This window comes from Oncorhynchus tshawytscha, linkage group LG11 (assembly GCF_018296145.1).
Source record: "Oncorhynchus tshawytscha isolate Ot180627B linkage group LG11, Otsh_v2.0, whole genome shotgun sequence".
NCBI lineage: Eukaryota > Metazoa > Chordata > Actinopteri > Salmoniformes > Salmonidae > Oncorhynchus > Oncorhynchus tshawytscha.
Window position 1 is genome coordinate 32,922,166 of NC_056439.1, and position 144,179 is coordinate 33,066,344.

General features: G+C 44.3%; 1 protein-coding gene across 5 annotated transcripts; it reads left to right on the forward strand.

The window, feature by feature from the left end:
- Nucleotides 1-56,934: 56,934 nt before the first annotated feature.
- On the forward strand, nt 56,935-116,099 carry LOC112233163 (steroid hormone receptor ERR2). 5 transcript variants are annotated; one of them, XM_024400592.2, is made up of 9 exons: nt 56,936-57,725; nt 67,923-68,122; nt 68,280-68,348; nt 78,548-78,957; nt 84,428-84,544; nt 91,143-91,253; nt 91,726-91,887; nt 108,637-108,906; nt 112,937-116,099. In XM_024400592.2, the coding sequence occupies exons 2-9, from the start codon at nt 67,986-67,988 to the stop codon at nt 113,179-113,181; spliced, it is 1,521 nt and encodes a 506-aa protein (XP_024256360.1). In that variant the 5' UTR covers nt 56,936-57,725; nt 67,923-67,985; the 3' UTR covers nt 113,182-116,099. The 5 variants fall into 5 exon arrangements, with proteins under 5 accessions (XP_024256363.1, XP_024256360.1, XP_024256362.1 ...); XM_024400594.2 differs by lacking the exon at nt 67,923-68,122 and adding an exon at nt 84,304-84,315 and having other exon boundaries at nt 56,937-57,725; XM_024400593.2 differs by lacking the exons at nt 56,936-57,725; nt 67,923-68,122 and adding exons at nt 62,113-62,546; nt 84,304-84,315.
- The last annotated feature ends 28,080 nt before the right edge of the window (nt 116,100-144,179 follow it).

The window sequence follows — 144,179 nt, forward strand, 5'->3', positions numbered from 1 at the left end:
GCCCCTATAGAGGAGCAGTAAAGATAAGGAATAAGATGATTTCACCCACTCACCCCTCCCTGGTTGGCTGAATGTGCTGAGGGGTGCTGGGCTGGTGAGTGTTAGGCAGAGTTCACCCATACTCGTGACATCAATCTGCCTGTTCTTTATTAGACGGGGCAGTGAGCTGTAACTGACTGCATTGTCCACAGATGGACTGGGGCCCATAGCACACGGGACCCTGGTCAACCACCCTGACAATACAATCAATAACCACACACTCATTACGGGCTGGGGCCGGCCTGCCTGCCTGCTTCGTGGAGCCTACCTCTGTCTCTGCCTGTCTCTCCCTCAACATCTTCTGTCTCATTCTCTTGTTCTCTGCCTGTCTCTCCCTCACTATCTTCTGTCTCATTCTCTTGTTCTCTGCCTGTCTCTCCCTCACTATCTTCTGTCTCATTCTCTTGTTCTCTGCCTGTCTCTCCCTCAATATCTTCTGTCTCATTCTCTTGTTCTCTGCCTGTCTCTCCCTCACTACCTTCTGTCTCATTCTCTTGTTCTCTGCCTGTCTCTCCCTCACTATCTTCTGTCTCATTCTCTTGTTCTCTGCCTGTCTCTCCCTCAATATCTTCTGTCTCATTCTCTTGTTCTCTGCCTGTCTCTCCCTCACTACCTTCTGTCTCATTCTCTTGTTCTCTGCCTGTCTCTCCCTCACTACCTTCTGTCTCATTCTCTTGTTCTCTGCCTGTCTCTCCCTCAATATCTTCTGTCTCATTCTCTTGTTCTCTGCCTGTCTCTCCCTCACTACCTTCTGTCTCATTCTCTTGTTCTCTGCCGGTCTCTCCCTCACTACCTTCTGTCTCATTCTCTTGTTCTCTGCCTGTCTCTCCCTCACTACCTTCTGTCTCATTCTCTTGTTCTCTGCCTGTCTCTCCCTCACTACCTTCTGTCTCATTCTCTTGTTCTCTGCCTGTCTCTCCCTCAATATCTTCTGTCTCATTCTCTTGTTCTCTGCCTGTCTCTCCCTCACTACCTTCTGTCTCATTCTCTTGTTCTCTGCCTGTCACTTTCTTTCCCTTTCCCTGTCTCTTTTTCTATCATTCTCTTTCTCACCGTTTATATAATTTTTGCTATAAGACCTTTTTCTCTTTCTCTCTATGTATGAAACTATAGATGGAAAATGATGAGGGATGTAGACGCTGATGGAAGTATTTTGTAGAGATGGCAGCTGCAATCTCACTACTGTTGGGACTCTTTTTTTCCTGGATCTGCGTGGCAGGTTGGACAGTAACACCCTGTGATCCTGGTTGGAGCCCAGGGCCTATAAATGGTCATGCCCTCAAGGTGTCTTCCTCAATCATGGACACTCTTACTGACAGTTGTGGCAGCTTTGTGTGGTGTATTATTGTCTCTACCTTCTTGCCCTTTGTGCTGTTGTCTGTGCCCAATAATGTTTGTAACATGTTATGTGCTGCTACCATGATGTGTTGCTACCCTGTTGTTGTTAGGTTGTGTTGCAACCATGCTGTGTTGTCATGTGTTGCTGCCTTGCTATGTTTTTGTCTTGGGTCTCTCTTTATGTTGTGTTGAATTGGCTCTTCAAATCAAATCAGATCAAATCAAAGTTTATTTGTCACGTGCGTCGAATTTTAAAGTGAAAGGCTTACTTACAGTGGGGCAAAAAAGTATTTAGTCAGCCTTTTTGTCCTAGACTTGTCATTCCGGTACTGTTGTCATGAGGTAGTAGAGAGAACAGTCTATGACTGGGGTGGCTGGGGTCTTTGACAATTTTTAGGGCCTTCCTCTGACACCGCCTGGTGTAGAGGTTCTGGATGGCAGGCAGCTTAGCCCCAGTGAGGTACTGGGCCATACGCACTACCATCTGTTGTGCCTTGCGGTCAGAGGCCAAGCAATTGGCATACCAGGCAGTGATGCAACCAGTCAGGATGTTCTCAATGTTGCAGCTGTAGAACCTTTTGAGGATCTGAGGACCCATGCCAAATCTTTTTAGTTTCGTGAGGGGGAATAGGCTTTGTCGTGCCCTCTTTACAACTGTCTTGGTGTACTTGGACCATTCTAGTTTGTTGGTGATGTGGACACCAAGGAACTTGAAGCTCTCAATCTGCTCCACTACATCCCAGTCGATGAGAATGGGGGAGTGCTCGGTCTTCCTTTTCCTGTCATCTACAATCATCTCATTAGTCTTGGTTACGTTGAGGGATAGGTCGTTATTCTGGCACCACCCGGCCAGGTCTCTGACCTCCTCCCTGTAGGCTGTCTCGTCATTGTCGGTGATCAGGCCTACCACTGTTGCTTCGTCTGCAAACTTAATGATGGTGTTGGAGTCGTGCCTGGCCATGCAGTCGTGGGCGAACAGGGAGTACAGGAGGGGACTGAGCACACACCCATGGGGGGCTTCAGCGTTGAGGATCAGCATGGCAGATGTGTTGCTACCTACCCTCACTACCTGGGGGCGACCCGTCAGGATCCAGTTGCAGAGGGAGGTGTTTAGTCCCAGGATCCTTAGCTTAGTGATGAGCTTTGAGGGTACTATGGTGTTGAACGCTGAGCTGTAGTCAATGAATAGCATTCTCACATAGGTGTTCCTTTTGTCCAGGTGGGAAAGGGCAGTGTGGAGTGCAATAGAGATTGCATCATCTGTGGATCTGTAGCGGGGAAGTATGCAAATTGGAGTGGGGTCTAGGGTTTCTGGGATAATGGTGTTGATGTGAGCCATTATCAACCTTTCAAAGTACTCCATGGCTACGGACGTGAGTGCTACGGGTCTGTAGTCATTTAGGCAGGTTGCCTTCGTGTTCTTGGGCACAGGGCCTATGGTGGTCTGCTTGAAACATGTTGGTATTAATTGGCCCAGCGTCGTCCGGGTTAGGGAGGGTTTGGCCGACAGGGATATCCTTGTCTCATCGCGCACTAGCGACTCCTGTGGCGGGCCGGGCACAGTGCGTGCTGACCAGGGCATTAGGTGTACGGGGTTTCCTCTGACACATTGGTGCGGCTGGCTTCCGGCTGGATGCACTCTGTGTTAAGAAGCAGTGCGGCTTGGTTGGGTTGTGTTTTGGAGGACGCATGGCTCTCGACCTTCGCCTCTTCCGAGTCCGTACGGGAGTTGCAGCGATGAGATAAGACAGTAACTACTAACAATTGGATACCATGAAACTGGGGAGAAAAAGCGGGTAAAAAGGGGGGGAAGAAACATGTTGGTATTACAGACTCAATCAGGGACATGTTGAAAATGTCAGTGAAGACACCTGCCAGTTGGTCAGCACGTGCCCAGAGCACACATCCTGGTAATCCGTCTGGCCCCACAGCCTTGTGAATGTTGACCTGTTTAAAGGTCTTACTCACGTCGACTACGGAGAGCGTGATCACACAGTTGTCCGGAGCATAGAAGTGATGTAGCTCATCTGGTAGGCTTGTGTCACTAGGCAGCTAGCGGCTGTGCTTCCCTTTGTAGTCTGTAAAAGTTTGCAAGCCCTGCCACATAAGACGAGCGTCGGAGCCGGTGTAGTAGGATTCAATCTTAGCCCTGTATTGACGCTTTGCCTGTTTGATGGTTTATCGGAGGACATAACAGGATTTCTAGAGTCCCGCACCTTGAAAGCGGCACCTCTACACTTTAGCTCTGTGTGAATGTTGCCTGTAATCCATGGCTTCTGGTTGGAGTATGTACGTACAGTCACTGTGGGGACGATGTCCTCGATGCACTTATTGATGAAGCCAGTGACTGATGTGGTGTACACCTCAATGCCATCAGAAGAATCCCGGAACATGTTCCAGTCTGTGCTAGCAAAACAGTCCTGTAGTTTAGCATCTGCTTCAACTGACCACTTTTTTATAGACCGAGTCACTGGTCCTTCCTGATTTAATTTTTGCTAAGTGTCCCTGCCTGTTAGGGCCAGGTGAGACGTCTGCGTCTCACATAGCCTACAGGAAATGGAAATGTGCAACGCCAAATGCTAATAGTACTCGCTAAAACTCAAACTTTCATTAAAACACACATGCAGGGTACTCAATTAAAGCTACACTCGTTGTGAATCGAGCCAACATGTCAGATTTTTAAAATGCTTTTCGGCGAAAGCATGAGAAGCTATTATCTGATAGCATGCACCCCCCCCACGCAATACCAGAAAAAGACGTAAACAAAGAAATTAGCATAGCCGGCGCTACACAAAACGCAGGAATAAAATATAAAACATTCATTACCTTTGACGAGATTCTTTGTTGGCACTCCTATATGTCCCATAAACATCACAATTGGGTCTTTTTTTTCGATTAAATCCGTCCATGTATACCCATAATGTCCATTTATGAAGCGAGTCAGATCCAGGAAACGCTACGTCATTTTTTAAAATTCAAAAAGTTGACGATAAACTTCGACAAAACACTTCAAACTACTTTTATAAGCCTACTTTAGGTATTAGTACACGTTAATAATCGATCAAATTGATCACGGGGCGATCTGTATTCAATAGCAGCAGTTCTTGAAATGAAGCTCCGTTTTCTCTCTCTCAAAAGTTCAAGATGTGTACTTGATGACAGGCAGGGTCTATTTCTCATCTGACCAAGAATTAAAAGCAATGCAAATGACAGTACTGGTGACATCGTGTGGAAGCTGTAGGCATTGCAACCTCATCCCCATATATTTTCCCTTCCCATTGACAATACAGGCAACTGGCGGAAGGATATCATTTTTTTTTTGTGCACAGTTTTCCTTGGGCTTTCGCTTGCCCCTCACGCTCTGTTATAGCCACAGACATGATTTAACTAGTTCTATAAACTTCAGAGTGTTTTCTATCCAACAATACTAATCATATGCATGTGCTATATTCCTGGCATGAGTAGCAGGACGTTAAATATTTGCGCGATTTTTAACAAAATGTTGAAAAAAAAGACCCGAGCTCCAAGAGGTTTAACCTGTTGCGATGAGCAATCCCGTATCCGGGATCTTAAGTATAGCCTCAAGCTCATTAGCATAACGCAACGTTAACTATTCATGAAAATCGCAAATGAAATGAAATAAATATATTGGCTCTCAAGCTTAGCCTTTTGTTAACAACACTGTCATCTCAGATTTTCAAAATATGCTTTTCAACCACAGCAAAACAAGCATCTGTGTAAGAGTATTGATAGCTAGCATAGCATTAAGCCTAGCATTCAGCAGGCAACATTTTCACAAAAAAAAGAAAAGCATTCAAATAAAATCATTTACCTTTGAAGAACTTTGGATGTTTTCAATGAGGAGACTCTCAGTTAGATAGCAAATGTTCAGTTTTTCCAAAAAGATGATTTGTGTAGGAGAAATCGCTCCGTTCTGTTCATCACGTTTGGCTGAGAAAAATAAACGAAAATTCAGTCATCAAAACGCCAAACTTTTTTCCAAATTAACTCCATAATATCGACAGAAACATGGCAAACGTTGTTTAGAATCAATCCTCAAGGTGTTTTTCACATATCTATTCGATGATAAGTCATTCGTGGCAGTTTGGTTTCTCCTCTGAATCACATGGGAAAATACATGCAGCTGGAGATTACGCACCAATTTCGACGGAGGGCACCAGGCGGACACCTGGTAAATGTAGTCTCTTATGGTCAATCTTCCAATGATATGCCTACAAACACGTCACAATGCTGCAGACACCTTGGGGAAACGACAGAAAGTGTAGGCTCGTTCCTGGCGCATTCACAGCCATATAAGTAGACATTGGAACACAGCGCCTCAAAAATCTGGCTCACTTCCGGTTTCAAGTTTCATCTTGGTTTCGCCTGTAGCATTAGTTCTGTGGCACTCACAGACAGTATATTTGCAGTTTTGGAAATGTCAGAGTGTTTTCTTTCCAAAGCTGTCAATTATATGCATAGTCGAGCATCTTTTTGTGACAAAATATCTTGTTTAAAATGGGAACGTTTTGGGAACGTTTTTTTATCCATAAATTAAAAGAGCGCCCCCTATCCAGTTCAGGATGGAGAGCTATGTGGGACTGGGGGGCTACTTTCCATCTACTTTAGGTAACAGTTACACTGTGGGACTGTGGTCTTTTATGTGGTTTATTGTAAATGTTCAAACCAGATGTTACATGCAGTACAGCAGGTCCATAGTTCCCTAGTTCCCTCTATTTTGGCAGTTACCTGTACATTCCCTGTGATCAGTGGGCACAGGTGTTCTGTTTAATGGGTCCCTCTCATTCTGTACCCCTTTTTCTCTCTCTCTCTCTCTCTTTCTCTCCCACCCTCTCTCCCCACACTCCATCTCTTGTGGTTTTGGTCCCCACATCTCCCCTCTTTCAACACCTCAGTCAACCATTTCTCTGTGGCCAGTCAAACATGAGACCTCAGCTTCCGCTACTAACATCCACTATCCGATGACACCGCTGCGCTGGAGAGGATATAGAGAGGCCATTTGTCTATGGAGAGATCCCTGTCCTTGCACTTCAACCATTAGACAGAGAAACCAGCACTGGCCTTTATGTGCCCTTACAACTCTGTATGACTAGTTTTTTTCTCTTCTTCTTAGATTACTTCTCTCTCTTACTGCATTGTCGGAACTCTCTCTCAAGCTTTCTCTCTCACTCTCTTAACATCTCTCTCTAACTCTGTGTATGTGACAAATAAAATCTTGATTTGATTTGATTTGATTTAGGCTCTTCTCTCTTCTCAGATTAAGAAGGGAAGCAGAGTTAACCCAGCGTTTGTGAGAGAAGAGTGCCTCCATCAAGCTGAGAGCTGCAGACTGTCCAGAGATAATTCAGTCATCAGGCTTTGAACTGTAGATAGGAAGAAAGAGAATTAGCCTGGGGATGGACCAGTGTTTTGGGGAAGGGGGTGAGAGGGGGACACTGGAGAGGACAGGTGTGCCACAAGGGATTCATTAAAGGTCCAAGCCAGCTTGCTACAGCAAGAAAATAATAATCCTGCAGCTGTCACGCCCTGGCCATAGAGAGGTTTTTATTCTCTATTTTGGTTAGGCCAGGGTGTGACTAGGGTGGACATTCTATGTTCATTTTCTATGTTTTGGATTTCTGTGTTGTTTGTCCGGGCTTGGTTCTCAATCAGAGGCAGCTGTGTATCGTTGTCTCTGATTGAGAACCATACTTAGGTAGCCTTTTCTCATCTGTGTGGTGTGGGTAGTTAATTTCTGTTTCTTGTGTGTTGCACCTGACGGAGCTGTTTCCGTTGTCTCTTTATTGTTTTGCATTTTAGTGTTCAGTTTCGAATAAACATGACGAACAAGTACCACGCTGCGTGTTGGTCCGATGATTCCTATTCCTCATCATCAGACGAAGAGGACAGCCGTTACAGAACTACCCACCACCAAAGGACCAAGCAGCATGGTAAAGGAGGAGCAGCACTATCTGGAGAAATGGACATGGGAGGAGATACTGGAACGCAAGGGACCCTGGGCACAGGCTGGGGAGTATCGCCGTCCACAGGAGGAACTGGAGGCAGCTAAGGCTGAGCGGAGACACTACGAGGAGTTGGCACGGCTGGCAAGGAATCCCGAGAGACAGCCCCAAAAAACTTTTTTGGGAGGAGGCACACGGGGAGTGTGGCAGAGTCAAGATTCAGACCTGTGCTTACCGTAAGGAGCCGAGGATGGAACCAGAGCCAGTCGGGGTGGAATTGGAGGTGAGCAAAGGGAGCGAAGCAGAGACAGTGAAGGAGTTAATGTGGAGATTGGAGGAGAGAGTAATGAGGGAGTTGCTGTGTTGGTGCATGAGGCACGACATCCGCACGACGGAGCGTGTCCGGGATTTGATGTCACCTGAGTCAGCTCTCCATACTCGTCCTGAGGTGTATGCTCGCCATCTGGTGAAGACTGTGCCAGCCCCATGCACCTCCTGTGCGCCTCCCTAGCCCTGCACATCCAGTGCCAACTCGGCGCTACAGCTCTCCAAGACGTGTTTACCATGGCGGGCATCGTACTGGTCAGGCACCGTGTTATACGGTGGAGCGCACGGTGTCTCCAGTACCAGGACGAATGGTGCCAGCCCTGCTCTCCAGACCTCCAGTGCGTCTCCTCGGGCCAGGATATCCTGCGTCGGCGCTGCGCACTGTGTCTCCCGTGTGTCTGCACAGCCCAGTGCGTCCTGTGCCTGCGTCCCGCACGTGCTGGGCTAAAATCACCATCCAGCCAGGACGGGTTGTGCAGGCCCTTAGTTCGAGACATCCAGTGCACCTCCACGACCCAGTCTATCCTGTGCCTCCTCCAAGGACCAGGCTGTCTCTCCGTCTCCTCCCTCCAGAGTCTCCCGCCTGTCCGGAGCTGCCAGAGTCTCCCGCCTGTCCGGCGCTGCCAGAATCGCCCGCTGCGAGGGTCCCCAGTCCGGGGTTGGCGGCGAGGGTCCCCGCTCCAGAGGCGGCACCTAAGTGGGCCAAGCCTAAGGTGGAGCGGGGTCCACGTCCCGCACCAGAGCCGCCGTTGTAAAGAAGGCCCGGGGGGGGGGTACTGTCACGCCCTGGCCATAGAGAGGTTTTTATTGTGGAAATTACAAACTTCAGAAGCCTTTTTAAACCTCAAATACACTACATGTTTTACATTTCTTGCATTGCATTAAGGTTCTCCTGCAACAGGGTGATCAAATTAAGAACCTACATCTGTAGGACCCAGTGCAGGTGGAAGTGTACTTATGTAGGAAGTATAAGCAGCTTAAAAATGTATAAAACCATCAAATGAAGAGTAACAAAAAGATGTCAATGAGTATTGAATGCTTTTAAGATGACAGGCACTTATCTCATGAAAAATGTATGATGTGCAAATTGTATTCAGCAGAGAGATTAGCTGTTATCCAGTTAACTAAAGAGCATGATGATTTCCCAATTTTTATTTCATTTGAATATTGATCTCCTTAATCTGCCTTTGTAAATAAACCTCCTTCCTGCAGCTGACAGTCCATCTGTACGTGCTGAGTGGTTTTCTGTAAGTACCCTGTCTCTGTAAGCACCCTCTTCCCATCCTGCATTTTATGAATGCAAAAAAAGATGGGGAGAGGAAATTAATTTGCAATAAACATCTTGACAGAGTGGCTTTTGTTTTTGCCAAGGCACATGGTCCTCCTCAGTATCTGTCCAGGTGTTTTGGTCTGTGACCCCCTCCTTCCCAGCCCCATGCTCCAGGGCAGGGTGCACTATGAAAGGCCTCGGGTGTCTTATCAAAGGGCCCATTGAGACCGGGCCACGGGCCACGGGCAGGACAGAGGGGCCACAGTGTCAGCCCTGGAAACGAGACACCCTCCGACAGCAGCCCACACGGCCCACTCCAGGACATGTTGACAGCCTGGCAAAAGCAGATCAGTGGGGATACTCTCATTCACTCCTACCTCTTCATCTCCCTAGTTGGCCCTGGTGCCCAAACCAGAGAGAGAGAGAGAGAGAGAGAGAGAGAGAGAGAGAGAGAGTTACAGAGGGAGAGGATGTAGCAGAAAACAGAGTGGAGTGAAATGGGCCCAGAGATAGAAAGGAGAGATAAGTTGGAACTTCAAACGTCGGATGGGATGAACCCCGGGACAGGTGTGACAGGAGGTAGAGATACTGTACAGGAGGAGGTGTTGGGCTATACGCAGCTCTATCTACATGGCCTCTGTCCCTCATCCTCTGTGTAACTCAACCACTGTTCCTCTGCTTCCAACATAATCATAATGTCACTGTACTGTTTACCTACCCTTGTCCCAAACACACTCCTTTATCATGACCTCCTCTGACCTGCAGGTAACATACATCATTGACATGCAATTCAGACAATACAATGTGTAGCAAGGTGTTTTGGAATAACCATTCAAGCCATTGAATAATGGTCTCGCAGAACCTGAATTCAAATAGAATGACTGGATTTGCTGAACTTGATGCATTGTTAATGCTTTAACACTTTTTGTTTATTGATCGATAGGTTTATTTCATATCTGTTTTTTGTCTTTATATTGAAAAGTTCAAGATCTTTTGCACTGAACTGGATCTTATCTAATCCTCTGAATGTCATTCCTCTGCAGATTCAAACAAATAAAACTAGTGTTTTTAATAAAGTGTAATAACATTTTAACTTGGGAGTCTCTCAAATTAGCAGTGGCTGGGGGATGACAGGGGTGCTGTTCTCATCAATGCTCTCAAATAAGCCTCACCTGTCGGGTAGTTAAAGAGCACGCAGGCCCTCAATCACTCTGTAGTGAGCAGTGGACAGGTTTGTATTAATAGAGAGGAGGAAGGTGAAACCATGCCTAACCAGGACATGGCTTTATGTTGTGTTCTGTCTTATCCATGTGATTTGCAATATATTGGTATTAACACTGTTAATAAAACAGATATTTGTTTGAAATAAAATAACATGTTAAGACCATTAAAATGGAATATAAAAACTCTGGCTTTTTATTGTTTTATTTACCAGAAAAACTAAAACATAAATTCTATTCATTTGACCCTACATTTGACATATCCATACACCTGATTTTCCAACCCTGAATACAATGTGATTATAACGGTCCTGCCGCTCAATCTCATCACCTTTTAAAAAAGAAACCTTCAATAATAACTGTGTTGTTTGTAGTGACACCCTAAGCCATGTTTGCTGCTTTGTAATATATTACAACAGCAGAGAGAGGCAGTTGTTTGTGCTCTGCACCTGCACCAACCATTCACCCAGGGGTCTATAAATCCCACCACTGTGGTGAATCACAGGAGGAATGTTCCATGTTCCATGGGGTCACCTGCCCCCTGTCTTGCTACCCTGCCACCCCACTGTCCGGGTGCGGTGGTGCTTTGATGGGCTGCCCCTCAACAGGCCTGTAGATTCCACCCCTGATCCCCTCATTCCCCCTGGGCTCTCTCTCTTCCTGCTCCCCTCTGCCACGTGCCAGGGAGCTGTGCATATACAAATCACCATGGCCTTGTTAGCATAGTTTAGTGAAGATGTCAGCTTTACGAGGCCTGGGATGCTTGTTATGCATGTCAGGGCAGGGAGGGGAGGGGCTGGGAGAGAAGGGGGGCACAGCAGCACTGCACTGTAAATTTAGGGCTGACTGAGGTATGGAGCCTGTTCCTTCACAGCAATGAAATGACAGACCTGTCCCCATACCCTGGCCCTATGAACGCATGTTGTGCTTTGTGATGTTGCCCTTCCCTGCAGTAAAATTACCCAGTGGCCTCATGGGTGGAATGTTATTAATATTTTTAATAATTTCATAATTAATAAACATTATTTTCAAAAATCTTCTGAAAATCCAGTGTTTCTGTAAAACGGTTTTGTTATATTTCAGTCTTCAGTGATGTATATAAAGTGTAATATTGGGATGCAAACTCAAAATGTAATACATTTCAACACTATATGTAACGGCTCTCATCGGGAGTAGGAGACCAAGGTGCAGCGTAGTAGGCATACATCGTAATTTTATTGATGACACCGAAAAACAACTAAATCAAAAGCGAAAGCGAACAGTTCTGTCAGGCAGAAACACTAAACAGAAAACAAGATCCCACAAAACCCAAAAGGAAAATGACAACTTGTATGTGATCCCCAATCAGAGACAACGATAGACAGCTGCCTCTGATTGGGAACCACACACAGCCAAAAACAAAGAAATAGAAAACATAGACTTTCCCACCCGAGTCACACCCTGACCTAACCAAACATAGAGAAATAAAAAGGATCTCTAAGGTCAGGGCATGACAGTACCCCCCCTCCTCCCCCCCAAAGGTGCGGACTCCGGCCGCAAACCTGAACCTATAGGGGAGGGTCCGGGTGGGCATCTACTCTCGGTGGGAGCTTTGGTGTGGGACGCAGACCCCGCTCCGCTTGAGGCTCCCTCCACTTCGGTGGCGCCTCTGGTGCAGGGATTGTCGCCGGGACCTCCGGACCGTAGATTGTTGCTGCAGGCTCTGGACTGGGGACTGTCGCTGCAGGCTCCGGACTGGGGACCGTCGCTGCAGGCTCCGGACTGGGGACCGTCGCTGCAGGCTCTGGACTGGGGACCATCGCTGGAGGCTCCGGACCGCAGACCATCGCTGGAGGGTCCGGACCACGGATCAACACTGGAGGCTTCGTGCCACGGATCATCACTGCAGGCTTCGTGCCATGGATCATCACTGGAGGCTTCGTGCCATGGATCATCACTGGAGGCTTCGTGCCATGGATCATCACTGGAGGCGTCGTGCCATGGATCATCACTGTAGGCTACGTGCCATGGATCATCACTGGAGGCTTCGTGCCATGGATCATCACTGGAAGCGTCGTGCCATGGATCATCACTGTAGGCTACGTGCCATGGATCATCACTGGAGGCTTCGTGCCATGGATTATCACTGGAGGCTTCGTGCCATGGATCATCACTGGAGGCTTCGGGCCATGGATCATCACTGGAGGCTTCGTACGTGGAGCCGGAACAGGTCTCACCGGACTGAGGAGATGTACTGGAAGCCTGGTACATGGAGCTGCCACAACGCGGCCTGGCTGGATACCCACTTTAGCTCGGTGTGTGTGGAGAGCTGGCACACGACGCACTGGGATATGAAGGCGCACTGGAGGCATAGTGCGTAGAGCCGGCACAGGATATACTGGGCTGTGGAGGCACACTGGAAGTCTGGAGCGTAGAGCTGGCACAACGCCTCCTGGCTGAATACCCCCTGTAGCACGGCAAGTGCGGGGAGCTGGAACAGGCCGTACTGTGTTGTGCTGGCGAACTGGGGATACCATGCGTAGAGGTGGCGCAGGATATCCTGGGCCGAAGAGACGCACCGGAGACCAGGAGTGCTGAGCCGGCACAATCCGTCCTGGCAGAATGCCCACTCTAGCACGGCAACTGCGGGGAGCTGGAACTGAGCGAACCGGGCTGTGAATGCGCACTGGAGACACAGTGCGCATCACCGCATAACCCGGTGCCTGACCGGTCACACACTCCCCACGGTAAGCACGGGGAGTTGGCTCAGGTCTAAACCCTGACTCCGCCAATCTCCCCCAAAAATATTTTTGGAGCTGTCTCTCGGGCTTCCATCGTTGTCTTAACTCCTCGTATCGTCGCCGTTCCTCACTCGCTGCCTCCGCCTGCTTCCATGGCAGTGTCTTGTCCCCTGCCATTACCTCCTCTCAGGGCCAGGATGTCCTCCACTCCCTTTTCTTCCGGGCCCAGGATCGCTGCTCGTCCTGGCCACGCTGCTTGGTCCTTTGGTGGTGGGATCTTCTGTAAAGGCTCTCGTTGGGAGAAGGAGACCAAGGCGCAGCGTGGTAGGCGTACATCGTCATTTTATTGATGACACCGAAAAACAACAAAATCAAAAAACGAAAGTGAACAGTTCTGTCAGGCAGAAACACTAAACAGAAAACAAGATCCCACAAAGCCCAAAAGGAAAATGGCAACTTATATGTGATCCCCAATCAGAGACAACGATAGACAGCTGCCTGATTTTCCCACCCGAGTCACACCCTGACCTAACCAAACATAGAGAAATAAAAAGGATCTCTAAGGTAAGGGCGTGACACTATATCTGACATTGTACAGGTGTCTTCTTTTTTTAAGCAAATAACCATGTGTGTGAGTTGTATACTTTTGTTTCAAAGTAGATTTGTTTAAGACTACCAAGAAACACCCAGTGTGACCCCGATTCAGCCCACTGCAGTATTAACTGGGACAGGATGATAAGCAGAGACCGGTTAGAGGTTCTCTTTACTCAAAGTTCCCCTTTTTTTCTGAAAAACTCCAAATGATATTTATACTAAATATTAGTCAATATTATTGTTCCTTGTTATAATTCAAACAGTGTTGAGGAATCTGCAGTGGCATGATGAAAATGTGAGTTTTCTATTTGTATGTTGATGCCATGAGCTCGTTATCTAATTTCCTTTCTGATGATTGAAAATGGAGCAAGGCACTGACTTTATCACACAGATAAATCGACGGCCCATTCTCTGAGCAGATATAATCTGACACGTGTCACGCAGGAAGATCAGTTCAGCTGCCCACACTTTATAACCCTGTGGAGGGAAGGCCAGGCCAGCACTGTGGTGATTTAGGAGAGGCTCGCTCTTTGTTTGCCATCGCAAACACCTGATGGTTCTATTAATTAATAGAGTGCAATTAGCAGGCCACGTCACACCAGGCCACATCACACCTGGTAGGCTCCTTAAAGAGAATTACGAGATATTAAAAAGCAGGGAGGGACTCCATTAGAGCTGACCTTTTCTTTTAAATTACTGATATTTGAGATTTAATTCAGAATTCAATGAATTTTTATTCTTATGGCTGGGGCCTTTTTTTTGTCTCCTCTCTGAAATGGGGTCTCCTGCAGCCTGCAGGTCATTAATTATGATCTTTATAAATTAAATTAAGAAGATGTCACTGGTTTACTTTTTATATTCCTCCCACACAGGTTAACAGACTAGCTGACATTTTACCTACTGAACAGCAGAAAAAAAATATGGTCTCTTTTGTGTGTCTGGATAATTCTGTACAAGCAAATATGTCCAAAATATTATTTAGGGTTAGATGTAAATCTAAAAGGATGGACCTTCTTGGTGTGGCCATAAACTGTCTCTCCCCAGCTACATCCTAGTCACCTGACGGTGGAGGAAAATATTCCCTGTCTGGACGAGCTGCCTGTGAGTGATTTAACATGTGAGAGATATGGATCCTGAAACAGAAAATACAGTACTGTACCGAGGGTATCTTTACTGATAAAAAGGCCCTTGGCAAGATTTAGCATGGGGTATGGTTACAATGTAATGTTTAAAGATGTGTAATAGTGCATATGGTTTTATTTCAACCTCTACTGAAGGAGAGGTATAGCTGTGTAATAAAATGTTTGTTTTTTACTGAAACTATACCATGATGTAACCCTTACTATTACCATATGCTATCAGCTGTTAGTAACTATAGCAACCACATCTATTTCTATTCTCTCTCTCTCTCTCTCTCTCTCTCTCTCTCTCTCTCTCTCTCTCTCTCTCTCTCTCTCTCTCTCTCTCTCTCTCTCTCTCTCTCTCTCTCTCTCTCTCTCATACACACGCACGTAGACACACGCACACACAAACTCTCACTCACTAACTCACTCACACCGCCTCCACCCACATACATTTATTTATTCGTTATATTTCCTAATTCAGTTTGACGAATGAGTGACAGCTTGACACCTCATTCGGCAAGATTAATAGAACGACACAATATTTACGTGGCACAGACAGCCAATTATCCCACCATCTATCATCCAGATTATCTTTCTGATTGAAAACTACTCGTCCATGTAATCGGAATTATTTGGAATTAGAAGGGAATTTATTGCTTCTTGTGTCACTTTTCCTGGACGGTGGTAAATGAGAAATATTAGATCCATAAAGAGTGCAGGAAAGGGGGAAATATTTCATTTGGGCTATTTGCCCCGGGTTGAAGCCAAGCATTTTCAATACACCATTTGATAGGTTTATGTAAACAATTTAAATGGTTTAAACCTGGTATATTGAAAATGTTGTGGAGGCATCATCCAAGAGGCATCATCCATGAATTGGTAACATATTTGAGTTGTAAATAAATCATAATAATGGAGCAGGATAGAAGGTTTGATACAGCAATAGGTATAACTTTTTTACCCAGCAGGTAGAAGTCATTGTGTTGAAGTTGGAAGACAGTAATGGATTTGATTTTATCATAAGAAATAGACTCCTTTTTTGATCTAATGCTATGTTTAAAAATGTCTATCTCACTCAGCACAGAAGCTGTTAAATCAGCTCGCTCCTTCAACTCCTGTCTGTCCCTCAGCCTCCCTCGATCAATTCATCTTCCTCTCTCTCCTACAACAGTACTTTGCATTCCTTTTTTTCTCCTATCCCCCTTTTTCCTCATATCTTCCACTTGCTTTCCTCTGACACATCTATCTTGTGTTTAGCCACCCTTTTGACTATACCTCCTTCTTGACTTCACCGCTTCATACCATTACTTAACTTTTCATGTAAATTCTCCCCCAAAATTCACCCCTCCCTTACCACCCTCACATTTGACAGTATAATATATATCCACCTACCCCCCTAGAGTTGTCAGAAACTGGTTTTCAGACACTAGTTGTTGAACACAAAAGCCTATATCTGACTCTGAGTCAACCAGAACCTTCTTCACACAGCCTTCCAATCAGAAGAGACACATTGTACTATACAGAGGTCTTATAGAGTAGATAGGCAGCAATTCTGCATCTTACTTAATAAATCAATACTTTCCACATCTGCAGAATTTGAAACTTGTTTATACATGTTTAAATGGCAAATGAAAATAGATCTATGGATGAATCAATTATCAAACGTACTGGTCGATACCGGACCGCAAAATAAATAAACTACTAGTGTCTAATATTGGGTATATGACATAGATTGACTGAGCATTTTTCTTAGTTGGCCTTGGTTAATGAAATTTAGAAAGTGATGTTTTATCCATTTAGTAATCCTGGCGCTCTAAGGCCTTAGGCTCAGTAGTTTCTGGTTTTAAAAATAGTAAAAATTTCCGCCTATAACCGTGTTGCAGTGGCTTGATCTCATTGCCCAGAGCGCGTTCAGACCTAAATAGGATTATGCCATCCCGATATAGTGCTCTCACAACTAGCTTGTTTATTTGTATCCTCTTATTAGGAGAGTTGGATCCTTAAAGGGTGCCAAAATTATCCCGCAAATCGCTGACAATGAAAAATGAAAGGTCCCTAACGGTTATTATAAGCAATCTGTCTGCGTTGAAGCACAATGTGACTGCTGTGCTTGTGATACCAACGGGGTGACCTCTGTGAGATGGGGGAGAGACACACGCTGAAAGTCAGTGATTCAGTGAGAGGACAGACAGAGCGAAAGAGAGAGAGTCTAGGACTTCCATCATGGTAACATCTAGAAGTTCTCAACAAGGTAGCAAGTGCATGGATAATGGCTGATATCAATTGCATGTTTAAATTATACAATCTATCTCCAATTTATATATGTGTACATTGCACATAAGCATTTACTAAACATAGGATTTATCCATCATGAACTTTTAACCGAAGACTACAGTAATCATGTATTCATTAAATTGTACTCATTGCAATAGTCAACATTGAAAAGGGTATTAAAATATGTCAATACATTATAATAAAGAAATGTAATGACGTTCTACTAAAATCAACCTGTATAAGCCAGTTACAATGTAGTATGTCTTGCTTCTTGCCTCACACAAAGGTGTGTGCAGCTCTTTCTTTTGGAAGTATAGTCTCACTACTTGGAGTTTGGAAAGCCAGATCACTTTACTAGTCCACTACTTCAACCCTGGGGAACAAATTAACTGTGTCTTGCTCTCAGCTTCCGCGTAACCTTTCCCCATCCTGAGTGACATTTGTATTTCCCTGCGCGCTGCAGGGCCTGGGCCCGGGCGTATGGTGGCTGGTGAAGAAGAGAGGATGCAGAGATGCTACATATGTAAAATAACAGCATCTGTCTGTCTGTGTTCTGTACAGGAGGACAGAGGAGAGCGAGAGACGGCCCAGCTGTTGAGTGAAAGCTTCCTCCCATGTGAAACTGAGATACTCTGGTGGAGGCAGCAGCCGAGAGGCCACGACCCCAGAACATGGCACAGATTCACAACTCTGTCTGAGATCTGTCTGGAGAGACAGATTAAAAAACAGGTGCTGATATTTTCTACCCTATTTTTTCTAAGAATGGGGTTGATGTGTCTATTTTTCAATTATTTGGGATCATTGTGACACTGATTACTGACAGATTTATTTATTATTTTTGCAAAGACAGGGTATGCCATTTGGAAATGATGCGATATTTTCTAGGTTCTAAAAGAAATCAGTAGATCATAAGACTAACATGTTTGCAAAAATCACCTTAAACATCCAACCCACTGAACAAAATGACCGAATAGTTGAGTTGGGGTTTGCCAGTTTGTGGGATTTGCATTTGTATTTATTATGGATCCCCATGCCAAGACAGCAGCTACTCGCAGGGGTTCCGCACGACAACATTCCACTGGAAAGGCAGTGCGCGAAATTCGAAAATATTTTTTAGAAATATGTAACTTTCACACATTAACGAGTCCAATACAGCAAATGAAAGATAAACATCTTGTTAATCTACCCATCGTGACGATTTCAAAAATGCTTTACAGCTAAAGCACAACATATGATTATATTAGATCACCGCCAAGTCGAAAAAACACACAGCTAGTTTTCCAGCCAAAGATAGGAGATACAAAAAGCAGAAATATAGATAAAATGAATCACTAACCTTTGATGATCTTCATCAGATGACACTCATAGGACATCATGTTACACAATACATGTATGTTTTGTTCGATAATGTGCATATTTATATAAAAAAAATCTCAGTTTACATTGGCGCCTTACGTGCAGTAATGTTTTGATTCCAAAACATCCAGTGATTTTGCAGAAATACTCATAATAAACATTGATAAAAGATACTAGTGTTATTCACAGAATTAAAGATAGACTTCTCCTTAATGCAACCGCTCTGTCAGATTTTTAAAAAACTTTACGGAAAAAGCATAATCTGAGAATGGCGCTCAGAACCCAAAACAGCCAGAGGAATATCCGCCATTTTGGAATCAGCAAAGTTAGAAACAACACCATAAATATTCACTTACCTTCGATGATCTTCATCAGAAGGCACTCCCAGGAATCCCAGTTCGACAATTAATGACTGATTTGTTGCATAAAGTTCCATCATTTATGTGCAAATAGCGACTTGTTGTTAGCGTGTTCAGCCCAGTAATCCATCTTCATGAGGCGCAAGCACTTCATCCAGACAAAAACTCAGAAAGTTCCGTTACAGTCCTTTATAAACATGTCAAACGATGTATGGAATCAATCGTTAGGATGTTTTTAACATAAAACATCAATTATGTTCCAACCGGAGAATTCCTTTGTCTTCAGAAAAAGCACTGGAACGTGAGGTAACTCTGTCGGAAGCGCGCGTCATGAGACCAAGGCTCTCTGCCAGACCACTGACTCAAAGAGGTCTCATGAGCCCCTCCTTTATAGTAGAATCCTCATTCAAGTTTCAAAAGACGGTTGACATCTAGTGGAAGCCGTAGGAAGTGCAACCTCATCCATATCTCAATGTGTATTAGGTAGGCCAAGCTTTGAAAAACTACAAACCTCAGATATCCCACTTCCTGGTTGGATTTTTCTCGGGATTTTGCGTGCCATGTGTGTTCTGTTATACTCACAGACATCATTCAAACAGTTTTAGAAACTTCAGAGTGTTTTCTATCCAATACTAATAATAATATGCATATATTAGCATCTGGGACAGAGTAGGAGGCAGTTCACTCTGGGCATGCTATTCATCCAAAATGAAAATGCTTCCCCCTATCCCAAACAGGTTTTAAGACAGTTATACATTTTTTTTAAACATTACAATACATTCACAACAGACTTCACAACATATTAAATGTGTGCCCTCAGGCCTCTACTCTACTACCATGTACAGTGGGGCAAAAAAAGTATTTAGTCAGCCACCAATTGTGTAAGTTCTCCCACTTAAAAAGATGAGAGAGGCCTGTAATTTTCATCATAGGTACACTTCAACTATGACAGAAAAATCCAGAAAATCACATTGTAGGATTTTTAATGAAATTATTTGCAAATTATGGTGGAAAATAAGTATTTGGTCACCTACAAACAAGCAAGATTTCTGGCTCTCACAGACCTGTAACTTCTTTTTTAAGAGGCTCCTCTGTCCTCCACTCGTTACCTGTATTAATGGCACCTGTTTGAACGTTATCAGTATAAAAGACACCTGTCCACAACCTCAAACAGTCACACTCCGAACTCCACTATGGCCAAGACCAAAGAGCTGTCAAAGGACACCAGAAACAAAAGTGTAGACCTGCACCAGGCTGGGAAGACTGAATCTGCAATAGGTAGGCAGCTTGGTTTGAAGAAATCAACTGTGGGAGCAATTATTAGGAAATGGAAGACATACAAGACCACTGATAATCTCCCTCGATCTGGGGCTCCACGCAAGATCTCACCCCGTGGGGTCAAAATGATCACAAGAACGGTAAGCAAAAATCCCAGAACCACACGGGGGACCTAGCAAATGACCTGCAGAGAGCTGGGACCAAAGTAACAAAGCCTACCATCAGTAACACACTACGCCGCCAGGGACTCAAATCCTGCAGTGCCAGACGTGTCCCCCTGCCTAAGCCAGTACATGTCCAGGCCCGTCTGAAGTTTGCTAGAGAGCATTTGGATGATCCAGAAGAAGATTGGGAGAATGTCATATGGTCAGATGAAACCAAAATATAACTTTTTGGTAAAAACTCAACTCGTCGTGTTTGGAGGACAAAGAATGCTGAGTTGCATCCAAAGAACACCATATCTACTGTGAAGCATGGGGGTGGAAACATCATGCTTTGGGGCTGTTTTTCTGCAAAGGGACGAGGACGACTGATCCGTGTAAAGGAAAGAATGAATGGGGCCATGTATCATGAGATTTTGAGTGAAAACCTCCTTCCATCAGCAAGGGCATTGAAGATGAAACGAGGCTGGGTCTTTCAGCATGACAATGATCCCAAACACACCGCCCGGGCAACAAAGGAGTGGCTTCGTAAGAAGAATTTCAAGGTCCTGGAGTGGCCTAGCCAGTCTCCAGATCTCAACCCCTTAGAAAATCTTTGGAGGGAATTGAAAGTCCATGTTGCCCAGCAACAGCCCCAAAACATCACTGCTCTAGAGGAGATCTGCATGGAGGAATGGGCCAAAATACCAGCAACAGTGTGTGAAAACCTTGTGAAGACTTACAGAAAACGTTTGACCTCTGTCATTGCCAACAAAGGGTATGTAACAAAGTATTGAGATAAACTTGTGTTATTGACCAAATACTTATTTTCCACCATAATTTGCAAATAAATTAAAAATGTGATTTTCTGGATTTTTTTTAGTTGAAGTGTACCTATGATGAAAATCACAGGCCTCTCTCATGTTTTTAAGTGGGAGAACTTGTACAATTGGTGGCTGACTAAATACTTTTTTGGCCCACTGTATCTACAGCAGAAAAGCCATGTGTACGTGTGTGTATAGTGTGTGTATAGTGTGTATGTTATTGTGTGTTTGTATGCATGTGTCTATGCCTATGTTTGTGTTGCTTCACATTCCCCACTGTTCCATAAGGTGTTAATATGTTTTTTAAAAATCACATTTTACTGCTTGCATGAGTTACTTGATGTGGAATAGAGTTCCATGTAGTCATGGCTCTATGTAGTACTGTGCGCCTCCCATAGTCTGTTCTGGACCTGGGGACTGTGAAGAGGCCTCTTGTGGCATATCTTGTGGGGTATGCATGGGGTGTCGGAGCTGTGTGCCAGTAGTTCAAACAGACAACTTGGTGCATTCAACATGGCAATACCTCTCACAAATACAAGTAGTGAAGAAGTCAGTCGCTCCTCCACTTTGAGCCAGGAGAGATTGACATGCATATTATTAATGTTAGCTCTCAGTGTACATCCAAGAGCCACCTGTGCTGCCCTGTTCTGAGCCAATTGCAATTTTCCTAAATCCCTCTTTGTGGCACCTGACCACACGACTGAACAGTAGTCCATGTGTGACAAAACTAGGGCCTGTAGGACCTGCCTTGTTGATAGTGCTGTTAAGAATACAGAGCAACACTTTATTATGGACAGACTTCTCCCCATCCTAGCTACTGTTGTATCAATATGTTTTGACCATGACAGTTTACAATCCAGGGTTAATCCAAGAGGTGTAGAGCTAGGGTTTGGTAGCTATCTGAAGAGAGATGGGGCTAGGGTTTGATAGCTATCTGAAGAGGAGTGGGTCTAGGGTTTGGTAGCTAGCTGAAGAGGGATGGGGCTAGGGTTTGGTAGCTAGCTGAAGAGGGATGGGTCTAGGGTTTGGTAGCTAGCTGAAGAGGAATGGGGATAGGAGTTGGTAGCTAGCTGAAGAGGGATGGGGCTAGGGTTTGGTAGCTAGCTGAAGAGGGATGGGTCTAGGGTTTGGTAGCTAGCTGAAGAGGAATGGGGATAGGAGTTGGTAGCTAGCTGAAGAGGGATGGGGCTAGGGTTTGGTAGCTAGCTGAAGAGGGATGGGGCTAGGGTTTGGCAGCTAGCTGAAGAGGAATGGGGATAGGAGTTGGTAACTAGCTGAAGAGGGATGGGGCTAGGCTTTGGTAGCTAGCTGAAGAGGAATGGGGATAGGAGTTGGTAACTAGCTGAAGAGGGATGGGGCTAGGCTTTGGTAGCTAGCTGAAGAGGAATGGGGATAGGAGTTGGTAACTAGCTGAAGAAGGATGGGGCTAACATTGGCTAGATTAACTCCACAGTGTCATGCTGCTAATTGAGGAAGTGGAGCAGGGGGTCAGGGTCTTCAGCACCTATGTAGAAGATTAATGACCACGGGGCTGGGCCAGCCAGGAGAGAGCAACTCACCCATAAAGATGCCAGTCCCTGTGGAACATCGGAGCCCTAGCTAGCCCTGGCCTACGTGGCTAAACCAGAGGTCAGGCCATTTGACCCACCTTGGGGAGCCATGTTGCATGGGGGTTATAGGTAATATGGGGGTTAGGCATGTCTACTGTACCCAGGACCATTGGTATCACAGAGAAACTGGACCCTGGGAATGGTCAAAGAAAATAATTGTGACCACATCAGGTCATATTAATTTTGTCATACAAACAGTACACACATGTAGGCTTTGAAAATAAATACACCAATATACTGTATATATGACTCTTCTACCATGCGTGTACTGCATGTGCTATATTAGAGTTTGATTTTAGGTTCATATTTGATGCAAGCTGTCATCTCTTTACGACATTCAATATGCTGTTAGCTGGTGATGACAGAACAAACAACAGTATGGTCATTCCACCAATTTTGTGCCTTTTGAGAAGTGTAACTTGGTAAAAAAAAAACACAAAAAAACATTGGATTTCACCTCATTTTAACATTCTGTCATGAAGAGCACGTTCAACTCATTTTCCCATCTTAACCCTAAAAGCACCTTTAGAGGTCAATTTTACAGGGGCAAAAACATAATTTTGAAAACCCTTTTGTATTCCTTCAGAAATGGTAGGACTTTGTAAGCAACTAGTTACCGACATATAAACACAATTTACGATGATTTCTGTGTTAATATAGAACTGAGTTGATAGCCCAGAGCATTCCAAAGTCAGAGCTAAAGGTCTGATGGCACCAGGGCCATATCACCTATAACCCCCATATCACCTATAACATCCATATCACCTATAAACCCCATATCACCTACAACACCCATATCCCCTTTAACACCCATATCCCATATAACAACCATATCACCTATAACCCTCATATCACCTATAACACCCATATCACCTGTAACCCCCATATCACCTATAACACCCATATCACCTATAACCCCCATATCACCTATAACACCCATTTCACATATAACACCCATATCACCTATAACCCCCATATCACCTATAACCCCCATATCACCTGTAACCCCCATATCACATATAACACCCATATCCCCTATAACACCCATATCACCTATAACCCTCATATCACCTATAACCCTCATATCACCTATAACCCTCATATCACATATAACCCTCATATCACCTATAACCCCCATATCACCTATAACACCCATATCACATATAACACCCATATCACCTATAACCCCCATATCACCTATAACACCCATATCACATATAACCCTCATATCACCTATAACCCCCATATCACCTATAACACCCATATCACCTATAACACCCATATCACCTATAACCCTCATATCACCTATAACCCTCATATCACATATAACCCTCATATCACCTATAACCCCCATATCACCTATAACACCCATTTCACATATAACACCCATATCACCTATAACCCCCATATCACCTATAACACCCATTTCACATATAACACCCATATCACCTATAACCCCCATATCACCTATAACCCCCATATCACCTATAACCCCCATATCACCTGTAACCCCCATATCACATATAACACCCATATCCCCTATAACACCCATATCACCTATAACCCTCATATCACCTATAACCCTCATATCACCTATAACCCTCATATCACATATAACCCTCATATCACCTATAGCCCCCATATCACCTATAACCTATAACCTATAACTTATCACAGATAAGTATCACAGAAACACACCACTTAGAATGAATAACAGATACATGTTCATGAAGAGTTGCTATGGATTAAATGTATCAAAATAACTGTTTAAAACATTCAAAACAACAAATGTGTCTATAAATATGTTAAAATATATATACTGTTTGATAGTTTGACTGTTTGTCGTTTTGTCATTATTTCCAATTTGGGGTAAAAAATGACCCCTGTTGGTGCTTTTAGGGGTTGAAATATGTTATGAGGTTATGAGGTTAAATACATTTCTAAAAAAATACTATAGTAAGTGCCTATTAAGTTCCATATAAAGTAACGGGGTTGACCGTAACAGGGTTGACCGTAACAGGGTTGACCGTAACAGGGTTGACGATTTCATCTTAAATCAGCCATAAATCTGCTTGTGACAGGGGGAATGGTGTGCAACAGGGTGGCAATTGAATGCAAGGTAAAAAAAGAAGAAAAAAAGCGTAATTGTTAAAACATTTCTAGCCTGTCTATTTATGGTTAACAGGGTTGACGTGTTATGCCCGACCCGCTTAGTTTTCCACGAAACACCAGAAAATTGCCAAAAAGAGTAGAACAAGCTCACCTGCTTTTACACTATGATTTGACAATTAGATGTTCAATGTTTCTTTGAAAAAAATATATAAAAAGGAATAGTTTCACCATATTAAAATGAGAGTTCAGTTCACGTAACAAGGTTGACTTTAAAATGAGGGACAGACGTAAATGAATCACTAATAACATTAAATAAATAACCATTTTCAGAAATTACTTTATCAAAGCAACAAAATAACTAATGTTTTACAATGATAGTGAAAACATGAAGAAATGTTGGGGTCAAGTGGGTAAACATCTTCCTAGAAGTCACAGAGGATGTACGGATGTCTATCTGATTGATTGAATTCTCCATGTGGTCTATATTAAAAGGGACTTTATTTAATATAACAGGCTTTTAAAATTCAATATTGGTGCACAATTTACACTTAAAATATCAAAGGGACTCTTTTCGTGGAACGACCCAGTAATGATTAGCCCTATTGCTTTTAGTATTACCTACAGAAATGAAATATCATCATTATCGCTGGCTGCACAAAGGCAGCCTTGGCATTGTTAAAACAATTTGCTGCGCACTAATGTAGGCTGTCAGGGAGCCGCATAGGTCTAGTTCTAAGAGTTAAGTTGTAGGGATGTGTAGCCTGGGGAATCGCAGCGGATAGGAGTCTCATTTCCTCATCAAACAGAGTGAGTGATTTGGAATATTTATGAGGGTCCCAATTTAAGTTAAACATTTAACAAAAAAGCCTCAGATTAAAATTAGACAGCAGAAAGAGTTAGAGTCCCTGTGGGGAAGCTAGGCTAAACGTGGAATGCTTAAGATGAATTAAAGTGTCAATTCAGAGACAGACAGATGGGGTTCCAGTTCTGAAATGGTTCTGTACGTACATGATAGTGGTATATATTGAAAAGTACTGAGTGACTTGAATCATCATTTTGCAAAAAGAAAGAAAGTCCTTTGAGAAAAAGCTAATTTGCGTTTCTGCAACATGTTCTAGTAGTGTTACAATTTCAAACTTTAAATCAAGGAGACACTGATTATTATAATTGTGTGTTACGAAAAAATTATAAAAAATGATTTAATGAATGAAGTAACTTTAATTAAAGCAATTTTATTCTTTATTACAATAATTCTAGAAGCTTGTAAATGATGATTCTACCATCCGTAGGCCTATAGTTTAGAGGCAGTTTATGCATTTCCACCCTTTTAATCATAACATTATTTAATCCATGATTATGATAAGGACCCAGATAAAATAAAATCATCCAGCTGTTGAATACAGATGAATTACAAAGCTCATCTCTAATAGTGGCACTTGCTGCATCATTGCGTAATGTGAGATATGAGTGTTAGACTCAGATACCATGCTTAGGTCAGAGGTTAGACGTAATTCAACTACATATTGACTCAACTGATAATCCATGTCTCCTTCTTCCCTTCCCTCTACACCTCTCTCTTTCACTCACTCTATCCGAGCAGATCAGTGAGTGAGGGAGGAAGGGGGAGGGTCATGGTATAACTGGCACTCTGGACTGACGCACTCTACTTCCTGTTTAATCACTGGGCCCTGAGGGACTTCCCCCATGAATCAGCCGGAGAAAAAGTTAATGTGCTCTATATCACTGGGAGACAAAGGAAATGTGCCATGTGTGAGAGAGTGTGTCATGGGCTGTGTTATAACAGCCACCACTACAGAAATCCACACAGGGAGAGAGTGTGAATAAGAGAGAGAGAAACCCTGCTGAGCTCCCACCATCCCGGTATTTTGGATTTATTCCCCCATCGCTTTATGGTCGCCTCACTGAGTTCCTGCAAGGCCTTACACCTGGGCTGAAGGCTCAGGTTTGAGGAGGACTGGGAGGCTGGGTAGTTCTTATTGATCACCACAAACTGCTCCATGCTACTTCACTCTGTTTATGAATGTTTGTTCAGACTTATGCTGGACCCATTTCTCATTCCTGGCCACTCATGAATGGCACACCCTATATTTCAGGGATCTAAGAATGTAAACGGCCAGCCGGCCTTCACTTTCAAACTGATTTGAGTTTCACCACGTCACCTACATTTCTTTTAGATGATTGACATACGTGTTTTCACATACATTAAATCACTGTTAAATAACGACATGCATACATACTGTAGTCTATAGCAGTAGTCTACACCTTTGCACTCCCATCCTCCCAGAGTGGAAATTCAGTTTGTTTATGTTTTCAGTGGCAGCCTTCAGGGAGTAAGGGATGCCTCTACCACAGAGCCACAGCTTCAGGCCATCATATGTTGCCCTTCAAAGCTCCCTCTCCTCTCCAATCTGCATCCAATAGCTTGTGTGGTGTGGTGTGGTGGTGGTGGTGTGTGTGTGTCACAACAGCATCCCAACAGGCTGGGGATACTGAGATGAGGCTCCCTGCTATCTGGAAGAGTGCTGCTCAGGGGTCATACACCTGTCTCCCTGGCTTTTCATCTCAGCACTGATGTGTCATTACTCAGCCTCTCCTCAGTAGATGCAGGAGACTACATGTATGTGTATACCCCTGATGATTCACAATGACAAGACAGCCACAGTTAAATGATATCTGCCAGAGGTGATAAGACTGGATGGATTGTCAATAGAGTTCATCATTTTATGGCAGTTACCGAACTACTGACTATAGATACAGTGCCATCAGAAAGTGTTCATACGCCTTGATTTATTCCACATTTAGTTGTGTTACAGCCTGAATTCAAAATTGATTAAATATATTGTTTCTCTCTCACCCATATACACAATACCCCATAATGAGAAAGTAAAAAACATGTTTTTAGAAATGTTTACAAATGTATTGAAAAAGAAATACAGAAATATCTAATTTACATAAGTTTTCACACCCATGAATCAATACATGCTAGAATCACCACTGGCAGCGATTACAGCTGTGAGTCTTTCTGGGTAAGTCTCTAAGAGCTTTGCACACGTGGACTGTACAATATTTGCCCATTATTTTTATCAAAATTCTTCAAGCTCTGTCAAATTGGTTGTTGATTATTGCTAGACAACACAGGAGGTTTGTCGTACCTTAGTTGGTGCGAACGGGGTTCGTGGTAATGACTGAAGCGGAATAGGTGGAGTGGTATCAAATACATCAAACACATGGTTTCCAGGTGTTTGATGCCATTCCATTTGCACCATTCCGGACATTATTATGAGCCGCTCTCCCCTCAGCAACCTTGTGTGTTAGACAGCCATTTTCAAGTCTTGCCATAGATTTTCAAGCAGATTTAAGTTAAAACTGTCACTGTCTTCTTTGTAAGCAACTCCCATGTTTATTTGGCCTTGTGAACTGAAATGTGTCTTCTGCATTTAACCCAACTCTTCTGAATCAGAGAGGTGCGGAGGGCTGCCTTAATCAACATCCACGTCTTCAGCGACAGTGGGTTAACTGCCTTGTTCAGGGGCAGAACGACAGATTTTTACCTTGTCAGCTCGGGATTCGATCCAGCAAACTTTTGGTTATTGTCCTGCTGTAAAGTAAATTCATCTCCTAGTGTCTGGTGGAAAGCAGACTGAACCAGGTTTTCCTCTAGGATTTTGCCTGTGCTTAGCAACATTCCGTTTATTTTATTCCTAAAAACGATTACAAGCATACCCATGACATGATGCAGCCACCCCTATGCTTGAAAATATGGAGATGAGTACTCAATAATGTATTTTATTGGATTTGCACCAAGCATAACACTTTGTATTCGGGTCAAAAATGGAATTGCTTTGCTATATCTATTGCAGTGTTACATTATTGCCTTATAGCAAAAATGATGCATGTTTTGGAATACCTCCCTGTGTTTTAAATTCACAGCTCAACTGAGGGACCTTACATGTAATTGTATGTGTGGTGTACAGAGATGAGGAAACAATATTATTGCACACAGAGGGAGTCCATGCAACTTATTATGTGACTTGTTAAGCACATTTTTACTCCTGAACTTATTTAGGCTTGCTAAAAGCAAAGGGGTTGAATACTTATTGACCCAAGACATTTCAGCTTGGCATGTTTTATTAACTTGTAAGAAATATATATTTTTAAATCTTTCCACTTTGACATTATGTGATATTGTGTGTAGGACAGTGACAGAAATCTAAATTGAATCCATTTTAAATCCAGGCTATATAACACAGCAAAATGTGCAAAAAGTCAAGGGATGTGAATACTTTCTGAAGGCCCTGTATACAGTGGAACAAAGACAGCACCTGCATGTATGTGAAGACATAGGAAGGACACATATACAAGCACGGTAAACCACTAAGTGAATTCAAATATGTGGAAAGGTCTTAGTCTCCAAACGTTAATACAAATCAACAGGAAATGAAAGACTTGTGTGTTAGAATGCATCTGGCTGTTGAAGAGCTATCTGAATAGGTCTCTCTTGAACGGAGAACAGACCACTTGATAACCTCCCTGCATCTACAGTTGGCCTTCATTGAAGTCAATTAGAGGCAAAAGCACTCAGTCTCACACAGCTCTGTAGCGAGGGCTGAACGACAATAGCTGAGAGTCAGTTGTTAACACCTGTTAGTGGTAAGCATTAAGAGAATTTATGACTGAGTCTGATTTATTATAATGTTCCCCTGGTTGATGAAAATGTTTTTTTTTGCTATTATCTTCCGGCCTGGAATGAAGGTCCTCAAAGGTAGCCCTCCCATGGTTCTCTTGTGATCTCATTTTCTCTGCATAGGGGTGAGTTGGTACGCTCCCTGTGATCAGGTTGGCAGGAGGGAGGCGGAGCAGCCATCCCATTGACCTCTGGGTAAATCTTTCCGTGGTTGGAGGTCCATGTAGCCTGCGCGAGACGGCGGTGGGGCATGGATGACTGAAGCAATAGGGCTGTGATTAGCTGACATTGCTGCTTCGTTTTGCAAGCTGGTCTATTCTTGGGTGTGGGTGGGCAGATGGGGGCAGGTGAGCTCAAATGGGAATGAAGGTATTGATTCCACGGCCTTTATGAGAATGACATGAACAAGCTATTTCTGTATGGGGGAACACACTATGCATTATGGCTGTGACGTAGATAAGCTCTTCAAAAAGTGGATGGGACACATGGTCTATGAGGAGTAGCTACAGAAGATATTAACTTTATTAAATGATGCATAAACACATGTCATAAAGGCTCTATGGAACATCCATCACACATTGTAAGTAAGGTACACTATGTAACAATAATGCCAGTGGATCCTTTGCTGACTGGTTCTGGTGAAGATATCATTGTTGGACAGATAGCCAGTGTATGGTTGATGACATTTCAGCAACATTAGGAGTAATAATTCAATAAAAAGGGATTATTTCAAATCCCTTTCATTGACAATGCCAAGCTGTGTCTACATCATATTTACAGGGCAAGTGGGCTCCCTCCTATGTCGAGTCCACATACACTACCGTTCAAAAGTTTGGGGTCACATTTTTTGTCCATTAAAATAACATCAAATTGATCAGAAATACAGTGTAGACATTGTTAATGTTGTATATAACTATTGTAGCTGGAAACGGCAGACTCTTTATGGAATATCTACATAGGCGTACAGAGGCCCATTATCAGCAACCATCACTCCTGTGTTCCAGGGGCACGTTGAGTTATGTAATCCAAGTTTATCATTTTGAAAGGATAATTGATCATCAGAAAACCCTTTAGTAATTATGTTAGCACAGCTGAAAACTGCAATAAAACGGGCCTTCTTTAGACTAGTTGAGTATCTGGAGCATCAGCACTTGTGGGTTCGATTACAGGCTCAAAATGGCAAAGAACTTTCTTCTGAAACTCATCAGTCTATTCTTGTTCTGAGAAATGAAGGCTATTCCATGTGAGAAATTGCCAAGAAACTGAAGATCTCGTACAACTCTGTGTACTACTCCCTTCACAGTACAGCGCAAACTGGCTCTAACGAGAATATAAAGAGGAATGGGAGGCCCCAGTGCACAACTGAGCAAGAGGACAAGTACATTAGTGTCTAGTTTGAGAAACAGATGCCTCACATACAGCAACATACAGCATCTCATACAGCACCATTAAGCCAGTTATATACCATTTTAAATATTACATGACATTACACTACATTTCATAACACTTTTCACAACACATTAAGTGTGTTCCTTCAGGCAACTACTCTACTACCACATGTCTACAATACAAAATCCATGTGTACGTGTGTGTAGAGTGCGCGTGCTAGCATGTGTATGTGTATGTATGTCTGTGCCTGTGTGTGTGTCTCTTCACAGGCTGTTCCAGAAGGTGTCTTTTTATCCGTTTATTAAATCTGATTCTACTGCTTGCGTCAGTTACTTGATGTGGAATAGAGTTCCATGTAGTCATGGCTCTTTGTAGTACTGTGTGCCTCCCGTAGTCTGTACTGGACCTGGGGACTGAGTGGTTACTGATGATGTCCACCTGCACACCCTTATAGTCACTCTTGTTCCTGGACGAGCCTCCAAATATGTAATGGCCACAGTTCTCTACGTTACATTAACCAGACAACAAGCAAATGGCATGTTGGCACTCACACAACGGTGATGTCAGTGTTTTGGGGAAACATTCCCCTCTGCCCTGTGGTGCTCATGGGAGGCGATTATTGGCATGCTGTGACCAGAGCAGCGCCAACAGCCAGTGTTTCCACCCGTCTTATTCTCACTCACGCCACTCTGTGAACTCTCCTCCACTCTTTTTGCATAAAGTAATTGCTGTCAGGGAGTGTGTGCAGTGCAGTGCAGTGCTTGGGTTCCGCTTTAAGAGACTAGATTAGGGAATATAAGAGCTAAGTCAGTGCTCAGGCACTCACAATGCCTCTCACAATGCCTACATCTGCCATTGGGCCTGCGTGGATCAGGGCTGACAGTGATGAATATTTGGCCAAAAGTTTGCATTACACATAATGATTTTCCCTAATGAGAATTGATGAAAGCATGCAGGACTGGGGAGAGTGTGATGAGAGGAGAGACCACTCATTAGCATCCAGTCAGGCTAAGCTGAGCTGGGCTCAACTGGGCTAGGCCCGCATTAGATGGGAAAGATCAACCACTTTGTTTCAATCCCACTAGTCATTTCAGAGATGAAAGCTACTCTATATGTGGGACTCTTTGGAAGCCATCTGATGCCTTAAAAAGGCCAAATCAATAAAGAAGTCTCCTTTCCTATCAGAGACCATTTGCACCATATGTAGACACATTAGACACAAGGGTGCGTGCTCAGCCCCCTCCTGTACTCCCTGTTCACCCAGGACTGCGTGGCAATGCACGTCTCCAACTCAATCATCAAGTTTACAGACGACCCAACAGTGGTTGGCCTGATTACCAACAATGACAAGACAGCCTACAGGAAGGAGGTGAGGGCCCTGGCAGAGTGGTGCAAGGAGGATAACCTCTCCCTCAGCGACAACAAAACGAAGGAGCTGATCGTGGACCTCAGGAAACAGCAAAGGGCGCACACCCCCATCCACATCAAATGGGCCGCAGTTGAGGAGATGAAATGTTTCAAGTTTCTCGGCATTCACATCACTGACAATCTGAAATGGTCCACCCACACAGATAGTGTGGTGAAGAAGGCGCAACAGCGCCTCTTCAACCTCAGAAGGCTGAAGAAATGTGTCTTGACAACTAAGACCCTCACAAACTTTGCACCATTGAGAACATCCTGTCGGGCTGTATCACCGCCTGGTACAGCAACTGCACCATCCGCAACCGCAGGGCTCTAGAGAGGTTGGTACAGTATGCCCAAAGCATCACCGGGGGAACCCTGCCTGCCCTCCAGTACATCTACAGCACCCGGTGTCACAGCACCTCAGCCAACTGAGCCACAGCCTGTTCACCCCACTACAATCCAGAAGGCGAGGTCAGTACAGGTGCATCAAAGCTGGGATCGAGAGACTGAAAAACAGCTTCTATCTCAAGGCTATCAGACTATTAAATAGTCACCACTAGCCGGCCTCCACCCAGTTCCCTTCCCTGAAATGTAGTCACTAGCCAGCTACCACCCAGTTACTCTACCATGGACCTTAGAGGCAGCTGCCCTATGTACATAGTCATGGAACACTGGTCACTTTAATAATGTTTACATATAGTTTTACCTACTTTATACAGGGGTTCATCCTTTAAAAGTTGCAGCGTACTGCGGCGCACCTTGCATATACTATATTCTAGTCAAGACCTATCCTATTTAACTATTGCTGTACATATACTATTCTTCAGATATACAACATATTTGATCCATATACTGTCCATATTGTCTATACATCCCATCACACATCTTTATACTCTGGACTCTGACATTGCTCGTCCTAATATTTATATATTTCTTAATTCCATTATTTTACTTTTTAGATTAGTGTGCATTGTTGTTTATTGTTACACATCTGCAAAATATGTATATGCGACCAATAAAATGTATTTTATTTTATTTCATGGAGCTACAATAGGCCTGTTACAATTCAAATGTATGTAGTTCCCCTTTAGAGATGTCCACTTGTCCAACTGCACTTATAATGAAACTTGTGCACTCAGCTCACAGATATGGACAGGAACAATTTAGATATTCCAATATTCAAGCATCCATATGCATGAAGCCAGGCTGCCGCGGCCCCACCAATGGCCGTCCTGTGAAGGGGTATCGGCTGCACTAACAGATGGCATGGTGGGGTTTGAAAAGCGATCGCCCTGAACGAGCCCCAGGCAGCCCTAGAGGCCAGCACTGAGCCTCCTCTCCACATGTGGCCAGTCAGGAATGATATTATGTGGTAATAGTAGTTAATAGTGAACCAGGTCATTAGCATCACGTGTAACTTTATGGGCCACATCCACCAGCCTGCCTGTGTACACAATGGGCTGTGGCCGGTATCCGCAGGTTTAACTTTTACATTGCACATGATCACTGCCAATAATATATTATTACAGACTATAACTTATTACAGACTCTAAAAGACTTGGATAAACATTGTGCAATGCAGTAGGTGCTTAATGGCTGTGGCTATGATTGATGAAATTCTCAGTAGAAAACTATTTTAGCATAATATTAGCATAATATTATTCTGTTGGTCATTTGATTTAAGAGAATGATTATTAAGAAAGCTAAATCTAGCTACTTTTTAAGCTCTATCTCTGACTCTGCTGGTGATTCTTCTAAATTCTGTAAAACTGTTAATTAGTTCTGTCAGACAGGCATCACTACTGAAAGAAAATTAGATAAGTGATGAATTTAATCAACATTTTATCTTAACAGACGTTCTGTTTGAGAGGACTGGTGGTTTAAATAACCCTGATCAGTCAGTTTGCTGCTCACAGCCTTTCATTGACTTGAAAACTCGCCAACTACTATTGAATCTGTTTTCATTTAAACAAGTTACTACCTGTGATGTGCCAACTGCCTTGCTTAAAAATCTACCGGGGTCGATGTGCTTCACCTGTTTTTACTGCACCTTTCCGCCCCCTTGATTGCTGAATCATTAACACATTCTGTATCTGATGATCATATCTGACCCCCACACATGAGCCTGCTCAACCTGAGAATGCCCAGCTCTTACATTCTCCAACTCAATGGAGTTCAGTGTAGGAGCAACTACTACACCTGCTGCATGGAGTGGTTATACTGAGTTGCTTCAGTATATGCCGTCTTGTGATATGCTAAGACATATTGTCTAAGTATTTGTATTTATTTTTGTATTGATACTGCTCTTCTTGATACAGCATTTTGTGTCAAACTGAGGCAACACGATTCTCATTCAGACAGGCTATGGCTGTGGGTGGACACCATCCACAACCTTTTGTTTGTTTGACAAATGCAGCCATATCCATTCCGTTTAGGATTTCACAGTCACAGACACAGACACAGGGACGGGCTGTGAGGGTCATTGTCAGATGCTAAGGAGGAATATCTAGACAGATATTATAGGATAGACAATTGCTACATTGTATTTTCATTTGATATGATTCAAACGAGAATTAGAATATCTCTGTCTCCCACAAAGTGAAATAATGTATCTAAGGGACGCATTGAAAACCATTTAACCACTTTGAGCTGTATTCATAATTGGATTTTAACTGCAGATCCAATCGTACATCCAGCAGTCACCAATCTCCAATATTGGATTTTTCAAATACTTTTATTCGCTGAGTCCTCTCTGTATTCTCATCCTGTTTAAATGTCAGGCTTTTTAATCAGCCAATGTGCAAAATGTCTTACTGAATTGTACACACACACACACACACACACACACACACACACACACACAGTCTGTCCAGCCTATTAGAGAGATGGAAGATTATGTTCTAAATTAAGTCATTAGTTACGCAAACCTAATGATCATCCTATTTGTGTATATAAATATGATCCATTTCCCCTGCTTCAGGCAAATATGTATTTCCTCAAATGAATTTGGATGGATTGAATAAAAACAACAACAACAACCAAAACAACATCAGGGCCCATAATGAAATGGAGCAGAGGCAGAGGCACTCAGGTGATTGCATTCATTACCCCTCTCCACTATACAGACCCCTTCACAGGGATTACCCCTAGTTCGGGAGAGGTTGATTATTAGACGCTCGCAAAGGTTTCGTTTGAATCGCCCCAGTTAAACGAGAAATTACAGGCTGAGGAGAGAGGCTAATAACAGTTGTTAACCCCGCGCGGGCAGCTGCGTAAAAGAGCGCCACAATAACGAGGTGCACCACCAAGGTTTGAGGAGCGACGCAGCTAGCGCACCCCCGAGGAGAAGCTAACTTATTAAAATAATGAATTAGCCAACCAGATTACTGCAGCCTGCGGCAAAGGCAATTATCCCTCTCCAAATCCCCGGACAGGGCTCCCCTGCGCCACGATAAAACAAGTGCTCAGAAAGCAGGAGCCCTCCGCTCCACGTAAATGAATAGGCTGTTAATTAGGATCTCTCCCGCTGCGGGTAGCTTTCCCACAGCCACAACACTACTTCCACTACTAGTACAGAAGAGAGAAAAGGGGATAGAGAGAGAAGGATAGAGAGACAGAAGAGAGAGAGAGAGAGAGAGAGAGAGAGAGAGAGAGAGAGAGAGAGAGAGAGAGAGAGAGAGAGAGAGAGAGAGAGAGAGAGAGAGAGAAAGAGAGAGAGAGAGAGAGAGAGAGAGAGAGAGAGAGAAGAGAGAGAGAGAGAGAGAGAGAGAGAGAGAGAGAGAGAGAGAGAGAGAGAGAGAGAAGAGAGAGAGAGAGAGAGAGAGAGAGAGAGAGAGAGAGAGAGAGAGAGAGAGAGAGAGAGAGAGAGAGAGAGAGAGAGAGCAGACAGCCATGGTGGCCCTGATTGTAAGCTTTGTATGAGAGGCCCCTGTGGAAACAAACAGAGACAAGCCAATCCCAGCCAGAGCCCAGGGCTGTACTCTCTGCTCGGCAGAGCTGTGGGGGAGCGTGTGTGTTTGTGTGGCCTGCCTGGTCTACATAGCCATCCTCCAACAGCTCAACCCTGCTCTCCACTGTGTGTTTGACACGCTTTATACTGTCAAATCAAATCAAAGTTTATTTGTCACGCGCGCCGAATACAACAAATGTAGTAAACCTTACAGTGAAATGCTGACTTACAGGCTCTAGCCAACAGTGCATATTAGAAGAACAATAGGTAGGACAGTGAAAAATAACAGTAGCAAAGCTATATAAAGTAGCGAGGCTACATACAGGCACTGGTTAGTCGGGCAGATTGAGGTAGTATGTACATGTAGGTATGGTTAAAGTGACTATGCATATATGATAAACAGAGAGTAGCAGTAGCTTAAAAGAGGGGTTGGTGGGTGGTGGGTGGCAGGACACAATGCAGATAGTCCGGGTAGCCAATGTGCAGGGGCACTGGTTGGTCGGGCCAATTGAGGTAGTATGTACATGAATGTATAGTTAAAGTGACTATGCATATATGATAAACAGAGTAGCAGCAGCATAAAAGAGGGGTTGGGACGGGACGGACGAGGGGGGGGAACGCAATGCAAATAGTCCGGGTAGCCATTTGATTACCTGTTCAGGAGTCTTATGGTTTGGGGGTAAAAACTGTTGAGAAGCCTTTTTGTCCTAGACTTGGCAATGGGGTGGCTGGGGTCATTGACAATTTGTAGGTCCTTCCTCTGACACAGCCTGGTGTAGAGGTCCTGGATGGCAAGGCAGCTTAGCCCCAGTGATGTACTGGGCCGTACCCACTACCCTCTGTTGTGCCTTGCGGTCGGAGGCCAAGCAATTGCCGTACTAGGCAGTGATGCAACCAGTCAGGATGCAACACTGGTACTGTGAAGGAGCAGTCTGAGTCTGACAATAACACTGACACTGGGACTGAGATGTTTACGGATACCACTAAGGCCTTTCCTACTCCCTTAAATGTTGGTGTTACGAAGGAGAATACTTTTATTCCAGGCCTTACACTCAGTTATTGGCTGGCTATATGGTGCAAATACGCTCATAGTGTAGATTGGGGACAGACCCTCTCAGTTCACTCGGTTAAATCTATCTTCTCTCCTGAAGGTGAGTGGGCCATCAGTTCTGGCTTATAAAGAGAGAAAGTCGGGCAAGGATGGGTGACAAGTGAAGTAGGGCAATGGAAACACTGAAAAAGAGTCCTGCTGTACTTTATGACAAACAGTATACACACATCTTAATGGTTATAAATAGTAAAGTATCACATGCTTGACACCATGAACCAAATCTGACCACCTACTGCTTTCCCCTTCCAACTACACATCAGTAGGAATCAGAAAGTTTTGAAGAGTGGACTCACCTTGTCCTGTATAGCTATACAGTATAGCAATATTTTGTCAAACCTGGAAACTATGCCAAAATGGATGGCTAACAAAGCTAAAACTGCACCACATTTAGATTTTGTATGAACTCCAATACGGAGGCAAAAGTTATCTCTTAAATTACTGACATTTGAGCGACTGGTCTACTGTAGGTATGCAGATAACTCTGCTGGTGTACTGTAGGTATGCAGATAACTCTGCTGGTGTACTGTAGGTATGCAGATAACTCTGCTGGTCTACTGTAGCTGTGCAGATAACTCTGCTGGTCTACTGTAGACATGCAGATAACTCTGCTGGTCTACTGTAGACATGCAGATAACTCTACTGGTCTACTGTAGACATACAGATAACTCTACTGGTCTACTGTAGACATACAGATAACTCTACTGGTCTACTGTAGACATGCATATAACTCTACTGGTCTACTGTAGACATGCAGATAACTCTACTGGTCTACTGTAGACATGCAGATAACTCTACTGGTCTACTGTAGACATGCAGATAACTCTGCTGGTGTACTGTAGGTATGCAGATAACTCTGTTGGTCTACTGTAGGTATGCAGATAACTCTGTTGGTCTACTGTAGGTGTGCAGATAACTCTGCTGGTCTACTGTAGCTGTGCAGATAACTCTACTGGTATACTGTAGACATGCAGATAACTCTACTGGTCTACTGTAGACATGCAGATAACTCTGCTGGTCTACTGTAGACATGCAGATAACTCTACTGGTCTACTGTAGACATGCAGATAACTCTGCTGGTCTACTGTAGACATGCAGATAACTCTACTGGTCTACTGTAGACATGCAGATAACTCTACTGGTCTACTGTAGACATGCAGATAACTCTACTGGTCTACTGTAGACATGCAGATAACTCTACTGGTCTACTGTAGACATGCAGATAACTCTACTGGTCTACTGTAGACATGCAGATAACTCTACTGATCTACTGTAGACATGCAGATAACTCTACTGGTCTACTGTAGACATGCAGATAACTCTGTTGGTCTACTGTAGACATGCAGATAACTCTACTGATCTACTGTAGACATGCAGATAACTCTACTGATCTACTGTAGACATGCAGATAACTCTACTGGTCTACTGTAGACATGCAGATAACTCTGTTGGTCTACTGTAGACATGCAGATAACTCTACTGATCTACTGTAGACATGCAGATAACTCTACTGGTCTACTGTAGACATGCAGATAACTCTACTGGTCTACTGTAGACATGCAGATAACTCTACTGGTCTACTGTAGACATGCAGATAACTCTACTGATCTACTGTAGACATGCAGATAACTCTACTGGTCTACTGTAGACATGCAGATAACTCTGCTGGTCGTTAATACACTGAGTGTACAAAACATAATGAACACCTGCTCTTTCCATGACATACAGTATTCCCACTGTTATGTCTACTCCCGCTCTCCCACTCTGGCGCTCAACGTCACCGTTCTACTAACCATCACTCTTGGCAACCCATCTGTACAACCTACTTTCAGTCACACCTGGACTTCATTACTACCCTCATGAATTACTCTGTTGTGTCAGTCATCTGGTAGTATTGTTTGTGTTTCCATGTCAGATGTCAGACGCTTCTCTTGTTTTGTATCGTTCCATGGTGTTATCATTAAACTCACTAACGGCACCTGCTTCCTGACTCCCTGCGTCTACTTTACAGAATACTACCTCCACAAACGGAAGTAGCAGTTAATCAAGACATCTCCCAGATGGTTGGCTAACACCATGACCAGCTGGCTCATTTGGGAACAGCTATGGATGAGGGCCTCCCCGTTCTTCAACGAGTCAAAATTACTTAAGGGGCGGCTTCTCCAAACAGCAGAGGATTCTCTACCACAAGTCGATTCAGCGAGCCAGTACCCATCCCATCCAGCAGTCCGTCCTGGTCAGCGATGCTCGTTTGTCCCTCCCGGACAAATATGGCAGGACTCCATCAAAATGCTGTGGCTTCCTTCTCCAGTGCTCCCTCTATTTTGTTCATCAAATGGGTGCCACCAAGGTTGCCACGGTTATTTCTCTGCTGACCGGATGGGCATTGGAGTGGGCCACAGCCGTCTGGGAGGGAGGAGAGGAGGAGCTGGGTTCCTATAAGGGGTTCATAGCTCTGTTCAGGGGGGTCTTTGACCGTCCACCGGAGGACAGAGAGGGGGTGAGAGCTTACTTCAACTGCGCCAGTATGGCCAGACTGTGGTGGAGTACACGCTCACCTTTCCGCACCCTATTCAGAAGAGAAATGCGCAAAGTGGTCCAGACGAAGTTGGCGTGGTGAGACGATGAACTATTCTTGGATGCCCTCATCGTGATGGCCAGCCATCTGGATAACCTGCTTCGGGAGCGTCGGTACCCATATCATCTCTCTCCCTCCGCTGTTGATCATTCTGAGTCAAATCCCAAACCCATGGAGGTGGGGGCCACATGCCTCTACGTGGCTGAGCAACGACGTTGTAGACAACTGGGGCTCTGTCCTTATTGTGGACAGGAGGGGCACCAGCTTCAACGGTGTCCGGTACCTTCTAACCTGGGTTCCATGAGAGCAGAAGGACAGCCACGTGATCATCTGTCTCCTGGGTTAGACGTGAAAATTCCATCATCACATTCCGCCAAACCTTCCCTAGTTTCGATTTCACTGGCTGGCTGTCCTTCATGCTTTGTTTCTACAGCTCTAGTGAACTCCGGTACCGCAGGGAATTTGATTGACTTGGCCCTCTCCTCTCCTTGTCCGGTTCAAGCTCTGGATAGTCAACCATTAGGATCTGGGACAATCACACACATCACATCACCATCAAGAAAGCCTTCCCTTCCTCATCATCAGTGCACCCATACAAAAGATCATCCTACCATGTTTTCAACGTCATAACACCACCATCTCATGGCTGAGGATGAAAATCACAGTGGGCATCCGAATACCGGAAACCCGAATACTGGCTTTTCTTTTCCCTGTGGTTCCACGTCGGTTGAGAGTCATGTGGTTGCCCTTCAGCCCAACATCTTGGAGGTATACCAGGACCTTCGGGAGTTTTTTCCAAGACCCAAGCCACCTGTTTCCTTCCTCATTGCCCATGGGACTGTGTCATCGACCTGCTTGCAGGCTCTACGCCTCCGTGTGGCCGCATCTCTGCCAGTGTCTGAAACCAAGGTTATGGAGGAGTACATCCAGAAGGCTCTCCAGCAGGGTTTCATTTGCACTTCTACCTCCCCTATGTCGGCAGGCTTCTTCTTCACAAAGGGTTGCGCCCGTGCATCAATTACAGAAATCTGAATTCCATCACCACGAAGTACCACTACTCTCTGCCAGCCACGATCGAACAACTATGTGGGGCCCGTTTTTTTTTTACCAAGTTGGACCTGCAGAGTGCCTACAATTTGATCCGCATCCGGAAGGGGGATGAATGGAAGACGGTCTTCAGCACGATGTCTGGTCACTACGAGTACTTGGTGATGCCTTTTGGATTAGCCAAGGCTCTGTCAGTGCTCCGTCAGTGTTCCAGGCATTCGTCAACAAGGTGTTCCGGGACATGCTTGGACGCCAGGTGGTCGTGTATATCGACGACATCCTGGTATCCTCGGCTACCTTGGAGGATCACATCTCTCACGTCCGAGAAGTCCTGGAATGCCTCCTGGCCAACCACCTGTACTTCAAAGCGGAGAAGAGCCAAATCCATCAGGAGGATGACTCATTTTTGGGTTACCAGATTGGCCAGCAACGGGTCAGGATGAAGGAGAAGAAGATGGATGCTGTCAGGTCATGGCCAGTCCCAACCACCATAAAGGGGTTACAACGTTTCTTGGGATTTTCCAACTTCTACCGCTGATTCATTAAGAACATTAGCTCCATCGCCTAATCCTCTCACTCTCCTCTCCTCTTCAAGGGTGGTCCCTGAAAGTTGGAGTGCAGCTGATGAAGCCTTCCACCTACTGAAGGGACGTTTCAACTTCGCCCGATGCATCCAGATCTTACGCTACCCTTCATTGTGGAGGTGGACGCTTCAGAAGTAAGTGTGGGGGCTGTCCTGTCCCAACATCAAGGCAATCCACAGAAATTGTTTTGATGTACATATTATTCTAAAAAGCTCTCCTTCAGAAAGGAACTAAGATGTTGGCGATCAGGAGCTCCTGACTGTGAAGTTGGCATTAGAGGAATGGAGACACTGGCTGGAGGGCGCCCAGGACCCATTTCTCATCCTTACCGACCATCGGAACCTGGAGGACATACAAACAGCGAGGCAACTGAACCCGCGACATGCCAGGTGGGTCCTACACCAGATTCAATATCACACTGACATATCACGCAGGTTAAAAAAACATCAAAGCCGATGCCCTGTCCCGTCTCTACAATTCGGGAGAGGTTCCTGTCTTGAGTGCACCCATAATTCCGCCCTCTCGAGACGTAGCCCCCGTGCTCTGGGATGTAGATGTGGATATTTGCCAGGCCCTGGAGAAGGAACCAGCACCTGCTACCTGTCCTCCTGAACACACCTACATTCCCACGGGGATAAGGGATCGGCTGTTGATCATGGCACACACAGTTGTTGTTGCTGGATATCCAGGTATCACCTGCACCATTCAGTTCATCTCTGGAGAGTAGGGTGGTCCACCTTGGGACAGGACATCACTCCTTATGTCAACTCCTGTTTCTTGTGTGCCCAATCCAAATTACCCTGGAATGTTCCAGCAGGGAAACTCCTTCCCTTTCCAGTGCCTCAGCATCCTTTGTCTAATCTTTCCATTGATTTTGTCACTGAACTCCACTCTTCTGATGTTTTTACCACGATTTTTGTGTTAGTGGACAGAATCTCTAAATAATGCTTTTTTAATCCCTCTCTCTGGTCTCCATATGGCTCCATACAGGTCACTAAGGCACTGTTCCAGCTGGCCTTCCGGAGGATATCATCTCTGATTGTGGCCCCCAATTCACATCACCTATATGGAAGGCCCTCATGGAGAAGCTGGGGGTCACGTTAACCTCTCTAGGCTAGGGGGCGGTATTTTCACGTCCAGATGAAAAGTGTTCCCAAAGTAAACTGCCTGCTACTCAGGCCCAGAAGCTAGGATATGCATATTATTAGTAGATTTGGATAGAAAACACTCTGAAGTTTCTAAAACTGTTTGAATGATGTCTGTGAGTATAACAAAACTTATTTGGCAGGCGAAACCCAGAGGACAAACCATCCAGGACATTTTTTTTGAGGTCGCTCTCTTTTCAATTGGTTTTCTATGTGGATCTAGATTTCTAAGGCACTTGCTTGCAGTTCCTATCGCTTTCACTAGATGCCAACAGTCTTTAGAAATTGGTTGATGTTTTTCCTTTGTGTAATGAAGAAGTAGGGCTGTTCAGAACGAGGGTCGAGTCTAGTGTACTGTTGTGGTTGGGGAGCACGACCTGAAAGCTTGCTCCACTTTGTTTTTATCAGGTATTGAACGCAGTTTATCCCGTTTTAAATTTTATCGATTATTTATGTTAAAAAAAATACCTAAAATTGTATTAGGAAAGTTGTTTGAAATGTTTGGGCAAAGATTACAGGTAACTTATTAGATATTTTGTAGTCAGAGACCTGGCCGTGTGGTGCCAGGACAACAACCTCTCTCTCAACGTGATCAAGACAAAGGAGATGATTGTGGACTACAGGAAAAGGAGGACCGAGCACACTCCCATTCTCATCGACGGGTCTACAGTGGAGCAGGTTGAGAGCTTCAAGTTCCTTGGTGTCCACATCACCAACAAACTAACATGGTCCAAACACACCATGGCAGTTGTGAAGCGGGCACGACAAAACCTATTCCCACTCAGGAGACTGAAAAGATTTGGCATGGGTCCTCAGATCCTCAAAAGGTTCTACAGTTGCACCATCAAGAGCATGGTTGCATCGTTGCCTGGTATGGCAACTGCTCAGCCTCCGACTGCAAGGCACTACAGAGACTGGTGCGAACAGCCCACTAAATCACTGGGGCCAAGCTTCCTGCCATCCAGGACCTATACACCAGTCAGAGGAAGGCCCTAAAAATTGTCAAAGACTCCAGCCACCCTAGTCATAGACTGTTCTCTCTGCTACCACACGGAAAGCGGTACCAGAGCGGCAAGTCTAGATCCAAGAGGCTTCTAAACAGCTTCTACCCCTAAGCCATAAGACTCCTGAACATCTAGCCAAATGGATACCCAGACTATTCGCATTGCCCTCCCCCTCCCCTCTCCACACCACCGCCACTCTCTATTGTCATCGAGGCATAGTCACTTTAATAACTCTACCTACATGTACATACTACCTCAACTAACCAGTGCCCCCGCACATTGACTCTATACCAGAACCCCCCTGTATATATTGTTATTTTATACTAATGCTCTTCAATTACTTGTTGCTTTTATCTCTTGTTCTTATCTGTATTTTTTAAGACTGCACTGTCTGTTAGGGGCTCGTAAGTAAGCATTTCACTGTAAAGTCTGCACCTGTTGTATTCGACGCATGTGACTAATAAAATTAGATTTTATTTCAATTTGAAAGAGCAGGCGGATCGCCACCGCAGTGAGGCCCCGCGTCTGGCTCTCCACCAGGAACCTTCCGCTCTGCCTGCCCTGTAAGAAGCTGAGTTTGTGGGGCCATTCAAGGTCCTCCGGAGGGTCAACGAGGTAATTTACAGATTACAACTCCCCACTAACTACCGGATCTCACCATCTTTTCATGTTTCCCTCAGGCCAGTGGTTCCTGGTCCCCTGGCTGATGCCATTCCCCACGACACCCCTCCACCTCTGTTGGACAGAGGTGGTCCTGGGGCTGGAGTCGCTCGTCAGGGGGGGGGTACTGTTACGTCTACTCCCGCTTTCCCGCTCCAGCACTCGACGTCACAGGTCTACTAACCACCGGTCCTGGCAACGCATCTTCTTTACGCACACCTGGCAACCATCATTATGCACACCTGCACCCTATTATTAGTCACACCTGGACTTCATTACTACCTTCATGAATTACCATTTATCTAGCACTCTGTTTTGTCAGTCATCAGGTAGAATTGTTTGTGTTTCCATGTCAGACGCTTCTCTTATTTTGTATCGTTCCTTGTTTGTTATCATTAAACTCACTAACTGCACCTGCTTCCTGACTCCCTGCGTCTACGTTACACACACCCCATGACTTTTTACCAATTTTGTTGTTTTACAGCCTGAATTTAAAATGGATTAAATTGAGATATTTTGTCACTGGCCTACACACAATACCCCATAATGTCAAAGTGGAATTAAGTTATTTGAAATGTGTAAAAATGTATTAAATGAAAAGCTGAAATGTACAGTATGTATTGAGTAAACCCCTTTGTTATGACAAGCCTAAATAAGTTAAGGAGACAAAATGTGCTTAACAAGTCACACAATAAGTTGCATGGACTCACTTGGTGTGCAATAATAGTGTTAAAAACGATTTATGTATAATAACTTCATCTCTGTACCCAACACATGAGATTATCTGTAAGGTCCTTCAGTGAATTTAAACCAGAGATTCAACCACAAAGAGCAGGGAGGTTTTTCAATGCCTCGTAAATAAGGGCACCTATTGGTAGATGGGTTAAAATAGAAAAAACAGATATTGAATAACCCTTTGAGCATGGTGAAGTTATTAATTACTCTTTGCATGGTTTATCAAAGATACAGGTGTCACGTTCTGACCTTTATTTCCTTTGTTTTGTCTTTATTTAGTATGGTCAGGGCGTGAGTTGGGGTGGGCAGTCTATGTTTGTTTTTCTATGTTTGGTTTCTGTTTCGGCCTAGTATGGTTCTCAATCAGAGGCAGGTGTCGTTAGTTGTCTCTGATTGAGAATCATACTTAGGTAGCCTGGGTTTCACTGTTGGTTTGTGGGTGTTTGTTTCCGTGTAAATGTTTGTCGCCACACGGTACTGTTTCGGTTTTCATCACATCGTTTATTGTTTTGTATTTCAGTGTTCAGTTCGTTTTTAATAAATCGTCATGATTTACCACGCTGCATCTTGGTCCGATCCTTACTCCTCTTCAGACAAAGAGAAAATCTGCCGTTACAACAGGCATCCTTCCTAACTCAATTTCTGGAGAGGAAGGTAACCGATCATGGATTTCACCATGAGGGCAATGGTGACTTTAAAACCGTTACTGAGTTTAATGGCTGTGATAGGAGAAAACTGAGGAAGGGTCAACAACATTGTAGTTACTCCACAATACTAACCTAATTGACTGAGGGAAAAGAAGGGAAGCCTGTAGAGAATATAAATATTTCAAAACATGCATCCAGGCATTAAAGTAATACTGCAAAAAATGGGGCAAAGCAATTCACTTTTTGTCCTGAATACAAAATGTTTTGTTTGGGACAAATCCAATAAAAGACATTACTGAGTACCACTATCCATATTTTCAAGCGTAGTGGTGGCTGCATCATGTCATGGTATGCTTGTAATCGTTAAGGACTGGGGAGTTTTTCAGGATAAAAAATAAACGGAATGGAGCTAAGCACAGGCAATATCTTGGAGGAAAACCTGGTTCAGACTGCTTTCCACCAGACACTGGGAGATAAATTCACCTTTCAGCAGGGCAATAACCTAAAACACAAGGCCAAATCAACACTGGAGTTGCTTCCCAAGAAGACAGTGAATGTTCCTGAGTGGTCGAGTTACAGTTTTGACGTAATACAATGTATGGCAAGACAACCAATTTGACATATATTGAAAAAAAAGAAAATAATAATGGGCAAATGTTGCACAATCCAGGTGTGGAAAGCTCTTAGACACTTACCCTGAGAGACGCACAGCTGTATTCACTGCCAAAGGTGCTTCTACAAAGTACTAACTCGGGTATTTCTTTATTTCATTTACAATACATTTGCAAACCTTTCTAAAAACACGTGTTCACTTTGTCATTATGTGGTATTGTGTGTAAATGGGTGAGAATGTTTTTTTTATGTTATCCATTTTGAATTATGGCTGCAAAAGAAAACAAATGTGGAATAATCAAGGGTTGTGAATACTTTCTGAAGGCACTGAAGACTGACCAGGGGAATCCAGGTGAAAGCTATGATCTCTATTTAAGTGCAACTCCATAATAGGAAGGTGTTCTTAATGTTTTGTACACTCAGTGTATTTTATGTACTCTATGGTGCTAACTCATGCAGCCCCTTGGTTTATTCACTCTTTATTTGGTGCAATAATACTGACATTCCTAAATGTTTCTAAGGGTTATTACATCCTGTGCTACATGGAGCAAAATATGAATGCCTTGGAAATATGAATTATCCACTGTTATCGTCAAAGTTACTCCTGGGTGTATTACACCACTGAATTATATTCGTAGAGAATAATGTCTCCTCAAAACAATGAAGCCAATCATTTATTTCCTCTACCTATATTTTGTCACTCGCTTTTGTCCAATCCATGTTTTCTTGAAATAAACCTCCTTACGCGTTGACCAGTGTAAATCATACATTTTTTTCTAAAGAGGAGGTTTATACAGCAATGCAGATAGGCAGTGCATGAATCAAGACGTTCTTCTGCAGTGTATATGTGCCTCCCAGGCTTGACATGAATGTCATTTCATGTCACTTGAATGGCTTTTATGGGACAAGGGCTCTTTGAAATATCTAAAAGTCCACATCCAGTGCTGTAGCTGGCTACCACTGGCCCTCAGAACACTGAAGTCATGTAGACAGGGCCAATTAATGGCCCAGAGTTTTCTGAGAGAATGAATGAGGAGCTTTAAGAGGATTCCTCCACCTTAAATCCCCACGCGCTGCGCAGCCAGCTCCCTGACTGCCTGTGAAGAACAATCAAAAAGCAGCTCCCCCTCCTATCCATCACTTTAAGACATTAGCCAGACATGGTCTGGAATATTAACGAGCTCCTTTGCCAGGGAGTTCCACACCAGAGCCTGCGTGTGGCAACATACATTTTTAATCACAGGGGGGAAATGAGGGCTTCTCTTCACACTCATCTATTACTGTGTGTTTACCACTCTGCGAATAGTCCCGGACTCTCATAACAGTAAACATGAATGAACTTATATAGCCCTTTCTGTGCACATTTTTAGAAAGATATCAATAAAGGCATCAATATGATATGGACAAAAGCAAGAGTGACATTTTTGTGTTATTGTACTGATCTTACAATATCACATGCTTTTATGCTATTGTTGTCCCCATATCCACACTACTCAAATTTCAATTCTGTAGGCATAGCCAACCTTGATTACCAATTTATCATTTGGGTTCTTTACCTCCATGAGGGATATCTGTTCCTGAGCCATGATTTGCCTCTCACTCTATGGCTCTCTATCTCCTGTCTCCTAGCTCCATCAGCTCCTAGGCCACAGTCTACTCTATACGTACAGTAAGACTGTTGGGCCTCTCCCTGGCCTGCCCCTCTCCCTGGCCTGCCCCTCTCCCTGGAGCTTCCCGTCTCCCTGGAGCTTCCCATCTCCCTGGAGATGCCCCTCTCCCTGGCCTGCCCCTCTCCCTGGTGCTGCCCCTCTCCCTGGCCTGCCCCTCTCCCTGGTGCTACCCCTCTCCCTGGAGCTTCCCGTCTCCCTGGAGCTTCCAGTCTCCTGGAGATGCCCCTCTCCCTGGTGCTGCCCCTCTCCCTGGAGATGCCCCTCTCCCTGGAGATGCCCCTCTCCCTGGAGATGCCCCTCACCCTGGAGCTTCCCGTCTCCCTGGAGCTGCCCCTCTCCCTGGAGCTGCCCGTCTCCCTGGAGCTGCCCCTCTCCCTGGCCTACCTCTCTCCCTGGAGCTGCCCCTCTCCCTGGTGCTGCCCCTCTCCCTGGTGCTGCCCGTCTCCCTGGTCTGCCCGTCTCCCTGGTCTGCTCCTCTCCCTGGTGCTGCCTGTCTCCCTGGAGCTGCCTGTCTCCCTGGAGCTGCCCCTCTCCCTGGAGCTGCCCCTCTCCCTGGTGCTGCCCCTCTCCCTGGTGCTGCCCCTCTCCCTGACCTACCTCTCTCCCTGGAGCTGCCCCTCTCCCTGGCCTACCTCTCTCCCTGGAGCTGCCCGTCTCCCTGGAGCTGCCCGTCTCCCTGGAGCTGCCCATCTCCCTGGTGCTGCCCGTCTCCCTGGAGCTGCCCGTCTCCCTGGGTGCTGCCTGTCTCCCTGGAGCTGCCTGTCTCCCTGGAGCTTCCCGTCTCCCTGGTCTTCCCGTCTCCCTGGTCTGCCCCTCTCCCTGGAGCTTCCCCTGTCCCTGGTGCTGCAGGCGTTCTTAATGTTGCGATGTGGGCAGAGCGGGCAGCATGTGGGCAGGGAGATACCCTGATCACCCCTCCCTGGGTCTACCACTGTGCCTCCCAAAACACCAGTGTGATACCACTGATCAGCCGCTGATTGGCTGAATACCTAGGGCGGTGGCAGTTTTCATATTACCGGTGGTTTGTTTGGGAAGATATATAAAGTGTCATCTGTGCATTTGAACAACAGCATAAATGCACCTATTTCACTTTTGCATGTAGAAACAGAATCTCCTGCTGCCCATGTTGCCACAAATGATCTAACTGGGGATAGTTAGCTAGTATAATGTCACAAGTATGATGAGCTTGCCAGCAACTTTAGTTAGACTTGATTGGTATGCGAGCTAGCAAGCTACTGGTATGCTAGCTTGCTGGTAGCTAGTGTCCACTAGCTAGCATCTAACGTCTGGAGAAACAAAAAACAGTGTTGCAAATTGGTGACAGAGGCATGTTTTTTTTTGTCATACCAGATCTGCGAGAAGGTTCTAGCTAGAGCATCCCTCTATCCTTCGACTGTTGATGGATGTGGATGTCCGGTTCAGGTCCCAGGCTCCCACTGACTGTCATGATTATTTACTCACATGTTCATTGCAATTTAGAGCCATCTGTTCAGTACCTGATAGAGCAGACCCAGAAGGCGTGGGCATTCATTTCAATGCCCCAGGACTGTCCATTTCATTTGTGCTGTGAGAATCATGTGATGAAATCTTGCAATCTCATTGCTGCAGTCCCCCCCCCAATAGCAAGTCATGTAAAGCTTGCGAGCGCTGGGCGGCAGGCCGCCTACTGCTCTGGCAGAGCAGTAGGTAAATAAACAGCTTGTTTTGAACAATATACTGTATATTTGAAACAGTAAAAGGTACACAAATTAACCACACTTTTATGTACATTTTAAACATAGTCCTTGAATTCTATAATATATAATTTGTTGTAAAAAAATACATACACATTTAAAAAAAAAAAAAAATGTGTATTTGTTTCAAGTGGGGCACCACTCCTAACGCCCTAATGGACCCCCCGCCACTCCCACTGGTGGAGATGGGGAGAGGAAAAATTCTCAACCAGAACGTAAGAGTGAATCACTGCTTTGTTGGAAACAAGTCTAAGTCTAAACAGTAATTGGAATGGAACTAAATTCCAACACATTTCTACAAAGTAATAAAGTCATGATACAAAATGTGATGTTTTGTAAGATAAGTGTTTTGTTTATGGTCAATGAGTGAAATACTTTTTAGAGTGAGATTTATTACACAGTCTATGTTTAATTTGTTTAGATGATCACATATAAATCACATTGTTTAGTGTGGAAATTACGTTGCTCAACTAAATGAGGTAGAGCACGCATGGGCTGCTTCTGCCAGCATTTATCAATCTCAATCCCACTCACAGCCTCCCAAATTGAAAACTAAGGAAATTCATTTTGTGCTCAATGGAAGTTTTCCTGTGGAAATTTTGCCTTCCATTAAAATCAAATTAAGTGCTTTCTGAGAGTCGCTTTTAACTGCTCCCCCCACCACCACCACGATGTGCACAATAGCATGCACGCACATGCTTTAAATGTTTTATTTATTATGTTCTCGTAGAGGTAGCCCAAATTGGAATGATGTTGAGTGAGAGGTGGTTTATCACAATGGTGAGTGTGTTTGTGCATTTCTGTGCGTGTGCGCACAATTGTTATGCACATCTCATATCCTCACATGACATACTGAACGAAGCATGTTGCCAGGTTGGAGGCAAGAGAAGCAACACCTGTATGTACAGGTTTCACTATGCTGACTTAGTTCAGCAGTTCCCAAACTTTTTCACTGCGGTCCCCCTTCCAGCATACGTTAAAACAACAAATCGTTGGCCTAAAAAATCTAACAAAAAAATGGGCTAGTTGATCTGGACATTTCTGACAAATTATGAATAATCTAGCTCTCTAAGGTATGCAATGACTAACATGACAAGAGGAATTGATGATGCACTACCCAATTATGAAATTACACTTTGTGCATTCTACTATTACAACTTTCAAGAGTAAGTTTAAAGCTGGACTGAGTTGCTTAAAAGAAATCTCTCTATCTATATTACGTATTTTGTGGGGGGGGGGCACAACCCCAGTGCACCCCTTGCCGACCCCTCGCTCCATTCCTGGGGGGCGCACCCAACAGTTTGGGAACCACTGCATTAGTTGGATCCCTTTCAGCTTGATGTGTTTTCTCTCTTTCTTTTTCTCTCTCTTTCCCCTCTTCTCTCTCTCTCCAGAACTTAGTCGGCACAAATCCTTTCTTCTTCACTGGTGTGTCTGCATGAGTCTGATGACGGTGAAGTCTGGAGGCTGTGTTTTTGAACTGCCTCTCTGCCAGCTATTCTCTGTAGGATTCCACTGAGTTTAAGGTAACTGTTATTTATCTCATGTGTTATGCACCAGACATTCAGCCTTTGTGAATGTGCGTGTGTAGGTGAGAGTGAATGTGTAGGTGTATAAGTGTATCTGTGTGTGTGTGTGTGTGTGTGTGTGTGTGTGTGTGTGTGTGTGTGTGTGTGTGTGTGTGTGTGTGTGTGTGTGTGTGTGTGTGTGTGTGTCAGACGGTTTTCACAGGTTCACAGGCCTGTCAGTGGACTAGATGAAGGTGTATGGCTCTTGTTTCATCTTCTCCACGGCCTCAGGGGTGTCTTCCGTTGATTGCATTACATTCACAGCAACCTTCGCCTCATTAGTGGCAACCATGTTTTAACTCCTTATTTCACTTGGCTGATCTGAGGCTAGACACCTCTCTGCATGCACGCACACACACACAAATGGACACACACATGCACACGCACACACACGCAGGCAGGCACTCAAACACACACACAATTACAACAAAGGATCTAGTGTGTTTTGTAGGGTAGTTTTGTAGGCTACGCATGTCCATATTTTGTCTTAGATTTAAGTCACAATAGACATGGAAGATAAAGAGGGTTATGATTAGATTTAGCTGACCAAATCACATAGAGTAGCTATATTTTTGCTTGTAAGATAAATCTCTTCGTTTAAGATAAGCTATGAAGTTCCACGTATGACATGTGCAAATGAAACCTTTGTACTGTCCCCTCTACTGTGAGAAGAGGGCATTGATAGGAAAGTAGATAGGGCTGATCAATAAGAAGTGCCGTTTTTTCCCCAGGCCTTCCTTCATATCTCTCCCCCTGTGTGTGCTGCGGAGGGGTCGGGGGTAGGGTCAGGTAAGTGGTGGCGTGGGCGGGTTTCTGCCCCTTTATCAATCAAGATTTTAATTACACACGTCCAGAGCGACAGCTAGATTAGAAACCAATCGACGCTATCGGCCACAAAATCTAATTACTGTTTATTGACAGATAAGGCCAGGCCCCCTTCACTTTCCCAAATAAGATAAACCTCCCCCACCCCACCCCTAACACAAAGAGGCCCTGCTCCAACTGTCCATGAAATACTTTATTATAAGTAATTCTCCACTTAGGAATCAATGTATGCTTATGGAGACAGGTAATCCCCCAAGTATTATATAGTATTCTATGTCAAGTTATCTATGGAGCTGAAGACATTCCATCTCATGTATCCAGAAACAACAGGAATCTGAATTAGGACCAGTAATTTTACACATAATTGGACAACACAGCGAAGACAAACGAGACAGGTCTTTATTTGGGCAACCATTAATCTCTCCTAACATTATCTTCAAGTGTTGCCAGTCTTGACAGTGTTGGTACATTATTTCAGGTGTCTTCTATAGTTCTGCTGTCAGTTCCACCTTAATATGTGACTGACTGCCTTGATTCTGTCTTATTTGAAATTGTGTTTTTTACATTGCATAAAAGCAGAGACACAGAGCTACAACATGGTATATCATACACTGCATTTGAACATTTTGGTATCTAGTGAAGAACTCTTCTTTGTCTACACCCATTCAGCATCGTTCACACCCTCTTAAGCTTTAGCCCCACCCATCTCTTTAAGGGTTGATCCGAGCATCCTGTCCTAACAACAGCAGTCAAGCACCCAAGCTAACTGGCTAACGTTGGCTAGCTACTTCCAGACACAAATTCAGGAACAGCTCACTAACTGAGCTGGTTAGGATAATTTTATGATATCCAGAGAGTTGGTGACTGCAACTGGGCTGCTGGCAAAAATGTACGCTTTTTGACAACGTTTACTGACAACGGCCATTTTCAACGGGTGTTGAGCATTCGTAAATTTGTCAGTTATTCTGCACTCTGGCACACAATCGGAGTAGTTTTCCAGCTAATTTACCAGCTTCGTCTATCAACAGTTGTCGCAGTGACATTCTATTGAAATGGTTACCTGCATAGTGGTCTTTTGTTAAGACATGTAGCTAGCTAGCTAAACAATGAAACATAATCACAACTCATGACGTTTACTGTCCTGCATGAATCTGCAGGTAGTTAACCAACCAGGTTCAATGTTAGCTAGCTAACATTAGGCTATAAATAGCAAAGCAAATGGCTCTTAGATACAAATAATAAGATCATACACATAACGTTAGCTTGCGAGCCAGCCAGCTAACGTTAGCTAGCTAGCTAACAGTACACTTTAATTTGAAATGAAAATGATTTCTGTCAAAATTAGAAATGTGTAATATCTGAAAATGTAGCTAGCTGGAGTATCTTACCAGTATACGTTATGGATGGATGCCCCTCCCTGTCACAGATGCCATGGTTGCCCTTAGTTTGAAGATGTAATGTGGAGACAGGTGTTTTCTCCATCTCCTTAGCTATCGTACTCTAATTCCACTGATTTCAAAACTTGGTCCTTCAGAAAGCGGAGAGCAACACTTATGCCCTTGTTCTCTCTCTATATTTTTTAAAGCCACGTTAGACAGGATTTCCTACACATACTGACCAGCTCAAATAGACAGAAATCTGCTACAGTATATGGCAGACCAATCCAAACTCATCTCTCAGCATGTCAGACCACTCATTATCTCAGCCAATCATGGCTAGCGGTAAGGTTGCTGGCTTTTTCTATGGCTAAACCAACTAGGCTCATAATTTAACATTTTTATTTGTATTTACAGATGGCATACAGGTCTGATTTAAGGCACATTAAAGTTCACATTTTCCAAAAGGCATTTCTGCCAAAAAATGTTTACGTTCAAATGTGTCTCCTGTGAAGTAGTGCTCTGCGACATATGTCTAGTTTCCAGAAATGAGTCACATATATGGTATCTTAATAACCAGTGGTGACCGACCCCTGACCTCTGACCCTGAGGACCATACAGGTAGATCATCAGGCACTGTGACCCCCACTGCTCAGAACACTGCCCTCCAGAGGACAGTCCACACCCCTGCAGTCTGGGGAGCATGGAGGTCCATGCTCAGCTGCTCTCTGGAGCCTGTCTGCTCTCCATCATGGAGGTCCATGCTCTGCTGCTCTCTGGACCCCCTCTGCTCTCCATCATGGAGGTCCATGCTCAGCTGCTCTCTGGAGCCTGTCTGCCTTCCATCATGGAGGTCCATGCTCTGCTGCTCTCTGGACCCCCTCTGCTCTCCATCATGGAGGTCCATGCTCTGCTACTCTCTGCTAGTCTGGAGCATGTCCGTCAACTCTCCATCAGCCGCTTTACAGCCCCCACCGCACCGCCACAGTGAGCACTTCACTTTTAAAGCCGAGAATCTGCCTCAGGTAAATATGGAGTAAATGATTGGATTATTGTTCTTTCATTTGGCCGTGTAGTAATGGCTGGATTATAAACATTGCAGAGTATAGATTTCCTGTCAGATCCTATGAATCAGACATCCTTATCTCATTTCCAGACTGCCTCTCCACCCAGCACTGCCATCTCCCAGCCAGGGAGTCTGGGAGAGCAGAAAAAACATCCCTGCAGCCACCCAGCACAGCACAACACAGGCACTCCAAAGTCCATTCAAAGATTTCAAAAACCACTTAGGTCTCCTGTCCATATTTGTTAAGCAAGTAAATCTAAGGGATGAGGTGCACTGAATTCATAGAAAGGGGAAGAGAGGGGAGATGTCTTCCAAATGAAATTTAGGGGATGGGGGATAGAGGCGAGCTGACAGCAGTTGTTGGGAGAGAAGCTGCACTCTGATTTGGTTCGAACCATGGAAAGAAAAATGTTTGTCTTTCTTTGAATTATGCAAATTTTTTGAGAGGGAGTTGAGATTAATGTCTGGTTTGTTTGATCCCGGGACATCACTAATGGTGATTCTGTCTGATGGTTGATGTTTCTTAGCTCCTCTCTGCCTGTTTGACATGGGAGTTACTTCACTGGGTTTACAACATCATCATGATTAAGTTAGTATACAGTGTAGAGGAAAGCAACCATGCACGGAGCTTACCTTATAGTCTCTATCCAGCTCTCTCCTACAGACGTATAGAAATAGGAGAAAAAATACACAATATTAAGTAAATAAGACAATTATAATAGTGGCCTACACTGAAAAGCACGAGTGCACAGTAGTTTGAAAAGAAATCAGTCTATTCATTCATCAAATAAAATCAAATGTTATTTGTCACATGCTTCGTAAACAGCAGGTGGAGACTAACAGTGAAATGCTTACTTACGGGTAATTTTCCAACAATGCAGAGTTAAAGAGAACGCTAAAAAAATAAACTAATATATAAAACAAATTGTGACACAAGGAATAAATGCACAGCGAATAACGAACAACAAGTACAAATAACATGGCTATACAGGGAGTACCTGTACCAAGTTGATGTGCAGGGGTACAAGGTAATTCAGGTAGCTCTGTACATATAAGTAGGGGTAAAGTGACTAGGCAACAGGATAGATAATAGACAGTAGCAGCAGCGTATGTTTAGTGTGTGTGTGTGTGTGCGTGCGTGCATAGTGTGTGTGTATGTGTTTGTTTGGTGTCATTGTTAGTATTTGTGAGTGTGTGGGTAGAATTACTGCAAAAAATGGTCAAGGTAGATAGTCAGGGTAACCATTTTATTCATTATTTAGCAGTGTTTAGCAGTCTCATGGCTTGGATGTAAAAGCTGTTCAGGGTCCTGTTGGTTCCAGACTTGGTGAATTGGTACCGCTTGCCATGGGGCTTGGGTGGTTGGAGTCTCTGACACCACTGCTCCCACCAAGGCACTGATAATAACTCCATGCAGGATGGAAACTCACTGGTTTCATTGACCTGCCTAGTAAGTGAGTGAGTTGCTGAAAGCTGAGCCAATAATCACCTTGAAATGTAACCACCTAAGGAAGCGTTTTTTTATTGTGAACTAAACAAGCCACTGTTGTAATTTCTCCAGCCTGATGGATTCTGTGCGTTTAACAAATTGCATTTATAGATTTTCCCTTTGAAGGGATAATCTGATCTTTTAATTTATATTTCTACCATGAAACTCAAACATCAAGTGATCTTCTGAAACCCCTGGTGCACCTCAATTGGAATACATTTTCACATGCACTTAATTGCATTTAAATATATTGATATTTTAAAAGTGACTATATTATCATTTTAATGTAACTTAGCCTAATGTTCTCTTTCAAATGACTTTATCAATAGCCTATCAATATGGACCCCAGTCTTTTATCTTTAGCGTTTTAATGTATTCATTTATAATGATGATTACTTCATGATTTCCATAATAGAAAGGTTTATGTTTTTATTGATCTAGAGTGGGCAAATTATAGAAACAAATTGCATTTTGTTGCTGGCAGGTTCCTGTCATTCCTTCAGTTCATGAATTGCAATGTGTTATAAATAAATAAAAGTGCCTCCCCCGTCCTAGGTGGTCTGGTGAAATACCACTCCCTCTAGCGGAGAAGATGACGTGCCTTGTAGTCCCTCAACTATAACCTACAAGCCTTCAAGGAAGGTGTATTCAGGAATTAGGGGTTTTCTCAGTTTAAGGCCAGCATCAAATGGAAGACTTCATGATCATCCCATACTGTTGTCTTTAAATGTAGGCTATTTTATGTTAGCCAACTCATTACATTTTTTTAAATGTATTTTTATTTTACACAATTGCCTACGAAACCTATGAAACAATAGATTTGATAACAAGCATATCAAACATTGAAAATTACTTTTATGTTTATTAAATTCAATGCTGACACACCAACAATGGCTTACTGTCCATAGTTTAGACTAATTTCAGCAACTCTTGGTGCATCCCACTGGGCACAGATGTCAGTCAGTTCAACTGTTTATTTCATTCGGTTGTGTTGTCAACTAACGTGAATTACATTCGAAATCAACAAAAAAAAGGTAATTGGATTTAGGTTAAAAGTTGGGTGGTTCATACGAAATTCGCTTATGTTGATGACTTTTTGCAAATCCAATCAGTTTTCCACGTTGCTTCAACGCGTCACATTGATTGTTTTTGTTGAAATTACGTGAAACAACATTGGATCAACCGGGTTCTGCGCAGTGGGATATTTTCCAAGAGGAACAACTAATTACAAGTTTTCAGACAATAACTGAAATGAGGTCATCCGTAATGAAGAAAGGGGTTTCTGACCATTTGCATACACATCTGGACCCCACTCTCACCGTCTCAAAACTTCCTGGGGATCTGTCACAATGATACTTTTGCAACGCCCTGATCTCACTCTGCTACAGACGCGACGCTACTATTGTCTTGTTATCTATTTATCAACAGTGGAATCCAACCGACCTTTTCCAGAACTGCGGTGGTATTTAAGATTTGTACCGCGTGTGAACTGTCACTGTTGTTTTCTTGGTGAAGATTTACACTAATCCAGGCACACGTTGCTGTTATGGACCCCGAGAGGGAGGGGAAAGAGAGCGAATATTCAGTGGCAGTTATCCAAATTATCTCGGACTTTTTCTCAGTAACTATAACAGTAAAGGTCAGTAATGGCTTCTCAGCTGCATAGGCATCTTGATCTCTGCGACGGATGTTTGGTGTCGCCGCAGGGGATGGAGAATATACTGTAAAAGGGCGAAGGCTGGAGGAGGAGTTGATAGATGTAGCCTACTGTCGTATGACTAAAACGGCGCATTCACAATCACATAGGTAGCCGCTCCTACAACCTGAAGACACCAACCCTACACAGTAGCACCTGAGGGATTTGATATGACCTGTCTGTAAAGGTAGAGTATTCTCCACCTTACTTTTCTCTGCCATTTATTATCATTGGACTACTTTTCTGAAGGCTATTTACAAGTTGTTGGCACGTCCACTATCACTTCATTTATTAGCAACTTTTTTTTATAGCAACTTTACTTTTCATTTCATGCAACTTTTTAAAAGTTAATATTTAATGTTGCCTGCTGTTATTAATGATAACGCTATAGCCTACTGCTGACCCCGTTGGCAGCTCATATGCATGTAGGCTACCTAGCCTACCAACTTATGAAACAGTACCCTGAAACAGTGCACATTTTTAATAACCCAGCTATTCAATGTTTTATAACTGGACAGTGTGCACTCTCTTTTCAGTTTCTTTTTTTTCTTTATGATTTTCTTTTTGTATTGATTTGTGGCGCTGAATCAGAGTCATGATGAGGGCTGCCTGTTTTTTTTTTTATTGAAGGACTGTTAATCAATGGAGCTGAAATTTAAATCAACTTGAACTGCGTCGCACGCGCCTCGTGGGCATAATGAAAAACAAGAACATGATTAAAGCGAGGGAGCGAAAGAGAGGAGGACATCCCCTAAAGCCAAACGGTCAACACAATTGCCAGCCCACGTCGTATTCATGTGTAATCTTACATTCAGAATTTGTGAGTTAAATTGTGATTCGGCACCTCCAATCACTCATTACTGCCACGCACAGGTCGGAAGTCGACAATAGCTCAATACAGTAGAGGTTTTTATTTAGACATTTTGAGGAAGTACATAACGGGAAGAAATTAAGATAGTTGCTCAGCGAAACTCCACATTTGCAGAGTAACAAACGTATTTTGACATTGTAACACTTGCAGCGCTGTCTAATGGGAGTTCGAGTCGGGGCTTCTAACGCCAGATACTGGGGCCTACTATTGCTATTGCCTGTTCGAAAAACAATTGGGCCTGTGCAATTTGGCCTATTGTTAATTCGCATAACAGTCCCTGTAAGAAACTGGAAGTGCGTGACAGACATTTGTTATCATTTTGAGACAGCTGAAGTCGTTGAGAACCCCAAATTCTAGCCACTTAGCAACCAGCAGCCTAGCCTACTTTTTGGATCAAAAACAGGTCATGTGAGGTGTAATGGAACTCGGGAGTGTTAGTGCTGTATTTGTCTAACAGGAAATTAAGACACAAGAATGCATGTTTTAGTACTTCATAATCTTGTGGTGACACACACTCACTGCTTCAACATGTTGCTATTCTTATAGAATATGTGTTGTGTCTATTGTCTAAATTGAAGCCTCTATATTGGATCTGCAGGGTGCAAATGTATTTTTGGTTATCTATGTGCTATGAAGTAAGGGAGGTCTGTGAATGCAACAATAGTCCAAAGTCTTGTATGACAGGAATTGTGCGTGTTGTATTACTTTCTGTCATAACTCTGCTTCCACATTTGCTCACCGAATAGTGATCAAGTGTGTTCAATGTGTAGAGCAGTCTCTTGTCTTTTTGTACCCAATTTCTCCCTGTCAAATCATTTTACACTATAGTGGTAAGGGAAGGTTTCATAACACACCTGATAGGAGGGCATTATAAACAACATCACTTTTTTCATAACTGAGCCTACGCTACAACAGTCTGGCCAATGTCATCTAGTAAGCACCAGAAGTGAAGTGTAATATTTCTCAATGATATTCTGTCATCTCATTGTCTGATATTCAGGCAGGTTGTAAATGTGGGGCAGTATCAACTCTGGTAGGCTCATAAAGGACAAGAATGAATTTAGCAAATTTGCTGAAAGAGACATCACATCCAAATACGAACTTGAATATGTAACCCTGTAAGTAATCTAATTCGCTATATAAAAACCTGTGTGTGTGTGTGTGTGTGTGTGTGTGTGTGTGTGTGTGTGTGTGTGTGTGTGTGTGTGCGTGTATAGTTACGTACTGTAGCTGCATAATGAATGAGACAGGATTTTTTCAATGGAGGATTCCAGCAGTGAACGAGCCTTCTTGATAAGCATTCCAAAGGGATTGCACCCATCCCCTTAACCAAGTCAGATGGATTACAAATTAGGATGAATGACCTTTAATCCATTGTTTTTCAATGAAATTACAGTCTGTTTCAAAATATCTTAAGACATCAATCATCTATTTGATATGTGCCTTTAGCACATGCCAAAGCCCTATGCCGTGAGGTCGTAGGTCACTGTCTGTTGTATTTTACAGTTGGTTGATAGCAGTTTTATTCATACTGTATGCTGATTCATGAAATCCCTTGTCAGCGTTGCCTGAAATCTCCACCACGTGTCTTTAGGGTTGTATCTAGGTCAAGGAAATTGGGTAGCACTTTGTTTTTAAGAAAACACAGTCTTGATTTGTCATGGATTTTGTCTGGCTATTTCTCATTATTCCATTGGAATATTCAGTCAGGGTTATTATAACTTTAACAGATGTTTAAGATTTTATAATTGATTCACACTAGTTTGATTTTGGATTGTATATTGTGTTTTATATACTGTAGCAGCCATGTCAATCAATGGTTTAGATGTGGAAATATAGTTCTTTGGTGTACTGTAAGTCATTTTTTTGTATTTTTTAAGAAGGACTAGATGTTTTTATGTGAGCTACTTTAAAGCAGCTCTGATGGGGATGTTGCTGGACATCAATAGGCCTGTGATGATCAAGAGGGATTGAGTGATGGTTTTGCGTCGATTATGGAAACGTGAGCTGATTAATACCTGGATTATTTTTTCAACTGGAATACCAACATGCAGTTATGGGGCAGTCCTGTTTTACCAGAGACATACTGTTACTGTATTACAGTAAGGAGGGACAATTTGCCAACCTCCTCTCTTTTGTAATCTATTATTGGAAGACATTGTATTCAGTTCCCCAAGTTGTCGACTCTTCAATGATGAAATGATTAAATCAACTATGAAAAGTAAGCCACTGGCCACCATCTCTGAACTTGCTTTATTCAAGTAGAGCTAATTAGATAAAAACAGTAAAGTCATGCTATTTGACTTATCCCAGAATTGTCAGCCATTGTTCGACTGCTCTTTTCTACTTTAAGATGCCATGTTACGCTGTGTTCTTATAATATAGGGATACAGTAACATGGAGCCCCTCATTGACTGTGAAATGCTATCTGCGTTCTCCACATGCTTCCTAGGCTTGATCAACAGTGAAACACAGGCGGTTTTAAACCGAGGTCAGAGAAGACAGGGCTGGATTTTCCGCTGCTTTAGAAGCTGATGGGCTCCCAGAGTTTGAGTTATGGCTTTAGATCATCTCTCACAGCTGGTGAAAGGTCCACAATAGTCCTTCACATGTATCACCAAGCGCAAATGGCCACGCACAACTCAATACATGGATTTACTTTCCTCAACGGATGCAAAGTTGTTGTCTTTTGCAAGTAAATGTGTGTTCCCAGTTGTCTCTGTGTTGTTGTGGTTTCAGTTTTCTGTGCTTTTTGACTTGTTCTGAATCCTGACATGTCAGATTTGTTGTTACTTCAGCAGAAATCCCAGAAACATTCCTTAGCCCATGACTTCACTGGGTGACTATCTAGAAAAATGGAGCACTCTGTTTCTGCATAGATCTGAAAGATTTATTGACGGGACATTCAAACAGGCTGAAATGTCTCTGGGGTACTGAAAAACCACTACTGCTGTTAGCAATTTTAAATTAAGCTCATTTGAAGGATCAACAGTAAAGCATTGCTTGGTTACATTGCTTTGTTGTGGTTGTCTGTCATAACCTGCTGAAACAAATACTTTTTTTTGTAATGAACTGTTGTTATTCTTGTGCACACTACAGTATGTTGTGTAAAACAAAATGTTTTTTACATAAATATTCCTTGTGCTATTTCAATTGGTATAAAAGCTTTATTTTTGTGAATCTGAAAATAAAGCTTGAATTGAATTAATAATATTGTTTTACTATAAATGTTTTCCTGTTTTCCCAGACTAATTGTGATTAAGTGGGCTCAAGGGGGAAATCATATTATTTTATTTTTATAGATATGTGCTTTCTTTCAACATCAATAGGGCATACATGTCCAGCAACCCGTGCATGTATTCATATTTGAAATTAGCAGTGTGAATGGCTGCATGTGAGTTTTTAGCTGTCATATTTTTATTTGTGTGTTTTTCAACATGTTTTAGTGTGTCGTGTGAACTCTTTTAAGTGCATGTTGTAAAGTATATGCATCTGTCTGTTCTAATGACTGTGGCGTTGTGTATGTGTGTGTGAGCATGTGTGTGTATTTCTGTGTAGCAGAGAGCTCTATTGAGTGTTTGGTTCCCTCCTCCTCCGTGCTCTGTCCCTTTAAGTCCTACCCCTCGGAGACAACAGCAGCTGTTCCATATTCATCAAGCCACTGAGTCTTAAAGAGCCCTATCCTGACCATGGAAAGAGTCATTCCTCTCTCTCGCTCTCTCAAGCTCTCTGCATCTTAGCGCTCATCCGCCGCTGCCTGCGCTCCTCTCGATCGCACTGTCTCTCGCCCCCCCTTTACCTCTCTCTCTCCCCCACTCCCCTCTCTCGATCTCTCATATACACACAGACACACACATACACGCACAACCATAGACACCTACACAAACACTCTTCAACTCTCTTGCGCACACACTCTGGAACACAGTCAGATACAGCATACCTGTGCAGGCTGGGGGAAGCAGTTCTGGAGGGGCTTTTCACCGTTCTTTCTGAGGGTGCTCTGCTGTCATTTTGGGGGAGAAGCGGGTCTCAATTGTTTCCTATTTCCTCTTCCTCTTCTCATTCCTGGAATGCTAAAACTGGACTGATGGACATTTCAGAACTGTGTCTGCCAGACCCTCTCAGCTATCATAACCAGTAGGTGCACGTCTTTCTTTCAACCTTTCTTTTAACATACCCGTTTTTGTGATGTTGGATATAGCTTTGTTCCCCTCTTGCAATCTTTCTTTCTTTTTCCTCCTCTCTCCTTTCTCTTCATGTTTTCTTGTAGAAGTGCTTGCATTTGTTTCCTTTACAAAGGACCTGCCGATCTCGACGCTGAACTTTTTACTGCTATTGTTATGGTGCACTGTGCTTTTCCTGGCTCTCTTTCTCTCTCTCACACACACACACACACACACACACACACACACACACACACACACACACACACACACACAAAACTTGCACTATCTGACTCTTTCTCTCTATATATGTTATGGAGGGCTGTTAATTCATACAGGACTGTCTGCTGCCAGTGATACCCTAAAAGCAACAAGACAGGTGTACTGTGGTGTGTCTTTGGTTGTGTTCAATAGGGAGAGAGGACCCTTAACCCTTTAACACATTGTCAGCCATGTGTCACTGTGCACATTTCATTAAGAGCATGGCCGATCAATTAGGAGTAGCTCATTGCAACGGGCAAGTGTGTTTTTCCTAAAGAATAGAGGGAATGTGTCCTGTTGGGTTAGGAGCTTGTTCTGGGATGGCTTTGTTCTCTGTCCGTGTCCCGGCCGGACTGCCACCCTGACAGAATCAGAATACATTTAAAAAGATTAGATTAAAGTGAATTCATGGAATTGGGGAGGATGAATTGCACGCTGCAATATTTGTATGTCTGGGGATAGACGTATGAAAGAACCGTGTAATCCCAGTGATCAGTCAGATCCATCCCAGCTAGTAGCACATCAGCCAGGCTGCCTGTCTGAGAAGCCCTCGCTAACTGTGGGCTTGCTTAAAGTTACCTGGTAATTGTATATGCACTTCTGCTTTTATACATTCATATCTTGTTGGCATGTAGGAGATGTATTTTTTATTTTAGAGCAGACTGGTATGATTGCTTGAATAAAAATGGAGTATCTCAAATCCTATTTTAGTAATCTACTTTAGAAAGTGTTCTAAAAATACAACAGCTAGATATCTATACATGTATGTTTTAAAAACATTTTACAGTACAGCTATATATTTTAGGCCCAATATTCCACTCAGCAGTGACAATCTTTTAATTTGCAGGGTCTGTAAGTATTATCATGTGCTTTTGATGAAATTCTTTATTCTTGCTGTCACATTCTCATGTAGTATTCCAGATAGTCATTATTTCAACCCATAACTCTTTCCACGCAAAAATCTAATCAGCCAAATGTGTCTGTCTGTCGTTGTAGCTGGATTATGATTAAAAGGCATGTCTGCTGAAAGATTGAGGTATATTTATTTATTTTTGTCATTTAGCAGATGCTCTTATCCAGAGCAACTTACTGGAGCAATTAGGAATAAGTGCCTTGCTTAAGGGCACATCAACAGATTGTTCACCTAGTCGGCTTTTTGGATTCAAACCAGACGCCTTTCAGTTACTGGCCCAACATTCTTAACCACTAAGCTACCCGCCGCCCTATGATATGATAGAAAATAATACATGAAAGTAGTTGAGCAGTATAGATTTTCATGTGTAGTGTTTGAAAGCAATACAACCAGAGGAATTCTCAATGGGATGTCATGCAAAAGAGGAAACGGGTTGAATTGTTCTGACAGCCTAAGGATTCACTCACTTGTTTTCAGGAACTCTAGTTTGGGCATTAACCATATCCCGCTCAGAGAGAGAAAAGACAATCTAATGGACTCATTAACTCCTTAGACGGACTGTTATAATCTCCTTTGTTTTACAGAGGTTCTATACAACTCTGCCTTTTAGGTACACTTCAGTGGTAAAGGGTCAAAGTAACAAACTTGCTCATCATAATATACAATAACTATACAATAACTACTGAGACATATTTAAGATACCTTTATTAGTATTAACATTTACATAGTATACTGATTTATTATGAGAACATTATTTTTCACACTCAAACCTTTCAAATGCAATCTTCCACCTCAATGTGACTCATGTATTCATTTTTATGATTTTCCTCCAAATCATGTTGTTTGGTGCAATGTTGTTAACAACATTCTAACCTACTTTGGTGGTTATTCACTGTAAACACTCTAGCCAATATGGGGTGCATAAATTAAATAATTAAATTGCAGTCTATAAAACCAGTTTTTATTTTAGATTGACTGACATATTTTCGATAGGGAATGTTGAATTTAAGATCATTGTGGCAAGTGTTTCAACAGAAATGTGCAATATAATGATTTTGGATTTCATTGGAAAGGTGGGCACAGTGCACAATACAAATAATGTTAGTGTTAAATTAAGCAAAGCTTTTCTTTGGTGGCTTTAATGATACATGTACACTAGGTGATGCAGAATGATTTATTTATTTTATTTTCCATCATGTAATATAACATATATATCATGCAGTGGAATGCAATTATTAGATACAAATCATTTTGTGTCCCAATGTTGTGTTTCACACCATTCATGTAACATTTATAAGACAAGCAATTCTAATACAAAAAAATACAACTACAAGGGGTGGTTGGCACTCAAAATACTGTGTTTTACATGTTTTATTTTCTATCCCATACGATGTAGAGACAGCGTGCATTTCCTTCTCTTCTGTGATATAGAACAGGTCATGTCTGTAAATGTAACATATAACACCCTATTAAATATAGGTTTGACATAATTGTGGTGTTCCATGATATAGGTATTAGATGTATGTGCATGTCAAATGAAATGAGTCAATTGAACACGTATTACTGCTTTAGCCATGTATAGCAGGAATTACATACAGTAGATGTTTTTACTGAACTAGGTGGACTTCAACTTCTGTTTGTTTGATGTTTCTTTGATCATTTTGCTTTAGATTACAGACTGTTTATGTGAAATGTGTGTAATGATATAGTTTATCTCAGAAGACCTCGATAATTGTTTGTAACACCCATTGTTAACACTCTAAAATGACAGCTTTATTTTGGATACCGTGACTCATACGAGCTCATGCAGTGTTTGGCCTTTCTAGTCTTTTCTGCGATGAGCCACGTGTCACTTTGACCATTTCACGACATCCAACCGCACTGAAACCACCAAACTTCACATGCATTTGACATGCAATGGCTGGCAATATCTCAAACATAAATCAGTTTAAGATCAGCTGTGATCTTTTTCATAAATTGCATTGAAATAGTTTAGATATTTATGTACAGTAACACTCTAGTATACACTTAAGATGTATTTGAATTGATTTAAAATAAAATGTCCAACTATTTAAAATTAAAAAAATCTTTACAATGCAGTTCATCCGAAAGTAAAATCATTACGCAAAGGATGAAATACTTTATAATGAAAATATCATTGGACGACAAATTAAAGTCTTTGCTTCCAGCTAATGCAGTGTTGTTCGTTATAGGACATAGTTTGCATCGAGTTTACAGTGTCTAGTCCCTCTGCTTGGTCCGTGGACAGCAGTATTTCCAGCCCCTCGGTGTGGTGTGGTGGTGTGTGTCTCCGGTGCTTGGTTGCTGGGATTACTGGGACGTATGTACACCATGCAATTAGCAGAGCAATGATGTAGAAGCAGTGTAGTATGTTGCTCTATAGATTGACCTCGGCGCCTGAGTGACAATGCCTACGACTGTAGGAATCGGATTGAATCAGTAATCATTTTTATTTCAGACAATATGGAGAGGTACGTATAGCCTATTACTGCTTGTTTGAATTGTTCACTCAAATACATTTTCTCTAAAAAAGAGCAATAGTAGGTATGAAGTGGCATGTCTCTCTCCACAGCTTCAAGCTTGCTCTATATTTATTCTCCCTTCTCGATTGGGATGATGGATAGTAAGCTACGTATAGCAAGATTGGGATGCTAGTAAGCTACGTATAACAAGATTGGATTGGATAGTAAGCTACGTATTGTAAGATTGGGATGATGGATAGCAAGCTACGTATAGTAAGATTGGGATGATGGATAGCAAGCTACGTATAGTAAGATTAGGATGATAGTAAGCTACGTATAGTAAGATTGGGATGGATTGTAAGCTACGTATAGTAAGATTGGGATGATGGATAGCAAGCTACGTATAGTAAGATTGGGATGATGGATAGCAAGCTACGTATAGTAAGATTAGGATGATAGTAAGCTACGTATAACAAGATTGGATTGGATTGTAAGCTACGTATTGTAAGATTGGGATGATGGATAGCAAGCTACGTATAGTAAGATTGGGATGATGGATAGCAAGCTACGTATAGTAAGATTAGGATGATAGTAAGCTACGTATAGTAAGATTGGGATGGATTGTAAGCTACGTATAGTAAGATTGGGATGGATAGTAAGCTACGTATAGTAAGACTGGGATGATGGATAGTAAGCTACGTATAGTAAGATTGGGATGATGGATAGTAAGCTACGTATAGCAAGATTGGGATGGATAGTAAGCTACGTATAGTAAGATTGGGATGATAGTAAGCTACGTATAGTAAGATTGGGATGATGGATAGTAAGCTACGTATAGTAAGATTGGGATGATAGTAAGCTACGTATAGTAAGATTGGGATGGATAGTAAGCTACGTATAGTAAGATTGGGATGATAGTAAGCTACGTATAGTAAGATTGGGATGGATAGCAAGCTACGTATAGTAAGATTAGGATGATAGTAAGCTACGTATAGTAAGATTGGGACGGATAGTAAGCTACGTATAGTAAGATTGGCATGGATAGTGAGCTACGTATAGTAAGATTGGGATGATGGATAGTAAGCTACGTATTGTAAGATTGGGATGGATAGTAAGCTGAAATTCACAGAACTTGATTTGTTTAAATTGAAGTCGCTCTTGGTTCAGTCCGCAGGAGGTAACATATGGCAGTCAGACAGGCTTATTGTTGCTCTCCTATTGCTCTGGCTGTTTCAGCGCAACTCAGAAATCAGCCAGTGCTGAGGATTGTCAGTTTGAGTTCATCTGGGCTCTCTAGCAAACACACGCTGAGCGGCAGGCAGCTGATTGAGACGGGACTCCTCTCCCTCCCTAAATGTTCCATCAACACCCTCACTGCTCCTCCCAGCCATACTCTACATGTCCATTTTCCATTTAGTAAATGCTTTCTGATGCATTTTCATAAAAGAGCAGTAGTTAGAACACAGCAATGAATAACATTTCAATTTGTTTGACTTCATTTCCAGGTTGCTGCATTAGGCTTAGTAAAATGCCCATCTCTAACATTCTTGTCCCTTCTCTCTTTATTCTTATTAGGTTTCAGAGAACAAGGCGAGGGAATTACATTAGTGTATCTTAAGTTAAAAGCTCTTTGCTCTTTGACCAAGTGTTTCAGTGTGATTGGGTTAATCTGATTTTTGCTGTCTTCATGGAGATGCTATCGCAGGGTATAGGTAGTGGCGGGTAACCAAAGCAGTCCTGCACAGACACCATCCAGATGGGATCAGCTTACGGTAATTTGGTTTCAGAATACATTACCAGAAGAGGCTCCTGGCCGAGAACGGCCACCCCGCTAAGAGCTAGGAGTCTGTGGTCGCTGTGGCCACTGCAGACAGCCAGCTCCAGCCGGCCCAGGTGACCACCGCTGTTCCCCGGCCCATTCCAACCCTCCTCTTGCCTCTCTCCCTCTGCACTTAAGGGGAGGTGTCGGGATAAGTGCCTTTTAAGAAAAACCTAATGTTTTAAATTCACTTTGTCACCCAATTCTAAATGCATCTCCTTGTACCAACAGGGCTTCGTTGTCCAATTCATTAGGGCGATTACTCAGTCCACTGGCCACACTGGAGCCCTCACATTTCTGGTAAGCCCTGCATATAAGTATAATTTCTTTCACTGTAAACATGCTGCCCCCGGCCCCCAGGGCGTTAAGGGATGCAGAGTGGATTGACCCTCCCTGCTCTCCATTTTTGTTCTGTGTGTTTGTAATTGTTGGCTACTTGCATCTGCTATTTAAGGGAAGCTCTTCACAGCACTTCACTTACACCTTCACATGCAGTGTCACCCTCCACTCTTCCCCACTCTGGCCCTTCATGCATCCTTATCCCCCAGTTAACTAGGCAGGACAGAATATAAGGACAGAGTATTGAGATTCAAACTGCACACATCTACTTCACCTTCCCTGAACATAGCATCCCGGGGTCCCATTTAACTAGGGCCTCATTGAGATGGTTACTTATTTCTTGTAGAAAACATAATAAAGATGATACATTCCTAGACATATGGTATAGAGCATAGTTTTTACTGAACTAGGTGGACTTCAACTTCTGTTTGTTTGATGTTTCTTTGATCATTTTGCTTTAGATTACAGACTGTTTATGTGAAATGTGTGTAATGATATAGTTTATCTCAGAAGACCTCGATAATTGTTTGTAACACCCATTGTTAACACTCTAAAATGACAGCTTTATTTTGGATACCGTGACTCATACGAGCTCATGCAGTGTTTGGCCTTTCTAGTCTTTTCTGTGATGAGCCACGTGTCACTTTGACCATTTCACGACATCCAACCGCACTGAAACCACCAAACTTCACCAGTCGTCCCTCCTGATTTTGGCCACGGTAACCTTGGACACCTTCACTGCAGTGTGAGAATGTGTTTAAAAATAACCAGGTCCATTAGTCAAGGAGGATAATGCTAGCCTGGCTACGTGGGCTACTCTCACGCCCTTGTGGCAGCGAAGTGCTATCACTGACACGGTGCGTCAGCACTTCTTTCTGTTGCTCCAACACTGAAAGGCTCCCCTTGATTCACACACGCGCGCACACACACACACATAAGGAGGCTCAAATGGAGGACTGTCAGAGAAGTTGTGTAAAAACATAATAAATGCATTCTGAATATTATAATACATTATTAGTCATGAGGTATTATCATGAGAATATACGATTTCAGAGTCCAAGATTTGTTTTTCTTACACATTGGGACAAACAGCTGTAATTACATATGTATTACTAATATTCACTGCACAGTGAATATGTGGTTAGAGTGTGATTATCTAGTTATAGTTTAATCATTGAAGATCTTTCTTTGGTTTGGTGTGTTACTCATCTCGTCATCTGTCTGTTTTCATTCATTCCTCTCTCTGTCTGTATTTGCGTCTGCTTTGCCGCCCGATAGACGCCAGACGGAATGATAATTCTGCAGCTTTTAGATACGCTCTGTCGTAAATGTAATGGAGGGAACATGCTAAGTCCGCTAATTTACACTTGGTAAAAAGCGTGACGTGGAGTGGACGATGCGGGCGTTTATCAGTGAATGTTATTGGTATTGAGCGGCCAGTCGTTTGAAGGTTATGTTTCTGAGCAGTAATTGAAATGCAAAATAACATTAGGATCGATGGTTAGCTCTGTTTATTTATGAAATCAATATTGAAACCGTCCGTCACAATAGCAGCTCTGATTCTTACTGACAGCTTAAGTACGGATGGACTGACTGTACACAGCCTCTGCAGCTCTTCCAGGCCTCCCAGCCATAACAGCTGTTAGCCTGAGAGCCATTTGCCTCCTTGCTCTGCCCTGCCCTACACTGCTCTACACTGTCCTGTTCTGTCCTGGCCACCCAGGCAGACTGATGGCATGGAGCATTCTAGGAGGTTCTGAAGACATATTGTAGGACAGTCTGAATGACAACATTGATGAGCTTGGATAAGGATCGACACTAAAGCTACAAGTTCAAGAGTTTACATTAATACTGGAGTAAATGCAAACCAGTCTTGATGTAAAGGTTGTGACATTGCCGGGTGTTTACATACTCATTGGACCCTCGCTGTTGTTGTGTGCATGTGTCTCTCCCAGAGAGAGAGAACACTAGCACGTTCTCCTGGTTAGGTTTGCCTGCCCTGGGGCCAGAACGTCTGAATCACCAACCATTAACATCCTAGCATGCAGGCTAACTGCTACCTATCCTCTGCCTCAGTGTGCAGGGCTAGTTTCACTGTGGTGACTGGGAATATGTATTAATGTGTTTATTTCCTAGGGACCTTGTCAATAGGCTTTGTAGTCGCATTACAAAATGGATGGGAATCTTGTTGTTTTGGGTTTTCGGTAAATTGAAAATATTTCAATTTTAGATGATTTTTTAGAATATTAGCGGGTCAATGAGAGATTTCTGGGGGGTTCACCCGTGAGTTAGAAATGTGTCACTGACAGTCGTCCGCTGTGATCTTTTTCTGGGGTTTGTCTTTTAGGAAGGTTACAACGTCCATTTCATTTCTTGTTTTAATTCAATGTCAAAGTTCTATCTTCTCTACGTAAATCAAAGTCCATTAGACGTCCGTTTTGTCCCTCTCTCAGTGCTGTGCTGACCCGTGGCTGTCTCAGTAAACCAGACTGCATTATAATGTCAATCTTTATTCATCATTCTCTCTGCCTGAAAGAAGCCTCTCGGCTTTCATTTCTGGAATGTCATAGCAGGGGCATGGACATACATGATGCCGTAGAGGGTACATTGAGGCTTGGCAGTGGGAACTGCATGTGTTATGGAAGGTGGAAGCTAGTCATGTTGTGTTTTTACATGTTTGTGTTTGACCTTTTTATCATTTCATATTTGTATACCCTGTACCCTCAAATGCACACAAAACACAGTGAAATGGTTTAGTTGAACTGAGTAGTATAAACTGCCAGGTAGGATTCCTCTTTCACTAACACTGCTATGACACCAGACGGTGTCGGCTGCTGAGATGTATGTTTAGATTGCCCCCTGAAGGAGACTCATTAATTCAAAAAAATATCCCCAAAGTGTAATTATTCCTGAATGGCATGGTGTTGGATGTCAGCATATAAATCATCCACCCCACCCACCTTTTTATAATCACCACTATTTATGGGGAGTGAGGGGAGGGTCTGGGACATGAGCCTGTAAAGAGCTGGGGACCAGGGAGAGACTAGGGAGAGACCAGGGAGAGACTAGTGAGAGACTAGTGAGAGACTAGTGAGAGACCAGGGAGAGACCAGGGAGAGACCAGGGGGAGACCAGGGAGAGAATAGGGAGAGACCAGGGAGAGACCAGGGAGAGACCAGGGAGAGACCAGGGAGAGACCAGTGAGATACCAGTGAGATACCAGTGAGAGACCAGTGAGAGACCAGTGAGAGACTAGTGAGAGACTAGTGAGACACTAGGGGGAGACTAGGGGGAGACCATGGAGAGATGAGGGGGAGACCAGGGAGAGACTAGGGCGAGACTATGGAGAGACCAGGGAGACCCTAGGGAGACACTAGGGAGAGACAAGGGAGAGACGAGGGAGAGACGAGGGAGAGACTAGGGAGAGATGAGGGAGAGACTAGGGAGAGACGAGGGAGAGACTAGGGAGAGACTAGGGAGAGACCAGGGAGAGACTAGGGAGAGACCAGGGAGAGACTAGGGAGAGACCAGGGAGAGACTAGGGAGAGGGGCCCTGAGTGTCTCTGGAGCGATTTGAAGGGCTTTAACACACCATAGCCGTGAAATAAAGGCCTGGGGCCGGTTCCATACAGTGGAATAACTAGAGATCATTGGTGTCCTCTGCATCAAAAGAGATCAAAAGAGAGATTCAGTTATCGCCTCAAAGATGATGAAAACAAACAAACAAAATCGAATTAATTTTGTCCTCACATTTTTATCAGCATACTGTATGTTCAACATTGAACATTATTTCAGTGTTCCATATTCCACAAAAAAATGTGGAACTCATCCATGTGCTATGTTTATTTGTGAGCCTGTGTAAACATTGACACATTTGATTGCAGTTAAATTATTCTGGACACCTGATAAACCCGTTAGTCTTGCCTTGTGTGTGTATATATATTGTGTGTGTGTGTTTGGCCCTTCCTCTGATGAAGAGGGTAATTTATGGTAGTGGCAGGACGGGCTCTTTGTTTAAAGCAGGTAGAGTTCCCCCCTAAACAAGGACAGCCTATCAGAGGAAGATTAATGAAGTAATTTCATGCATGGCTCCTTGCCTCTGTCCCCTTGTACTCGGAGTCACTGTGTCTCAACCTGTGATTTACATTGGTTTGCCTTAAATAGGCTTAACCCTTTACAATAATATTTCCTCTGGTTGTACGCTCACACTGCAGAGTGCATGCAATGACTTTAACCCTATACACACCCTCTGTGTATTATCCATATTTCTAGAAATATATGTGTGTTCTAGTTAGATTTGACATACATGTATAGTTTTCCATTGCTGGTTATACACTAGTTCTCCTTGGTTCACAGGGTTGTGTCTGTTCTGCTTCCAGAACAGTGTCGTGTGGTATACAGCTGGAACCAGATCTCTGTGCTTGTGGTTTAGGCCAGGGAATAGAACAGCTGGTAAGGTTCAGTTAGGAAAGGGAAAGGGGGATACCTAGTCATTTGTACGACTGAATGCCTTCAACTGAAATGTGTCTTCTGCATTTAACCCAACCCCTCTGACTCAGAGAGGTGCAGGGGGCTGCCATAATCAACATCCACGTCTTCGGTTAGACATGGTGAAGTGTATGGGATCTGAATTACACAAGACTATTTATGATTAGGCATTAGGCATCCACTGCCAACGATTAATGTTCTCGATGACACATTTAATGGTGGCTAATTATTTTGCTGAAAGAGCACCATTAGACTTTCTTCCTATAGTGAGATGTGATGATACAGAATAGCTCCCTGAGCTATTCTACTCTACAGGGAGCTTATCTGCTGTGTATGCATAGTAGTATGCTCACTCTTTTATTGCCGTACAACCATGTCTGAACTGGTAACCCACTCCCTAACAGAGTTCTGGCATCTTCATCTGACCTTTCCTACCGTCATTTGTTTTCAGAGGATTCTTAGCCCTTTTCAGAATAGGATCACTCCAGTGTCACTCAGACAGTTTACGTCAGACAAACAGCAGTGCCTGTATCATAAGAGGGCCTGTTTTTCCTGCCAGCATCGTTTCAACAGGAAGAAAAGAGGGGGGGATCAATAGATGTGATCTGTGTCTGGGCAGCCAGCACTGTCTTGTGGCTGGCCTGGTGGAGCATGGGGCTCATGTTGTCGTAGTGGGTGAGCTCATGGCTTTATAAAGACTACAGTGACATCGCTGTGGAGCAGCTAAATTTAATCCTCTGTTGGAGACTGAAAAACTGAATTGGCCGGGCCACGGAGCTGCATGGTCCCCGCAGTGGTAACCCTGCACCACCCAGCTCCATCCAGCCCCATCCCCTGGCCTACGGACTATTGATTTGGGGCCCACGCCGCTCTCCATAAGCACGCATAACCAGCCCTGTCTCCCTTCCGCTCTCTCTCTCTCTCTCTCTCTCTCTATCACACCCTCTTTTTTGCTTTCTGTTTGTCTGTCTCTCTTACTCCTCTATTGTGTTCTTCTATAGATCAGCACGTTATACATATCTGTCAGCTGACGTGTCCGTTAACAAAGAGGGCCCACCTATCCCACCCCCTTTACACATACCCTGCCCCTTCCTCTATCTGTTTAGAGCAGGCCTAATGAATGAGGTTTTCACAAACTAAGAACAAAATGGGTTTCTATTGGGTGCAGGGAGTGCCTCTACCTCTATAACAACCACGGCCTCCTTTAACATTTACTACGATGCGTCTCCTCCTCCCTACTTACACACACACCTCCCCATTCCCCTGATGGTCATTAACCTGGACCCAGTTATATAGCAAGACATCCTTCCCCCCAAGCTCTGATCCCCCCATCTCATTTCATTTACATGGCCCCATGTGAATACAGACACCCTCCAGAAACGTCTCCTAAAGAAACGTCTCCTTTGTAGTAAGTATTCCAATGATTGTAGCCAGTCAGCCTGGTCCTGGTTCCAGTCAGTCAGGCCTCTCTCCCTAAATGAGTCGTCCTCCATGCAGCCGAGAAGTAAGAGGTGACGGTGGCCCCTGGAGGTGAGGTCACCATGGCAGCTGCCAGTGGGCTCTGGAGGTGGCGGGAGGCTGAGCGAGACTGAGATGGTCTGTCAGGAGCTAATTGAGTTCCTCCTCCTGCGCTGACTCTGGGCCAGTGGCTTATCAGGGACATCGCCAAGGGGCCTCCAGGCAGATCTGCCCCTACTGGGGCATCTGATATCACCATCACCCCGCCTGTGGATGTCACCCCCCACCCCCCCAGAAAGGAGCAGAGAGGGGGGCTGGGGTGAGGTTAGCCAACTCTATCAAACCATGATTTTGGCATCCCACAGCCCACAGCCAGAGAGTGAACAGTACATTCTAAAATGATCTCATGCCATTGTAAAACTCTGTCAAAGGAAGAATCATTTGAGTACACATTTTACATCTCTCCCCATTTTTCATCTCTCCCCATTTTTCATCTCTCCCCATTTTTCATCTCTCCCCATTTGTCATCTCTCCCCATTTGTCATCTCTCCCCATTTGTCATCTCTCCCCATTTTATATCTCTCCCCATTTTACATCTCTCCCCATTTGTCATCTCTCCCCATTTGTCATCTCTCCCCATTTGTCATCTCTCCCCATTTTACATCTCTCCCCATTTTACATCATCATCTCCCCCATTTGTCATCTCTCCCCATTTGTCATCTCTCCCCATTTGTCATCTCTCCCCATTTGTCATCTCTCCCCATTTGTCATCTCTCCCCATTTGTCATCTCTCCCCATTTTCATCTCTCCCCATTTTACATCATCTCTCCCCATTTGTCATCTCTCCCCATTTGTCATCTCTCCCCATTTGTCATCTCTCCCCATTTGTCATCTCTCCCCATTTGTCATCTCTCCCCATTTGTCATCTCTCCCCATTTTACATCTCTCCCCATTTTTATTATAAACACTCGAGGTGTGTGATGTGCTCATATACAAAGTCAATGCTAATGTGAATAAGAGATACAGAATGTCGGAGTGACTGTGTCTGTGTTTAACACTTCAGTATGGGCATTAGCACCCTACAGAAGTCAGCATAGAGCTCACAGCAGGAATACTTACAAATTGGCCCAATTAGTTTCTCCAGGCTCTGTCGTGTTCCTGTGACAGTGTGCAGAATGTTCAGGCCGTGTTCAGAATGCTTCTGGCGGCCCAGCCAGGGAAGGGAAGGGAAGCGCTGAGACATGGGGATGAGTGCTCTTTAGTTCCCTCTCCTGAAGAAGAAGAGGAGCGGAGAGCGGGAGAGGAGCAGAGAGCGGGAGAGGAGATCATTAGGGCAGCTAATCCTGGTCACGGCAGCAGCACTGGAATGATATTAGGGATCTGAAATGCTGTTAGGAGGACCAGCTGGAATCTGATTAAAACCAAACTGCTCAGTGTGCTTTTGTGGGCCCATAACCCACCACTCAGCATGAATGTTGATCCGTACAAAGGGAACAAAAGGAGGAGGAAAATGGAGAGAAAGAGAGATATCTTTCAGCCAAGCAGCATAATGGGAAAGACATTTACTGAACCTGAGAAGAAGACAACTATGGATTTCACAACATACCTGGGTCTTCATCCGTTCCGTCGACCTTTTTATTTTATGTCCTATCTGGGATACATCCTAATTAGCACCTGGTCCATATGTTGTATTTTTATTAACACAGTTCCTGCTGTCAAATTATTCATGTTCATATTTTATTTGCCATATTAATAATAGTATTTATAGATTTAATTTGAACTTGTCCCATTTGAGAATAAGATTAATAGAATATTAATAGAAATGTAAGAAAATATTTGATGAATGTACACTAGGTTCAAATGGTTAGTATTCATTCAATGTCATTAATCAATATAAGCAGCCTTGTTAAAAATATAAGCACAGCGGTAGCATAATGTGTCAATGCGGAATGAGTTAAGGAGATTCTAGCCAGAACATGTATTATAAATGACCACATAGAGCTTGAGGGGAAACAGTTAAGACACTTATGCAATTATGCTAAGTGTCACCCTGGAGGTGACCTTTGAACTGGGGTTAAGCTTACTCTGAATTTGTGAAATAAAAGCTAAATGGAACCATCCCGCATGCTGCCATTTTAAATATATTGCCTTTAATAAGCCAAGTGCATGTGACCTATTATACAGGTGCACAGAGCTATCTAAAACAGAGAACTTAAAGCAGATGAGTAGAGGCTCCTTTCATTCATTTATGTGGATGCAATCCGCATGAGTTATTTAAACAGCGACATTACGTTAAAAAGCATTAAGGGAATGGAGCTTTTTATTTCATTATCTTGTTATTTTCTTGTTTTGCTCTCACTTTGTAAGAGTACATAGAGTCATCTGTTTGAGATATAAATATTCCTTAAAACACGAAGAGAGAAAAAAACCTTCAAACGTCTTTGGCTTTACTTTTACCTCGTTTTTTGTAGGTATTGTCCAACTTGGTTTTATAGTTACTGTGAGAAATACTGTAAATAGAGTCACATAATACCTAGTAAAAAGTGTGGTTATGGGTTTTATATTATGTATGCTCTATATTGAAAGAAATTCCCGGAGTGTTCAGCCGAAGGACTTATTCCACAAGGTCAACGGTTTTAACAGGGGGCATTTTTTATTATTTATTTTAGCAGTTAACCTTTTTGTGAATTTCCAGAGGTGGTGGGCATCTGGACCTCCAATGAATATACATGACAGGAGGGAGGGGAACCCGGGAATTAGATTTAATTTGACATGCTGACCCCCATCTCCACGGGCCCATGAAGCCAGGGTGAGAAAATAAGGTTGACCCTCTGACCTCTGGGCCTGAACCCTACTGTCACCCACCCTTACAATTAAATCAACCAGAGAGAGAGAGACAGCTATCCCGGCTGGCCCGGCCCTTCTCTAGCTGTCCGATGGGGATATGGAAAAGGTCTCTGTCTCACCCTCTCTGCATTCTGAGACGGCCGACCATGTGTCGGATAGATCCTGATGGTGACGTTAGGCATACTGGTAGAAAGTATCCCCTCTCTTCTTGCGCTGCTGATGGGAAACTGACATGTCAACTATGGAAACATTACCATTAGTTGGCAACATATTAATATAACTAATGTACTAAAGCAGAACTTAGGCTGTCTAGTTGCCATCAACCATGAACACCGATGTCTGCATTTGCATAGGCCTCGCAAGGCTCAATTTCATTAATGTGGGTGAGTGCAGATGACCTTTCACCTTGTCAGTGGTGCCTAATGCAGAGGTGTGTGTGTGTGTGACCCTGCCACGACCCTGATGGGTCACTGTGTCCACACGACCTTTAGAAAGCATAGAGGTTGTCCATCTCTCATAGTGCTCTATCTCCTCAATTCCCTCTGTTTGTCCAGGAAAAGACCAGGTTAGAAGAATCCGCTTTAAATGCGGTGGCGACAGAAATACATTTGTATGGACAAAGAGCTGTTTTAGGGTTAGATGCATTGTATCGACACAGCTAGAGGTTGCAATTTATTTCAGTCACGGCAGGCAATACATCAGATGAGATGCTGTTATTAACCAGACAGTGAACAAAGTCAATATCCTTATTTTTTTTGTTGCCTGCCTGCTGACTCAAGGAGACTGCTCCCGGTATGTTCTCTGTACTCTGGCTCCAGTCTAAAATATGGGTCCCAGGAATGCAGTCCTCCCTGTTGACTGTGTTCTTGTGTTAACAAGTGTGGTCAGTGTTGAGTGTGTTTATTTCACCTGTGTGTTCTCTCTCTCTCATGGCTGGTGGCATGTGGTGCTAATGAAGCTCTTAGTATCCTCCCACCTGGTTGGCTGGTTCATGATGAGGGTTAGGAAACACTGTGGTGAGGATGAGACAGAGGGGGAGAGAGAGATCTGAATAAAAGAGAGCAGCATAAGTGTCACTGAATGTGTGCTGATATGGAAGAAGTCCTTCTCTTTGGAGTGTGAAGTGAATTGTTCTGTGTGAACAGTAGCCTACAGAGTTTTCACACGTAGTCAAATTGTGCAAAGATGTGTTTTCTCTCTATAGCTGTCATGGTATCGTTAGGCAATGTATAGATTTTAGTTTTGTGGGTAGCACCAGTCGATCTGAAACTTTTAATGTCTGTAGTCTAAAAGGCCATGCTAATGGTCATGTTTCTCTCACCTCTCTCCCCTCCCCTCTCTCCCCTCCCCTCTCTCCCCTTCTCCAGGCTGCTGAATAGAATGGCTGTTGATGACCGGCACCTTCCCTCCAGCTGCGGGTCCTACATCAAGACGGAGCCGTCCAGCCCCTCTTCAGTCATCGACACGGTCAGCCACCACAGCCCAAGCGGCAACTCGGACGCCAGCGGTGGCTATGTCAGCGCCATGAACAGCCACTCCAACGGCCTGGACTCTCCGCCCATGTTTACGCCCGGCGGGCTGGGCGCCGGCCCCTGCCGCAAGCGCTACGACGACTGCTCCAGCACCGTCATGGAGGACTCACCCATTAAGTGCGAATACATGTTGAACTCCATCCCCAAGAGGCTGTGCCTGGTCTGTGGAGATATAGCCTCTGGGTATCACTATGGCGTGGCCTCTTGTGAGGCCTGCAAAGCCTTCTTTAAAAGGACAATACAAGGTATTTTCCTCCCGCTCCCTACAGACACACAAGGGATCTGCCCTACTACACATGCAGACACTCCATATAGCATTTTACCCCCCCCCCTCCTAACACAATCACCTACTGCCCTAAACCACTATCTTGTTGTTAGACAGAACATGCTGAGTTGTTGCATGTAGCTGTGTTCATCTACATTATTTTCCATTTATCTCCCTGGGAAAAGGTATATTTTTCAAGGCCGGTGACTCCAGTTGTGCTGCTATGGATCGCCAGCATTGGTAAAACACCCAGGGCAACTTAATAGTGAGGGAAATTACATGCAATGCAGCACAGTATGAGGCCACACATTTCCTCGGGCGTTGCATACACAATGGGCAGCCACACACAGGACAGGCCACTAGCCAGAGCCGCTCGCAATGACATCATCAGCTGGGGTCAGGCTAGGTAGGGGGCAGTGGTGGTGACATCATCATCAGGGATCAGGTTTGGTGGAGAGTGGTTGTGTTGTGTGCCCAGATGCCTGTGGGGGGTCCAAAGCAGGAGATTGACTATATGTGTGTGTGTGTGCGTGCGTGCGTGTGTGCGTGCGTGCGTGCGTGCACCTAGGGAATAGGGTGTGAGTGGTGCAGATCTGCATGGTATGATGTATCACAGGTTCCCATTAGAGAGGCAATGACAGGCCCCCCACTGTGTGTCTCTCTGTGTGCTCTGTCCTACATTAATCATTGGGACCTACGGTACGGAGGGAGATATTATTGAGCCAGGGAAAATCACTGCTGAACATGCATAGCTGCCCCTGCTTAAGTCTGCTTAAGAATCTGAGAAATGAAAAGGAAAAATGCAGGAGGCAAATATTGAACTATTCAGCTACAGTAATGGCATGCAGTAAAGTAAACCTATTTATCTTGCAAAGGAGACAAATTCATTTCAACTTTTATTTCTTTATTTTGTATAATTGTTTTATACCTCAAATGTTCTGTAAAAATAATAGTCTGTATGTCTCAATTTACGTCCTTGTTCACAAATTGTCCACAGAATTGTCCACAAAATGCCACTATTGTGCCCAGGTTATCGAGTGCAGGCTGTCTAGTAGGTGTTGGTTTTGAACACCCCAAATCCTATCAGCTTTAAACAGTCTATGTATCTTTGCAGTCAAACAAAAGCATTAGGCCAAATCCTGCTGTTTACCCATGCTGCCATCAGCTATCCTGTCTATTGATATAAGATGATCATTTTCTCTCAAGTAACATAACTGCGCTTTTGTCCCCTTGCTACAAACCATTGACAGTGACACACAATAGAACAGAAAAGAGCAATCTGTAAAGAAAGAGAAGTCTTAAGTGGAGCAATAGCCTGGTACATGAAAAGAAAAATGGAAAGAGTTCCCTTTTTTCCCTCCCTCACTTTACATTGTCGATTTGAAATTCCTCTCTTTCTCCTCTTGGAGGGCTGCCTGTAATGGAACTAATCTGCCGTCGTTTGTCCGAGCCACAGGAGTTTTGTCAATAACAATCAGCGTTTGGAAAGTGTAATTAAGGCCGAGGCTTTTCATTAGGAGGAAGGGAGGGGGCTGTCTCCAGGGACTGCAGGGCCAATTAGAAACTCAGGCACGCGTCGCACGCTGGGTAATTTCAGGGAAAGGAGGGAGAAAAAACCCTAGGATTTCTTTAGATTGGAGAGGGACCCGAGCGCTCTTTCAGAGGAGGAGAGGAAAAGCTTAATGGCATAATAATCAGACAGGGGTACCAGTCCAGGCAGTAGAGGACAGGGACGAGGACCATGGGACTTTTTAGGAGGGGGTTGAGGAGGGGGTGAAAGCTTCTGAATTAATAAAAACCACACAGGATGAATGAAGGAGGAATAGAGGGAGCAGTAAACAGTGGGACATAAAGCCCTTGGATGAAGAAGAGGTTGCAGTAGATGAGACCTGATTAATTAAAGAAATAACGAGGCTGTCTATCCAGGGTGGAGGGTGTGAGATGACGTCCCTTAATGAGAACAACACAGAAGATGTGTCTTTTACACACATTCATCACATTGGTTTTAAGCAATAACACTAAAGCTAATGGACTTTTTTCCGTGACATTTTTAGCACATAATGACATGTGAGACGATAGTGACAACACAGTTGACTGTCTGTGTTGAATATTTTCCAGAAATCTCGGTTTCTCTACCTGGGGTTCCTGGATTCATTTAGCATTGCCTACTCTTAACTTCTCTTCTCTCCTTTACTTCCTGATGTTCCACTGCTGTAAAAGAGACCTGCTGCCCCTACCTCTTCAACAGGACAGAATGGCAAATCCATCTTCTGACATTAGTCATTCTCGAGGCCCAAATTAATGTCAACCTAGATCACCATCCATCCCGGACAAACTCCTATTCTCATAGCTCCCTAATCACAGGCCCGTGCCGCACCTCGCGTGCCCTGCCAATCAAAAGCATCGATCTCTTATTGAACCTTATTTTTCTCTCATTTTGAACCCAAGTATAAAATTGCTTGAAAACCAACTGAACTCAGTGGCCCTCTTTTTTATATGAAGTAATAGACCTTGACAGTAAGCCTGTAAAAGTCTGTTTAGATTTTGATGAGAAATACCTGCGATTTTACTATAATTTACTTACAGGACCTGACTTTCCCTCACTGCCCTGGCACAGGTCCTGAAAAGCCATAAAATAAATTGAGACATAAATATCGAGAGAAGAAAATCATTTTTTCTTCTTTCCTTCTCAGATTTTTATGTTATTTGTTTAATACTGTAACCTTTGAAACCAGAGATGAACCCTGCATTCTAGTTCAGGGTATATATTAACTCCTCCAATGCTTGACTGACTGGCTGTATAAATAGACATTTGTCTGAGGATTAGTCCTTGAGCTATAAACGCCAATAAAGGTGAACCAATCATGTATTTTTATATATAAATACAAAACATCCTAATATTTAGTTGCACCCCCTATTTTGCCCTCAGAACAGCCTCAATTCGTCGGGGCATGGACTCTACAAGGTGTTGAAAGTGTTTCACAGGGATGCTGGCCCATGTTGAATCCAATGCTTCCCACAGTTGTGTCAAGTTAGCTGGATGTCCTTTGGGTGGTGGACCATTCTTAATACACACTGGAAACTGTTGAGGGTGAAAAACCCAGCAGCGTTGCAGTTCTTGACACACTCAAACCGGTGTGCCTGGCACCTACTACCATGCCCTGTTCAAAGGCACTTAAATATTTTGTCTTCCCATTCACCCTCTGAATGGCACATATACACAAGGCTTAAAAATCCTTCTTCAACCTGTCCCCTCCCCTTCATCTACACTGATTGAAGTGGATTTAACAAGTGACATCAATAAGGGGTCATAGCCTGGATTCACCTGGTCAGTCTGTCATGGAAAGATCTTTGTACAACTGCTTTGTACACTCAGTGTATATTGGTCTATGCACACTGTCCTTTTAGTGTATATGAGAGAGTATGCCTGTGTGTGTGTTTGGGTTTAATGAGTATGCCTGTGTGTGTGTTTGGATTTAATGAGTATGGTTGTTTGTGCATGGTCTCTGTTTCAAATCAAATCAAAAATGATTTGCCACGTGCCAAATACAACAAGTGTAGACTTTGCCGTGAAATGCTTACTTACAAGCCCTTAACCAACAGTGCAGTTCAAGAAGAAGAAAGTATTTACCAAGTAGACTAAAATGAAAAGTAATAATAAAAAGTAACACAATAAGAATAACAATAAAGAGGCTATATACAACGAGGCTATATACAGATTCCAGAGTCGGCTACTCTGATGATTGCCTCCTGGCAACAGATGGGAAATAGATGGGCTTATTATTATGGTATGGTTGTGCTATGACAACAGACACAACAGGAAGAGAGACATACCGCATCATCTCCCTTTTCTCACACATTTATTTACCTCAATTCCAAAGAGATGAGAGGAATTAGCATGATGATTTCTAACCCAGATACAGAAGCATTTCTAATTATTTAATACATCTTGGGACCCTCCACTTGATCTGTCCAATATCATTAACATAATTGCATAAGTTGTTAAAGGGGGTTGGAGGGTTGAAGGGGGAACCCCACTGGAATGTTATACAGCTCTTACTCTCTCTCTCTCTCTCTCTCTTTAGAAAACTCTGAGCGAGGGCCAGTGTGGAGAGAAAAGCAGGTTGGCTGTGTTGAGATGGAATCCCAATGTGCCTGTGTATGGCTGTTTATCTAGAGGCAGGAGAGCTGCTGGAGCACAGTCTGTGCGCAGTTAGACAGGATAATACTGTATATAGGCCTATGTCAGTCTATATTGAAGTCATCAAGGTTAATCCTTCTAAATGGAAAAGGAACTGTACACAGCATTGAATAGATAATAGTTGAGTAGATAACATGGCTTTGTGGTAGATAAATAAAGAATCCAAGTTTAAGAATGCACATAAGAAAACATCAATGATAAAACAAGTGTTGTGTCTCCAGTGTGCCTCAGAATGTGCTTCTCTGTTCTTCCATTCATGGTGGACAAGGAATGATTCTAATTCAGGACCTCGAGTAGCTTGATATTATTTTGAAAGCCTTCATTGAAAACCTTGACGACAGTAAAAATGTAGGGAATCGGACACAAGGAGAACACCATCGTTTATCCTGCCCTTCCTTTCTATTGCTAGTGCTACAGCACAGGCAGAAACATCTCTTTTATTGAGTAGAAGTCAAACTCTTTTTCATTGTGTTGTCCCGGGATCAGACGCTGTAGTACTGGATGTGAATAATGCATAAGGCGTCTTGCCTGTACACTATGTAAATAGTCAACAATGGCAACAGCGCTAACAACAGGTTTGGGGCTCCTGGAGCATTATGTAAAGTGGCCGGGGGCCGTGTGTCCGGCTCTCTCCCCTGCTATTGAGGCAGCAGGCGGCAGGGCGGCCAGCCCCTCTGAAGGGAAGCGGGATGCAGGCTGGATGGTTGGCTGCTCCAGGGGCCTGAAGGAGACATGCTCAGAATTAATGAGAACAATTTAGCAAGGGGCAAGGGTGCATTTATGAAGGGGTCCATGAGGAGTACTGGAGGTCTCCTCTCCATCCCTCCCTCCTTCTTCACCCCCACCTCTGGAAGTTACCTTGTTCCCTGGAGGTCACCTCATCTCACCTCAGACACACTACTGTAATGGATTGTTGCCCAGGAGATGATTAACAAATGCTGATGCCCAATGTCTGGTCTGCACAAACTGATTTTTATAGACCATAGAATCCTGTGTGATATACAGTAACTGTTTTGGGGTTTTAACCTAGAGTACACACTGCCTCGTACAATGTGAATGACAATGTCCTAAAATGTGTATTGTATCCTTACTTTTATGCTTACTTTTATTCTACATGTAAAAAAGGAGAGAAAAAAGGTAAAAACATTTAACCTTTTGCTTTTCCTTTGCCTATAACTCAATAGGAAGATACACTGCGTTATAAAGAGGGATCAGGTTAAGGCTGACTCATATTTCTTGTCCTTCTCAGGCAACATAGAATACAGCTGTCCCGCCACAAACGAGTGTGAGATCACAAAACGGAGACGCAAGTCATGTCAAGCCTGCCGCTTTATGAAGTGTCTCAAAGTGGGGATGCTCAAGGAAGGCAAGTAGATCTCTGCAAGTGTCTGTCTGTCTGTCCATCTGTCTGTTTGTCTTGGTATCACTCTCTTTATGTTAATTAAAATAATCTCAAAATTCGCAGCAGTGGCCAGACAACTGATCTGAGTCCCTGGTCTGTTCTGTCCTCCCCCTACCAACACAGCAGTAAATCATGGGCAGCTGAGCTGGGGACAGAAATATGCTGAATAGGTCGATCCTGCTGTCTGAGTAATAGAAATGTAACAGTATTCCGACTGGAAAGGCTTCTGCTGGGTCCCTGAGCACACACTCCGGCTAGTCTCAGCTCTCCCCGGCATATTGATCCACTAAATGTTTTCCGAACATCTCAGCTCTCTTCTTGTGGATGATTTTATAAAGTCACCCCAACTGGGAATTCAGTGACAATTAAAAATGCTGCGGATGGATTTCTCCGGCCAGGTTTCTTACCCCCTACCAGGCCCCCTGAGACCCCAGGCTGGGCTGCTCCTTCTGGGGGAGGTCCTAGCCCCCTACCAACCTGGCCCCCTTCCCTTGCATTACTGCCACTTTATCCCCCTCCCCTCCTCACTTGTTGGTCTCTCCAAACAGCCCCAACACATGAATAATGAGAGCAGCGTGGCTGGGGAATGGGGAGGTGCTGTCATATTTATTTAGCTGCCCGCTGGGAAGAGCTCTTTAAGGAAACATGCTCTTTATGTCTTACTTTCCGCAAGCGCTGGTGAGAATAGGTCAAGTGGTGCTTATGTTTGACTAAGCATGATTATCCCTCCACTGTCACTGTACTACAGGGTAGACGTGAAGAGAAGACTCAGAGGGAGATATTCTCTATTACAGTGGCAGAAGAACACAACATGATTAGTCATTAGTCATACTCTCATTTTATACTCCATAGCAGTAGCCTAATTACAATCCCTTAAAATATGTTGTTAACTAAGTACAACCATTTTCATGTTGTTTTTGGTATCCTTACTCGTCAACATGACATGCAGTATACCCAACTGCTTCCCCAACCACCTCTCCCTTAATTCACCAGAGAATGTATAGTACATCCTATCCCATCTCCAACTCCAGCGGCATATTAGTCTATATAGATCTCTGGTTTGTAACATAATCTCCGTACTGCATGAAGCAAGATAAAGAGACTGGGCCAGAAAGACAGGTTCAGCGCTTTACTATCTGATGAAAAATTAATGCCAATATATCATCTGGGGGAATAAGAGACTACAAAATATGTAGTGATGGTCATAAATGCCTGGCCAGTGTCGGGTCAAAGTAGGAGATAGTATAGAGAGAGTGTAGAGATCAAATATGCAGAGAGAGACTTAGTCCAGCGTTCTAATGCATACTTCTGTATATTCAGCATATCCACAGATTGAAAACTACGCTAATTTTTACAGAGTGGGTTTCACCACATATTAGAATGGAGGTAGAGATTACCTCTGGCTCTGTGAAGTCCTTCAGGAACCAGGTCACCCTCCTCTCTCCCACCTCCAGTGACGCTTTTCAAACACAATCAAAAGAAGTAAATACATTTCCCAAATTAACAGAAAAATGTGAAATGCATCTTAATGCACGCCACAAGCTATCTTCTCCTTAGATCAAGGTCAGGCGTCTTACGGCGGCGTGCGTGAGTGTGAAACCAATGAATCTGGTCACGGGAACTAGGGACTGGAGGAGATGCTAGTCTAAGCTCTACGAAGCCATCGGCTCAACGCCATGTCCAGGCTCAAGGGCTGGAGATGGTCAATGCTCATGTGACTAAAGCAACCCCTCTGGAGTTCATTACTGCAGAAAGGTCATTCACTCAAGAAAAAAGAAAATACTAATTATAACTTTCTAGCTCTACAAAAAGGTGTAATGCAGTTTCCTAACATCAGGCGCTCTATAGAACTACAGTCCATTTTAATGCATCACAACACACCTAACATCTCTTTTTAAAGGTTCACATTTGAGTCATTTAGCGCTCTTATCCAAAGTGACTTACAGTAGTGACTACATGCATTTGTCATACTTTTTCATGCTGGTCCCCCCATTGGAATTGAACCCTGGCGTTGCAAGCCCCATGCTCTAACATCTTAGCCACACGGGCCATGATATAACTGAATTTCAAGACATTCAGGGAGATCTTGGAAGTGCAAAGGAATTACTTTTTTCCCTCAGTGCCCATGTTAAGGATAATAGTTAATACCTTTCAAAGCAAGGCATTTCAAGGCTTTACCTCCCCTACTGATTAAGCGAGTACATGGTAAGGAATTAGTGCATGTTTTTAGTCCATTGGAAAAGGCTCCAGTTTATCTCTGTAGACGTCTTAAGGGAAGTGTAAGGGAAGTGATCTCCAAAGATCAGCAGTCCGCTTAAAGGGGATCTGCCAGAGACTTGAGTTGAATCGCTCTACTTTCCCCCGACTGTATAAAAGAGGAAGTGATCAATAGAAGAATCAAATGTCAGGGGCTACAGGTTTCTCCTCTGATCAATGGAGGGGGATCAGAGCTGAGAGAGAGAGAAAGAGGAACAGATACTATTGAGAGATTACATTGACATAATTCAGTGGCAGATGCCCCCGCACACACTGACACACACACATGCAGACACACACACACAAACAGACACATACACACACGACACACACTCCCACGCTACAGTACCGCTGTGCCACCTCTCAGTAATAGGCTCTATCTTGTAATGTTCCCTGGGCTGACAGGTGAGAGCACAACAGACATGTTTTTTAAAGGAGGGTGAAAGAGGCTGATACACAATAAACCTTCCTGTATATCACTCTGATTAGAAGACATGCGATAGAACAACCACATCCCATAAGAGCACCCCTATCAGCCTTACTACTACATAAAGCACGTACACACAAGCCACATACATGCATGCACATAAAAATGGATTCACACCAACACATAAGTAAGACATGTACACAGACAGCCACTGAATGTGTGCTTCAGGAAATGGGGATTCAATTGTTTGGTTCCATAAGAACCTATTAAAAGAATGAACATGCAATGTGAGATGTTTCAAACAGCCCAAGTGTAACTTGGCCTTCATATGGAGCCTGCATCTTGAGTGGGGAGTGAACCCAGTTTGATGTTACTGCAATAGGGTTAGATAGTTCCACTACGCTATGGGCAGGTGGACAGAGCATGTGATGAGAGCAGACTGGGGGCCCAATCAGCAGATAGGGATAGGAGGGCCATCGTGTGACCATTTTTCCGCTGCCCTCGCTCATCACCACTCGTGATTAAAAATGCTGCAACACGCTTACAAGCATGCAAAGCTGGCAACAGGGGCTCTTTGAAATAGTGCTGACGGGGGTTTAGCAGGGTGGCTGCCTTGAAAGGCAGGGTTCACCATGCCTCGCCATGTGGCCTTCTGATTTTCCCAGCTAAAATAGGGTCCGCCTAAGCCCCCCTTGGCACTGCCAACCATCCCAGACATCCTGACACTTTCCCTAGGGAGAGACATCCAGAACAGGTGACGGGCTCAAAATAAGGGCCCCTACTACGGCCGGCCACACAAAGTGAGGGAAGACAGGCCCTTTTGTAGGAGTGTGCTCTGAGTGGGATTATTATTGTTTTTGGAGAGAAAGAGGAGCCCTAGGTCAGCTGGCCCCAGCCCCCGCCCCTAGCCCGCCGCTAATCTGTGCACAAATGCCAGCCGCCTTGGCCAAAAGCCCTTTACCCCTGCACCCTGCTTTGAGCTGATACCCGAGATAACCAGCCACAATCACCCTCCCTTTACCCAAACACAGGGTGATGGTGCAGGCCATTAAACACAGAGGTGATGAGGCAGAACTCACCCCTCTTCACGCACACATTCACATATACACAGACACATTTACATACACACAGACACATACACACAAATACATGCAGTACCGATGCACCGGACACAAACAAACAATCCAAAGCTTTGTCCATGGCTCACCGAAGTGACACATAGGCTTGACCAAGGCCTCTGTGAGTATCTCAGACACATGGAAAGAACTGGTCTACTTCTCTCTCTCTCTCTCTCTCTCTCTCTCTCTCTCTCTCTCTCTCACACAATCCCTTGCTCTCTGTCTCATTCTCTCCCTGTCCTCCCTCCCTGTATGGTCCTGTTTGACTGTAAAATGAGACAGGTTAGTGCCAAGCTTTAATTCCTGTCAGCATCTGGTAATTATGACCGGGAAAGCTCTAATTACAAGAGGCACCCATGTACCTGGGACTCCTCGTCACTGTGGCTTTACGCTGGCTGACACGTACAGCCACATGACTCACCAGCCAGCCCAGCCCAAAACCACGGGACAGCTCATAGGCTACGGTACATTCATACCACCTGGCTGTATCTGAGCTCCTCAGGAGAGCCCAGAGAAACTCTAGAATATGGTGACATCACAATTATCGCTGGTATTTTCCACTCCTATAGTACAACCAGATAAATCTGAATCGTAACCCTTCTAAGCACTTAAACCTTGCCAGCACCAACTTGGTGACATAGGAGTCCGTCTTGTCATGGGTTCATACTCGAGGCCTCGTCCCTGAATAGATTTACTGGTCAAATATACCTTGACACTATTTTTACATGCTACATATGAAAGATGTAAATTGGGGAATGAGGAATTTGTGATGTTCGCTAATGTGGCAGCTGTCAGATGATCCCCCAGTGTTTGCTGAGAAGGATGGGTCTCTTCTGGGAATTGTGGGTAATTAGGTTAGTAGGTTGACAGTGTCAGGAAATTTAAAGACAATCCTAATCAGATGTGTTTCTAGGGAATCAAATCATTTATATAAGTCGAATAAAATCTCCTTATTCTATTCCTACACGATAATCCTGTTTGCTATAGCTACCCATGCATAGAGTCTAGTTTGGGAGAAGGGGGTATGGTTCACTCAATGGAAGGGTTGAAAATTACCGTTTTCATAATCCATCGTTTCAGTCCTCTCTATTGAATGAATGCTATTATTTACGTACTAAATCATCTCCTTTTTGCCCCCCATCCATCCCCACTGTCTGTTCCCTCCATCGACCTCTAATCACTGTACATAGGGACATCCAAACCCATCCTCCAAGAGAGTACAGGCTGAGGGGGAAATTGTATTAGCCTCATTTGCAGTGGTCACACAATACCCAGCTATGACACTGTCTTTGTAGTTATAAAGTGATGAAATCATCAAGCAAGTCCTCTCCCTGTCAGTGATGTTAAGCAGAGGGCACTTGGTGTGCTGACAAATAAATCTCCTCCACCAGCTAGACCATACATACACTACAGGATAATACCTCTGATCAAATCTGGTTTAGCATCCATTTGTTTAGGGGTGTTTAGGTTATACATAATGGGGAAATAGATAGACATTTGCTATACAGGGTAAAGATCCATCAGGCACATTCAGCAGTGTGCAGGACCGTGTCCCTGTGCAGGACCTTGTCCCTGTGCAGGGCCGTGTCCCTGTGCAGGGCCGTGTCCCTGTGCAGGGCCGTGTCCCTGTGCAGGGCCGTGTCCCTGTGCAGGGCCGTGTCCCTGTGCAGCCCCAACAGGATGATGCACGTGAAACATAAATGTTTTGCATACGATTAAATGAAATCACCAAACACCATCCTGTATCACATAAATGTTTTGCATACGATTAAATGAAATCACCAAACACCATCCTGTATCACATAAATGGAACACTGCAGATTAAATATTTTTACTCTGTTGAAAAATAATAGAATAGAAAGGACAATCCAAATGGAAACACTCTTATCAAATAATGAAATAATAAATAACTTATGTTACGATGAGGCTGGTGACATTTACAGTATCAGTGCGGGTCCCCTGTGAGTGGCAGAGAGTGATAAGGCCTCACTCCTGTCCCGTGAAAGAGGGGTGAAATAAGGAGCCTTTATTGGAAAGCTAACCTCTATCTATCTGTGTCATAATTCTATAAGACTGTACACCAGACAGTGTGTGGATGTGGTTGTGTGTTCATTCCTCCTACAGGAGCTACATGGCTGGACACAGAGGCCTCTAGACACTGAGCTCACCGGTACCTGCCTTGTTGTTCATTAGTATGCCATCCACCTCACCCAAAAAAAACGAAATAATTAGAGGACCAGTCTGTGAGATCATTGACCCTGCATTAAATATTCATATGTTTAGAGCTCCGTCAGGCTCGGCAGTGTCACAGTAGACCAGCCAGGCATGGACCACATATGGGAACGCAGAGCCAGCCGGCAGTCCCTCTGACACACTGGCACTCCCTTTACTCTCTCTCACCCTGCAGACAACAGAACAGAGCCATTCCTCTGGGCAGACACACACACCTCAGCTTGGTCAGGCTTTCAGACGTAATGCCCCCTCATATAACAAGAGGAATAGTCTAGTATTTGTTTTTGATCATTTCGGAATCTGATGAGTGAATCTGAGTGTGTGATTGGGGAATTAGACGTAAATGTGTGTTGTGTAACTCTCTACCAATAACAATGTACTAATTGTGGAACTACTTAAAACTGTGTTAAATTTGTATTTTTATTGATAACATTCCTATGTTGTAGAATTGATTGATTCATTTTATTTGTCAGAATGTTGAAATTGGATTTCCTACTCAAAGGTCTCCTTGCATCTTGTCATGTGTCAGGTGTGCGTCTGGACCGTGTGCGAGGGGGAAGACAGAAGTACAAGAGGAGGATGGATGCAGAGAACACAGCGTACCTGGGCCTCACACTCCCCCCTCCTGCCAAAAAACCCCGTGAGTAGTGCTCTGTTACCTCACTACCCATCCCCCTTCCCACAGCGTTCCCCCAGACCAGGTTCAGTTAAAGACAGATGCATTTTATTCACACCAGATTCTCCTGTTGTCTGGATAGATGTATTTCCATAGGAGAACACTTCTAGAGAATATATATTAGGCCAGACAGGCATTGTTCTGGTAACAGCTGAGTTATGACAAATCTCAGAGCAGATGACCGATATTAAACAGTGACTGGCTTCTCAGGGACAGCAGTCCTAGGAATATCCTCTCACATAATGTTGAGTAATGTGAGGAGAATTTTTATTATCAACCATATTAAACCATTCATTCGTTTACTTGTTAGAGGGAGAAAGAGAGAGTGAATGATTGTATATCCTAGCATGTACGTTTGTATCTGAGAGTACCTGTATTTGCATCACAGCAATGTGACTTTTGACTGTTGTTTTGACCATCTCTGCTTCCTTGTCAGTCACAAAGATAGTGTCCCACCTGCTGGTGGCCGAGCCAGAGAAGATCTACGCCATGCCTGACCCCACCATGCCTGAGAGTGACATCAAGGCCCTCACCACGCTGTGTGACCTGGCTGACCGGGAGCTGGTGGTCATCATTGGCTGGGCAAAGCATATCCCAGGTACGCCCACCCATCTACAGCCCACTGCACTAGTTGAGCACCATAGAAAGATATAGAACACCATTCACTCATGATCAGCTGTAACATACTGTGTAGTTAAAACAACAGCATGTGATAGAAGTTTAGATACAGAACCAGCCATTCATTTCAACTGGTAGAATCTGACATCATGATTAGTCCTTGTTAGTTCCATTTAGAGTAGTTCAACACCAAGTCACCCTAATGAACCCTCTATCCCATCATCCATTTCCTTGCCTTTGCTTCCGATGGGTGCGCATGCACACACACACTCACACACACACGCACACGCACGCGCACAAATGCAAACACATATAATTAAAGTCAGCAGCTCACATGGACCTAGGGGCAAAATGGAGACAGCTTTAAAATAATCAAATCAATCGAGTCCAGCTAAAATCCCTACTCTGAATGGGGAGGGACTACAGCCCCGGTGTCAATATATGCCATAACCACAGGGGAGATTTAGAGCAGAGCACAGGACCCTCCCTCTGAAACAAGACAGCTCACTCACTCACTCACTCACTCACTCACTCACTCACTCACTCACTCACACACACACACACACACACACACTTCAATTGAATTATTGATAGGCATAATCATGTTTCTTCTCTGCTCCATAGACATCGTGATAGACGAGGTGTTAGGTAATGAGATGCTGTTAAATTAAGAATACCACATTCTATGTCAGCAGACATTCTGCTCCCTTCTAGAGTTTTCTCCTGATTCTGACAGTCAACATATTGTTTAAGGACTCTTTTAGCAACCAAAGCAGAGTCTGTCTGATCTTGAGGTTGACCCTGATAACTCTAGAACATTATAGCACACTGGGCATAGAGGTAACCCACTGAAAGACTGTGTCCCTCAGTCCAGCCTCTGTTGTATAGCCTCTCTGTACCCTCGTCTTCTCATCAGCATAGTAGACGTGTCTGCGCTGACATCAGCTGGAGAACGCCTGCTGTAGTTTCAGCTGGGCCTCTCCTGGTTGTGTGCAGGACATGTAGGTGTGACAACTGTACCTGGACAGACAGGTGGTCGGTATATCTTAGAAGAGAAGAAGTGTAGTTGTCAGCTACAGATCTAGAGATTAGGACTTTCCCAACCAGACTGTTCTGTACAGCCCATTGTCAGCAGAGGGAGAGTTTAACCAAGGAGCTTACCCAGGACTGGATCAGACTGACCCAGTAACACAGTCCCATCCCATTTACCTTGCCAAAACAAGCCAGCCAGGTACACTACCTCTGGCCAGAATATACAGAGAAAACACCACTGTTCACCTCTGACAATGTGCAGGATTGTAGTATTATACAGAGGATATGATAGAATTCTCTTCAAATGATTGAATAACTTTAAAAGTATATGAGAGTTGAATCGGTTTGATTACCGATAGGCTATTAAACTGTCATGTTGTCAGGGCCTTTGTCTTCCTGTGTTGACATACAGGACAGTAAATATGGCGTGCTAACTGGAATGCTCTGTATGGCAAAGCTTTTAAGTGCTGTGTTAATCCGATTATCATAACCTGCATTGTACAGTGGATAGTTGACTAATCTTAATTGGATTTGCCATGGAAGGCCTGAGAATGCTCATCACTCCATAATGATGGTTTAACCCAAAATCCAACCGGAAGCCAGACTGTCTGACATTTCTAAATGTGTGGAAACGCTTGGCTTTGCATAGTGTTACTGTTGTACTGTACAAGCTGCAGCAGGATGAATTAGCATTCTGATCTGCCTGTATACCCACACACAAACTGTTTATATTTACATGACTACTCATAGGAGTCAGATAAATATAAACAACAGCGACTTACTGCATTCAGGGGTTATACATTTAAATTACAGAGTCTAAATTCTATTTTTAACTTCTAAAAATGATAACACAGTGTCAGGACTATAATCTAATTTTCAACCTTTATGATTCTTTACCTACCCCAAAAGTGGTAATAAAATGGTCAAATTCGAATGAAATGGGAGACTGAAACTGTAACTCCAAAGCTCCCCTGTTCTCCCTGTGGTGAGCTCTGTATTAGGCCATTCCCTCTACACCAGCCATGAAATGGCTGCATAATTGAGTTGTACATGGCTGAACCTGATCAGAGATGGTTCACTGGCTGACCCAGACTCCATGCACTAATACTCTATGCACCAATGGCACCCCAGGGCAGTCTAGCACAGCCACAGAGCACAGAGGACCATATTTCTCCCCCCATCCACGCTCTCTATGAGGAAAAGAGAGGGAGAAAACTGCTGATTGCATTCTGATAGATTTTTTTGGCCTTTGGCAATGGAATTAAAAAGATGAACAGTTCATTATGAAGTGGGCCACATTGATTAGGACATTGACAGATGGGCAATGACCAGATTCCAAAGGTAACAATTTATACGTCAAGAAAATTGGCACTTAAGTTCCCCCAATATATTTTTCATTGCCCCTTTTCTTGGCTAACATTTGAAAAAGTGTTTTAAAAGTGCTGTAATTTGACATGGAGTAGATCTAACCGAGGCTAATTGGAGGATGATTAAGGAACAGCAAAGCGGTACTATTAGCTTCCGTAAACGGTATCATTCTCTCACAAGATCCCATATCAATTTAGTGTGTTATCTCTCCTCTAATTTATGGGCTGGAAATACATTACATTACCATACTACATTATAGTATAATTGTACAGTTATACTGTAGCTGAGGATCTCAACCCTAGACGGCTGGTGGCACCGGAATTGGGGAGGACAGGCTCATAGTATTGGCTGAAATGGATGGAATTGTATCAGACACAAACACATGGTTGATACCTATCACGTTTCAGGTAAAACCCAGATGTAGACAGTGTCGAAGAAACAAAAGTGTATTTCTAAAACAGGGGCAGGCAAATGACAGTCAAAGGCAGGCAGTGGTCAATAACCCAGAGTGGGTGCAAGGGGTCCAGAACGGCAGGCAGTCTCAGGGTCAGGGGTCAATAATCCAGTAAGGTACAGAACGGCAGGCAGTCTCAGGGTCAGGGGTCAATAATCCAGTAAGGTACAGAACGGCAGGCAGTCTCAGGGTCAGTGTCAGGGGTCAATAATCCAGTAAGGTACAGAACGGCAGGCAGTCTCAGGGTCAGGCAGGGGTCAATAATCCAGGAAGGTACAGAACGGCAGGCAGTCTCAGGGTCAGTGTCAGGGGTCAATAATCCAGTAAGGTACAGAACGGCAGGCAGTCTCAGGGTCAGGGCAGGCAGGGGTCAATAATCCAGTAAGGTACAGAACGGCAGGCAGTCTCAGGGTCAGGGCAGGCAGGGGTCAATAATCCAGTAAGGTAGAGAATGGCAGGCAGTCTCAGGGTCAGTGTCAGGGGTCAATAATCCAGCTAAGGTAGAGAATGGCAGGCAGTCTCAGGGTCAGTGTCAGGGGTCAATAATCCAGTAAGGTACAGAACGGCAGGCAGTCTCAGGGTCAGGGCAGGCAGGGGTCAATAATCCAGTAAGGTAGAGAATGGCAGGCAGTCTCAGGGTCAGTGTCAGGGGTCAATAATCCAGCTAAGGTAGAGAATGGCAGGCAGTCTCAGGGTCAGTGTCAGGGGTCAATAATCCAGTAAGGTAGAGAATGGCAGGCAGTCTCAGGGTCAGTGTCAGGGGTCAATAATCCAGTAAGGTACAGAACGGCAGGCAGTCTCAGGGTCAGGGCAGGCAGGGGTCAATAATCCAGTAAGGTGGGGTAAAGTACAGAACGGCAGGCAGTCTCAGGGTCAGGGAAGGTAGAACGGCCAAAATCGGGAAGGACTAGAAAACAGGAGCAAGATACAGGCAGGAGCAGGGGAACAAACGCTGGTAGGTTTCACAAACAAAACGAACTGGCAACAGACAAACAGAGAACACAGGTATAAATACACAGGGGATAATGGGTAAGATGGGCGACACCTGGAGGGGGGTGGAGACAAGCTCAAAGACAGGTGAAACAGATCAAGGGGTGACAATAGCGTTCCATTCACTCCATTCCAGCCATAATTATGAGTCGTCCTCGCCTCACCAGGCTCCTGTGATCTCAACCACAGGACTAACTAACACAATAGCTAGATAGACATAATAATTGTTAGTCAATAGTCCACACACTGTAATCAGACTGTACAGTCAGTACATTGAGTTTACGTACCAGGAAGTAAGTTGGTGTTGCTGTTCCCTGGCACAGTTTGCTATTATCATCTCTGAGGATAAGGTTCTCTAATGACAGCCTTTACTTTTGATTAATTAGTAATCATTATGAAGCTTTGAATACCAGCATCTCTCTCTGCTCCAGATAGAGCCAGCAGCAGAAGGAGGAGACTAATATGGCCGTGGGCTAACTGGGACTGGGGCTGGGGCCCGGTCATTAAGGTCAGTGTTAGGGGGACGATGACAGATGGCTTGTTGCTCGTAAGGTGCTAACAAACTTTGACACACATAGCTGCCCACTGCCCCCCCACCCACCCACCCCAGCTGCATTTCACTGTCCACGCGGTTTAGGATTGAACTCAGTATACTGCCAGTCTCCACATGGCTATAACCTGTGTGTTCCCCTTCATTAGAGTGGTGATGGTCACAGAGGGCGGGTGCCCTGCTGAACCCCCAACCCCTCCAAAACTACCCCCTCAGCACCTAACCCAGGCACAGTGTGAATGTCACGTGCCCCAATGTGGAATCTGCCATGCATGCCGCTTTTATAAGAGGGTCTCATTGTTAGAGGAGGCAGACGTTTGTCACCTGCTGTCAGACCTCCCATTCTGCTTCCAGGGTCGGAATGTTTTCTGACGGGAATTCTGTGGCATGATTCTGTGGGTTCACTGAGTGCTGGATGTTCTCCTCCTGCTGTTTGTTTCTAGTCCACAGACCTAAACCTGCTCTGCTATGATTGATAGTGTATTTCAATAGGTGAAACACACTACATATCCTAGTATGTTTTGTAAGACATTTCATGGTACAATATATTTTTTCTCCAAATTGATAAAACCCAGAATGGCTGATTTAGTTTTTGAAATAGCAAAGTCTAGCATTGCAGTTCGACCCAAACAACCTAATGAATTGTCCTGGTTCTTGTTGCTATTTATTAGTGATCTACTTGATTTAATTGCAGCCTGTTAGCTCAGTGTACAGACTACGTTGGTCATGAAGCTTATGTTTAGTTATTAGCGGGGAACAAGGCGGTGATGTTTAGGAGAGATCACGCCTCTTGTATGTTGTCTTATCTGTGTCAGCTCCCTACACCCCCCTCCTTCCCACAGCCCCCTTCGGGTTCCTGTTTTCTTTTTGTCATTAAATTGTGAAATCTACTTACTGTGTTGCCAGGCTGATCCCACTCAAGCTGCTTAATATCCTTGTAATAGAGTGCGAATACTGCCGGGCAATACATCAGCACCTCATCAGTGTACTTTATTAAATATAGACACCAACAGACAGCTCTTAGTATATTCACTTTACCCTCTGACGTAGACTTCAACACACCAGATAAAGATAGATTGAGCAATCAGGTGGATGCTGAACCCAGGGAGGCAGACAGGCAGGCAGAGTGGGTTTCTGGGAGATTGAGATGGGGGGAGTATCAGATGGCCAGGCAGGGATGGAGACCAGGAGGGAGACTGAGAGAGAGAGGGAGGCAGGGAGGGAGAGAGAGAGAGGCAGGGAGGTAGAGAGAGGTAGGAATAGCGAGACACCGGTAGGGAGGCAGGCAGGCAGGGAGGGAGAGAGAGAGGGGCAGGGAGGGAGAGAGAGAGAGAAAGGCAGGGAGGGAGAGAGAGAGGCAGGGAGGGAGAGAGAGGCAGGGATAGAGAGACATAGGTAGGGAGAGAGGCAGGCAGGGAGAGAGAGAAAGGCAGGGATGGAGAGACATAGAGGCAGGAAGGGAGAGAAAGGCAGGGAGAGAGAGAAAGGCAGGGAGAGGAGAGAGGGAGGGAGAGAGAGGCAGGTAGGGAGAGAGAGAGAAGGGCAGGGAGAGAGAAAGGCAGGGAGAGAGAGAAAGGCAGGGAGGGAGAGAGAGAGAGAGGCAGGGAGGGAGAGAGAGAGAGAGGCAGGGAGGGAGGGAGAGAGAGAGGGAGAGGCAGGGAGGGAGAGAGAGAGGGAGACACGGGTAGGGAGAGAGGCAGGCAGGCAGGGAGGGTGAGAGTGCGTGAGGCAGGGAGGGAGAGAGCAAGGCAGGGAGGGAGAGAGCAAGGCAGGGAGGGAGAGAGCAAGGCAGGGAGGGAGAGGGAGAGAGGGGCAGGGAGGGAGAGAGAGGGGCAGGGATAGAGAGAGGCAGGTAGGGAGAGAGGCAGGCAAGGAGGCAGGCAGTGAGACTGGGAGAGAGGCAGGGAGGCAAGCAGGGAGAGAGACAGCGGGAGAGAAGCAGGGAGGGAGATGGTTAGGAAAGGGGCATCTGCCAGGAACAGAGAAGGGGGAGTATTTGGTTTTGTTACAATGCTACAAATTGTTACAATTTTAAATGAGCAGATACCAGCAAGCCAAGCATCAAATCTGTCTGAATGCATTTTACATTTTGATGTAAGATGACGTACAAAAGGCTCAACATCAGCACGGTTTCAATAGTATTACTAATTTGCAGTGAGGAAGTCTTTCAGAGAGCTGATGATTTGCCTGTAGACATTGTCAACTAGGCATTAGCTGTCCCTCCCTCATTAAGGCGTGTTGCTGGTTGGCAGCAGAGATAAATGATGTGTAATTATGTGAATGATTAAAGTCAGAATCCTCCTGGTCTTTGGGCTAAACAGAGATATATATAACACCAAACGAGGGCTGTGGGACTCTTGAGACGGCTAAATACTCCCGAGCCGGGGTCACAGGGTCGGGGGGGTGCAGATTAAAACAAGGGGATTACTGTATTTAACGTTATACAACCTCATAACTTTCACAGGCCGCTGGTCAAATCACCCATTCCCAGCTACTTATAATTGGACAATGGTCTGGTGTTCATTTTAAAAGTAGAGATAGCTGGCACTCCTGAAAATTGGATTACTGAACCATTTAGTCACAAAACAGGATGAAATCTATTAATTATCTATCATCCAGCTATATGTGACTATCAAATCAAATCAAATTGTATTGGTCACATACACATATTTAGCAGGTGTTATTGCGGGTATAGCGAAATGCTTGTGTACCTATCTCCAATGGTGCAGTAGTATCTAACAATGCAGTAGTATCTAAAAATGATTCACAACAAATCTAAAATAATAGATTTTCCACTGTTGAAATTCAAGATGTACTGAAATGGATATACCACTGAAATTGAAGGTGTACTGAATTGTATCTGTAAAAGTGTTTATGACAGGGTAGTTTGGGTAATGTGTTATGTAATATGTTACAAGTGAAGGCTTGTGGCGGCCTGACTTGAGCTGTGTGCTGTACGTGTGGCTGAGGTTCAGGTCAAATGATTTATGTCAAGCACAGCAATTTATTACCAAGAAGCTATTGATTGGGTCCTCCTGACACTTTCATGTAAATTCAGGAAGAATCGTGGCCGGCAGCTGCAGCCTACTCACACACACACGCAGAAACACGCACAAACACACATGGCCAGGCACAAAACACACGGGCACACACACTGGTACACACACACACACACACAAGCTTGCACACGCATATTCCAACCAAAATGACCAGACAGCTTTGCATCTGCTCCAGTCTGTTTGTATCAAACCGATGCATTTAATCAACCTTAAAACAGTACTGTATAACTGATCAGGAGCACATATCATACACTTTACAGCTTCTTGCAATAAACACTAAATGTGGTTTTAAAAAATGAATGTATCTGTCTCTGAAATAAAAGTAGTAGATTTGGGATGTTTTAAAAGAGAAATGTTTTTGAAATAAAAGCTTTGATTTAGGTAGATGAGCAGTCAGTTTAGTACAGAGCTGAATAAGATGAGCTGAACCTCTGGGGCTCTTTTAAGGGCAGTATTGCTCAAAGTAGATGGCAGGCACTTGACTGGCTGAGGTGAGAATGCCGTTGGGCAAAATTATTCAGGGCTCGCTTGTCCTTCTGATAGCCAGCCATGATATACTGTACACTACATGACCAAAAGTATGTGGACACCTGCTAGTCGAGCATCTCATTCCAAAATCATGGGCAGTAATGTGGAGTTGGTCCCCCCTTTGCTGCTATAACAGCCTCCACTCTTCTGGGAAGACTTTCCACTAGAGGTTGGAACATTGCTGCTGGGACTTGCTTCCATTCAGCCACAAGCGCATTAGTGACGTCGGGCACTGCTGTTGGGAGCGCGTGGCTTGCAGTCGGTGTTCCAATTCATCCCAAAGTTGTTTGATGGGGTTGAGGTCAGGGCTCTATGTAGGCCAGTCAAGTTCTTCCACACCGATCTCGACAAACCATTTCTGTATGGCCCTTGCTTTGTGCACGGGGGCATTGGCATGTTGAAACAGGAAAGGACCTTCCCCAAACTTTTGCCACAAAGTTGGAAGCAAAGAATTGTCTAGAATGTCATTGTATGCTGTAGAGTTAAGATTTCCCTTCACTGTAACTAAGGGGCCTAGCCCAACTCGTGAAAAACAGCCCCAGACCATAATTCCTCCTCCACTATGCATTGGGGCAGGTAGTGTTCTCCTGGCATCTGCCAAACCCAGATTTGTCTGTGTGAAGCGTGATTCATCACCACAGAGAACACTTTTACACGGCTCCAGAGACCAATGGTGGCGAGCTTTACACCACTCCAGCCGACGTTTGGCATTGTGCATGGTGATCTTAGGCTTGTGTGCGGCTGCTCGGCCATGGAAACCCATTTCATGAAACCCCTGACGAACAGTTATTGTGCTGACGATGCTTCCAGAGGCAGTTTGGAACTCGGTAGGGAGTGGTGCAACTGAGGACAGACGTTCTTTATGGCCTAAGCACTTCAGCACTCACGGTTGAGCCGTTGTTGCTCCTATGACGGTGCCACGTTGAAAGTCACTGAGCTCTTCAGTAAGGCCATTCTACTGCCAATGTTTATTTATGGATATTGCATGGCTGTGTGCTCGATTTTATACACCTGTCAGCAACAGGTGTGGCAGAAATAGCCAAATCCACTAATTTGAAGGGGTGTCCGCATATCTTCATATACAGTTGAAGTCGGAAGTTAACATAAACTTAGGTTGGAGTCATTAAAACTCGTTTTTCAACCACTCCACAAATTTCTTGTTAACAAACTATAGTTTTAGCAAGTCAGTTAGGACATCTAAGTAATTTTTCCAACAATTGTTTACAGACAGATTATTTCACTTATAATTCACATAATTCTCAATTCCAGTGGGTCAGAGGTTTACATACACTAAGTTGACTGTGCCTTTAAACAGCTTGGAAAATTCCATAAAATGATGTCATGGCTTTAGATGCTTCTGTTTGGCTAATTGGCATCATATGACTCAATTGGAGGTGTACTTGTGGATGTATTTCAAGGCATACCTTCAAATTAAGTGCCTCTTTGCTTGACATCATGGGAAAATCAAAAGAAATCAGCCAAGATCTCAGAGAAATTTGTAGACCTCTGGTTCATCCCTGGGAGCAATTTCCAAATGCCTGAAGGTACCACGTTCATCTGTATAAACAATAGTATGCCAGTGTAAACACCATGGGACAACGCAGCCGTCATACCGCTCAGGAAGAAGACGCATTCTGTCTCCTAGAGATGAACGTACTTTGGTGCGAAAAGTCCAAATCAATCCTGGAACAACAGCAAAGGATCCTGTGAAGATGCTGGAGGAAACATATACAGAAGTATCTATATCCAGAGTAAAACGAGTCCTATATCTACATAACCTGAAAGGCCACTCAGCAAGGAAGAAGCCACTACTCCTAAACCGCCATAAAAAAGCCAGACTGTGGTTTGCAACTGCACATGGGAACAAATATCGTACTTTTTGGAGAAATGTCCTCTGGTCTGATGAAACAAAAATATAACTATTTGGCCATAATGACCATCGTTATGTTTGGAGGAAAAAGGGGGCAAGCTTGCAAGCCGAAGACACCATCCCAACCGTGAAGTATGGTGGTGGCAGCATCATGTTGTGGGGGTGCTTTGCTGCAGGAGGGACTGGTGCACTTCACCAAATAAATGGCATCATGAGGATGGAAAATTATATGGATATATTGAAGCAACATCTCAAGACATCAGTCAGGAAGTTAAAGCTTGGTTGCAAATGGGTCTTCCAAATGGAAAATGACTCCAAGCATACTTCCAAAGTTGTGGCAAAATGGCTGAAGGACAACAAAGTCAAGGTATTGGAGTGGTCATCACAAAGCCCTGACCTCAATCCTATAGAAAATTTGTGGGCAGAACTGAAAAAGCGTGGAGGCAAGGAGGCCTACAAACCTGACTGTTACACCAGCTCTGTCAGGAGGAATGGGCCAAAATTCACCCAACTTATTGTGGGAAGCTTGTGGAAGTCTACCCAAACTGTTTGACCCAAGTTAAACAATTTAAAGGCAATGGTACCAAATACTATTTGAGTGTATGTAAACTTATGACCCAATGGGAATGTGATGAAAGAAATATAAGCTGAAATAAATCATTCTCTCTACTATTATTCTGACATTTCACATTCTTAATATAAAGTTGTGATCCTAACTGACCTAAGACAGGGAATTTTTACTAGGATGAAATGTCAGGAATTGTGAAAAGCTGAGTTTAAATGTACTTGTCTAAGGCGTATGTAAACTTCCGACTTCAACTGTATATAGTGTAGCAGCCCCTGTCTAGCGAGAATGACTCTCTTTTCCCTCTATCGCTTTCTCTCTCTCTCTCTCTCCCTGTATCTCTGTATATCTCTCTGTGTTTCTCTTCCTCTCTCATTTCCTTATCTCTCAATTCCTCTGTATCTTCTCCCTATCTCTCTCTTTCATTCCATCCACCCCTTTCACTCTCTCTTTCCGTCTCCCTCCCTCGCTTCATCTCTCTCTCTCTATCCCTCTCTCTCGCTCTCTCTGTCTGTTCTCTCTCTATCCCTCTCTCTTGCTCTCTCTGTCTGTTCAGTAGTCTGATTGAGGATGAAATACGAGGGGGCTGCAGCTGGAGGGGGCCACCATGCCTCGTAATTACTTCTCTTTTTATGACCCGTGCTAATGGCCCTCGGGGAGAGGGAAACAATAATAAATTAATAGAATATGAACTCCCGCTCAACAGAAATCTCCAGCATTTCATTTTGGGCCGTCCTCTGCTCTGGCAGATGAAATGGCACCCTGATTAAACTGACGAGGGGTGGACCCAGAGGCAGCCGGCACTGGTGTGGCCTGCCTGATCTGCCACCATCTCACCCCCCTCCCTCGGTGAAGGGGTCTGTCGGAGATAAGGAGGATGGGGATTTTGGCTCTCCCCAATTGGCTTTTTACAGTTGTATCCAGAATAACAAGCTAAGAATCCGAAGATGAACTTAAATATATTTCTACATGTGTGCATCTATAGGATTCTCACCTTAGAGGACAGAGGTAAGAGACTGCAACAGGGCTGTTTGGACAGGGATATTGTTGTATTTAAATCCAGTATAGGTAAGTCAGGGAGCAGAGCAGGAAAAGCTGAGGGAAATCATCTGTCAAAGAAAACATTTATTCCTGTGTTATAACTTTCATATGTGTATTATACAAAATATTGCAGTGAAATCCTATTCAAGATTTGCCTTTATCAACCAGAGAGACCAGCCAAACTTGTCAATGTTTTCGAACCCATTTCAAGTGGCTGTGTTTATTGTAAACACAAACAAAACTGGTGTAATTTTATACTGTGCCTAGCCAGGGACAGGGATCATTGAGAGAACCAGCTGAAGCATGAAGTGAATTAGTCTACTGTTGAACCCAGTCATGGTCTTCAGTGTCTGGTTAAGAGGCGAGGAAGAGAGCATGTTCCCTGTCCACAGCCCCCCGCATGACTGTGATTGTGTGGTAGTATGGACCACAGTAGTATGCTATGTCAACATGACATTTCTCCTAGGACTGCTTGTCCACATGTAATGAAGAGGTATACTGTAGTTAAACGGTGATACAGTAGAGATGATTCACTGTAACCTACTGTATGTTGAAGTTCCATTGTGTTTACTGGATCAAATAAATATACTGTCATGTAATGTCATTTTTAAATTGATAATGTAGATGCCTTTAAAACACAATCGTCCCTGAACATCACAATACCGTATGTGAAAGCATGCTTATTCAAAATGAACAACAGAGATTTCAGAGATGTTGTTATTGCCCTCTGCTATTTTAGCCTACTTACCCAGGGTAGCCTTGTGGAAAAGGGCCTTCAACCACACAGACAGGTCTCTAAGTTTTGGTCAATATTGTGCCGTGTTTCCTCAAACCCCACCAAGGCAGTGGTGTGGAAATGAAGATGTAAATATTGATATTTCATTAGAGGAAATCACCCACTCCGACAGCACTTAACCGGGCTGCCTTCACAGCATGGCGGCCAGAGCGCTGTGTGACCTATGGAGTCTGGAAGTCACTTCATTACTCGATTAAATTGAGTGGAAAACGGCAAGTCAACGACACAAGATCCCATTTGGAGCCATAATTTAGGCCCTGAAGAGAGAGACAGAGCAGGGGGAAAACCCCTCCTCTCCATCTCACAACACCGGATTCAATTCAAGGACTTTTAGCGTCAAACGTAATTGCAGGCTGCTGTGTTCAGTGTGTGCATATTGCTGAGAGGTGTCTGGTATAACAGAGGGATTTTGCATTCTCTTGTACAAATCTAGAACAAGTGCTTTCTATGTGCTGTCACATTGAGGGCAAGGTGTTCCGGTTGAGTGCTCCTTGGCATTAAAAGGGTGCACAAAGCCTAGGCTGTGATTGCATGCCAACCTGACGCAGAAATCAGGCTGTACCTTGTCTACACTTGCATGACCATTTCCTTGCGGCCAGTCCAGATTATCTCGCTAATGGCAAGGTACGGCTTTTCCAGTGCTGACAGGGACATTTCACAGCAAAGGATTTAAAATTCAAAAGGCACTCGCTCATCTGAGCTATCTTTGTTGCAGGTGAATGGTAACAATTGAATAAGATGAGAAAAATGAAGAAACCAGCACACTGCTCTTTATTTAGCTTTACGTATCGGCCTGAAGGCCTTTGTCAGAGCTTTAAAAAGGATTTAAAATGCATTTTGATGTATAGTAGCACAGGCACCTGCACTAAGGCACTCATGGCTTCCTCCTACAATTATATTAGTATGTGCCTCCTAGCAGTTTTGGCTAGTGTCTGTATTGTGCTGGTCCTGTCTGTGGTTCACAGACCCCCTGGCCACCCGGGTGGGGTGGGCCTGCCCTGCCTGTCCTGGGCCCTGCACCTGTCTCTGTTTGATCAGACCCTCCATTCGACTGACTATTGATTCCCCTTCACATTGTGAAGGCCCTCACATTCCGATCGCAATCTGTTAATGAATGTATCCTCCAGCTCTTCCCTCCTGTGGTCATCACTACGATAAGGGAAATGAAACTCTCCGCTACCCCCTTTCTCTCTCTTTCCCTCGCTACCTTTTTCTTTCTGTTTCTACCCCCTTCAGTGTTGCTCTCTCTCTGTGTGTGTGTGTCAATACTGTCATCTATCGCCTCCTAATAACCTGGGAGCAGATAGTATTGCAACAGCAAACTTGTAAAAGCAATCATTTTAATCAGGCGACGGGCTAATATGCTGTCAGAATGGGGGCGCCCGTGGGAACGCTAGACCAGGACAGGAGGTAAGGAGAGGGATGCTCCAAGTAGTAGGGGAAAAGGGTAGTAAAAGGGTAGTACGGGGAAAGGGTAGTACGGGGAAAGGGTAGTACGGGGGAAAGGGTAGTACGGGGAAAGGGTAGTACAGGGAAAGGGTAGTACGGGGGAAAGGGTAGTACGGGGAAAGGGTAGTATGGGGAAAGGGTAGTATGGGGAAAGGGTAGTACGGAGGAAAGGGTAGTACGGGGAAAGGGTAGTACGGGGGAAAGGGTAGTAGGGGAAAGGGTAACGGGGAAAGGGTAGTATGGGGAAAGGGTAGTACAGAGGATAGGGTAGTACGGGGAAAGGTTAGTACGGGGAAAGGGTAGTACAGAGGAAAGGTTAGTACGGAGAAAGGGTAGTACGGAGGAAAGTTAGTGCGGGGAAAGGGTAGTACAGAGGAAAGGTTAGTACGGGGAAAGGGTAGTACGGGGAAAGGGTAGTACAGAGGAAAGGGTAGTACGGGGAAAGGGTAGTACAGAGGAAAGGTTAGTACGGGGAAAGGGTAGTACAGAGGAAAGGTTAGTACGGGGGAAAGGGTAGTACAGAGGATAGGGTAGTACGGGGAAAGGTTAGTACGGGGAAAGGGTAGTACAGAGGAAAGGTTAGTACGGAGAAAGGGTAGTACGGAGGAAAGTTAGTGCGGGAAAGGGTAGTACAGAGGAAAGGTTAGTACGGGGAAAGGGTAGTACGGGAAAGGGTAGTACAGAGGAAAGGGTAGTACGGGGAAAGGGTAGTACAGAGGAAAGGTTAGTACGGGAAAGGGTAGTACAGAGGAAAGGTTAGTACGGGGAAAGGGTAGTACAGAGGAAAGGGTAGTACGGGAAAGGGTAGTACGGGGAAAGGGTAGTACAGAGGAAAGGTTAGGGGGAAAGGTTAGTACGGGAAAGGTTAGGGGGAAAGGTTAGTACGGGAAAGGTTAGTACGGGGAAAGGGTAGTACGGGGAAAGGTTAGTAAAAAGGTTAGTACGGGGAAAGGTTAGTACGGGGAAAGGTTAGTACGAGGAAAGGTTAGTACGGGGAAAGGTTAGTACGGGAAAGGTTAGTACGAGGAAAGGTTAGTACAGAGGAAAGGTTAGTACGGGGAAGGTTAGTACGGGAAAGGGTAGTACGGGGAAAGGGTAGTACGGGGAAAGGTTAGTATGGGGAAAGGTTAGTACAGAGGAAAGGTTAGTACGGGGAAAGGTTAGTACGGGAAAGGTTAGTACGGGGAAAGGGTAGTACGGGGAAAGGTTAGTACGGGAAAAGGTTAGTACAGAGGAAAGGTTAGTACGGGAAAGGTTAGTACGGGAAAGGTTAGTACGGGGAAAGGTTAGTACAGAGGAAAGGTTAGTAGTACGGGGAAAGGGTAGTACGGGGAAAGGTTAGTACGGGAAAGGGTAGTACAGAGGAAAGGTTAGTACGGGGAAAGGTTAGTACGGGGAAAGCTTAGTACGGGGAAAGGGTAGTACGGAGGTAAGGGTAGAAAAGGGTTACGGGGAAAGGGTAGTACGGGGAAAGGGTAGTACGGGGAAAGGGTAGTACAGAGGAAAGTTTAGTACGGGGAAAGGGGGAAAGGTTAGTACGGGGAAAAGGTTAAAGGTTAGTACAGAGGAAAGGTTAGTACGGGGAAAGGTTAGTACGGGAAAGGGTAGTACGGGAAAAAGGGTAGTACGGGGAAAGGTTAGTACGGGGTAAGAGGAAAGGTTAGTACGGGAAAGGTTAGTACGGGGAAAGGTTAAAGGTAAGGGTAGTACGGGAAAAGGGTAGTACGGGGAAAGGGTAGTACGGGGAAAGGGTAGTAAGGGTAGTAGAGGAAAGTTTAGTATGGGGAAAGGGTAGTACGGAGGAAAGGGTAGTACAGAGGAAAGGGTAGTACGGGGAAAAGGGTAGTACGGGGAAAGGGTAGTACAGAGGAAAGGTTAGTACGGGGAAAGGTTAGTACGGGGAAAGGTTAGTAGGGAGGAAAGGGTAGTACGGGGAAAGGGTAGTACGGAGGAAAGGGTAGTACGGAGGAAAGGGTAGTACGGGGAAAGGGTAGTACGGGGAAAGGGTAGTACGGAGGAAAGGGTAGTACGGGGAACAGGTAATACCTCACCTCATCTTCAGAGGATTTGTGGGGATGGTTGTTTTTAAAAGGTTTAATTCTATCTATATGTACAGGTAGCAGCCTGTGTGTTTGAAGGGGGAAATGACAATAGTTTTATATGACCCAGACCATTTCAGCTCATCCAGTTGCTGTTTGTCAGGAACGGGGACAGGATTTAAGCCTTTAGGGCTGTGTTGACCCACGCGACCCCTCGCTGTGTGAGTGTGTGCCCACACTTGTGTGTGTCTGTTAGTGTGAGTGTGTATGCATGCCTGCGTGCTAGCATGCATGAGTGTGTTGTGTGTGTGTTTTTTATCAACTCACCCAGCGTGGTACTGAGTGTGTGTCACGTCCTCGACCCCTCCAATGAGGATCTGTCTCAGTGCTAATCCCACCAATAGCAGTGTGACAGGAAACAAGGGCTGACCAGACGGCTTTGTGTCTCAAAGACCTTTGCACCGATTTACTGTCTTCACTTACAGTAAAGCCCACTGGAGTGCTGTGACAACCGTTTCAGAGAGGACCTTCCAGAGTGCATTTAAAATTAAACACCTCTGCTGCTAACATACCGTGGCATGTACTCTAGTCAGTCGGGGTTGAGACTTTGAACTCATGTTTGGGTTACTGATCAGATCTGTCCATGAGAAAGACCTTGAAGGTGGACAGTACATGTTTGGCTTCATAGTGTTTTCATTAAAACAATCAGGGTGGTAATGTTCATTTAATTGTTCACCCTTAACTAGTTCACCCCATTTAATAGTTTACCGATGATAATTGCATTGATCATCAACAAAGAGAAAATATAAAGAGCCTATTCGAGTATTTTCACTGTTTCTATTTAATCTTGAGGGCAGAGCATGAGCTGGAAACACCCACACTCACACACACACACACACAAACAAACAAATATATTTTAAGTGTCTGCATTGTAGTGCAGATAACTGCAGGTGAGAGATTCTCAGAGTGTTTTCCTCTGTCTCCCCAGGCTTCTCCACGCTGTCGCTGGGAGACCAGATGAGTCTACTGCAGAGCGCCTGGATGGAGATCCTGATCCTAAGCATCGTGTTCCGCTCGCTGCCCTACGAGGACGAGCTGGTGTATGCAGAGGACTACATCATGGACGAAGAACACTCGCGGCTCACTGGCCTGCTCGACCTCTACGTGTCCATCCTGCAGCTCGTACGCAAGTACAAGAAGCTGAAGGTGGAGAAGGAGGAGTTTGTCACCCTCAAGGCCATCGCTCTCGCCAACTCAGGTAGGACAATTTACACCGACTCCGTATGTAGCATAAATAAGACGGCAGTCAGGGATAATAGGTGAATATTTTGACATTTTATTCTTTACAAGGTTTTTTAATTTATGCAATATGATGAGAACAATCAATCTAAAAAACAATCACATTTATTATTTAAGGTAATATTGTATTTTTGCTGAAAATGTATGTTTTGAAGAGTCTGATTTTTCAGTATCATTGCCCAATATGATATTGTAAAATGGGCAATCACAAGCAATATATCCATGTGGACAAAAATAATACTTTTTGGACTTTTTAACTTTTTGTTGTAATTTTATGAATAAAGCTAGTATTTATACATTTTAGGACACATTTCATTAATCTCAAAAACTGTCATATACTGTATCAAATCTTGAGCCAGAGTTAATTTCAAATGAACAAACGATTACTATAGTGCCAGTGACACAAAAATATAAAATTTGTTAGGAATATTTTTAAACACTCATTAATTTGCCAAAACCAAAACATTTTCCATTAATTTGCCAAAACCAAAACATTTTCCATTTATATTGCACAAATACATAAAACTGTTTCTAATTTTATATTGGAATATTATCTTATTATCTTATTCATAATAACAATTGTTCATAATTTATGTTGGTTAATTCTCCATAACAGTAGCTGCAGGGCACGCCAACCATGGGAGATAAATTTAGCATTTCATTAGGAGCACAGGGCCTGTCAATACAATGTGTTAAGTCGAATGGAATGAGTATCAGGGAGTGATGGGGCTTGTTTGTTCCAATGCGAAGACGGTACACTCGTATCGACAGGCTGCTTTTGAGTAGGCAGAGCCTGTCCCTCTCTGATCAATGCCTGGCTGGGCCACGGGCACGCTTTCTCTTCTTTTGTCTGGCTGAAAAATGAAAACGCTGACGGTGGGCTTTGCTTTGCTTTGCTTTCAGACAACAGAGCTTTGTTGGGGGGTGGGTGCGGGTGAGGGAGGGAGGGAGGCCGGGTGTCGGGGTAGGGAGGAGGCGTCCGGAACGTTTGAACAAGGTCTCTGTGAGATCACTCTCCCGGGAGCCCCTCTGTCTGACAGCTGTGAAAATTCATAGCGATTGATTTTGTAATTAGCAGTTTATCAATCGGATCGACTTGGGCTCTCTGATGGATTGCAAGGAAATTGTTTCTTCAAAGTAGTTTTTTTAAGCCTATCCCCTCCTCCATAGCCTACATGCTGCATGCTCTCCCTCGCTCTCTCTCTCTCCATATCTCCATCTCACTCTCTCTCTGTATCTCCATCTCCCCCTCTCTGTCTCTCTCGCTCCATATCTCCATCTCCTTCTTCCTCTCTGTCTCTCTCGCTCCATATCTCCCTCTCTCTGTCTCTCTCTCTCCATATCTCTATCTCCTTCTTCCTCTCTGTCTCTCTCGCTCCATATCTCCCTCTCTGTCTCTCTCTCCATATCTCCATCTCCTTCTTCCTCTCTGTCTCTCTCGCTCCATATCTCCCTCTCTCTGTCTCTCTCTCTCCATATCTCCATCTCCTTCTTCCTCTCTGTCTCTCTCGCTCCATATCTCCCTCTCTGTCTCTCTCTCTCCATATCTCCTTCTCCCTCTCTGTCTCTCTCTCCATATCTCCAACTCCTCCTTCTCTGTCTCTCTCTCCATATCTCCATCTCTCTCTTTGTCTATTGCTCTCTTTTCTTTCTCATCTGGTCTCTAGCTCTTTCTTTCATTCCTTCCTTCTTGCCTGCACTTCACCCCGAGACCTTTGTCCACTGCTCACTCATTCTTGGCATTAGATGAGTTTAATGGCAAAAATGTCATGCATGTGCTGAAGCACACATGTACACACACACATATACTCACTTATGTTTTTGATACGTTTATTGGTTGTATTATTTTATCACAGTAATTAAAATGCATTTAATTGCTAATAATTTGTCTGGGCATTGACTTGTACATATTACCTAATATGCTGTTTATCATTGACTAATCCTGTATGACGCAAAGAGGAGTTACGATACTCTCTGACTTCCTGGTGAATTTCCCTTTTGTTCTTCTATTCTGCCCCCCCATCTGCTCATATCCCCCCCCACCCCCCTGCTCAACTGCTCATTCACTTTCCAAAACGACCTACTTCATTTTACCGCTGTGGATTGGAAAGCGTCAGGGTGAGAAATGTCTCAAGGTCTTGGGAATATAGTTGTTCCAGTCAATGAATTTGGGACGAAGTCTGAAATCTGTTTTGCCTTTTATTGTCCCGCGTGGTGAAATATGCACTGCCAAGGTGATATGAGTCAAGCAATGACACACTGTCTCATAAGTGCCAGACACTGGTTAACCACAAGCCCAGTGCATCCTTGAGAGAGAGAGAGAGAGAGAGAGAGAGAGAGAGAGAGAATATGAAAAGGGAGTGTTACAGCATTCTGTACATACCGTAAGAGTATCCTTGAACAATGCAATACACCACAGCACATCAGACAGGGAGAGACTGCAATGAGTCAGAGAGAGAACCCTCCTCTGAGACTGAAAGGTCAGGGAGGATATGGGCTACAGAGTCAGTATGATACTGTACACATGGTTGTTGTTGATGTAGTTTCATTGTTACAGTAGACCTACAGTACAAACATGTAGTTACACTCTTACAGTAGACCTACAGTACAAACATGTAGTTACACTCTTACAGTAGACCTACAGTACATACATGTAGTTACACTGTTACAGTAGACCTACAGTGCATACATGTAGTTACACTGTTACAGTAGACCTACAGTACATACATGTAGTTACACTGTTACAGTAGACCTACAGTGCATACATGTAGTTACACTGTTACAGTAGACCTACAGTACAAACATGTAGTTACACTCTTACAGTAGACCTACAGTACAAACATGTAGTTACACTCTTACAGTAGACCTACAGTACATACATGAGTTACACTGTTACAGTAGACCTACAGTGCATACATGTAGTTACACTGTTACAGTAGACCTACAGTACATACATGTAGTTACACTGTTACAGTAGACCTACAGTACATACATGTAGTTTCATTGTTACAGTAGACCTACAGTACAAACATGTAGTTACACTCTTACAGTAGACCTACAGTACAAACATGTAGTTACACTCTTACAGTAGACCTACAGTACATACATGTAGTTACACTGTTACAGTAGACCTACAGTGCATACATGTAGTTACACTGTTACAGTAGACCTACAGTACATACATGTAGTTACACTAGTTCAATTGGAGTTAATATAATTTGTTTTGTTTGATCGATCAATCAATCATCAGTCAAAATATGGTTTCCAGCAAGCTAAAGCACTAACATTCCAGTGATTATTTAATCAAATGTACAATAGTGTTTACTTTCATTCCACTCATGTGTTGTTCCACATGTGTCTGTGAGAGAAGAGGGAGGAAATGAATGAAAATGTGAAGGAAGTATTATTTCTTTATTGAAGCTAGTTTACACCATCCAATTCCCTGATGGAGTGTTTATAAGAAAACAATCTATTCCGGAGCTGTCTTTTGGAACAGTGAGGTGTTTAATATGTATTCATTCACTGGGGGTTGGCTGCTATTCATTCCATTGTGTGCTGCAGGAGACTGCTGCATTATATGGATTTTCAGTCTCGTTGGTCAAAGGCCATACGAAAATCAAACCAAGGCCACCTGGCAAAAAAAATACATTAAGCTTTGTGTTTTTCTTTACGTTCTATTGTTTATCTTGTCGCAGTGTGAATTATGCCGATAACGTGTCTAATAGCTGATCACTAGTACACACCCAGCCATGTTTTACTTTAGCAAAAATGGAATTCCTGCTGTGTTCATCAGCCTCGCTCAGCTCTCATTGCATTGGAAATGTGCACTGTATTCTGCAAAGTTTTGATGTGTTACTATTTACAGAACTATTTTACATTGCATTAAATCAAGCACTGGTTTGTGTTGTCATTGTATCCCTGAAGATGTTAACATGACTCATGTTGAAGAGCCCCCTCTCACTGACCGTTTCTTTCCCTCTCCTCTCCAGACTCCATGCATATAGAGGACGTGGAGGCAGTGCAGAAGCTCCAGGATGCGCTCCATGAGGCCCTGCAGGACTATGAGAGCAGCCAGCATCAGGAGGACCCCCGGCGGGCAGGCAAGCTGCTCATGACCCTGCCCCTGCTGCGTCAGACTGCCACCAAGGCCGTGCAGCACTTTTACAGCATCAAGGTTCAGGGCAAGGTGCCCATGCACAAACTCTTCCTGGAGATGCTGGAAGCCAAGGTCTGATGGAGGAGCAGGTGATGCAGACAGAAGGACATGGAGAGAGGGGACTCAGGACAGGAGAGGAACACCCTGCTGACTGTGACAGGAGACTGACTGACCTGTGACTGTGACTGACCTCTCTCGCGCTTTGCCCCTTGAACCCAAGACATTTCAAAAATAAAACAAATACAAATAAAGAAGAACAAATGCTAAACTTGGTTAAAAGTATAAATGTAAAATGATGCAGATTCATTTAAAATATATTAGAAATACTATGTACAGTAATAATTTTGTTTTGTTTATGGTCTGTGGTCATACTGTATGTGAAGGATCTCCCCCTCTATATCTTCAGAAGGAATAATTACAGGCTATTAATTAACATGGTTTTATTTCTAGTCAGAATATACAGTTGAGTCAACCACTATGACTCACTTGTTAGACAGTTGTTTCACCTCCTGGACTTGACCAGGACATGTATATATTTATTAATAATGATTGGCTGAGTGTACAGTTATGTCTGGTGAAGCCGACGGCCATTTTTCTCTCTTTCTCCTTCTTTGAAAAGAAAGAAAGAACAGAAAGTGTTACCTAAATGTGAGCTCTACTGATCTAAATGTCCTTGAATATACCTCTTCAGAGCAGTGAGCTGTGTGATGTGGATTGGTCTCAGACAGGAAGAAGATAAACTGGTCACATGACATGTTTAACCAAACTAGCGTAGCCAGGTAGTCAGTCGTCTTATTCTGTAGTAACTCAGCAATAAAGGGAGCCGTGCCGTGGACAAGTCATGTTAAACCTCCTATATCATCTGCTTCACTACACTGCTGTCTGTCTGTCTGTCTGTCTGTCTGTCTGTCTGTCTGTGTCTGTCTGTCTGTCTGTCTGTCTGTCTGTCTGTCTGTCTGTCTGTCTGTCTGTCTGTCTGTCTGTCTGTCTGTCTGTCTGTCTCTGTCTGTCTGTCTGTCGCTAGAAGACCATGCCCTCCCATTTGTGTGTGAGTGTGAGTCCTGGCAATGGACGCACCACTCACCTGTTGCACTGTAGTGTTTCTCCTCTGTAAACCCCACATTTGGTGATTGTTCAAGCCAATGGAAATTGCCTCTTGGCAACTGAGTGAATGACCTCATCTGGGCAGGGTGAAAGATGATGAGTGGGTTTGGGGGCGGGGGTATCAAAGGATTACTGCCGAGTGGCAGAAGTCCAGAAGATTCCATGTTCAAACAATCAGAGGCCCATGTGTCAAATGCTCTATTTTGGGTCCTTTAAGACCGTGGCAGAGTCCTTCCAAACAGGGAGCAAGGTGTCCAGCATCTGCTAGCAGCATTTTAGAAGCGGCCTGTCTTTTTATAGCTGGGACTGTCTTTATGGAGCTACAGCCAAACTGAGGTGAATGGCAGGTGCAGTGATGTGTTGGTAGCTAGCGCTTCACGCTGACTGGGGGTATTTTTAACCCAGAAGGAGGTTATTGCTGTAGCTGCCTGCCTGCTCTGCCTCCCTCCAGGAGTACAGTAGACACGTGGAACGCTGCTTGACCCCATGTTGACACAGTAGCTGTGGTGTAACACCTCTCAACAGACCAGGAGACAGACAGGCATCCTTAAAGACAGCAAATCACTCCCCAAGGTGCTCCTCTTGTGAGAAGCCATGCAGGCTACAAAGTGTCAGCATGTTTCAAAGGGTAGCACCAGTCCCATGGTGTGTCTGAACAAGGTGTGATCTCGGTGGGAAAGTGACGAGAGGGCCCCCATGCTCCCAGTGTGTAGGTAGGTCGACCTCCATGGTGCATGCTGGGCACTGTAGTTCAGTACTGTAGACTCATGCTGTTCTTGTTCTGCATGGGAGAGAATGTGATGGGAGGGGGATGAGTATACTACTGACGTGATTAATGTGATGTGATACATGTTGGTGCTGTCACAATATGAAACTGTGATCAAACGAATCCCTGACATTGTAGACGGGATGGTTGCTACTCTGCTTGTGATATCATTGACCAGTGTTAATCCTGCAGCACCCTATTTTACTGCAGCCTGATTGGTCACTTAATGGAGGATGACTACACACCCCAGCACCTAATAATCCAACTTGAACTAGCTGCTGTCTACTTAACAGGCTCCACTTTAGGGGGTGACCATGTAACTTGAACTATTTTACTGTTGTGCAATACAACGGGGACCAATTCTGACTGAAACCATGCTGTAAGCATGCTTTTACCAAGATTTTGGACAATTGGATTAATATTTCCATATTATTAAAAAATTATTCTTATCAAAAATAACTATCAGAACTATATTTTCATTGCTCTACTGTAAAATACAAGCGCTTGTATGGACAAGTACAGATGAAACAGATCAGACAGTTTAGCAGAAAAACTTTACAATAAGCTTTTTGTAGTGATCCAAAATTCACACCCAATACAATGCAACGTAAACTCCAGGCACCTCCCTTCAATGCTTTCAGTTGTATTTAGGCTCCTCTAGAATGCAAATAACAAGTCTTACATTCAAACTGGGTCTATACAGTATAAGGTGTATATATACTGTGTATATATACTGTGTGTGTGTATATATATATATATATATATACATATATATATATATATATATATATACAGTATATCAATGCCAATGGTTACTGGACAGTATACAGTAGGTTGCCGAGTTACAGCAGTTCAAAATAAAGTACAGCATGCAGCGTCCTGCTGACTACTACCTCATCACTATTGTCGATACTTTCGATTTCAAGATGTATTCTTCATCAGTATCATCATCATCATGGCTGTATTGAAATATACATGAGCCATCCATGTTTCTATCAAAGATTTATTGTCTAGAAATGCCCCTGCCAAGATACACTATACACACAAAAGTATGTGGACAACCCTTCCAATTGGTGGATTTGGCTATTTCAACCACACCCATTGCTGACAGGTGTATAAAATTGAGCACACAGCCATGCAATCTCCATAAACAAACATTGGCAGTAGAATGGCGTTACTGAAGAGCTCAGTGACTTTCAACGTGGCACCGTTATTGGATGCCACCTTTCCAACAAGTCAGTTTGTCAATTTCTGCCCTGCTAGAGCTGCCCCGGTCAGCTGTAAGTGCTGTTACTGTGAAGTGGAAATGTCTAGGAGCAACATTGGCTCAGCCGCAAAATGGTAGGCCACACAAGCTCACAGAATGGGACCGCGAAGTGCTGAAGCACATAGTGCATAAAAATCACTACCAAGTTCCAAACTGCCTCTGGAAGCAAATCAGCACAAGAACTGTTCGTCAGGAGCTTCATGAAATGGGTTTCCATGGCTGAGCAGCCGCATACAAGCCTAAGATCACCATGCACAATGCCAAGTGTCGGCTGGACTGGTGTAAAGCTCGCCACCATTGGTCTCCGAACAGGTGTACACACGTTCTCTGGAGTGATGAATCACGCTTCACCATCTGGCAGTCCAATGGACGATTCTGGGTTTGGCGGATGCCAGGAGAATGCTACCTGCCCCAATGCATAATAGTCTGGGGCTGTTTTTCATGGTTCGGGCTACAGTAGGCCCCTTAGTTCCAGTGAAGGGAAAGCCTAACACAGCATATAATGATATTGTAGACAATCCTGTGCTTCTAAATTTGTGGCAACAGTTTGGAGTAGGCCCTTCATGTTTTAGCATGCCAATGCCCCCGTGCACAAAGCAAGGTCCTTACAGAAATGGTTTGTCGAGATCTGTATCTAAGAAATTGACTGGCCTACACAGAGTCCTGACCTCAACCCCACCGATCACCTTTGGGATGAATTGGAATGCCGACTACGAGCCAGGTCTAATCGCCCAACATCAGTGCACAAACTCACTAATTCTCTTTTGGCTGAATGGAAGAAAGTCCCCGCAACAATGTTCCAACATCTAGTGGAAAGCCTTCCCAGAAATGTGGAGGCTGTTATCGCAGCAAAGGGGGGACCAACTCCACATTAATGCCCATGATATTGGAATGAGATGTTCGACGAGCAGGTGTCCACATACTTTTGGTAATGTAGTGTATTTGTAATTATAGTCACCAGTAGTCTCTTACCATCCATATATCTGTTTGTAAAGGTAAAGCATGCTTAAAGTTGACTTCATGATTTGGCTATCAGTGGGCGAGACCCATTTTGGTTATGAAGCGGGTACATGTTTTTATTAACATCAATGTGTCAGAATTGGTCCCTTGATGATAAACTTGCATTAAGGAACAGGTACTTAAAATGATTTCCTGCTCCTACAGTATAAATATTAATGGTGTGAATTATATCATTTGGCAACAGTGTACATTGATATCTCTGATTGTTGAATCACCAATATCTGTGTCACCTTTATGTTTTGATTTCCTAAAAGGTAAAGGAAGAAATAATTAAATAACTCCCAGAAGTCTGTGATTCATTTATTATCCGACTACACCAGGGACCATCAACTAGATTCACTCACAGGCTGATTTTTTTCTGGAGTGGAGGGTCGGGGGGACGGAACATAATTACAAATCATTTGTAGACTGCAAATTGACCACAAGAAGCCAAAACAGATCATGTTTGACTAAAAAAGAATCATTTCAAACCTTTTGCACATTTGCATACAATCACATCTCTCTCCAGGAATACCTGGGAACAAATTTCTTAAATTAAAGTCATATGGAGCTTATTTCCTGGTGTCTTTAGTCTTTTCTGTCCAACAATGAAAAGCAATTTTAAAAATTGCTCAAAAAACTTGGGGAGTCAAATAAAACCACCCGTGGGCCACCAGTTGGGGACGCCTGCACTACACTATTGATGATGTTGTGATGCATTTAAATGTACATTTAAAATATCCCAAACAAACCTGACCTCTTTCAGCACAGTACATACTTGTGTAAGGATATGCCAATCATAGTGCGTTTATAAAGTCACATTTGTGATGACGAGGGCACATTTTTAGTAATAATATCATGAGACTCAGAAAGAGGATCAGATAGAATACATAAACTCAGCAAAAAAAGAAACGTCCCTTTTTCAGGACCCTGTCTTTCAAAGAGAATTCGTAAAAATCCAAATAACTTCACAGGTCTTCATTGTAAAGAGTTTAAATGCTGTTTCCCATGCTTGTTCAATGAACCATAAACAATTCATGAACATGCACCTGTGGAACGGTCGTTAAGACACTAACAGCTTACAGATGGTAGGCAATTAAGGTCAAAGTTATGACAACTTAGGACACTAAAGAGGCCTTTCTACTGACTCTGAAGAACACCAAAAGAAAGATGCCCAGGGTCCCTGCTCATCTGCGTGAATGTGCCTTAGGCATGTTGCAAGGAGGCATGAGGTCTTCAGATATGGCCAGGGCAATAAATTGCAATGTCCGTACTGTGAGACGCCTAAGACAGCGCTACTGGGAGACAGGGCGGACAGCTGATCGTCCTCGCAGTGGCAGACCACGTGTAACAACACCTGCACAGGATTGGTCCATCCGAATATCACACCTGCGGGACAGGTACAGGGTGGTAACAACAACTGCCCAAGTTACACAAGGAATGCACAATCCCTCCATCAGTGCTCAGACTGTTTGAAATAGGCTGAGAGAGGCTGGACTGAGGGCTTGTAGGCCTGTTGTAAGGCAGGTCCTCACCAGACATCACGGGCGGTGTGTCACAGCATCATTGGTCTGAGCTTGTTGTCATTCCAGGCAATCTCAACACTGTGCGTTGCAGGGAAGACATCCTCCTCCCTCATGTGGTACCCTTCCTGCAGGCTCATCTTGACATGACCCTCCAGCATGACAATGCCACCAGCCATACTGGTCGTTCTGTGCGTGATTTCCTGCAAGACAGGAATGTCAGTGTTCTGCCATGGCCAGCGAAGAGCCCGGACCTCAATCCCATTGAGCACGTCTGGGACATGTTGGATCGGAGGGTGAGGGCTAGGGCCATTACCCCAGAAATGTCCGGGAACTTGCAGCCTTGGTGGAAGAGTGGGGTAACATCTCACAGCAATAACTGGCAAATCTGGTGCAGTCCACAAGGAGGAGATGCACTGCAGTACTTAATGCAGCTGGTGGCCACACCAGATACTGACTGTTACTTTGATTTTGACCCCCCTTTGTTCAGGGACACATTATTCAATTTCTGTTCGTCACATGTCTGTGGAACTTGTTCAGTTTATGTCTCAGTTGTTGAATCTTGTTATGTTCATACAAATAGTTACGCATGTTAAGTATGCTGAAAATAAATGCAGTTGACAGTGAGAGGACGCTTCTTTTTTTGCTGAGTTTATATTATTCCATGTTTCCAGTGGCTATCTTAGCATGTAAATCTTGGTGGGGCAAGAAAGAAAACATGTGGGATGCATGACAGCAAAGCCACTACACAATACAACACTAAACAATACAGTAATTGCGCTATAACAGTGACAAACGGTGCCCACAAACTGTTAGGGCCTACATAAAGCTATCCCATCAGCAGAGTCCCAACAGCAGAGTCCCAACACATTACCACTGCTACACCTGGCTATCAGCTGAGCCTTGTCTGGCAGTAAAACAGTTAATTCAGCCTCATTAACTGCTTTTTTAAAAACATAGCTGATATTTTTTGTATTTATTTAACCTTTATTTAACTTGGCAAGTCAGTTAAGAACAACTTCTTATTTACAATGACGGCCTACCCCAACCAACAAATCATGCTTCATTGATAGCATGGGAAATGTTGCATGTTTAAAATGTTAAACTAGGAAAAGAGATCCTTAATCTTAGGCTTGGGACCACACAGCCACTCCACTGAATAGCAGTCTAATGATTGCTTTGCAATGCTTGCAGTTAGCCACTGATTCCTTCCAAACCACTCATTGTTTAATTTGCGATTTCCAAGATGTTGTGTAATGTTTGTCCAATGGCCAATGAGCACCAATAGGTTTTACCTGTAGTTTCTCTTCATATGACAAGGATTAAAAAGGATTTTCCAGTAGATTGTCGATTTGATTCATGATGATGACTGCTCGCTAAGATTTTGAAAGTATGATGTTGACATGATCAGTCAAATCAAAGCTACTGTAGATATAACGTGATTTGACGTCATTTTATCTGTGGCCAATGACCTTGAGCCTTCTTGGATGGGCACTTCTAATGTAACTCTATGGCAGCACCCAAGGGGCTTGAATTTTCTAGCTCTACCCTAAGGTGGTGACGTAGTGTCCCCATGAGTGACAGAACACTAAGCCAATCCCGGCGCAACGCTCGGTTAGATGTCCTAACCGAATAGCCAAAACTATAGTTTGTTAACAAGAAATTTGTGGATTGGTTGAAAAACTAGTTTTAATGACTCCAACCTCAGTGTATGTAAACTTCCAACTTCAATTGTATATTTGACATTGTTTGCTAACTGATATGTGACACGTATTAATGCCAAAATAACATGCAAAACAGGCAAGCCCCCAAATATGTTGGGCTCAAAATGTGACGGGTCGCCACTGCATGTTTCACCCTCTCATGTCTAGGCCACTTACTCATTGAGCTTTCAGGGTAACTCCAATCCCATCCTCCCCTCAGTGTATTTACCCAATGTGCAGGGACACTAGCATGTTGCTCGTCCACAGGGTTGACAGACACTCAGATTGTGCTTGACTTAACGCTGTGAGTTCAGGAGTGGTGAGAGCAGAGAGCAATAGTCCCAGCAGACCAGAGGAGAGCAGTCGGGGCGGTAAAGGAGCCAGGCAGGCCACCGGCGAAGAGCAGACGAGCTAACAGCCTCGGCCTCCACTCAGCCAGGCCAGGAGCTATGGAAGTGAACCATAGAAAATGCATTCATCACAGGAAACAGGCAGACACGCTAACACTACCGGGGGAGGGGGAGGACTGGGATGGGATGGGGGAGGTGTGGTAGAGGGAAGATGGTTCCATCATTTCAGGAAGCTGAGATTCCTGGGACTTGCGTATTCCCTGCTCTATATAATTATAAGAGGCAATTTCCTTTTTTGAAATAATGTCTAGCTAACCAATTAATTGTAATAATCCTCCATGTAAAGACGGCAGTATTAAACGACACAAGACAGCGTCAGGGTGATGGTGGCTTTAGGTTGACTGATGGAAGAAAGCAAAGGAAAGGAGGGTGTATTTTCTCTCTGTCGCTGTGGGGTCAGGTAGCTCCTACACATACTGTGTACACATCTGAGTTGTAATGGGTACATTTAGAGTTATGTTATTTTCATGCTAAATTAGGATCTTCCAGCCTTTCCAGATATCCCAAGCTGTACAGCACCCTCTCAACTGAAAACAGGCAGCTGTACAGCACCCTCTCAACTGAAAACAGGCAGTTGTACAGCACCCTCTCAACTGAAAACAGGCAGCTGTAACAGCACCCTCTCAACTGAAAACAGGCAGTTGTACAGCACCCTCTCAACTGAAAACAGGCAGTTGTACAGCACCCTCTCAACTGAAAACAGGCAGTTGTACAGCACCCTCTCAACTGAAAACAGGCAGCTGTAACAGCACCCTCTCAACTGAAAACAGGCAGTTGTACAGCACCCTCTCAACTGAAAACAGGCAGCTGTAACAGCACCCTCTCAACTGAAAACAGGCAGTTGTACAACCAGCCAGCTATTGACAAGTAAAAACACCTTTCATTTCTTTTGTTACAACGCATCTCATCAGAATGCAATCTCGATTGCAGGTGTATGACGGCTGTGTATTGCTTAAGTGTGTTTCATTATTCTCTGAGCAGCACTGATGATGGGAAGGGAAAGGATTACACGTCAGTGTGAGTGATTGGGTTTGAACAGAGCTGCTGCACAGACTTTGCATCAACCAAAGGCCCAAATTACACTTAGGTTGAAAACGGAGCACGCAAATACCCAGGAGAACATGTGGCACAGATATAAAGCATGGGCCACCATCTCTCTCCCTGTCTCTCTCTGTCACTCTCTCTCTCTCTCTCTCTTGCTCTCTCTCCCCTCACCCTGTCTAATTTTCTTTATCCCTTTCTCCTCTCTCTCCCTCCTTTCTCTTTTTAAATCCTCAGCTGCTCTGTACGATACGCTTGAACTTATAGTGAGACTGACTTTATTGTGCTTATTTATTGCTCCATTTGTGAAATTTGAGACATTGCCAGACAAGTGTATTATTATTGAATAACAGGAGCAGGGCATATTTCACAACCTAAGGGTATCAGTGTCTAAGGCAGCACAATGTACGGAGAACTTTTACATCATTTACTTCCAAAAGTAGGGTCAAATACTGTAGTATTGTGTTATATTTTGTGTCCTCTTAACAGGGGAAAAGCTGACTAAGATTTCCCAGGACAGGAACATGTATCCTGTAGTGTTCAGTACTCAGGTTGACTAATGTAATGTGTAATGTAAGTGCTCAGCTGAATGAGGTTGTGGCCAGGGGCCAGGGGCCAGGGACCAGTGGTAGGTGTTACTTTGGACCAATAAATCCTATTGCCCTTTTAGACTGGCATCGCTCCATTCACTGTGCCTAAATAAACACTGGCTCCATCCCCATCTCTTGCCCATATGCTGTTCCGTAAACCCTCAGTTAGTTGTACCTTGTACCTGATTCATCTTATTCTACTGCAGTATACTATATAAAATATATCTAACCAACCATTTTTTCAATGTCATGTTTTTGTGAATCGCTCTCCCATTGTAGCTGTTACTCAAGCATCAGATAATCCATGAAGCCAACACCTATGACCCTCCTTTGGACTCTGTGGGGCTAATCAATAGCCTCTAACTGCCTAGCAGGCAGACTGGGCTACAGCCCATCTGAGATCTCCTCCTTTCCCTGTCCAGCTTCACTGTTTTAAGTGCATTTATCAGGTTACACGCCTACTGTCCTCCCCATTTAATGCACTGGAAGCAGGGAGGTCAAGCTGTTGTGCGTACACGGCCCTCACTGAATCAGCATGCAGGAGTGTTTTGGTCCTGATATCCACTCAGGCCTCACACACGCACACACTCACACACACACACGCACTCACACACTCGCACCCGCACGCACGCACACACACACGCACGTACAGAAGCTGGGGACGAGTCAGCCGACACTCAGTTGAAAACATAGCCCATTCTGGAGCCTGTATAGTGACATACCAGTCGAGTGCATCCTGTGAGCTGATATGGTTTCTGGACAGAGCACTCACTGAGGTCATTCACACCAATTGGAGAGAGCTGCCTGAATGGCCCTTCCATTTCAGCTGATCAACACCATAGAAATGAAGTGATCCAAAAAATCCCCTGAGCAATGGTCCTGAGGGAGCAGACAGAGGGGAAAACGACAGCAGTCCTCAGAAGAGAGAAGCAAGCAAGCATGCTTGTCTATATAACAGGGACTCCACTAATACTAAAACGTACTGCAGAAAAGTGCACACTTTCCTTATTTGTTTAGTATAAGAAGTATTTCTGAGACTATAACAATGCAAACACACACACACACTACATAATCCTACCTGAAGTTTTGTTCCTTCATTTGAGATTTATATGGCTGGCTGTATCTTTATCTATACGGCTCTATATGGTGCAGTGGGGAGCAGAAATATCCCTGCTATCTGTGGAGTCTATCTTCTATTGCCGAAGCAAAGCCCTGGTGTGGTGGGACTGCTTCTCCCTCTGTTTTATTTTATTGCTTCTGCCATGTATTCACACGTTCTTATGGGATTTTCCAATTTAGCCACTGGTTTGGAAATAATGAAGGTAGATAAGGAGCTCGGATAAGCATGAATACGTCCATCAAATGGAGAAAAACTCAGAGAGTATACTCACTTCACAGGAATTGAACACAATCACCATGGCATTAAAGACCAGTACTGTAATGTGTACACTTACAGCTAGATAAAGACATTCATTTGATTAATGTGGGCAAGAACACTTGAGCATAGCACGTGCTGATTTTAGTATACCATTGCTATACTATTGCCTAGTATTTCCTCTAGTGTTTTCCTTGTAATACAGTATTTTTTTATCTCAAATGTGGATGTCCCATACATCGTTTTTTCAGATGTGAATAAATTAAAATATTTTCACCACTGCTCAAAACCCAAATTTAAGATGTATTAATATTTTTTCAAATGATCAAATCTGCCAAGGGTTTGTTTGAATTTAAGCAAAAATGAAATTTCATAGAAACAGATTTTGATATAGTAAATTATAACCAATCCTTACTCAACAAGATCTTTGCATTGTACTCATATATTTATTTAGAGATATACAGCATATCACATTTGTGTTTGTCGTGACCATGTGACTTTCTCAGTGATAGTAGCAGTGGCAGTAGTGACAGTGACAGGGTGATGGCAGGATGGGACATTGTGTTTCTTCACTTGCATGCGGAGTTCAGGCTCCTTCAGAGCCCCAGCCAGATAATAAAATAAAATGGTCAGGAGTAACTCACAGGGGGAAGCCAGGGATGGACGTGACCTTTTCTGCATGTCAACCAAAGGTTAGAAATCTCCCCTGGCCTTAAAGGAAAGGCACTTGTATGCCATAATGGAGGAGGCCCCTGCTTATTCTTGCAAACAGGGAGAGACCAGGTCCAATCCCAGGAGAATAACCCTGGCTGCTGTGGAATTCTTTCTGCAAATACACATACATACGGTCTATCCTCCCTTCACCTTTCCTTCTGCCTCTCAGTCTCATTCTATCGCTCTCTCCCCCTCCCCTCTCCGCAGCCTATTGGTTTCTGATATCAAACAAAGCCTTTTGAGAATCAAAATACTGTGTTGCTGCTCAAAACAGAGGGTGAAAATATAGCTGGTCAAAGACCAAAAAAAAGGTGTACATATTTTGTTTTTATTAACAGGAATTCACAAGTATCTTGTAAGTTAGAATATATTTACTTACATTTCCTACCATTTTATATTTGAGGGGGTTTAATTGTCAAACGTGTAAGGAGATGATAGGAATTCATTTGATGGAAGGAAATAGGTGATCAACTGCCTAAAATAAATTGCCCGTTCCTTATCCTCTTATGAGACATAGAAATCTAGTAAATATTGGTGTGGTACTTTGTCTGGACCCCATATACATATTGCACATCATATAACACATATGACCGCTCTCAATTCAAACATTTATATTAAAAAATGGGATTTTGTATTTAAAATATGACTCATAAACCATGATATATGGAAATTGACAGATCATATGTGATTCCTAAATGAAATATCATATAGATTACATGTTTGATGTCCTTTCCTTTCCCTTTTCGCCTGAGAAAAGAGCGTTGACCATGCAGGTAATTTACAGTGTTATGGGAGTGCAAAACATGCTGTAAATAAATAAGAGTCGATCCGTTTAATTTTAGAACAGGGGGAGGTTAGCCCCCCAATGTCCCCTGAAGTGGTTGTCCCTTCATAGTGCACATCTGTATATCACACAGAGAGGACTGGACAGCAAATGGGGAAGCAAGCGACACTCTTCAGTCCATTTGCTAATTTCAATATGGTGTCTGTCTGTGTGGTTATGGCCTTGGGCACGGTACAGTAGCAACCCCCCTCTTACCACACCACTCACCCCATCTCTCCCCGTATTTCCCGTCTCCCATATGTCCCTTTGACCTTGCTCTCAATCACAGAAAGACGTAATAAACACACACACACACACGCGTCACACACGTGCAGATGCTACCATTGCGATGTCATGGACATAATGCCATTTAGGAAGCCTTTCAAGCCTTGTTAACGACTTGGTGTAAACAAACCATCTCTCAATCACATGCCGACGTAGCCTACACACACACATCCACAAACAAAGTGTAGATGGCGCTCTAAAGAAAAGGTTCAATGTCAAATATAATAACAACAACAAAAATAGCACGACTTCCAAATTCATTCATTCATTAAGAAAATGTGACAGTGCTCTTCAAATACGTCTTTTTTAACCATAAAAATACTGTAGAAAGTGGCTTTTGCTTTGTCAGTCTAGAGCTGTACGATGTGAGACACAAAAGGTACCTCTGTCAAGTCCTGACATCCATCAATACCATCAAGCTATAGCTGCAGGGCTGGACTATTGTCTTTGTGTAGTTAAAGCTCACATATCGGCAGGTATTTTGGGACACTTTTCACTGGAATTAACACTGTCACTACACAGCTAATGAGAATGGTCAGAGAATAGATTATTGTAGAATAGATTATTGTAAGCACTTCAATAGGTATATGTAGCTTAATTGTCCTTAGTCTCTGTCTGCAACTGCAACATGTTCTGTGCATGGGCATGTTTGGATTGTCCCGACTGACTCAGTAGCAGAATGATGGGACAGCTGCACTAACATGATACAGTACATGCATCATCATACTGGAGAGCTAGTGAATGAGGATTGCCCCGGTGTATAAGATGTTTATCTCATTTCAAATCTATTTTATTTGTGTTTTTCTCATCTTTTTACATTTCTAATAAAACAAACACAAATATGTCTCTTATTACTTCTTCAGTCCCATGATCTAAGATGGAGGTGATGGTTTTGCCGACACTTGGCCCTAGACATGGAGACTGACACCCTTTACTGGCTCAGGAATAATGATCAAAACCCATCCAATAAATGTATTTATTGTTGTTACTGTTTCATTTGTGTGTGTGTGTGTGTGTGTGTGTGTGTGTGTGTGTGTGTGTGTGTGTGTGTGTGTGTGTGTGTGTGTGTGTGTGTGTGTGTGTGTGTGTGTGTGTGTGTGTGTGTGTGTGTGTGTGTGTGTGTGTGTGTGTGTGTGTGTGTGTCTGTTGATGAGGAGGTAAAACAGAGAGAATATTACCCAATCCTCTCCATGCATTATTGTAATTATATTTCCCAGGATAGCTCAATTAAGTCATACTGCTCCAGGGAACACAGTGGTTTATGGTTTGACACTCACACTCACAAGGGGTCCAGTCTGTTAAGTAAGAAAAAGGAATACAACAATTAAAATGGCCACAATATCCATTTAATGAAGAAATCATTTTAGGCCCCCCAGCTGGTGTGGATCATATGTTTTTAACCACTTTGTGCTGCTCAAGGTCAGATAAAGGTAGCTTTCTCCTCTCTGCTCTGACCGACGCTCCATGGGAGATGAACGGACACATAACATGAAGACAGGCTTTTAGCGTAATGTATTCTAATGAGAAGAGCTCCATCTATGGACCACCTGTTGAACTGCATGTATTATAGAGAGCAGCTTGACAGCTGGATTTGTCAGTTCCATCTCCATCATGGACTGATTCTGAAGCTTGGAATTAAATTCAAGAATGTCTAAAAGGAAATGCTTGTAAATGGCACTATTTTCTATTTTCTATTGTCCAGTTTATCTGAGTATAAATGACATTCAGCTTGAAAAATGTTGGAGGTCAGCCTTTATGATTATATATTTGTGTGAATCAGAACAAATGTGAATATTTGAAGGAATTGCATGTCATGCCCGATGACACAGGTAGATTCAGCACTTTAGATGATATGTGGTTACATCACTGTCCTCAAGGCTGGGCCTTATGCTGGGCCTCAAGGCTGGGCCTTATGCTGGGCCTCAAGGCTGGGCCTTATGCTGGGCCTCAAGGCTGGGCCTCATGCTGTGCCTCATGCTGGGCCTCAAGGCTGGGCCTCATGCTGAGCCTCAAGACTGGGCCTCAAGGCTGGGCCTCATGGCTGGGCCTCATGGCTGGGCCTCAAGGCTGGGCCTCAAGGCTGGGCCTCAAGGCTGGCTCCCAAAAATATCCAGTAACATTTCCTTTTATTTACAGTATATTCGTAGACCTTGGCTGAAATAAATGAGTTGAGACAAGTGTGAGGAGCTGATGTTATCAACAATTTCTTCCAGACATCGGGAAACGAGTATGCGCGAGACATTCAACTCTTTCACTGCCAGTGTCTGACAGGCAGCAGCCCCAGTAAGGGGGGGGTGCACCATCGTGAACTCGTTGTGTCATTCATTATCTTAAATCTTAACTATCCTGCTGGATGGAAGTGTAAGAGACAGCCATATCTGTCAGGGGTGAGCAGAAAATGCTTTATACTCTGTGTACTGTGAGCACACCCCCTCACACAGTGAGATTAGCAGTCTGAACCGTAGACCACTGCTCTGCATGGCACTCTAAAGGGGTCATTCTTGCAGCGTGCCTTAAATTTACTGCCTCTTTTAATATTCTGTCATAGTTAAACATTTTATTGGTCTTTTTTATGACCATATCCTTATGTCCCAAGCTTATGAACTTCTCTATGCAAATCACTCACTTTTCTCCCTATCTTTACAAAAGTGGTGGTCTTCTGGTATCCCTTTTGTTGAGGAAGGAAATTATTCAATGTAGACTAGTCTCAATTCGGTGAACAGGGTTGCTCTTCATACAAACAATATAACTATTTGTTGTATTTTACCTATCCCAAATGCAGTACTTCAGGGCTGGTGTATGTATAGCACAGCTCAGCAGAGAGCTGGCTATTAAACCATTGGAGTTATACTGTGAGTTCCTGTTCCAACATATTACTGCTCTGGTGAAGTTAATTGTAGCCAACACATTTCTCCACCTCATTTGTCAATGTAAGTCTTTGCTTTAACTTTGTCGATTTCCTCTTAACCCCCTGAATTAGAGGCAGCTAAGGCCCTCACGGGGAGATAGAGGGAAGAGGGGACAGCTGTCGTCGGCTACAAATGACTGAAGGAACTGGTGCCTGCCTCAGCCATAAGGAATTCATGACATTGCCTCTCCACTGTGACTGTACGCTCTTTGGGTTGGCCACTGTAGGCTCAGGACAGGCAGAGGAGAGAAGCTTTATGTATACATCAAAGGTGGCTGGTGGGAGGAGTTATAGGAGGATGGGCTCATTGTATTGGCTAGAATGGGAAAAATGGAACAGTATCAAACACTTCAAACAAATGGAAACCACATGTTTGACTCCATTCCATTGATTCCATTCCAGCCATTACAATGAGCCTGTCCTCGTATAGCTCCTCCCACCAGCCTCTTCTGGTGCACATAGACTATTGTAAAGCTGGAGCATTATGGTGAGAGCTGAAAAAAAAGGATGAGCTGACAATGTTTTTCAACCCCTTGTCTTGAGTTTTCCTTGTGGTTCTACTGCACTGCACTACTCTGGACGGTAACACACAGGGGACTGGCTTCTCTGAGATCAACACTTGTACTCACTTCACCTCTGTTGCTCTCTCCATTCTTGTTTTTCTTTTTTCCCCCTCTGAGGCCAGAGCCAGCAGCCAGAGACAAGGGGGGGAGAGGATGAGCAGGAGATTTACCAGCGTGGATCTGACACTTCGGGCAGGGGTTTATGAATTAGATTTTGTCCCCTGACTTTGACTCCCAGTGCACTGCTCTCTCAGAGATACACATAGAGAAGAGAACGTGGCTACTTTTAAAGATGGAGCAGTCAGACGTGTGGATCCTTTAGAGACAGGCCAGTGGAGGGAGGGGGCCCCATGGAGAGTAGAGGGCCTGCCTACAGGCTGCCAGAAGACAGAAGAAGAGAGGACTGACCAGTGGCCAGGGACCTGAGCTATTGTCCTGGTGCCATGGTGACTGTCTGGGAGTGATCAATATTACATTAGTAAAATCTTGCTATACGTATTCGACTCTCTCTTCTTCTCTGCCCTCCCCCCTCTCTCCCTGCCTCTCTCTCCCTGCCTCTCTCTCCCTGCCTCTCTCTCCCTGCCCCCTCTCTCCCTCCCCCTCTGCCCCCTCTCTCCCTGCCTCTCTCTCCCTGCCTCTCTCTGCCCTCCCCCTCCCCTCTCCCTGCCTCTCTCTCCCTGCCTCTCTCTGCCTCTCTCTCCCTCTCTCCCTGCCTCTCTCTCCCTCCCCCTCTCTCCCTGACTCTCTCTCCCTGCCCCCTCTCTCCCTGCCTCTCTCTCCCTGCCCCCTCTCCCTGCCTCTCTCTCCCTGCCCCCTCTCTCCCTCCCCTCTCTCCCTGCCCCTCTCTCCCTCCCTCCTCTCTCCCTGCCTCTCTCTCCCTGCCCCTCTCTCCCTCCCCCTCTCTCCCTGCCTCTCTCTCCCTCCCCCTCTCTCCCTACCTCTCTCTCCCTCCCCCTCTCTCCCTGCCACCTCTCTCCCTCCCCCTCTCTTCCTGCCTCTCTCTCCCTGCCTCTCTCTCCCTCCCTCCTCTCTCCCCTCCCCCTCCTCTCCCTGACTCTCTCTCCCTGCCCCCTCTCTCCCTGCCTCTCTCTCCCTGCCCCCCTCCCTCTCCCTCCTCTCTCTCCCTGACTCTCTCTCCCTGCCCCCTCTCTCCCTGCCTCTCTCTCCCTGCCCCCTCTCTCCCCTGCCTCTCTCTCCCTGCCCCCTCTCCCCTGCCCCTGCCTCTCTCCCTCCCCCCTCTCCCTGCCCCTCTCTCCCTCCCCCTCTCTTCCTGCCTCTCTCTCCCTCCCCCCCTCTCTCCCTACCTCTCTCTCCCTCCCCCTCTCTCCCTGCCCCCTCTCTCCCTCCCCCTCTCTCCCTCCCTCTCTCTCTCTCCCTGCCTCTCTCTCCCCCTCCCCCTCTCTCCCTGCCTCTCTCTCCCTCCCCCTCTCTCCCTGCCTCCTCTCTCCCTCCCCCTCTCCCCTGCCTCTCTCTCCCTCCCTCCTCTCTCCCTGCCTCTCTCTCCCTCCCCTCTCTCCCTGCCTCCTCTCTCCCTGCCTCTCTCTCCCTCCCCCTCTCTCCCTGCCTCTCTCCCTCCCCCCTCTCTCCCTGCCTCTCTCTCCCTCGCCCCTCTCTCCCTGCCTCTCTCTCCCTCCCCCTCTCTCCCTGCCTCTCTCTGCCCTCCCCCTCTCTCCCTGCCTCTCCCCCCTCTCTCCCTGCCTCTCTCTCCCTGCCTCTCTCTCCCTGCTTCTCTCTCCATCTCTCTGTCTCCTGCATGGTTTTTAATGGTAGTTATTTGATTGGGGAAGGTGCTTTAAGGAGAGAGCAGCCTCTAAGTGTTCCTGAATGGTCCTAATGAAGGTGGCAAATGGAGACATAAAGAGGGAATGGGTACACTTTTCACTTTGCTCTGACATACCGTCACTGCCCCCCGAAGCCCTTGAGGGGGCATTTGGAGAGGGTGCGACCATGCTTAAAATTCCCCTCCCCCTCCTCCTCCTCAGACTAATCCTTGAGGATATTGACCTTGGAAAGGGGCGAGTATCGGAGAGGGGGTTGGGTGAGGGCCGGGGTAGAGGTGGCTCTCTAGGTAGAGAATATGCACGGGTTAGTTGACCTACAGAGAAGCCACGCCCTCATACAGTACAACCTGCCTGCATGCGCCCAGCCTGAGCCTACACACATGCATGTTGCTCATGAACAGGAAGTCAGAGGAGAAATCAAAAGGAAACACACAAATCAAAAGGAAATCAAATGAACATGGCATCATAACTGCTGGAATCACTCATTCCAATTTCAGTCCTCATCTCCAACCCTTGACTATTGATTGGAGTGTGCCATAGTCACACACAGCACTATTGGATCCATGGCCCAGAATGTGGGTGTCTCTCAAACACCACTCCCCCTAGCCCCTGTCCCTCACCCTGACCCATCTCCATGTTAGACAAGTTCACCATCCTGTTCTCTCTCAAGCCCCAGTCAATGGGTGTCAATAGTGTGGATTGTCTCAGCGACAGGGGGCTGGAAGGAGAGTCGATGAGGGGCTGATAAGCGAGAGGCTGCTTTGTTTTAGTAATGACGGATTAAAAGAATGCCCCTGCCCCTTCCTTTAACCTGCAGCAAAACCTCAAACACAAAGCCACATCAATACAGGGCTGCTGGACACAAACCTTGATCCCTGTGTTAGATCAGACATTCTGCATGTCCACAGAGCACTCACACTGTATTGGTGAAAGACTGCATTTTTAAATTCTACATTGAAAGTGATGTATAAGATACTGCATAGCTTGCAGGTTCTTTTCTTATTCTGTAGTTTATGATAGTTACGGCACATGAGGCATCCTCTCAGAGGAATGTTTGTAGGATTCTGTTGAAAATGGTGCTGAGCTTAAATCCCAAGTGGGAGGAGTACTGAAGCATAGTCTACAGGGATTCATCCTGAAACACTCAATGGAAGGAAGAGGGCAGAAATCTATAGAATTTGGGGCTATAAAATCGTTCATTTTATTTTTCGAGCTGATTAATTGCTAAGTTAATGATATTTTATAATGTTACATTATCACTTTAACGATTTAATACTCTTGGTTCTGCACTGCAATATCCAAAGTTCATTAGAAATGAATCAAATCTCACTGCTGATGGTGCAGCAGTCATTAAATTTGTTGTAATTATGATCTACTTCTCAATAAGACACTAAGGTTGGAAAAAATAGTGGTGCTTTGACTTTATTTTGGACACACAGTCATGTGCGCACACACACACACACACACACACACACACACACACACACACACACACACACACACACACACACACACACACACACACACACACACACAAACAAACAAACACACACACACAATACAGTACACTAGAGACGGCACTGTGCAAACGTAAATCAGAATATATGTTTTGGTTTTCACAAGCATTGATTCAGTCTGCTGTTTGTTTTGTGTCTGGTCTGCTCAGTCCCTTGTCCCCACAACCAACAAATCACATCTCAATGTATTTCAATACGGCCACAAGAGACCCACAGTGGATGCTGAAACCATGCAGCTACTACTGCCCTCTCTACCAAACATTTCTGCTATCGTACCATACAGTTACCAGTGGTACATGCTTCCTCAAGTGTTAGGGGACAGACATTGCATTGCCTCTGCTGTTACTAAATAGGGGTAGCTATGATTTTATTGCAATATTGATAATAATAGGTGCATGAATGATTGTGTCCAGTATTTGATAGAGGAGTATCATCCTATATTCAGTACACAAAGAAAGAGACAGTAGAAAAACACAATGACTCATTGGTTCTGTTTCCATTTTGGTACCGGGCGGATTCTCCCTTTCTCTAACCAGATACTTCCAGCGATGTTAGCCTGCAAACAATACAGTCTAACGGTCCTCCTCCTCTCCACTGACAGGCCTTTTATGGCGCGACAGTTACACTACACCTCCGCAATTACTTTTCAATTAGCACCATGAATATTTCCAACACTGCGGCGCAATTATTTTATAGCCCAGTGTCTTTGCCCATTAATGGTGCTACCAACAGCACGGGAGTGATAAACCATCTGGCCAGGCTCCCAAAGAGATAGAGAACACTTAATGGAGTGAAAAAGTAAAAGCAATTAATGTCACATTAATATAATGATAATAATGCCTTCCCTTGCAGCACTAGTGAGCAGGGGGCCTGGGGACTAGGAACTGGGCTTCCACTGGGGCTGCTTCCCTGCTAAACAGAGGAGAGGGGACCCATCCTGCCCAGGCTGTTGGTCCCAAAACAGCTCCCACTATGGGTTGGAGGCCAAACAAACCCCGCTTGAAGCTGTACTGTAAATGGGGTTTTTACTCTTTGAAAAGATATATCAGTGAAATATTGGTTTACCTGTGTTTTAGTGCACGTATGTTAGTGCTGAATTAATGGATAGATGGCCGAATAGCTGAAATATTGAATTGAAGAAATAAAACTCAAGAATGCATGAATTCCTGTATTTTAGATTTTTAGGTGATCCCACTATGTGTGTTGGAAAATATACACTGTAGGTGAGGCTTTGGAGTTTTGAGTGCTTTCAAGGCATATGTTCTTTAGGGATTTAAGTTCTATTAGTCCTGTGGGAGGGTGTATGTATTCATGCAAACGTGTGTGTGTGTGTGTGTGTGTGTGTGTGTGTGTGTGTGTGTGTGTGTGTGTGTGTGTGTGTGTGTGTGTGTGTGTGTGTGTGTGTGTGTGTGTGTGTGTGTGTGTGAGTGTGTGTGTGTGTGTGTGTGTCTGTGTCTGTGTGTGTGTGCTGTCTCCTGAGTGGCTCCCTTGTCCCCTCCTATCTCCTGACCCCTCTGTGTTCCCACCGCCCTGCTCTGTTTGTGTTAATTCCTCTACATCTCCTGGGTGGCTTACATTAGAATATCTTAACCACTGGGCTGTATTAGCATAGTGTGATGGATGCCACTGAATCTCCGTGCCAGATAACATCCACATTTTGCATTTTAAACTAAGCTACGCCATGGACGTGCTATCCATTTTCACATGGGGAAATTAGGCCCTGGTGGGAGAACGCCTGGCACTCTGTCATCCCAGGCAAAGCTCCCTGCCCAGGTTTTATGACACCTCTGGGGCACCATACTGAGACAGGTTGAGGGTCACTGACTGTCCAGAGCTGGAATTCTATGATGTCATTGAAAAAACATTGAATAAACTTTCAAATTATTCAACTTCTTGTTGTGAAGACTGAACAAAGTAATGGATGTTGGGTGTTTTCAGACAGAGATATCTACTTACTTTAGTTAGGTCTGTGTTTTCAGACAGAGATATCTACTTACTTTAGTTAGGTCTATGTTTTCAGACAGAGATATCTACTTACTTTAGTTAGGTCTGTGTTTTCAGACAGAGATATCTACTTACTTTAGTTAGGTCTGTGTTTTCAGACAGAGATATCTACTTACTTTAGTTAGGTCTGTGTTTTCAGACAGAGATATCTACTTACTTTAGTTAGGTCTATGTTTTCAGACAGAGATATCTACTTACTTTAGTTAGGTCTGTGTTTTCAGACAGAGATATCTACTTACTTTAGTTAGGTCTGTGTTTTCAGACAGAGATATCTACTTACTTTAGTTAGGTCTGTGTTTTCAGACAGAGATATCTACTTACTTTAGTTAGGTCTGTGTTTTCAGACAGAGATATCTACTTACTTTAGTTAGGTCTGTGTTTTCAGACAGAGATATCTACTTACTTTAGTTAGGTCTGTGTTTTCAGACAGAGATATCTACTTACTTTAGTTAGGTCTGTGTTTTCAGACAGAGATATCTACTTACTTTAGTTAGGTCTGTGTTTTCAGACAGAGATATCTTCAGTTAGGTCTGTGTTTTCAGACAGAGATATCTACTTACTTTAGTTAGGTCTGTGTTTTCAGACAGAGATATCTACTTACTTTAGTTAGGTCTGTGTTTTCAGACAGAGATATCTACTTACTTTAGTTAGGTCTGTGTTTTCAGACAGAGATATCTACTTACTTTAGTTAGGTCTATGTTTTCAGACAGAGATATCTACTTACTTTAGTTAGGTCTATGTTTTCTGAACTCCTATAGCAGTCAATAGCAGTCCCATTCAACACTGAGCTACTTACAAGTGAAGCAACATACATCATACATCATGTTCTATTTCATCTGTATAATTCTCCAGATGCCACCTGTGCATTGGTCTCAATGCATTCAGGCTCCATCTCCTGTGTGACTGTGAGTGGCTGGGTGTTGATTTCCTTTACAAGGCTGTCACGGCCCCCAGCAGCTGATCAATAGGAATAAATCAGCCCGCTCCTTTATGTGACATGAGATAGTTGTACATTTATAAGCCTCTTTATGAGATAAGATCTTGAAACTTGAGCTTACGTCATACTTAGCGACACACTCACAACCCCAGCAGCAGCTCACAAGGTGATGCGATGCTTAGTGGGTAATAGAGAGGCAGAGTCTATATCAGACCTCTGCTAAAGAGGAGTAATGGAATAGGAATTTGTGAGAAAAAAAATGTAATCATACCAATGCAGTTTTCAAGATACAGTACATTTTAGAATTATGTTCATATTCATATAAAAAAAGTCTGAAACTAAATAATTGTGATCTGTACAATTAATGTCTAGCAAATGTGTATGCATCTACTATTTTAAACATCACACCTTAAGCACTTTAGAATGAATGTGTCTGTAATACTGTACTGTATGTGAGACTGATGAATTGTGTCTCTCCTTGCTTTCTCCTTATAGAAGCATGAAATACATTCCAGAGCAGCTCAGTGATTCTGTAATGTTCCGCTAATTACGTTTGACTAATTATGATTCTTTTACGTGGCAATATTATATGCTGGGAGTTTCCCCCCTCATAATGCTGTGGCCCCTCTTTCTGCTTCATTGATCATGATTGGATACAAGGGCCTCTATTTTTTTGTTTATTTTCTAATTAAATATAAGCTTTGACCACTTTATGGGTGATAATTAAACTATTAATTCCCCACTCATTGACCGCCCAGAATGTGATCAAGTGAGACTTGGGAATTAATGTGATGGCTGGACATATTCTTTTTTTCCTTCTAGGTTAGGAAAACCCAGACAGGATGCTTTCAACGTTGAGCACATTGACTGGGATCAAATTACATCCGCTTCTACAGTGAGTACAACATTGATCTGAAAGAAAAGCCTGTCTTTACAACCTAAGTGTTTCTGAATACAGCACCACACATTGCTCCCCTCTGTCCTCTCACATGCCCCATGAAGACAGATCCCCTAGAATGGAGTGTGGAGTATGTGAACAACAGGGTAGCTAATTTAACAGCACATGTGCTGCAGATGAGGAGGAGGACCTACAGTGGCAAACAAAAGATGTCTCAACAGAGTGGTGCTGAGAGAGAGAGAAAGAGAGGGAGAGAGAGAGAGGAATGGGAGGGAGAGGGGAGGTCGAGGGAAGAGAGCACGGCTGTGCTTTCCTCTGATGATGGATAGCAACAGTGGGGAGAACAAAACCAAGCATTCCTCATGCTGTCACCACAACGAAACAGGGACATAACAGGATTTGGTCACGATGCGAGCAGAGCACTTCAGAGAGATACCAGGCCATCATACCATTTCTACTGGAAGTCAACGACTCTATCCATCACACTGCATGTCCCCTCAGCATCTGACTGCCAGGGCTCCCCTCTCCACTCCTCTCCATGTTGTCTGTCTGTCTTTCCTGGGACTTCCCAGAGTAGCTCCAGAGCCACTTTGATGCATTTATTTTTGTGGCCATTGTTGTTCTGTTGTTGGTATTCTATTGAAGTTGAAGGCAGGCGGGGGGGGGAGGAGTGAATGGTATAATGTACTGTATATGTACAGCTGGCTGCGGTCTGAAACACAACACAACTAGATAGGTTTAGTTGTGATGGTTTAAGCTGATCTCATCAATCTTACTGGACTCCTCCAGTACTGAGATCAGTTTCTCTAATTCAGATAAATTATGCTTTGCCTACCTCACATTGGTCAATCTATTCCTTATTCGCCCAGGAGTTCCCAAACAACAAAATAGGATTAAAATCTTCAGTTGTTTAAATTCAAGATTCTGACATCAATAATATATTGTTTTATTACATTACATTACATAATTGTATTTAATGTAATTTTTTAACCTTAGTAAGAACTGTACAAATAAAAGTCATGCAGTGCATCCCATGATTTGAATTGACTTGTGGACAGTCCATCTGGGGGAGCACTGTGATAGCTGACTGGTCCCTCAGTGTCCAGAGGTAAGAGATCAGCACTCCTCAGTATAGCGGGTGAGATCCCCCCTGTAGCCTCCCAGTAGCCTCCCAGCCACACCATAGCAGAACATAACAGGATAGAAATCCCACTTCTTCACAGAGCTGTATGGATGCTGGCTGTTGATTAACATGATCGCGTATTCCTCCGATGTGATATGAAGAATTAGGAGGGTACAGTTAGGGAAGGGGGTATTCTCAAAATTAAAAGTTGTAGCCTATTAGTCTGTATTTGGTAGCTGAGCATGCTCCCATGCCTAGCACAGCTGCTAATAGGAAAAGATGTCTGGAAGTGTATGATTTATGGTTGCACGCAGGCAGGGGTGGAATAATTTGGTGCAGAACGGGTACTTACTGAACGGAAACAACTCAGCTACTTATCCGTACTTTCTGGTGATAAATTAGCTCTTGTTTGAAGTAGCCGGAGACCCATTTTTCATTTCGATTACTACACTTGATATCTCTTTCTTTCTTACTCTTTCTTTGTCAGCAATGGTCCTTGGCAATTGTTGTGTATTGAAGCAATGTGTTTCAGTAGCTCTGTGCTCAGCTCAGGGCTGGTTCTTAATATTTCTCTGCCTGGAAGCTGCTCTGTGTTTTATTCTCTTTCCCCACCTTGTTGTTTTTAAAAGCAGTCATTTTGTTAATTGTGTTGTGGCCCAACATGAGAAGTAAGCAACATGGCTTCTCTCATTGACCGTGGGCTGTCCTGTCCTGCTGCCAGCTGGAGGCTGGGGTCCTGTCAGTCACTGGGCGACCCCTGCCAGGACCTTCCCCTGCTCAGACAAGGTTCCCATTGATCCCCCCGTCGGCCCTCTGACAGGGAGCAGCCTCGGCAGGGGAAATAAGCAGGTGAAATATTAAGTTATAAGGCAGCTTCCAATCAATAAACAGGGCTGGGACCGCGAGGGGCAAAGCCAGGTCCCACAGCAGCAGCTACAGTGGTCCGAGTTAATGCGATTGAGGACTGTGGATCACCCCCAAAGACCTGCAGGCAGAGCCCCCCTTCACTGACTGGAGCTATCACGCTCTGTTCATGGGCAATTATCTGTAGAAGTCTGGCACCTGCTCCTATTGTCCTCTCCCTGGCACTGCCAGCCGTGCCCAGGCCCAGCCTATTGCTGGCAGAGCTGGACACTCTACAGACAGCATAAATAAAACATATGAGAGCTGTAATGAGGACAGAGCTGCTGGGCCAACACAGCCAGAGAGCTGCGGGCACAGCCACAGACAGGTTCAGGGTCCACTGTAGGGCCAACAGAGCCAGAATGCCGCAGGTTCTCCAGATCCACTGGCTCCACCTTTAGTTGTCATTGAGAGCTACACTGAGATACTAACCATACAGTCAGTCCAGTGTGTGTCCAGATGTGTCTCAAGTCCATTGTCCAGACGTGGCTTTGTGATTCAGTGTGTTTCTTGGCCCCTGAGTGCAAAAGCTTGGCAGGTGTCATTACTTATCTTAGCCTTTACTCTTTGAACAGGACAGCTGAAGCCATGGCATGCACCCTCCTGTCAGGCCTGTCCCCTGTCCCTGTTAGCTCTTGAGGGGACAGGGGAGGAGGGGAGGAGGGCCAGGCCAGCGGGGCAGGGCGGCTCACTGAGAGGGCCCTTGGTCTTGGAGAGCTGGGTCTCCAGGGCCTGCTCCTCCGGCCCCTCTCCCCCTCTCCCACCCCACCACTGCTGACTGACAGCTATCTTCCAGCTGCGGGACACGCACTTCAGCAACCCGGCGCTGATAAAATGTTAATGTAATTAACAGATAATGGCTGTTGTTTTTAGCTGTCAATACTCGGACCGTGAAGGGATAAAGGATTGGAGCTCACAAAGTCACATTCAGATATCTGCTAGCCAATGTAGAATTCAATTATTTCGCTAACATTACACCCACGTTTCTCCTGCAGCCCCTACACTCCTCCACCTGTCTCCAGTAGCCCCCTACCCCCCTCCACCTGTATCCTGCAGGCCCTCCACCCCTCCACCTGTCTCCTGCAGCCCCTCTACCCCTCCACCTGTCTCCTGCAGCCCCTCTACCCCTCCACCTGTCTCCTGCAGCCCCTCTACCCCTCCACCTGTCTCCTGCAGCCCCTCTACCCCTCCACCTGTCTCCTGCAGCCCCTCCACCCCTCCACCTGTCTCCTGCAGCCCCTACACTCCTCCAACCATCTCCTGCAGCCCTCCACCCCTCCACCTGTCTCCTGCAGCCCCTACACTCCTCCAACCATCTCCTGCAGCCCCTCCACCTCTCCAACTGTCTCCTGCAGCCCCTACACTCCTCCACCTGTCTCCTGTAGTCCCTACACTCCACCACCTGTCTCATGCAGCCCCTACACCTCTCCACCTGTCTCCAGCAGCCCCTACACCTCTCCACCTGTCTCCTGCAGCCCCTACACCTCTCCACCTGTCTCCCGCACCCCTGCACCCTCCACCTGTCTCCAGCAGCCCCCTACACCTCTCCACCTGTCTCCTGCAGCCCCTGCACTCCTCCACCTGTCTCCTGCAACCCCTACACTCCACCACCCCCTACACCTCTCTACCTGTCTCCTGCAGCCCCTACCCCCACACCTGTCTCCACCTGTCTCCTGCAGCCCCTACCTGTCTCCTGCAGCCCCTACCTCCTCCACCTGTCTCCTGCAGCCCCTACACCCTCTCCACCTGTCTCCTGCACCCCACCACCTGTCTCCTGCAGCCCCTACTCCACCACCTGTCTCCTGCAGCCCCTACACCTCTCTACCTGTCTCCTGCAGCCCCTACACTCCTCCACCTGTCTCCTGCAGCCCCTACACCCCCTGCCTCCTCCACCTGTCTCCAGCAGCCACCCCTCCACCTGTCTCCACCTGTCTCCTGCAGCCCCTACACTCCACCACCTGTCTCCTGCAGCCCCTACACTCCACCACCTGTCTCCTGCAGCCCCTACACCTCTCTACCTGTCTCCTGCAGCCCCCTACCCCCTCCACCTGTCTCCTGCAGCCCCTACACCCCACCACCTGTCTCCTGCAGCCCCTACACCTCTCTACCTTTCTCCTGCAGCCCCTACACCCCTCCACCTGTCTCCTGCAGCCCCTACTATACCTGCCTCCACCTGTCTCCTGCAGCCCCCCTACACCCCTTCAACTGTCTCCTGCAGCCCCTACACTCCACCACCTGTCTCCTGCAGCCCCTACACTCCACCACCTGTCTCCTGCAGCCCCTACACCCTCCCTCCTGCACCCCTACTACCTGTCTCCTGCAGCCCCCTACCCCCCCCTCCACCTGTCTCCTGCAGCCCCTACACCCCTCCACCTGTCTCCTGCAGCCCCCACACCCCTCCACCTGTCTCCTGCAGCCCCCTACACCTCTCCACCTGTCTCCTGCAGCCCCTACACCTCTCTACCTTTCTCCTGTAGCCCCTACACCCCTCCACCTGTCTCCTGCAGCCCCTACACCTCTCTACCTGTCTCCTGCAGCCCCCTACACCCTCTACCTGTCTCCTGCAGCCCCTACACCTCTCTACCTGTCTCATGTAGCCCCTACACCCCTCCATCTGTCTCCTGCAGCCCCTACACCCCTCCATCTCTCTCCTGCAGCCCCTACACCTCTCTACCTGTCTCCTGCAGCCCCTACACCTCTCTACCTGTCTCCTGTAGCCCCTACCCTCCTCCACCTGTCTCCTGCACCCCCTGCACTCCTCCACCTGTCTCCTGCAGCCCATACACATCTCCACCTGTCTCCTGCAGCCACTACACCTCTCTACCTGTCTCCTGCAGCCCCTACACTCCACCACCTGTCTCCTGCAGCCCCTACACCTCTCAACCTGTCTCCTGCAGCCCCCTACACCCCTCCACCTGTCTCCTGCAGCCCCTACACTCCTCCACCTGTCTCCTGCAGTCCCTACACCCCTCTACCTATCTTTATCCTCTGCTCCACACATGTGATCTCACCTACAGCCAGCCTGCTTTGGACGTGTGGATGGAGGTCTCCTCTCTGCTCTATGCCTAGCACTCTGCCCTGCCTCATTAACTCTTTCTTAGTCAGCCACATCTCAGTGCCACATCTCAGACCCTCGTCTCAGAGCCACATCTCAGAGCCACATCTCAGATCCTCATCTCAGAGCCACATCTCAGAGCCACATCTCAGACCCTCGTCTCAGAGCCACATCTCAGAGCCAGATCACAGACCCTCGTCTCAGAGCCACATCTCAGAGCCACATCTCAGACCCTTGTCTCAGAGCCACATCTCAGAGCCAGATCACAGACCCTCGTCTCAGAGCCACATCTCAGAGCCACATCTCAGACCCTCGTCTCAGAGCCACATCTCAGAGCCACATCTCAGAGCCACATCTCAGACCCTCGTCTCAGAGCTAAAGTCAGTACAGCTGGGATCATACATCATGTGACTGAGGCAGGCATGCAGCCACTGAGCCCCTCTCACCTCAGACACAGCGGCAGGCGGATGGTGACGAGGCAAGCCACAAGACAAATGTATTTATTTTAAACCAAAAACACAACGCCTAACAGGACATGGGCAGTGCTGCTTTGGGTGTCTGCTCCCTCACTATTCTCGTATTTTAATAAGTATCAAGCCCAAACAAGATTAGGCGCTTCCAGTTTACGAAATGTCAGGGAAGGCAGCGCTATCGCTCATAATAAATGGGTTTATGCAAACAGTGGGGTTTTTGCCATGCATAAGAGCTTGTTTGGTGCGCACTGCTGTGATGCTGTGTGCTGATATGCAATTATTCTAAAGAGTATCAAAGTTCAGGTGTGAGTCTGCCGCCTTGCTGGAGAAGCCAGGGATACTCTGAGCAGCTACAGATTACCACAGAAATATTTCATGAATAAAGAGATGGGAAAATATCTGAGACAACAAGCAGAAACCTGAAAGTTTGATAAAAATGCATTCAATAATGGATGATTCGCTGTGTATTCATAATAGTAAATAGATGTTGTTTTGGTTACAGTTAGGTAGCTGATAGAACTGATTACAGCAGTGTGCTTGTGTTAGGTTGGGTTACCCTTCATGACGGTAGACCTGAACTTTGATCAGTCCATCTAAAAATGTTTGTGTGTCTGCACTCTAATTAACCCAGTTTGTGTGTGCTGCTAATGATGCCTAATTATCATTTGTGTAACAAGATTGCTCTCATTGGCTGCTTACAACTGGCTTTCTCCACTTATTAGTAGAGTGTTTATGCAATTATGGCTAATTGAAGTGTTAATTAAATCAGGAATACAATTTTTCTAAACCAAGACGCTAACAACACATGTGCAGGGAGTTCTGTATACATAACAACCATGCAAACCACCCGGTTCTCCTCCCCTCCTCTCCCTTTAACCCCATCACAGTGTACAGACCAGCTACCCTTCACCTACCTGCCCCCCTAACATCCACACCAGGGGGACTCAAACCAATCACAGCTGATTGGCACTTTGACTGGCTACTGAAATCAGCTCTCTCCCTCCCACTGCTTCAGCGTTAATTGCCATGCAGGAGAGGCGTGAGAGGCAGGAGGCCCAGCGGCTCTTGACCTTGTGTCTACTTCTCTGAAAATATAGTTTACCAAGCTACTAATTACTTCACACTGGAAGAAGTTAAGGTACACTAAAGCTACATTTAGAAAAATATTGTTTAATTAATAAAGACATGCTCCGGAACTTTGGCGACTACTACTGTAAGCTTTTTTAAACTTCCCGCTTTGGGCTGGATGTGTCAATGTGTAGTTCATACTTGCATCATCAATGAACAGAATGACTTAACTCAATTAGCCAGGAAATCCCTAGTTTGAAAGATACTGTTTTTCTGGAAGCTGTGCTGCGCCATTTGCCCTAGATTTTTCCCCATATGGGCCAGCCCCCTAGAAATTAGAGTTCTAGCATATGAGCTTAAGTCCCACGCCATTTGAGAAACAGCTAGCAAGATGCACACACAGCGAAATGACCGGGTGCACATTTCTGCACATACAGTATGTGACGTAGTACACAGTGTTCGGGGACTACTTTTGGTTTGTGAGCACTACTTTCAGAGGTACTGGCTGAAAAACATACAAAAGTACTGAAGTATCTATTTAAATGCAAGAACAGATCACTGTAGTCAGATGTTAACAGAATGTGCAATTTATCCTATTAAACACAAAAACAATGTTTCAAGTGAGAACTAGGCAGGTCTGATGCAGAAAAGAAAGGAAATTCTTGCCTACTTCCACAATGTTTAATTTTTGCATACAAAAGTAGTGTGTAGTTCAAGTAGATAGCTACACCTCTACATGGTAGAAAATTAATTAACTACTGTCAACTACCAAGATTTAAATTTAGTTCAACTACTGTTTTAATTTAGTTTTGTTGCTGCAAAATGTAGTTTAATTACTGGTTGAACTACATGTAGTTTACTACTAAAATATAAACCAGCCATCTATCAGATAGAATGGTTTCTACATTTATATTTGACATTAATGTCATGGGGCATTTAGTGGAAGAATTTGGGAAGGTTGAACACCAGGCGGGTTGCAGCGTTCTGACTCAGTGGGTTTTGTCAACATGTCTCTGGACCCACTCACTGTCACAGTCATACGCTGGACCTAGTTTTGTCCCATGGAATAAATGTGGTGGATCTTAATGTTTTTCCTCATAATCCTGGACTATCGGACCACCATTTTATTACGTTTGCAATTGCAACAAATAATCTACTCAGACCCCAACCAAGGAACATCAAAAGTCGTGCTATAAATTCACAGACAACACAAAGATTCCTTGATGCCCTTCCAGACTCCCTCTGC

Coding starts and splice junctions, on each gene's coding strand:
- LOC112233163 (XM_024400592.2), top strand. CDS start 67,986: ATGGGATCAGCTTACGGTAATTTGGTTTCAGAATACATTACCAGAAGA. Junction 91,254..91,725: donor CCCTCCTGCCAAAAAACCCC/GTGAGTAGTGCT, acceptor CTTCCTTGTCAG/TCACAAAGATAGTGTCCCAC. Junction 108,907..112,936: donor CATCGCTCTCGCCAACTCAG/GTAGGACAATTT, acceptor TCTCCTCTCCAG/ACTCCATGCATATAGAGGAC.